The sequence below is a fragment of the Eublepharis macularius genome, chromosome 12, assembly GCF_028583425.1.
Source record: "Eublepharis macularius isolate TG4126 chromosome 12, MPM_Emac_v1.0, whole genome shotgun sequence".
Taxonomy (NCBI): Eukaryota; Metazoa; Chordata; class Lepidosauria; order Squamata; family Eublepharidae; genus Eublepharis; species Eublepharis macularius.
In genome coordinates this window covers 30,900,291-31,022,186 of record NC_072801.1, presented here as the reverse complement: position 1 = coordinate 31,022,186, position 121,896 = coordinate 30,900,291, and the positions used below count along the sequence as shown (strand labels likewise).

The window sequence follows — 121,896 nt, the reverse complement described above, 5'->3', positions numbered from 1 at the left end:
GACAGGCTCCGCTCCGCCGAGGCGTGGAGCTTCCCCGCCGACTCCTTTCAGGTCGGTCTTTCTCCGGCAGCATCCCAAGAGGAGAGGCGGGGGTCATGGCTGCTGTCGGCTGTCGGGGGGCCGGCCGTGGCTGCTGACCGCTGGCGTTGCACCGGGGCGCTGATGACTCAGCATCCTCTTTTTGGGAGAGGGGGCGCCTCTGCCCCCTTGGGTGCCTCCTGCGCCCCCACTTGTGATGGAATTGCATCGCGCTGCAACTAAGGGAGCCTAGAAGAGGAGGCGAGGGAGGGGCTCCGCAGGCGGCTGAGCCCAGGGGGTCTGCCAACTAGTTGCCCCTGGGAGTCGCCAGGACAGAGCGGCAGTTTCTCGCTTTATTCCAACCAGCTTGCAGTACTGTGCAGAGCAGAAGTTTTCTTAGCCGCTTGATGTGAGAGAAGATTCAAAATGCCTGTCAGGAGAGGCCACGTGGCCCCCCAGAACACTTACCTGGATACAATCATCAGAAAATTTGAAGGACAAAGTGAGTAGAATCTCTCTCTTGCTTTTTACCATCTGTGTTGGTTTCCTTCCCAACCAAGACTAACAAGAGGAAAAGCTGTGGCCACTAATGATGTTAAATGTGGGGCAAACCCAGGGGGGCTTATAATGCAATTCTACATAGAGTTAAACCCTTCTAAGTCCATTGGAGTCAGTGGGCTTACAGGGGAGCCACTCTGCTAAATCTCTAAATTCCTCACCATCATTCAGGTACTTCTTAAAACTTCCTAGATACTAGAGCAGTACACTTGCTTGGCCTTATGGACATTGCTGTGCTCATATTTATGTTGAGAAATCAGAAATTGTTGATGGAGTGCCATTTCAGTTTTGTCTGTCTGTAAGTAAAACTGGGATGTAATTTATCAGTATAATGGAACAGGTTAAATTTAAAAACACATTTGAAAGAAATATTTAATAAAATTTATTTCCCGCCTTTCTGCCTTCATAAGGGCCACCAAGGTGGCTAACAAAATTAAAACATACATACTATATTATAAAACCATTAAAATAAACCAAAACACATCATTAAAATGGTTAAAACCAGAGCTAAAGACATACAAAGATACAACAACTATTAAAACATTTAAAACAAAACACTGGGCATGAAGGAGGGATCACTGAGTATATGCCAAGTGGGAAAAAAGGCTTCATCCACTGGTGGAAGATGGCAACAGAAGGGGACAGATGAATTTCCATGGGGAGAGAGTTCCAGAGTTTTGGTGCCACAACTGAGAAGGCCCTTACCTTGGTTGCCACCTGGCTATCTCAGAAAGTGGGGGTACTTGAAGCAAGGCCTCTGAAGAAGACCAAATTGCTTGAGTAGGTTCATGAGGGTACTCCCTCAGTCCTTCAGATATGTTGGTCCCAAATCAGTAGGGCTTTAAAGGTCAACACTAGCTCCTTGAACTGTGCCTGGAAAAAAATGGGAGCCAGTGCAGATGAGCCAAAACTGGAGTGATATGGTCCCTATGACCCACTCCAGTCAACACCCTGGCTGCAGCATTCTGTACCAGTTGAAATTTCCAAACATTTTTTAAGGGCAGCCCCACGTACAGCACATTGCAGTAATCTAATCTAGATATAACCAGGGCATGCACCACAGTAGCCACATCTTTTCTGCCCAGGAAAAGCCACAGCTGCCTAACCAGATAAAGTTGGCAAAAGATACTCCTAGCCACAGCTTCCACCTGCTTATCCATCAGTAGGCCAGGTCCAAGAACATCTTCAAATTATGAACCTATTCCTTCACGGATAGTGCAAATCCATCCAGAATGGATGAAACCTTAAATTCCAAGTCAGACCTTCTGCTCACCAGTAGCACTTCCATCTTGTCAGGATTCAATTTTTTTTAGCCTACATCCTTTCCAAAACTGCCTTCTGGCACCTGTTCAGAGTTTCTACTGCTTTCCTGGGATTAGCTAGAAGTACAAGATAGAGTGTCATTTGCATATTGGTGACAATCCAGCCCAAATCTCTGGATGACCTCACCCAGTGGTTTCATGTAAATGTATAAGAACCTAGACAACAAGACGGAGCCTTGCAAGACTTCATAGGCCAAAGGCCAAGGGGTTCTCTGGGAACACAAATTTGTTTATAAGGGAATTAGCACAGAAACGTCCTGGATGGAACCACAGATCTTAATGCCAAAGAGATGTCAGGGGTGGGGGGAGTAATTATCCTTTGAGTAAATGTTCCATTTTAAAAATTCACATCTCTCTTTTACACTACAGCAGAACCCCTTTGCCCCGCAGTCCAGACTTGGGCAAAGGGAGGGATCTGATTCCAAAGCCCGACTCTGTTAGGCAGCCAGAGAGATCTGCAGGAACAGACACACTTCCTTCCAGTACCTGGGGATCTCTCTATGGAAAGCAAACACACTCGATGATCAATAATGAGGTTCTGCATGTATGACTGGATTCGGTCTCCCCCACCCCCAGCAGTGGGCCTCTGTGCCTTCCACCCTGAGGAAATCAGTCCATGGGTTAATTTCCTCTTGCTGGATTGGGTCTACTGCATGGAACCAAGTGTTGGTGTTGATATCATAATGTGGCCCGAGAGAGAGAGAGAGAGAGAGAGAGAGAGAGAGAGAGAGAGAGAGAGAGAGAGAGAGAGAGAGAGAGAGAGATATCAAATTACTGCCCAGTCGCATCAATCACACCGTCTCAGCTAACGCAAGGGTGGGGGGAGGGATCATAGGTTTTGGATTCTTTGCAATATCGTTCCAAAGTCTCCAAGGGCTGTTTAGACTAACTTCCTTACTTCTTTGGCAACCCACTCCCTGGATGATGTTAACAGCCTCCAGATGGAAATGCTTTATATGAGATTTAGTTATGCAAAGTGAAAAGCAACAGAGAAGGATGGCTGATGCATCCAGTGCTGCCGTCACTTCCAAGCCTAGAGTTTGCTAGGCTGGCTAGCTCATTACACTGAATTGCTGTTTTTGACAAAGGAAACAGGAGTAGGCCTGGAGGTGTGTGGTGTCATCTTCTCAAGAGGGACCAGTGAGGCTGGCAGCAGTGCTGTCCACTCACTTTTCTTTACAGTTTAGCCCAAACGGGCAGAATTTTCCCCTCTATCTGCAGGCTAAGAGCCAAGCTACAAGTGACGAATGACACTTGCCTGGCAAGTGAACAGACTCTCGTGTATTCCTCCCTGTTCACTTGCCATTCACTTGCACTCCACTTGGAGCACAAGTGAATGGCAAGTGAACAGGGAGGAATGCACGAGAGTCTGTTCACTTGCCAGGCAAGTGTAATTCGTCACTTGTAGCTTGGCTCTAAGTGCTTCATGAATACTTGCAGAGACGAGGAGGCCAGGGAGAAGCCTGTCAACAAATAACTAAGCAACCTCTATTCCTCTATTCTGCCAGTTAAGAAGCCCAGGGTAATCCCAGGGAACCATCCTAAACCATTTGCTTTGGTTGTTGCTCTGCACATGAACTATCAGCTGTGCTGAAATTTTAACCATGTCGCCATTGCCCAAACTTAACATGCAGAACGAAACTCCTGACCATGAAACCAAATTTCATCAGTAAAGTTTCACCCATGACCTTTGGTATCCTGCTTTCTACCCTGCTGAGATTCTGGACTCTAAGCACCCTTTGATCACCAAGCTCAGGTGTGTCCAAAACCACCAAGCTAGAGTCCTTGGACTTCTCCTCTTCACAGGACGCCTTGGCCTCTTGGCCATGATGATATGTAGCTTTTCATGCTTTTCACTTGACTCAGAGCCTGCCCCCCTGCTCCACTATAGTCAGGATCTCTTGCTCATTGCATCATTTCAGTAGCATCCCTCCTACCTGCTATTCTGAACAGCTGATGCAACATCAGGGAATATGGCCATGTAAATAGGGCATATGAACCTGCACAAGATTTGTCATTTAAAGCCAAAAACTCTATATCAGATTTTAAAAGTGTGCTCAGTGATGCATTGTTGCTCCAAGTAGATAGATAGTACTTCCAACTAACTCCAAAAATGACTTTATAAAACATTTCCCTACAAAGAGACACTTCTATTATACATATTTAAAGCCAGTAGGCAAATTTATACTGTTTGTCAGGAATTGCCAGAGAAATTTCAGCTCAGTGGCTCTTTTAGTTGTTCATTGATTAAACTAAGGCGTTACCTCATATGCATTCAGATATTTTAACATTAATTACAAAGCCCAAAATAAAAGCCCCATTTGTTAATATCATTATTACCACTATTTTGAACGGGAAAAAAATCATTATATTCAGAAACATTCAGATCTGGCCATTATTCTGGTCTGTGCCAGATCTGGCAGCCGTCACTTGATGTCTTCGTACCACACAACTTGCATGACTCTCCCAGTTTGGTGTAGTGGTTAGAGTTTCAGACTAGGATCTGGAAGCCTTGGGTTCAAATCCCTACTTAGTCATGGAAGCTCCTAGGCTGACCTTGGTTCTATTTTTTCTTCCTCAGCCTGACCTACCTCACAGTTTGCCATAAGCATAAAATGGAGGACAGGAGATGGATGTAAGCTGCTTTGGATCCTTTTTGTGGAGAAAGGTTGGGTATAAATGAAGTAAATAAATAATAAAGATGGAGGCAGATGAAAGACAGGATGGTTGGATGGGAAGTGGGCAAGGCCACAGTGATCCATGCTCTGATCATATCCAGGTTAGATTTCTGAAATGCACTCGAGGGCTGTCTTTGAAAATACTTCAGAAATTTCAGTTGGTCCAAAATGCAGCTGCACCTGCTCAGCCAGGCTAGTTGGGGGCTGAAGACAGGGGTCATATCACCCTGTGCTGAAAGGTCTACACTGTTTTCAGGCACAATTCAAGGATCTGTTTCTTTTTTTCCCTACATACTTTTATTGAAAAATTTCAACATAATTATAAAACATATAGTTATAAAGGAAATGAAAAGAACTAGATAGAAGTATAGAAAATAGAAAGAGGAATAGAAAAAAACAGAGAGTAAAAGAAAGAGAAAGAAAAACTAATTAATAAGAATGTATACCAATATTCCATTTGAAGCAATCAAAAGCTGATACTTATTCTAAACGAAACTTAACTTTGACACAACTATTTTTCCTTTCTTCCTAATCTTCAAAAGAGCATATCATTAGTTCATCTCGTTCTGTTTCAAACATAAAATCAGTAAGAGGTTTCCATGTAAATAAATATTCATCCAAAGTCTTCTCTCTGTTCTAATAAAAAATGTTAATATAACCAGCACAGCATAATCAAAAAGTTTTTGGAAGAATTTGAAGCCTTCATAACTAAATCATTAGTTGTCCAGGTGCTGTTTCTTACCTCTAGGGCCCCAGATGGCTTTGACCCCCAGGGAACCTAGGCTGTCTCCTCCCATACCATGCAGCTGTCAAGATCTGCCTCTCAGGCACTGCTCTCTGGGCCCCCACCTTCCGTGACAAGGCAGGTGGCAGCTACAGATAAGGCATTTTCTGTGGTGGCACCTCATGTCTGAACACCTTCCTCCTTGGGGGTCACCTGACATCGACTGTACTTTCTTCTAGGTGCCAGGCCCAAATTAGTCTTCTAATCCAGGCTTGGAATTAGGAGCTTTATCATCAGTTTTTCAATGATCTGTTTCTGTTTTGTGGATAGTGTTTATGTTGTTTGTGTCCAATGGCATGTTTTTAATGTCTTGTTTTATATATTCTGATTTTTACTTATAAGCCGCCTCAAGTAGGATACTGAAGAGGTGTGATAAAATTATTCTAAATAAATAAAAGAAGGAAGGAAGCAGGAAAGGGGAGAGAATATGGGGGCTAGGAGAAAGAGGAAAAGTGTGGGGAGGGGAATATAGGGGAAAATGCCCCCCACAAGTACTTGTCCCCCCCCCATGCAACAGGGTTCTGTTCTAGCCCTTTGATGGCCACCACACAACCGGGTTCCAGTCTGGTTGCAGCCACTGCACAAGGAGGCTGGAGTGCATCTGGGGAGAGGCTGGCAGAGGGAAGGAGAGCTGAAGATGGGGATGACAAAGCTGGGTTGGCTGGTGGGTCAGAAGGAGAGAAGAAAGCAGGAAAGGGGGATAGATACGTTACGGGGGCTTTCAGGGGAGGGAAAGAGGAAATAGTGGGGGAGGGAGGGGAACCTGAGATTCCCCCACAAGTCCTTGTGGGGCCTCGCTTTTTCTCATTTACCTGAGTGTCCGAGGCAAGATCACTTAGGAAAGGGTGTCCCTGATTTAATTTGAGCGTGGAGTGGTGAACTGAATTTGAAAATATGTTTTGGACTAAAACCAGTGGAAACAACTACCAAATATATTTCCTAATGTGACTAGTCTGAATTATAGATAATTTAATGCAGGGCATCACACTCCTAGGCCCCAAATGGCAGTGCAGCAGCAGTGTAGGCGGTCAGTGTTCCCTCAGCAGAGATTAGAAATGCCCCTCTAAAGACCTAGTCCAAGGAGCTGAGAACACAGCCACTGCACGGTAACACTGGCCACACCTGCCAATTGTGCAACAACATGCCCCAAAACTCCCATGTTAGCCACCTGTGGAAGCAGCCTAGCAATGCACGCCAGCACTGGCCTCCTTGCCTGACATCGCCCCAGCCACACCCACCCACAGGACATAACAAGGCAAGGAACAAAGGAAACACAGCACCCTGCCCTATCCAGAGCCCTGGGCTATGCCCAGCAGGACTTGTCTAACTGCTGTGCTCCAGAGAGCTCTGCAGCCCCTCCTGCTGGTGCACGCCCCTTGGACAGACATACTCGAGTGAGAAACAGGAGGAGGTGTTTTAACTTCCACTAAGGACAACAAAGAGGTAGGATGAGGAGACAGAATAGAATCTGTATCTCACCCCTCCCCTAAACGTTCCTCTGTCAACACACTCCTTCTTCTTGGGGAAAATCACTTGTAAGAGACAGTGTAGTCCTTGAGGCGATAGATCCAGAAGAGTTAGCCATGTTAGTCTGTAGTTGCAAAACAGTAAAAAGTCCAGTAGTACCTTTAAGGCTAACCAACTTTATCGAGGCATAAGCTTTCGAGAACCACAGCTCTCTTCATCAGATGCATCTTTTTACTATCTTGTGGCGATAGTTACCCATCTCTTGTAGGGAAGTGCACTGGAAATCTGTCTGCAGTTACTGTTTCGGCTATTCCACAGTGCTCTCTTCTCATCCTGCAGAGAAAATGCATCCCGAGTCTTTTGCCAGCAATAGCAGCAGGTTGGGGCAGCTGGTGGTATTCTAGAAACGAAGTTGTGCTCTCTGTTTCCCCCACTTGCCTGTGAGGTTTTACTGGATAATATCACACCAACATCACAGTGCTAGACTGCCTGCATTTCTCCTTTTGGCACTGTCACATACCTACTCTGCCCCCTTCTGTATGGGAGACAGACACTGATGGAGGAGTGTTTGTTGTGCTAATATACACTAGGTCCATTCTACGAAAGTCATTCGTAACGGTCCATGCTTGAGTCAGAGGGTCCCCCTCCCTTAATGTCCTGTGTGGAGTTATTTGTCTTTGCATCCCCAGTTGGAGAAATGGAGCCCCGAGGGGGGTGTTTGTGTCCTGAGCTGGAGCACATGGAAGGGTCCTGAGCAGAGCGGTGTTACCAATATGCTAAGTGACCTTTCTCTAGATTTCTGATCATCAAAGTACCCCCCGCACACACACATGGGGAGACTCTATACAGAGAGTTGTTCCCCGTGCCAGGTGCCCAGTTTTGGGTGGTTTTCAGCTCAAGGATCAGAACTTTTGCATGTATTGTGCAACTCTTCCTGCTGAGCCATGAGTTCCTAAAGAGAGATCTTTCTGTTGTCTTTGAGAAGGACCTGTCATTGCCAGCTCCTGGTTGGGAAATTCCTGGAGATTTGAGGGGTGGAACCTGGAGAGGGGAGGGTTTGGGGAGGGGAGGGACTTCAGCTGGGTATAATGCCATAAAGCCTACCTTCGAAGGCAGCCATTTTCTCCAGGGTCATAGATCCAGAGGAGTTAGCCGTGTTAGTCTGTAGTTGCAAAACATTAAAAAGTCCAGTAGCACCTTTAATTCTAACCAACTTTATTGAGGCATAAGCTTTTGAGAACCACAGCTTGAAAGAGAGCTGTGGTTCTCGAAACCTTATGCCTCAATAAAGCGGATTAGTCTTAAAGGTGCTACTGGACATTTTCCCCAGTGGAACTGATCTCTATCACCTGGAGATCAGTTTTAATTCTGGGAGATCTCCAGCCACCACCCGGAGGCTGGCAACCTTACGTTCCGTAGAGAACAAGGGTGCCATGCTTCCTTCCTGCCTGCCTGCCTGCCTGCTGAGAAGAGCAGCAGGATAGCAAGGGGAGGTCACTCAGTGTTACTAGAGAATCTTCCTCCAGGGCTCTGTGTCCTTGTCTTGTTCCTCACTATGGTACACCTTCTGGTGCACCGTTTGTGTTTCATGTCCCTGGCTTCTCCACTCTGCTGACCACAGCCCTGCCTCTGATACCGTTGAAGTCATCATGACTCTGAGGGCCAAGCTACAAGTGACGAATGACACTTGAACGGCAAGTGGATCGAGTGGAGTGCAAGTGGAGGGCAAGTGAACAGGGAGAAATACACTTGCCGTTCAAGTGTCATTCATCACTTGTAGTTTGGTCCTGATTCTCCCTATCTGTCACATAACTGATATCATGCAACTTCCTGCCATGTATTTTTGGTTTTAAAAGGAGGTTAGACTGGCTTTAAAAGGGGGGGTCTACAGATTCATGGAGGACACATCCGTCAATGGCTACTGGCTATGGTGGGTAAGGCAGCCTCCATGTTCAGAGGCTGGAGCCCTGATCTGGATAGGCCAGGCTAGCCTGATCTCATCAGGTCTCGGAAGCTAAGCAGAGTTGGCCTTAGTTAGTAATTGGATGAGAAACCATCAAGGAAGGCTAAGGAAGAGGCAGGCAACGGTGAACCACCACTGTCAGTCTCTTGCCTTGAAAACCCCAGCAGAGGTTGCCATAAATCAGTTATGACTTGATGGCACTTTCTGCCACGAAACAGTAAACCTATTCTACAAGCGTGCCTGGTGGCTTAGATCCCTCAGAGCTTTTCCATGAGTGAAGGGATCAGCACAGCTTCCTCCCCTTTTCCTTCCTGCAGCAGCCCAGACTGCTGCCCCCCCCCCAGTTCTGTTTCTGGGTCTCATCTCCCTTCAGGACAAGATTTCAGGAGCCATTTGAGGCTGCTGTGGGAGGGGGGAAGGCGAGAGGGTGAGACAGATCCCTCCACTCACAGCCGCCATTGTGTTTGCTTAAAACTTAGTTAGTCTCCAGGCAAAGCTTCAGTCCCAAAGCCCTTCTGAATGCTTTCATATGATATGAAGAGCATGGTGTAGTTTAGCAGTGACACAAAGAGGAGAAAGTCGATAAACAAAAGATGTTGTCGGCCACAAGGATAGGAGGCCATTGGGGCAAGTGCCAGAGTCAATCCTTCTCTCTGCGATGGTTGCCCTTTTCCACTGAGTGAGCAGCTTCAGGAAGGACGCACATAGAGTGGTGGGCGAGGAAGGGGACACCCGCCTAGCCAGGCAGATCAGCCGGATCAAGTGCTGGAATCAACAAGAGAACCGAGGAGGGGGGGAATTCCTCCATTTATAGTACTGTGCAAACCTTAGAGCAGAGGGCTCCATTTACCGGTTTTTACAATTTATTTTAACTTATTAAAACATGCAAACTCTGGCTTTCTCCTTACAAATAAGCAGAATTTTCAAGCAGAGCAAGTCTCCAAATCTGTTACTTTGATAATGCTTGTGAGTTTTATTTTTGGTTAAGCGTGGACAAGATTACACTCTACAAAATTTGCCAACAAGCTTTGCAAAAGCTCTTGTTGATTGTAAGAATTAAATATTTAGATTTTACAGGCATTTATCTTATTAAAGATTGACGTAACACTGATCCCAGCTTCAGCTTTGCCTAATGATGGGCAACACCACCCCCATCGCCTCTGAATTGACCTGTTCACAATAAATCAGCAAAATAGCCCAGTTTTTCCAAGCCCGATTCTGACGTCAGAATTCAGCTTGGAAGTCCTGACCTAACCTCCCCTGACTCCCTCCCTTCCCTTTCCTTCTGCACCCCTCTCCCCTTCCTTCCCCTGTGGTGCTCTGGGGCAGGACTGCTTGGGCAGCAGCCTGCTGATGAACAAGTAGACAGAAGGGAAGAGGGTCTTGCTCTCTCCCTCCTACCATCCCAGTACCTTCAGCAGCATCTGCCTGGAAACCCCTCGGAAATGTAGCTCATACTTTTTTAGTACTGATTAATTGAGCGTCTGTTAAGATCCAGTGGGGGTGGTAAAGATTAAGCTCCAGGCACTCCCTGGAGAGGAGAGTACAGTGATTTTGTAAGAGAAAGAAGAAGATTGTGGTGATGGTTGGCAGTTGGTTAGTAGGTTTAGAATATGTGAAGGGTTTTTGTTTCTGTTCTTAAAAACGTACCTGGGATTTAGAGATGAGAACAAGGGGTGCTGCTACTTTTTCAGTGAGGAGCAGAGGGGAAAGAGGGAGCCAGGTCAGGGGTAGGGAATTCAGGGAGGATTGCCAGCTCCATGTTGGGAAATTCCTGGAGATTCGGGGAGTGGAGCCTGGAGAGGGTGGGGTTTGACAAGGGGAGGGACCTCAAGTGAGGTATAATGCCATAAAGTCCACCCTCCAAAGCAGCCATTCTCCAGGGGAACTGATCTGTGTAGCCTGTTGTAATTCAGGGAGACTTCCAGCCACCATCTGGAGGTTGACAATCCTAAATTCAGGCCTGTCTCCCATCCTAGTCTGTTGCCAAGGACCCCCTCCCCCTGTTATGGCGCCCACTCTGAACTGTGCCAGCTTCCTGCCTTGCTGTTTGGAGGCTCCACCAACAACTCTGTTTAAGGGCAGCATTGCCCATGTCTGTTTCCTGATCTCTCTGCTGTAATGGACTGTGCCACCTATGCCTGTTTCCTGCCTCCTTGGACACCTACCTCACCTGGGCCCAGAGCCATGCCGCCAGAAGCACAGTGCCAGCCGGAGGGATCCTCCATGAGCCTGGCTGGGCACCCTCTGGTCAGTTCCCGTGGAAAGCCCCTTGCAGGATGGTCACTGGGTCTGCCCTCACCACTAGGCAGCCTGCTAGCCAGCCTCCGAGACATGCCAAGGAAGAAGCCATGTTCCCAGGCAGCAAAGTACCAACCTGGACAGTTTACTCTGAGGCTGCCATCTCAAGACCCGGCTCCTGTCATGTCCACAGCGCCCAGCCTCACCCTGCTATGCATATCGCTGGAAGCCGCCCCGGAATGGAAGCTACGTGCTGGCTGTCCAGAACACCTAATGGACGCATTTCAATATAACCACTACATTCCAGATCAGATGCAATCAAGACAACTCTAGCTTCCTGGCAGATTCAATCAACCCGCCCGGCACTCCCCTCCCCTCCTTTGTCCCCTCTTCCTGAGGTGTCACAATCATATATTCAGACACAAAAGTGGCCCATTATCAATAGTTGTAGACCCATTAAGCCTTTGTTTCCCCTCTTGAGAACCACAGGGAAGGCACTCGCCTCAGGGTACATTTTTGGGTACTTAAGCAGGCTTTCCCTGCCATGAGGTGCGCACGCCATTCCTATCTTGAACCCCAACCATCACTCTGCGTGTCTAGCGCAGGCATTAGATATCGCCCCGCTTCGCTGCTACATCTTTGCTCCTTGCCGTGACCAGGTGCATATTACCCCGCTTCTTCGATCTCAAGTGGGTACCCTGCTAATGCAAACGGCTCTGTCTTTCCTACTCTTTATTTCTTAGTTCTTGTATGTACCTTGCTTGTGTGTGTTATTGTAGGCATATGCAACACTATTAGTAAACATGTTTTAAACTTATTAGTCATTGTCTCTTTATTGCACGAGTAATCTGGAAGACGGACTCTGGTAGAGCTGGTTAAGATCTGCGCTAATTTCCCTATAAATAGCAGTTCTGGTAACAAGTCCTTCTCTCAATCAGCAAGATCTACTCAGTTCCTTCAGATGTAGGAACTGTCAGAACTGTGGCTAGATAATGTCCTTACTCCAGACTACCTTCTGCAATCAGACAAAAGCCCGTTGTTTGTAAAAGTTTACTGAAGAAAGAATGCATTATAGTCCACGAGCCTGAATACAATATTCAGGATGGTACATGTGAATTGTTACCAATGACAGGCAAAGCATAAGGTACAAAGTAACAGATCTCAGCAGGCCCAACCTCCCCCCCATAGTTCTCAGAGTTCTCAAAACAATCCCTTTGAAGCTTGGAAAGCGAAAGTCCTTCGAGGCTGGAACAGTGGTAGCCAAAACATTCCTCTTCTGGAGATAGCTGCATGGGAACGTCCAGGCACCTGGGAAGAAAGCACTCATAATACTGAAAGGATTAAAATGGAGTCTCTTTGGTACTAGCATACTTGAACATAGCATAGCATATTCTGAACATGACAGGAACCAGCTTGGGCTGGTGCAACAGCTGAGGCTCTTCCGGGAGAGTTGAGCATATTTACCCATGCTCTGGTCACGTCCAGGTGAGAAGATGGCAATGTGTGTTCCATGGGATTTCCTTTAAAGGCCTTCAGAACGTTCAAATAGTGTAAAACACAACCACCAGATTGGTAACAGATGCTAACTACAGAGATCATATTTCCCCAGATATAGAAGACAGCATAAGCTACCTATTCCCTTCTGTGCCTGATTCAATGTGCGTGTGATAAACTTTAACATTCTTAATGGCAGGGCATTTTTTGTGGCTGTGCTCATTGGTATTGGCTCTTGGCACTTTCTGAAGGGCTCTCCCAAGTCCTGAGGGGGGAATTGGTAGAAAGCAATACTACCATATATAAGTGCCAGCACCTCTTTAAAAATACAAAACAAAAAAGCACTGCTAAATGTAATAAGACCAGGGCAACTAAAGGACTACTAGTTACCATATGGGCATAGCTATTCACCAAGATCTTCTTCAGACTCCCTGTTCCTCCTCCCTCCTTGAACGGAAATGAGGCAGAATGGTACAGCAGGAGACAGAATTTTTTTTGTTGTGGCTTCCCAAGTGAGGAATGCCCTTCTTTCAGTAGTGAGACTTTTTAAATTTGATTTTATGTTTTGACTAAAGATGAGTTTATGCAATGTTACTTTATTATGTTTATGTTACTACTGTTTATGTCATTTTTGTTTTACTGTTTTTGCTGTATTTTTTTATATTGTTGGCTTAAAGGTGTTTTTATCCTGAGTATTACTGTTTAATTATTTTAATGACCTCCTTTAGATTGTTAAATTTATTGGATTGCTAATTTTAACAACACTCATACATAGATTTGCTGGGACCCCCCCCACTCCCCAGGTAGGAGGTGGGTGGCCCGGCATTTACCTTATGTTTGCTGTTTGCACATGCAGAGTGCACACTCGCTCCTGGCCTGCACGATGATGTCACTTCCGGGAAGTGACATCATCACGTGGTCTGTGGGCCACCCTGGGAGCGCATCCATGCTTCACAGGGGCCTGAATCAGGCCCGGTTTGGGCCTGATCCAGACACGAATTGGGCCCAATTCAGGCCAGATCCAGGCTGCTGCAGAGCATGGAAATGCTGCTATGCTCCGCAGTGGCCCGATCAGGGCTGATTCAGGCCTTATCTGGGCCCAGATCAGGCCGCTGTGGTGCATGGGAGCACACCGCGTGGCCCCGGAGGCATGTTCCCCCCGCCAGCCAGGTAAACGGGGTGGTGGTGGAGGGTGGGAGCAGGTAATCCACCGCCCCCAGCAGTGGACTGACAACCCTACTACATATAAATTATTTGACATCAAGGCAAGCATTATGCCTCATTTCTTCCTCTTGCTCAAAAGAACTCCCCTCCCTTCTTCCTTCCTCTTCCCCTTTTCTCCTTTCTATAGGCTTGCAGGGCAGTGGCTGCTGTTGCTTCTGCCAATTGGTGGCAGCTGCCAACATCATATCTGCTTCCTCTTGGCCTCCCCTCCTCAGAGGTGGGATTCATAGCATTCAAGGTGTTCCCAGGGTTCCCAGAATATCCTGGGAACTGAAGTCCATAGGGTACCTGAAATCTCTGTATTTAAAGCATTTCTACCCTGATCCTCAATCAAATGGGTATCTGAAGGAGTGAGCTGTGGCTCATGAAAGCTCATATCCTACCACAAATTTTGTTAGTCTTATAGGTGCTACTGGACTTTTCTACATATATATTACTCTGTTTGTAGGTTTTGAAGTTTAGGTTTCTTGTAAGGTATCCCATGAACCTATTTAATATTGAGTCATTGAAGCTCATGTTTTAGCTTGAGGGAATGAGTTTTGGCAGCAGTTCTTATTTTGCCCCCCCCCCACCAATGCAGAACAATTGCGCTGATTTGCTGATGAGAAGCGTGAGTGCACAGAAGTGTGTGACTTTAGAATGTGCTCACTGGTTACCTAGTGTGAAAAGTGATACATGCCTCCCTATTTCCATGCATGAGTGAATTTGCAAACATTTGAATAGTATCATAAATTATCTTTGTGTGTACATCTGTGACTGCACCTGTATTGAGTTTTAGAGAAACAGATTGTGGAGGGTTTGGGGTCTCATTTGAGAAGGCGTTTTTTTTTTTTTTTGTGCATGGCCCTTTCCTTCATGCCAATGAGTATAGTCACTGCTTTCTACAGGGCAGCACTTTTTTTTACAGGGACCACAGCATCTTGGACTGGTTGCATCAGATGGTAGTGTGGAAGAACTTTCTGGCTTAAACAGATGTAAGGAAGGACCCCGTGTCTGTTGTTGTTGAATGTCATTCTGTAGCTCTCAGATCCACCCCAGCTACCTCACTGGATTTTTCTATACCATGCTTTGTTCTGAGGCCTCTATGCAAATGGTTGGCTCACCTTTTCGGTTGCCTCTTTGTCCTAAAGAGCTGTATCATCTGAACTTGAGCATGGGGGGTGGGGTGGGGGAGTGAACATCTTTCCCTTTGGATCGGCCTTTGGTGGCTTAGAGTGAGTCAGAAGGAATTTATTTCTACTATATTTTATTGTTCTTTGTAACAAAGGAGGTCATCAACACAAATAAAAACTCATGAAAATCAAGAGTGTTGCGTAAGGTAGAGGGTCGTTCAGAGTGCTTGCTGATCCCAGAGCACCACACAAAACCAACCCAGCACTTTCTTCCTGCCTTCTCCAGTTCCCCAAAGCATGTTTTCCCATAGCTACCCGGAAATCAAGACCGTGTCACATATGACTCTCTCCAGTCAGCCTCTGCTTACAATTCAGGACTTTTAATCCCATTTCCCTGGAACAGAATTGTGCTACCAACTTAAAAATCAACATACCCTCCCACAGCCTGTACACACACACATACACACACACACAGCTGTCCACTCTCATGCCCATCCACCCTGCTTTAAGCCCTAATTCACTAAAATATTGGTAAGCAACCTAATCCTCTGCTGGTGCCTTTGCCAAGATTCATGGAACTGAACCCATCTGGCTTCTTTACAGTAAAGCTTGCAAGCAGGCAGAGGGATTCCATATAGCAACTGCCTAGGGGAAAGAAGCTGTAAAATGGGTGGGCTCAGGTAAGCACAACTGCAGCCAAACTCAGATGGGAAGAACAGGGAAACCCTCTTGTGGACTTGGGCGGGGGGGAGGTAGTTCTGGCACAACTCTGCTTCAGCTGGACTTTCAAAGATCACTTATCTTTAAACTTGTACACGGACACATGAAATGCAACCTGTGTTCTCAAACAGATCTCCACAGGTGAATCTACATATAATCTGGGAAAGAATTCTGAAGGTGGAGCAGGGACTCCATCCAGCCATAGGACGCTTGGAAACTAAATACCCTTTTCTGCATATACAAATGACACAAGGACAACAGACATGTAAATATCATTCCAGAATCTGGAAGGGAAGTTTTAAGGTTGCCAGAAAGTGTGCCCCATTGAATTTCACATTGAATTTTTGTGTCTGAGTCATTTTTAAGATTGGGTTGTAAACCAAAAAAATCTTGCTGGTATTATTGTGTAGTCAAAGTTTGCAGTGGTTTTGGTGGAAAGCTGTGTGTTCGCCTCAAGCCACCATCTGTCATGAATGTTCAGAAGCATATGTGCTTGGCAAAGACCCTAGACTCATAGCACAAGCTCTTCGTGGCAGAAAGATTGAGAGCATGCTAGGATCTGGGAATATCTGTAATCTTCTTCTACTCTGGATTTGAGCCATAGCTCCAGAGGGCTACATTCTGGAAACTTGTTTCTGTGCCAGAACTCAGCTTTGGAATTCATGAGGTAGTAATCAAAGGCAGGGCCTCTCTGAAGGAGCCTCTTCCTCAGCACTGAATAGTCACAACAACCAGCCTTCACCCATCTAGGTGGAAGGGTTTCAGGGCAGAGGGGGTGATAGCAAAGCAGCATTTGGTATGGGCATTTGGTATAAACTGTTAGGACTGTAAACCTGAGATGCTTACTTTTGTGTAGGTCTACATGCTCCCTTCAGATTGTAGCTTGAACAAAGTTAGATATCCTCACCAACCCCAATGTTGGCCAGGGGCAAAACCAAAGTAAATAGAAGTTTGAGAAATTTCTCTGTGCTGTGAATGGATGCATTTTTTACATGTAATCAGAGATTAATTAGGGGAAGCGCTAATAGCCAGCCTCCAAATAGGCCCTCTGTGCAGAAGAATTTTCCGTAGCTGCAGCTAAAGCAGATGTTAAAATGCGAGAGGCCTGAGCAAGGGGGGAGAAAGACTGGCAGAGCTCAGCTGAGGCACACGTTGTGCTGTGGCCTTAACAGGATACCCCCGTCTGCCCTCCTCCCAAGCCTTTCTAGCAACATACAGACTGCCTTACTAGATCAGACCAAGGTGGGCCAATCTAATCCAACACTCTGTCTCCAATGACAGCCCACCAGATCACCTTAGAGAGACTCACAAGCAGGGCATTCTCATTTGTCATCAGCATCTACTGATTAGAAGCCATTCGTGCCCTTGTCCTTCCCAAAAGTCATTTGAACCCATAGCAACTTGTGGCCATGAATTCCATAGGTTGATTATTAATTCCCTAGACTTGAACAAAGGTTTCCTTTTGTTCATCTGAATCCTGCCGCAAACCCATTTCATTAGCTGTAGCATTTTGAAAGACAGCACAATTTCCCTCTGTGTGTCTCCTTCCTCCTTGTTCATTTTAGCTTGCTCCCTTCCACAGCTTACTCAGTGCCCAGTATGCCATATGGTCTTTGTATTGTGCTTAATAGCAGTTTCTTGACAGCACTATCCAGATTTTGAACTGGGCAGGCAAGTGGTGGTTCTTGGTGACTGTCCAACCATTCTGATTTTCCTGCTAAGGGATGAGATACATCCTATCATATCAAGCAATGACCAGGCTGGGGTGGGGAGGCAATAGGGAACTCTGGTTTAGTGTGGAAAGGAGGAGCAGGGCCTCCTTTCTGTGGTTGGCCCCATCAGCTAACAAAAGCCATTTTCACACGTCTTACTGGCCACACAAAATCATGCAAAACTCCCAGAATGACGGTGTCTTCCTGGCGTGATTTCCTGTCATGACTCTGGTTTGTGACACGTGACCAGTAAGACGTGTGAAAATGGCCCATGCTTGGCTTCTTCAATAGGCTCTACTAAAAGCATTGTTGCACATGCAGCCCCCGGGGATGAGCAACGTATCCCAAGGGTTGTTTCAGGCAGGGGGAATGGTGCAGTGAGGAAGGCTTAAGCCCGCTATCTCCATAAACCATGATCCCAATCCAAACTAGGCCCCTTCATGCCTGGGAATCTTAAATTTTACCCAGTAACTCCCAGCACATGTCTGCTCAACAACCCCCGGGGCAAACCCAGGGGTGGGCACAGGAACAGAATGGCATGTGGTAGGACCTGGCATATTTTCTGGTGCTGACTCACTTTCTTCCATCCATCATTGCCCCAGCCCTTCTTGCTGTACCAGATTTCACATGGGGCTCCATCTTGTCCACAAGGCAGGGACCATGGAGAGGAGTCACAGCCTGGAGAGCTAAGATGAACTCTAACTTATTGTAACTTCAGGTAAAGCCAGCTTGTTCCAAACAAACATCATTTAGAAAGTACCTAGAAAAGGGAAAGCGGTCCATGCCTTTTGCCTTTTTTTGTTCCCTTGCTTAGCCTGAAAGTTTGAACAGAACATGTGTATTTAATCATTTATTAAACTTTCTTATATTTTAAATGCTCTAAGTCTGTTCTATGGAAATTCACCATGCCTATTCTGTCTAGCTGTCTGAAGTGTGATGACAAAGAGGGGCAGGAGAAAAGCTTTCCAGCCCCGGAGCACAATATCTCAAAAGCGTGAAGTTGTGATAGATCACCTCCATGCTTGCTCATAGGAGTGTAATGGGAGGCACAGTAGGTAGGCAGGGCCTCTAAACAGTGTTGTAGGTACAGAGTGTTAGACTTATGACTTCATCTGACAGGAGATACACTTAAGATTCATTGGTGGAAGTCTGTGGTTACTCCATTTGTAACTGGTACCCTTGGGGAGCAAGGGGAAGGGATGCTTCGCCAGTTGCATGGTTGGGGCATCCATGGGGTTCTTCTGATCTCATGGAGCGTCTAATCAGAAGGAACAAGGAAGGGCAAAACTGTTTCTTCACACTGACATAAAAATATTTAAACCACCAGCAAAAAACCCTTTAAAAGCCAAATCTTGCAGCCATTACTAAAACCCACAAGAGTGGTAGTCTGACAAACAGCATTAGGGAGGCTGTTCCACTGAAGGGGGATAGCAACAGAAAAAGTCCAGTTTCTGGTTGAAACCATGTGGGCTGCACAAGGTGCTGGGACAGACAACTGGGATTGCCAAGTTGACTTCAATATAAGGTTCCCAGGTGCCCACTGGTGGCAGGCAACCTCCGTAGGGTTGCCAGCCTCCAGGTAGTGGGTGGAGATCTCCCGAAATTACAACTGGTCTCCAGGCCACAGAGATCAGTTCACCTGGAGAAAATGGCTACTTTGGGGGGTGGACTCTATGGAATTATGCCATGCCAAGGTCCTTTCCCTCCCCAAACCCCACTTTCTCCAGGTTTCTCCAGGTTTCACCCCCCAGATCTCCAGGAATTTCCCAAGTTGGAGCTGGCAACCCTAAACCTCCTGGTGGTTTGCATTAGAGATTGCAAGCTGCCCGGTGATCACCCACAGGCAACCGGGCAACTATGTAGTGGGTGCGCTCCTGGCAGGGTGAAATGATGTCACTTCCTGAAGCATGGTAGCATTCCTGCACAAAACGTGATGTCACTTCCAGAAGTGACATCATTGTGTTGGTGCTGGGAGTGTGCATGTGAAAAGCTCCATGATGGTGACTATTGGGTACCCCCATCCTGCTGGGCGGGAATGGAGGCCTGGCAACCTTCGTATGTTAGGGTATGTACTATGAAAGGTGGTTCCTCAGATGTATGGGCCCCAGGTCTTGATTTGCTCTAGTGTAATACTGGCTTCTTGAATTGAGAGCAGAAACAAATTGGAAGCTGGGGCAGCTACTTCAAAATAACGGTTTCATAAATTAATGGTTTCAGGTAGGTAGCAGGTTTTCAGTCCAGTAGTACCTTAGAGACCAACAAAATTTTCAGGGTATAAGCTTTCAAGATTCAGAGCTCCATACAGGTGCCTGAAAATTTTGTTGGTCTCTAAGGTGTTACTGGCCTTAAATCCTGCTGTATAAACAAATGTGTTTGTTTATATGCTGTGTTGTTCAGCAGGTATTCTGCACCTGCTGAAACACCTGAGTTATCTTCAAGGGCAGCCTCACATTGACTGCATTGTAGTAGTTAAGCACAGTTAGATCTCCTGAATTTAGGAGCAAGGCAATTTCCCTCTTTTACCATTACCTGAATTTGCTTTTTAAACCATAGCTGAGGTAACAGTAAGCGACAGTAAGCGACAGTTACATGCGGATAGATTCAGTCCTTCTAAAACCAAAATGTCAGCCCCCTCTAGAACTTCAGCTCTACCAACCAGAACCACCTCTGACCTATCTCAATTCAATTTCTATCTGTTCTCCCCCATCCACTTGACCACTGGATCCAGGCGCGGCGTCAGGAGAGCTGCAGCTGGAGGCTTGGTTAATGAAATGCGGAGCCAGGTATTGTCAGCAGATTGATGACATCCAGCCTCAAAGCACCAGATGATCTGGTTTAATGGGCTAGCAAAAAATATTACACAATATTTTGCAATCTGGAAGGCCTACAGGGATGGGGCCAGTCTCATTTCCAAGAGTTCCACAGTCCGGGACCAACAGATGGATAGATCCTCCTGCGGGTCCCAGCCAACTTAATCTTAGTTAGGGATGATTCTCTCAAGAAGCATTTTCTGTGCCTGATTTTTAAAGCCTGGGCTGGTTGGTACAAGTAGAGGCAGCCATTCAGGTAATCTGTTACTAAGTAATGTAGGTCAAAACTAGCACTTTCCATTGAGCCCAGAAGTGAATTGGAAGCCGGTGATCTTGAAAGATTACTCGGCTTTATATGGTCACTGAAGCATGTCCTCATAAGGGCCTTTGCAGATGCATTTTATACCGATGGAAGTTTCTGAAATATCTTCAAGGGCAGCCCCATACATAATAAGTTATAGTAATCTAATTTGGTTATTACTAAGGTTTTTGTGACTGTGGACGGATCAGCTTTTTCCAGGAACAGCTAGAACAGATGGACTAGCTTTAGCTTAATTCAGCATGTATTGAGCAGCTTCAGTGGTGGAGTAAGTCCTGACAGAAGATTTCCACCCATTTTGCTCTTGCAGAACTCTGAAAGACAGCTAAAGGAGATTCAGATGCAGCTTTCCTTAGTGTGTGTGTGTGTGGTGGAGTGCTGTAGTGGGTAAAAGAATGCTCCTGTGCTCCAGCATAGGAATGGCAGGCTTTTTAATGGTCACTATCAGTGTTATACTTGCATTGGAGGGGGGATAATACAGGTATATGCTTGTAAAAATTCATTATAGTTTGATGTCTGGATTTCATCGCAGATTTTTGGGAGTGCTGTTACTAGTTTGGAATTCCATTTCAGGCACTTTTCAGATTTTTTAAGTCTATTATTTCCTATAGAGGACTCAATTGGGACATTTAGATTAGTTTTTTTTAAAAAAAAGCAAATAGAACCATATTTGCAGAGAACACAGTCTGCCCTCTCTTCTATAGGACCCCCTCCCCCAAGATTGAAGGGAATTGGACAAACGGATCCAATTTTACAGAACCCTGAACAAAGTGCTCCCAGCCAGCCATGCTTCTATTGTTTCCTAGGGGGGGAAATACAATGCTTCCTCCAGGGCAAGAAGCCAATATCCAAACAGAACCAATGCCAAACATGAGGATCCAACCAGTATCAAATGTGAGAATCCAAACAGAACCAAGGCCAGATGTGGCAAGACTCAGGCACACACACCAACACTGCCCCAGTGCCTTAAAAACCTGCTGGGTGACTTTGGGCCAGCCACAAATTCTCACCCTAACCTAATTCAATGGATTGTTGTGAGGTTAAAATGAAGGAGAATTATGAGCTGCTTTGGGTCCTCATTTAGGGGAAAGGCAGGGTAAAAAAAATGATGTTAAAAATAAATAGATAAGGGTCACAGCCTCATTAGAAAAAAATCCCAAAGCACCATAAAGTCATATAGGATTCATTTTAGATGCTTTTGTGGGTTTGGGAGTTCTCTTGTAAAATTCACCACCATTTGCTCCTTTTCTAACACCTTAGGGTTCTAAACAGATTTCTTGGTTGTTTGAATAATTTGGAATTTCGTCCAAATATCAGTGCCAAAATGGTAATGCCCCTGCCCAGGTTTTTTTGTGGCTGCCCTACCTAAGAGAAGCGTTTCCCCCATTTCCCCAAACAGAACGAGAGCTTGCAGGTGGGAGGCACAAGTTGTCCTGTGCCTCTCCCCTTACTCACTCTCAAAGCCCAGGCTTAGGAAGCTGGAGAGTGCCAAGCCGACCTTCAGGAAGTCTAGGTGCAAGCTGGTCATTTCTCCCATCTGGGGAAAAACCAAGCTGCACGCTTGTTGAAGGGTAGGAAAGGAGCGCCCAGGCTGCTAGAGACAGGTCAGGCCACACCATCTTTGTCTGACCAATAACTCAAAGGATCCCTGTTAGGCAACTCAAAGGGATGCACCATTGCCTCCAGCCGATCCTCCGTCCTGCATCTCGCATTCCCAAGTACCAGCCATGGGGGGAGGCACTTCCCAGAAGAAGGGGAGAGGGAAACACTGCTGCTTTCCCCCTCCTCCTCTGCTTCTGGATCTTGTGGGCTCTGATTGCTCTGTGACTGCCAGCCAGGCATGATGGGAGAAGTTGTCTTTCCACCAAATGAGACCATCAACACACAGGTGAAGGTGCCCTTGATGTGAGGGTCACACAGGGTTGTCAATTTGTAGACCTTGGTGAGAGAGATTGCAGTTGGTGCTAAATGATCCCTTGCAACCTCTCTGCTGGGACATGCACAGCTGGAAGAAGCACTGCATCATCCTGACTTGGGTCAGAAAAGATGGCCATCTTCCCTTAGACCTCTAGTGCCAAGGGAATTACCTGACCCAGGCTGGCCATGTCACAGCTAGACATGGACACAAACAGCATTATGAACAGAAAAAAACCACAAACAGCCCATCCGTCTGTTCGCAAACAAGCCGTTCGTGAGGCCCCATTCTAAACCAACAAGTGGTCGTTGCAAGCCTCGTTCATTGCCTTTGTCAGCGGTTTGTCAAGCCAGACAGTCTGTCACCTTTCAATCAATTCCCCTGGCAACGGAGGCAGGGACTGAACTCTGTCTGAACTCCTTCTGGCTTTCCTTCTGGCTTTAACCCTTCAAAGTACTTCCAGCAAAGAGTCCCGTTTTTGCCACTGTGAAGAGAAAATGACAACAAAGGGGGAGACCCATGCATCATGCCTTTCCAGGGGTGCAATCTCTCTGAAACTTGGGGGGTCTTCAGAGGACAGTGCGGACTATGTCCCCTGCAACTTTGGTAGGTATTGTACATTGGAAAGGTCAGTTTGTGGGGTGTTTAAAGGGCCCTGCCCCTTGCACATGGCAGGAAAGGACCCTTTAAACTATCAGCTGGCTGGCGGCAGGGGGGAATCCCCCCTGCCACCTGCCAGCTGATAGTTTAAAGGGATTTTTAAAGGGCCACAAACAATGAATGTGTTTGTGAACAGGGTCATGTTCGTTACTGTTTGTTGTTTGTGGATAGCAACGAACAACGAACAGCTTGTTCAGTTTTTTTTTTCCGTTCATGCCCATGTCTAGCTGAGAGCCTTGGTGAAGTCCATGAAGGGGAACAGCAGTCTCAAAAGGGGCAGTGTGAGCAGCAGACCCCTGCCCAGTGCCAACTCCAGCCACTAATGCTGAGCGAAATTTAGACAGAACAAGGAATGCCAAAGCACACGCTGGGAATGACAGAGTATAACAGTTCACTTATATTATAAACTCTGCCCACAAACAGTACAATATTTGTTATGTTGCAAGCCCAAAACAACATACAGAAATTCAAATTATAAGAATAGCGTGAAAGTTTTTGAGAGCTGTAAGTTGCCAATTGTTAAAACTTCCACATAAGCATACTTGAATTGTTAAACTTCCATATAAGCATACTTGAACCCTGAGGATTCCTGGCTTCACAGGTTACTGAATGTTCTGTGAAGCTTTTCAGCTGAAATGTATTCTCTCTATATACAGAACTGGACTTGCATTTATCTTCATGCTGAAGAAGTGTAATATGAAACCAGAGTGCATCCGGATTCCTGTATCTGTCTCAAGATTTTCTGTCATTTGAATTTCTGTATGTAGTTTTTGGCTTGTAATATAACATATATTGTATTGCTTGCGGGCAGGATTTGTTTAAGTGAATTGTTATACTCATTCACAGACTGGACTTCAGCAACAGTGAAGAGCATTCCCAGGCAGCATCCTTGCAGTGCCCCAGCCAGAGGCAGGGATACTGGCAGGCTTCTGTGTGTGTGGTGTCCAGACAGGTGTGTGTGCGGGGGGGACAGCCACAGGCCTCCCACCCAGACTGGCTCCCCCCTCACAGGACTCCACTCCTTTCCCACATGCTTTCCCCCTTGCTACAACTAAACTGCACTGCAACCACAGAGCTGAGGATTCTGGTGGGTGCTTTTAGGGGAATATCAAAAACCCAACAAACAGCAGCAGCATCTCCATGTAGATCCAGGTTGTTTTGTTCATGATCTCATCAGTTTGTCTTCAGGATGTTTGTTATTACTTCTGTTCCCATTCATTTTAACTTGTTTTCATTTCCAGCAGTTTCAATGGGAAGCACATTTCAGGATGTCACTATCTGTTTCCCATCCAATGGGAGGCTGACCCTTCGGTGACAGGATCATCTGTGCCCAATTCCAGGCAGTTTGGAGGAAGCCCTCCCCCTGTTTTGTAGGCCTTTATATAGGCAGTGCAAAGTGCTATAAGTGCAGTCAAAGAATCAATATATACAATCATTAAACAGTAATACAAACATTCAACTATAATACATAAATATAAATATTAATAAATACTATTATTTCATCCGGTATCTGATGCTGATGTACAAAACTGATGGAATTATCTTGGAATTATCCACACCCTACAGATTATTGGCCATGTCTGTTTTGCATAGCAATGCTTTTTCAAGGGCTGGCAATAAATGTACACATTCATTCCTCTGTATCACGTTTCCATCAGACCCAGTCGGCTACTCTCTCCAGCGAATAATCATTTCTGGGTCAGAAATGATTTTGCACTTTCTTATAAAATTGAGAAAATATATGCTTGGTTGATATATCTTTTGCCAGGAGTTCGTAATAATATAGTGAGCTGGATTACTCCTAGGTTATACCCTTTGGTTGTGTTGTGTCTTTACATAGGCAGAGCAGACTCATGGAGGCACTTGGCACTCCTTAAAAGCAGCTAGCTTGGCAGAGTGTGCAGAGCAGGTAAAATGGGCAATCAGAAGGCCTCAAACTGATTGGCATGGCTGAAAGGCAGAGGCTGAAGAAACAGCTCTACAGAGTTGGCATTTGGAACTTCCAAACTGGACAAGGAAGGCTGTGTGGGATGGCACTGAGAAGAAGCCAATGGTAGCAAGGTCCAGCCACTCTGTCATGCTTTAGAGGCAGGGGAGCACTCATGAGAGTCGGCATAGCATAGTGGATAGAGTGTCGGGCTAGGATCTGGGTTCAAATCCCAACTTTCCCGGTAGAAGGTGACCTTAGGCCAGTCATGTTCTCTCAGCCTAACCTCCCTCACAAAGCTGCTGTTGTGAGAAAACGGAACAGAGGAGAATGATGTTCTAAGCCACTTTGAATTCCCATTGATGAGAAAAGTGGGATATAAATACATAAATGCATCACTCAGCACCCACCTGATGCTGCTGCAGAAAGAGAACCCAAACTCCAATTGGGGAGCTTTTACCCTCCGTGCCCCTCTGCCAGTTCTGTGGTAGGTGCAAGCAAACTGTCTGCCCCCTTCAGTAATGCCAGCTGGTTTATTTGAGGATGAGGAGGCTTGGGCCTGCTTCACTCATTTTCCTTTGTTTCTATAGGAATTCATAGACAATAAAAACACAATGGGATTGTTAGTAGTACTAAACCAGGAGGATCGTCACCGTTCTACTGGGCTGCCAGTGCTGAACACAAGCCACACACTGCTGCCATCGCCCCTCACCCCCTGCATGAGTGTTATAAACATATTAAAATGAATACAGTAAACAAAGACAGCCTCTTCCCTCTCCAGTGCTGCTTGGAATGATCCTGAAGCAGTGGTTTCCTATGCCTTTGTCAAAGAAGTTCCTTTTCCCTCTCTCTGCCCCCTGCCTTCTTTTTGGGAAGTTCCTTGCAGAACAGCTGTGTGGTCTGCCTACCCTGGGATTGCACCAAAGAACGCAGGTCTGTCGTGGAGATTGCAGTATGGTGCAAGCAGGCTGTGCGGGAGCTGCAATGTGCCGCCTCCAGCAATCACAGATTATCATGCAAGCTGGTGCACCGTGGCAGAAGCCACCTGAGCCACAGACTCCAGGGGGAGCAGGACTTGGGAAGCAGGCAGTACATTCAGCTGAAGCTGGAGTGCAGCATTTCGCAGTGCCAACCAGGCCATCCAGGCAACGTTCAGCTGGGCATTAAGACTGCTGAGGCTGTGCTGAGCAGGTTGGGGATGGCTGCTGTAGCAAAGGCTGAGAGCCAAGCTACAAGTGATGCCTGTCACAGGTTGGACACTTGTCAGCTTCCCTCAAGTTTTGATAGGAAATGTAGGCATCCTGGTCTTGCAGCTTGGCTCTCCATTTAATTGAAGTTTACAGAAACTGCCCCTCCCCCCACACCCAGCAGAGAGGAAGGGGGGCTCCTTGAAAGAGCCCAACGCCTGAACTCCCCTTCCAACCACATGTTCTCCCTCCCATAGACTGCCACTCTGTAAACTTCAATTAAATGGAGAGTCAAGTTGCAAGACCAGGACACCTACATTTCCCATCAAAACTTGAGGGAAGCTGACAAGTGTCCAACCTGTGTCAGGCATCACTAGTAGCTTGGCCCTGAGTGTGGCTGAGGCACTACTGGTGAGTGTCAGGCCCACTGAAGAGTTCTGCTGAGAACAGGTAGGAGGGCTCAGGATAGCAGCCCACCTGGGACAGCCCTCTTGGTCCCAGGTGGTGCCCTGGGCTGGCTTGGCTGGATGTGAACAAAGCTGTGACAGAAAAGATGCTGCCCTGGTAGCACTGGGGAGCTTAAAAAGAGTTCTGAGCCTGAGAGAAGGCGGCCCAATGGCTCAGGACAGACCTCAGAGGGGCCAACAGGGAGAAAAGTAAAGATCTTCTAGGCTTGCCCACCTCAAGGTGGGACCTGGAAATCTCCCAGAAATACAGCTAATCTTCAGATGGTATAGATCCGTGCCCCTAGAGCAAATAGCTGATTTGGAGGGCGGGCTCTACGGCATCACATCCTGCTGAGCTTTCTTCCCCACAAAACCCTGTCCTCCCCAAGCTCTACCCTCCAATCTCCAGGAATTTCTCCACCCAGAGCTGGCAACCGCACTCCCCAGCTTGGCTGCAGACAGAGCTTTCTTCTGGAGGCTCTGCCTGCAGCCACCCCCACCCCACCCCGTTTCCCCTTTAACTTGGAGCAAAGGAGGGGTTTCCTTTGCTCCACCCTAAAATCTCCACAAAACTGGGAACATCCCACTGGCCAATGGGGCAACATCCGCTTGTGAAAGCTCCATTGGTAAGTTGATGTGGGTCCCCTGGGGTTGGCGAGAAGCTTTCTAAACTCAAAAAAGAAATCATGGAGCGGCAGGGCTTATAGCCTGCCATGTTTCAAAGAGCTCTCCTGGCTGACTGCTTGCTTCCAGACACAATTCAAAATACTGGGCACTGCCAATAAAGCCATGCACAGGCCCTCAGAGCCCTGGTCCCAAACTGCCTATTCCCCCACAAACTTGCTCAGCAGTTAAGATCAGAAGAGGGAGGGGGCATCGGGGACAGGGTGTTTGTTTGTTTTTTTAAAAAAAATTATTATTCATTTCAAGTGTTTTCCTGTTGAAGCTCTGGTACTCTGGAACACCTTCTGTCTCCCCGTACAAATGTGTTTTATTTTCTGTATCAGGCAAAGACTTTATTTTCCTAGCTCTTCTGTTTATTGTTCTGCCAGATTTGTTCTTGCCACTCCCTCTCTGCAGTTTTTAAACTACTGTGTTATCCTTGCTAGCTGTAGGTAGAGAGTGGCGGGGTTTTCATGGCAAGAGACTAACAGAGGTGGTTTGCCATTGCCTGCCTCAGCAACCGTCAGCTTCATTGGAGGTCTTCCATCCAATTACTAATCAAGGCCGACTCTGCTTAGCTTCTGAGATCTGATGAGATCAAGCTCACCTAGGCTATCCAGGACAGGGCATCTTTGCTAGCTACCTGCTCTTTTATTGCTGATTTTAAAATTTAGATTATTGCTGCTTTTATTTGTGCTTATCTACTTCATTTCCATTGCCGCTTTTCATGACCTTGTTTGCCACTTCTGTTTATTTTAATGCTTCTGATGTTTTATTCTTTTGTTGTTGCTTTTGAAGGGATGCATAAGCTTTGGGATTGTGTGGGACACGGATATTTTAACTGCATGGGCAAGCCTTTCTGTGAGTAGGGTCATAGATCCAGAGGAGTTAGCCATGTTACAGCGCAATCCTATGGAGAGTTACTCCAGTCTAAGCCTATTGAAGTCAATGGGCTTAGACTGGAGTAACTCTCCATAGGATTGCACTGTTAGTCTGTAGTAGCAAAATAGAAAAGAGTCCAGTAACACCTTTAAGACTAGCCAACTTTACTGTAGCATAAGCTTTCGAGAATCACAGTTCTCTTCTTCCATGCATCTGACAAAGAGAACTGTGATTCTCGAAAGCTTATGCTCCAGTAAAGTTGGTTAGTCTTAAAGGTGCTACTGGACTCTTTTCTGTGAGCAGGGTGTGAAAGATGAGCCACAGGATCCCAGCTGAGCTCTGCTTCTCCCCTGCAACACTCTGGCTTCTTGCCGCCTCCCTCCTTGGGCTGATGGTTTTCCAACAGCACAAGGATTTTACCACCAGTAGCTGGTTTAATGGAATAAAAACATTGTTACACTGGAGAAGATTCACTATATGAGCATGTTATTACCTCCCCAGAGAATTTACTAGTGGTCCTGCCCTGCCTAATGAATATGACTTCAAGGACTGGCTTACAGTTAGGATCAGAATCTTTCTGCAAATCTACCGATGCATTCAATACAAAACAATCAAAATAGCCTTTACATGTAGTTCCTTTCCTGAGAAACCAGGCAAAAGATGGGGAGATTAGCGCAAGATATTGAGAGATCATGTATGAGTGGCAGAGTCCGCCTTTGATTATCATAGAAGGATGTTACTGATAAAGAAGTTATATGATATGATTCTGCAGATATCTGGGTGCTTCTGCTGAATTAAGGGCCAAGACAGCATATACAAATGCACTTGAGCATTCTTGAAAGGGTGAGTAGATTCATGTTCCAAAAACGTTTCTGTGAGTGGGGCATGGTTTTGTGTAGAGTCATAACAAGTCAATGCACATGGTCAGGACAGGAGGGAGAGGACAATTCAGGAAAGAATGAATTTGTCCGGGTTTCAGCCAGTGTTTGCCCAGCAGTTGTTCTTTGCTGCAGGCATGTTGGTCTGAGTGCATCGAGGAGGTGATTAAACTACAAATCAAAGAAACTGCCATTGTGCGCTCTGACAGTTACCCTGCTTCTCCGTGCAAGATGTTGCTGAAACGTAGAGATAGGACAGGCACTTGCAGCTTAAAATGCCTCGTAAAATATGGAACATCTGGTGCATAGAAAAAAGTGCCAAAAGATCAAGGCAGGTAGAAAGTGGCTGAGAGCTACTGTTCCTGCCTTAAAAGAGGAGATACTGGTTTGTCTAACAATGAGGAAGAAGTCCTTGGTCAGTTGCTTCCACTGGCAAACAACTTGCCTGTGTGTGCTGCTGGAAAGAGATCATTTGCCGTTTTCACACACCCCTGTAACCCTCCAGAAAATCACGCAAAACTCACAGCACGAAGCATCTTCCTAGCACAATTTCCCATCACAATCCCATTTAATGGCACGATGATGTCAGAAATCGCACCATTAAATGGGATCATGATGGGAAACCGCACTAGGAAGAAGCTTTGTGCCTAGAGTTTTGCATGATTTTCCGGAGGTTATGGGCATGTGAAAATGGTCCCTTCCCATTGCTCTAATGGTCAGTTACTCCCACCCACATTGTATTGGACCAGTCAATGGTTTAATGGGTAACCTTTGGACTTTCTCTCATTTTCCCCAAGACCGCAAGTTCCTCATTGCCAATGCACAGATGGAGAACTGTGCCATCATTTACTGCAACGATGGTTTCTGTGAGATGTTCGGATATTCCCGGGTGGAGGTAATGCAACGCCCCTGCACCTGTGATTTCCTCACTGGGCCTGATACGACACATCACTCCATCGCACAGCTGGGGCAAGCATTGCTGGGATCAGAGGAGTGTAAACTGGAGATACTCTACTACAGGAAAGACAGTAAGTAATTTGACTGACCTGACTCGTTCCTTGTGCTATTGATTGTGATCCAGTCAAATGAAAAGGCTTTTTCTCCTCAGATTCCTGTGTGTACTCATGCATTTTGTACTAGCCTAAGAAGCAGTAGTGATTCTCTCTTGCACTAGCAGATTTCCTTCTTGCCACCCATCTAGGAAGGTGACACTTCTGAATGAGCTCGGGTGGTGGTGGGGTGATGCAATCCTTACAGGTAGCGATCCTGGCAAGCCAAAGATGATGGAATGAAAGGATGCATGGACAGGTAAAAGGGAGCTGTAAACAAGGTTCTGGGTGTCACAGAAAGAGGGAGCTACCAGAAGAGTGGTACCCAACTCATGCTTTATTGCAATGGTATTCCGTGCCAATATGTTGCTGGCCAGACTGCAATCCTGTGTATTGTCTCCTTCAAATAAGCCAGATAGGACTATGACAGTGGAACTCACTAGAAGCCACTAGAAGTGGCAGTGAGAGAAGATGCTGAAGGTTGCTGGGACATGTAAAGACAAATCCAGGACTACAGAGCAAAATCATGGCAGCAGAAATGTAAAAAAATGAGATCCATATCATGAGCATCACTGATTAGCAAGGATGTACCTATCTTCTTCCAAGGATGGGCAGAGGTGAAAGTAACTTAAAATGCTTACTAGTCCTGTCTCTCTTAAGGGGCTCGAAGCAGAAGATGGGAGATATCATTTTGGTCGCTGTCTTACTCGTACTCCAAACCAGCTGCGCTGGCTTATTTTGACACTGAAGCAGGTGCCTGGCACTCTTTAGTAGGTTCTTATCAAGGATAGGAATGTCTTCTGTTATTGGAAGATGATTTGAGGGTTGAGTAATTCAGCCCAGGAATCTCTTTCTCTCTACAGTTCTCTGGCAGGTTCAAGAAGTCTATCATGTCTGATTTTACAATCCTGGCCCACTGCATATCAAGTACCACTATTGCTATTGTACTCCCAGCCTGTGATTATCCATCCCTTTCATAATATAATAGAGGGGAAAGATATTGACTGGAAGCCCGAAGTCCAACAGTGGGTCCAGAACCAGCTCCGGACCATCACCCTGCCTGCTGTTGATGGCTCACTGGCTTGCAGGGACACTGCCTGGCCTTTGTAGCCCCCTGGAGGCCAAACAGTTGCTTTCTCTGGGCAGGAGGCAAATATTTTGAAGCCCACTTAGAGCCAAGCTACAAGTGATGCCTGACACAGGTTGGACACTTGTCAGCTTCCCTCAAGTTTTGATGGGAAATGTAGGCATCCAGGTCTTGCAGCTTGGCTCTCCATTACAGCTGCAAGACCAGGATGCCTACATTTCCCATCAAAACTTGAGGGAAGCTGACAAGTGTCCAACCTGTGTCAGGCGTCACTTGTAGCTTGGCTCTGAGATGTATGCTGAGATGTTGCCTGTGGGTATATCTTCCTCTGGTGAAAGTTTTGGCTGCAGGATCAGTTTCCACTGGACACATTTGACTAAAAACTGGAATACAGAAAAAAGGAGTCCACAGCAAATCCCAAATCAGTGCAGATTCCACATTCCAAACAAGCTGTTCTACTTGAGCAGCTCTTTCCAGCACACTTCAAGCCCATTCAGAAATTCATTTCTGCTCCATTCCCTCTCTACAGTCTGGAAGTGACTGTAGCATAGTGGTTAAGTGGTTGGGCTGCAAATCAGCACTCTGCTGGTTCAAATCTCATTGCTGCAAGGGCTAAGCAGGTGGCCTTGGGTAAGCCACTTCTCTCAGCCCAATGCTGACGTCACTTCCAGGTGCATGGGGAGTGATGCCAGTGCATCAGGATGTTGCCCATTGCCCCTACATTTTACCTCCATTTTCCTCCTACTGCCCAGCTGAGTGGTGGTGAGAAGCACCTGCTGGCAGCAGGGGAACACGGTTAGCCTAGGTGGTATAAAAAGGGTTAGGGTGCAGGGTGAGCCCAGAAACAGACATGTGTTAGCTACATGCTCTGAGCTGCTCAAAACTCCTCTGAGTATTCAATGCACTGCACACACATTTCTTACCCACACTTGGAAGCCAAGAAGCTCAGAGTGCCATCAAGTGAACGTTTGTTCTGCACTTTGGGTGAAATCAGGTGTCTTTGGGAAAGGCCGTGGCTCAGTGGTAGAGCCTCTGCTTTGCATGCTCAGGGTCCCAGATCCAATCCCCAGCAACTCCAGTTAAAAGGATCAGGTGGCAGGTGATATGAGAGACCTCTGCCTGAGGCCCTGGGAAGCTGCTGTCACTGTGAGTAGCCGATACTGGCCTTGATTCAGTAGTCTGATTCAGTATAAGGCAGCTTCATGTGTGTGTCCAAAGCTACATCTTCCATCTTCATGAATGACCCACAACCTATGCTGGACAATTATTCTTCTCTCTCATAAGCATAGGGAGGCAGACTTTTCTTGCCCACAGACAGCCCCCTAACCTTAAACAACTTTTCATTCACTATAATACCCTAACATGGACACAGACTGTGGGACCTGCAATAAACCAAGATGCCAACCTTGTTCCCTCATATACTCCAGCAGCACAATCACTGGACCTGACAACCCCAGCCATACCATCTCAGGTTAATTAACTTGCTCATCATCCAGTGTTATGTATCAAGTGTCAGAAAAGCCTTTGTTTCCTAATAATATACTTCCATTCTGACCTGGAAGGCTTGCATTAAAGGCTCTGCCAAGAAATTGGAGGTTTCTGTCTTTTGAAAGCTTGCCTGTCAGTCTGGATATATAGTGCTGTTTAGCTCCCAGGGCACCTCCAGGTTGGACTGTTTGCCAAGAGGTTGTGAATCTCTAGAACAGATGTATGGCTTCGACCCAGCTGGTCTCCCTAATTTCTTGCTTTCACATAGTTGCAGGCAGATTCACAAAAGGGGGAGAGAGGTAGCTCACATCAAACCTCATTCCCATATATGACAACTATTGCTGATCAAAGGCATGCAAGATGTTTTGAAAGTATCTCTTTATGCCTCACTTACAGGGAAGGAGTGCAATGGAGGGAAGTATATAAGCAGCTAGTTTAATGTTCCTAGGATATTTTTATGCAGCTGTGAATTTGCTGTTTCTCCTCTGTTCAGAAAAGGTGTTGGGAAAGTTACTGATAATGAACTTCCGCTGTGCTGTCATGTTGGGAACGATTAACTATTCCAAAAGATACGTATTTTAATACAACTTCTGTTCAATCAGTTGTTTTCAGATTTCTTTTCAGGTTGAAAACATGGGATTGTGAACAGATTTGTGAGAAGAATTGAGCATATTAAACAAAGAAAGGAGTGTGTGCTTTGGGGGGCAGGGGGATCCCAGACTAAAAGAGAGCCAGTTTGGTGTAGTGGTTAAAAGCGTGAGATTCTAATCTGGAGAACCAAGTTTGATTCCCCACTCCTCTACTTGAAGCCAGCTGGGTGACCTTGGGTCAGTCACAGCTCTCTCAGAACTCTCTCAGCCCCACCCACCTCACAGGGTGTTTTGTTGTTGTGGGGATAATAATGACATACTTCGTAAACCGCTCTGAGTGGGTGTTAAGTCATCCTGAAGGGCAGTATATACATCTATTATTATTATTATTATTATTATTATTATTATTATTATTATTATTATTATTATTATTATTATTATACAACCCAGGATTTTGTCTACAACCATCCTTCCTCTTGACCCCATACTTGGAGGCTTCCATCACACACCACCTCCCACAATCATACCCACCAGCCATCTTTTCCTGGATCCTGGTAGCCCTGTCACTGCCCCCTCTCCAACACAATCCCATATTTGTCCTCAGATCTACTTCTTCTGGCTTCAAATTGAACCCAGCTAACCATAGCAGGAGAAGGCCTGGTCATCCATGTGGCTCACGTTGTCTTAGTATCCCAATCCTCACTGAGTCGCCTATTGATAAATCTAAGACTCCACAAAAGCGACTGATCGCCACCGAATTATCAGAAAACTATGTGCTTCTCTTCTACTCCATCTCACATTAGACATGTTATAGCATGGTCAGTATTTATATTGCCCAGAGAGGTCTTGTTTGTGCCAGTTATAAGACAGAAGGAATGCAACTGGTCAGTGTGTGTGTGAGCGAGGATGGCTCATTATTGCCATGATGTGCTGGGACATCAAAGTAGCCAATTGCCTGAACCCGTCTGCCAATCCAGCAGTAACAATCTGCACAAGCCACACTGAAATGAACAGAAGGATGCCCAGGAGGCGAGTTGCGTTCTCGCGCACCTCCTACTCTTCTTACGGAAATGATGGATCTTTCACTAATCTGTAGCAAATAGATTTTCACACCTCATCCTCCTTTATGTTGGTCACTCAGAAGCCAGACAGCCTTTCTACTCCGTGGCCCTTTGAGATAAGAGGACTGCTGTATCCTAAACAAGTGTGTGCATATGTGTGCACGGGCCATCAAGTTGTAATCAAGTTATGGTGACATCAGAAAGGGGCTTTCAAGGGAAATGAGAAGCAGAGGTGGCTTGCCAGTGCCTTCCTCTGCAGGGTCTTCCTTGGTGGTTGCCCATTCTGAGAGCTGACAAGATCGGATTATACCATGTCGCCTTCCCTCCCTATCCTAAGCAAATATCCTGCAGAAAAATACGGTAGGCACTAAGAGCATCCATCTATTGGTTTCATTGCATATTGAAAAGCTGCCATTTGGTTTTGTTGGAACTATCCCTAACACAGGTGACACTTGTCAAGGACCCTTTGATTGGATGCTTAAGGTTTATAGCTGTGACGAACAGAGTTGACTGCTGCACCAGCATAACATTGCAAAATATGAGAGAGAAAAAACCAACTCTGCAGGAAGGTTACAGTTGTTTAGATGGTGGAGAGGTGGGGGGCTACAAAAGGCTCAGTGTCCAGTTGTGGTATATATTCATAAGACATAGTTGTCTTCATTAAATGCCACTCTTATCAACATCCATCTAAAATGGCAAGACACCTGCACAACTACAAGACACTCCATTTCTTAAAGAAAGAAATGGAACGTTCTGAAAGTGAACAAGAATATCTTTGTCACTTTGGACATTGTTTCTTTTTCAACCAAAAGAGCTGCAAAATGGGAAACAGCCCCATTTAAAGAGAGGACATGTCCCGATTACATTCAACGGTGTCCATGGGGCAAGCTTAATCCTATCTGGAACTTCCTTTCCTTGATGCCACTGGGACAGGCACCCTTCCCCTGTCATGTGTTATATAACACCGCTATAGATTTAGCTTGTCTTGCTATGAGACTGTGCAGATTAAATAGCATAGGAGGCCAAGAGAAACAGGGAGGGAAAGATTTTACAATAGTGCCAAGAGGTGGATTAATAGTTCCCCTTTTAATATTCATAGCCCCATGTCCAGCTTCTGGAACCCCCAGCCTCCCTGATTATTATTTTAATACTGATGAGACAGATAAATACAGTGCCCTGAATCCTGCTGAGTAAGTGGGGTAGGAAAGGAGGGGCGGGAGCTCCACTGTCGTGGTAGTTTATGCTATTAAATGCTAAATGCTTGTCGTTTTATCAAGGTCAGGTAAAAGAGGAGGGGGTGGGAATGCAATCCTCCTATTTATCCCCTGTAGAGCAGACAGAAAGCAATCCCAGCTGACTCGTTTGACATGCAGTGTATAGCAGAGTGTCTCATTCTGTGGTCATAGCTTTAAATGAACTCATAGCTTTAAATGGCCAAACAATTAATTGAGGTCAACGAGCCAGATTCCAAATGCCCAATTAGGATTGACTGATATAACCATCAGGTGCTCAGATCCCATGTTCTCACTGGGGTGATGTTTCAGGTAGAATCGTGAAAAAGGAGGAGAGATGGCAACTTCGAACTGAACTGGAGTTGATTTTTATTGAACATAACAAGCAGAAAGGAAAAGCTACATAACTTACCTTTGGGAATATACCAAAATTAACAAGCACACAAATGCAAATCACACCAATTGAGGAATAAACAATCAACAAGCAATTAAAACAGTTGGTAGTGGTAGCCATCCCGTTTAAGTTAGATGTATTCACTCAGGGCAAGTCCAAAATGCAGTCCATAAAGAATGTGTTTGCAGTGTCCTCAAGAAAGAGGAAAAAAGCAGAAGAGGGAGTAGGGGAGGAAAAGGAAGAGAGGATAGTTTGTGTGGAGGGGTATGGATTGGGGAGGTAGGAGTTTGAAGCTCCGCTAAGTGGGACTCGGAGGAAAGAGGCCAGAGGAGATAATGTGGGAGGCGGGGCTCAGGTGAGGGAGACTGGAGAGTGAAGGAAGGAGTTGCAGACATAGAATCATAGAATCATATGGCTGGAAGGGACCTCCAGGGTCATCTAGTCCAATTCCCTGCACAATGCTGGAAATTCACAACTATCTCCCCCACCCCACCCCACCCCCAGTGACCTCTGCTCCATGCCCAGAAGATGGCAAAACACCATCAGGATCCCTAGCCAAACTGGCCTGGAGAAAACGGCTACATGACCCCAAGACGGCAATTGGCATTACCCTGGGCATGTAAGAAGGGGCCACGAGAACTAAGCTCTGGAGTGAGGAAGAGCAGTTCATATGCTTCCTGACCCTGCAGTGCACACGTGGCTCAAAGTTCTGGAGTGCTGAGGGAATGATCTGGGCATAATGGAACCTTTTCCTGTCATAGTGGTGGAGGGACAGCCTGGACCTCTGGGTGAGTCTTCAAGAGTCCAGATGGACAGTTCAGGGGTGGTTTCTCTTTGGTTGCTCTGGGCCCTGGGATCCAGGGATGGCCTGGAAGGTTAAAATGGCCCTGGAGCAAGCCACGCTAAGTGGCCCTTGCTGCAAAATAAGCTTGTACTACAGGTCCAGGCAGCTTGGCCACACAAAAAATGAGCATTGACTCGCCGTGGCTTTTCCCTCAAGAAGGCAGAGGTGCAGGAGGAGGCAGGTGATGGGATGACACCAGGTGTCATTGCCACCAAAGGTCCAAGTTAAGTGCCGCTCCCCCCAAGGCAGTGGTAGAGATGCTGGGGTGTAGATCTGCATGATCCTTGCCTCCAGTGGCTCCATTGGACAGTGGCCCATCAGGAAATTTTCCTGTAAGTCCAATGGCCAGTCTGCCCCTGCTAGGAACTTAGGGAAATTGGCTCATAGCTGAGAGGATCTGAGGATAACACTGAGATTGGTCATGAAAACAGGCTCTGTAAGAAAACTGAGAGGTTTTCAGTGTTGGAAGCCTAAGAAAAAGTGTTAAAAATATAAATATAAATGAAAAAAACTCTGTTGTAGTTAATCTGCACTGATTTTCTAAGCTGCAACGGATCATGCTATTATGGATTGTCAAATCAGGAACAACTTCTGCATTGAAGTGAAGAGGAGATGTAGCGCCTTCTCTCCATGTGGTGTTATGTGCCAGACGACAGGTTATGTGGGTAGAAAGCTGTGATGATGTGAATTTCAGATACGAAGTAAATACAAACAAAAAAGAGAAGGGAGCAGAACAGAGAGTGAATTTTCAGTAGGAGTCTGCATGGATGTTTTCATTCAGCAAACTTGTTTTACAAATAAAATAAAATTTACTTTACTCAGAAAATCAGTCCCGTATAATTCCCTGGGAAGCATCCTTAAATTTGCATTTGGGGGGGCTGTAGCTGGTGCACATTCAGGGAGAACATTGACAGCAGATTTACGACAATGTCATCTGAATGCCTCTGTATGCACAAAGGAAAGTAATTGTAGTACGCTGGACTATGGTGGAATCGTTCTGGGATTGTGGAGGTGGCTCCTTGAGAGGGTAAATTGAACCTCAGCCATCCTCTTTTGGGAAATAAAGCATTGTTCATGGCTGGCTGCGGGAATGGTGCAGCAGTTGCCTATGTCGAAGAAAAAACTGCATTGTCACTTCACTGAGAAGATAACAGCACCCTGGCAGGTAAACAAATGGCAGCAAACAAGCAACAGTGTTGTAACTACTTAATGAAGACAGCAGGCTGTGTGAGGGAGAACTTTTGCCCAAGGGCTGAGCTTTCCCATCTGCTCAGAATTTAAAAGGAATGGCTCCCTAGTGCTGCGTGCCTTTCCTCCAGGCCTAGGCCGTTTCCACACAGCTTACCTTTTGCCGGAACACAGCATCTTCATGCGCAGAATCGCGCCAGGAAGACGCTGTTATCGTGCGATTTCACGTGAGAACATGCTGTGTTCCGGCAAAAGGTAAGCTGTGTGGAAACGGCCCTAGAACGTGACCCTCCAAAGGTTTGGAGTTAAGGGTACTTGGTATAGGTGAGTTCTGAGAGTGGTCAAGTAGGAGAATTTTTCCAATTTGAAATATCTGGCGTGAAGATATGTATATAGTAGTAGAGGAGCTGTTGTTGTCTTACTGTTGAACGGTGATTTGAGATTGTTTGTGTTTTGAGATTTATAAGCTGCTTTGATTCCTGCTTTGCAGGAAAAATGCAAGATAAAAAATAAGTTCATAGTGTCATAACAGCTTGTGTCACAGTTTCCTGAAAATCCAGCAGTCTTCTGCCTTGCTTGTGCTTAAAAAGGAACAGGGCAGTATCATGGCCCTCTCTGCACTGAGAAGACAGGAGGATGGGAGGAAGTGTGGATTAACCTCCTGCTCGAAATTAAAAATATCAGTTCAGCCAAAAAAAAAAAAAAGGCAGGTTGGTGTTTTTCCCAAACTTTTTAATGGTGGTGTGCTCCATGTTTGCATTCTTCCACACTGTACATGCAGGTCATCAAAGCCATGCTTCTCCTCTCACATCAAAAGCATTTTTGGCTTCTCTCTCTCTCACTTTTCCAAGAAGACACATTTTGTCACCTGGAGTTGGGCATTTTGCTCATACACAACCTGGGCCGTTTCCAGATGGCTTACCTGCCTCCGGAACGTCGCCATCTTGCAGGTAAGCCGTCTGGAAACGGCCCTGTTCTGCACCAACTCCACTGCTTGCCTCTTTGGTTCAAGCTTAATTTAAGGTGCTGGCTGTCAAACTATGATAAGGGGCCCACATAGCCTCCTCTGGGAACACTCAGACTGTTTTTATCCTAAATTGCTGCACCTCCAACGTAGTGCCTCATGACTCAGCTAAAAGTCCAAAGCCTTCATAAGACATAAGCAGCAATAATCAAGGATTTCAGATATCCAGGACAATTTTATTTGGCTCTTAAGGTGACGGGCAGCTCCATCCTAAGACCTCAATGCCAGCACATTGGCAATGCTATCACTGCAGTGGTGCCATTCATCAGTATCCTATCTGCAGAAGGAAAATACGTGAAAGAAAGAAGCCCCTGTCAGGGTGCCAAGAGCATAGTAATGCATAATAGTCCATAGCAACCCTGCCGTAAACTACCAGTCGCAATGTGGTATGCCAACAACTTCTATTTATTTCCTTGGGAAAAGTTTAAAATTTAGAAAGATCTCTGAAGCTTGAAAATATTTACAAGCAGGGCTTTTTTTCAGCAGGAACGCGGTGGAACGGAGTTCCGGAACCTCTTGATGGTCACATGGCTGGTGGCTCCGCCCCCTGATCTCCAGACAGAGGGGAGCTTAGATGGCCCTCCGCGCCACACTGCCTGGAGATCAGGGGGCGGGGCGGGGCAGGGCCACCAGCCATGTGATGATTTTCTCCACCACCTCTTTTCCCAGAAAAAAAGCCCTGTTTACAAGTGTACCTTAACAGCTTCAGCTGGGCACAAAACTGAACAGTTACTGATAACACCACGAAATCTGAAGATAGTGAGCAAGTAACAGCCAATCTGTACTTTGAGAGAAAAATTCTGCCTGACTGGCCTCGGGATCCCAGACTGGAGCCATGAGAGTGCTTTGAAATTAAACCACTGCCTGTCCCTTGAGTTTCCCTCAGCCTTGGAAGACTAAAGAAGGTTAATTAAACACTAAGGCATCGTCCAGACAGCCTTAATGTTTTGGTTTCATTTCCCTTCATTATTTTTGTCATCATTTCCCCACCGCTTCATTGCATATCCCTTAATGTCCTGGCTTTTCTCCATTTTCCCCCTGGCCTTTCTAAAACCTGTTTTCCCCTGAAATGGCTTGATTTCTTTTTTCTGCCAGTCTGTAAAGCCTGTACCATTTCCCGTTGCTCTACCCACCTTGCCATTTTGTTTGGTGTAGGGTGCCTGGTGAACTTTTTTTAAAAAATTGCGTGCTGGCAATATATTGAAACAGCCATGCGCTGTGCATGCGCTAAATGAACAGGCATGGCTAATCAGAACAACGGAAACAAGCAGCCAGCCCTCTCCTCACTAAGCTTTCCTTGTAAGAGCCACCCAAATACCATGCCTGGGTGCTGTTTTCCGGCTCTGTGTGTGCTGCATGCTGGTTTCCTTTTCAACATGCAGCCTAAAGAGAAAGGCCAGCGTGTGGGGGTGCATGGGGTCTCCTGCAGAGAACAGGAAAAACATTCCCTTGCCATTGAACTGGGGTGAGGAGAAGCTTCAGAAGAGTGCTTCTCATCTGTGCCCCCCCCCAACTGCCCAGCACACCCTCCATAGAAACTGCAAAAACCAAAATAAGGGGCACCTGCCACCAATGGCCCAGCATAGTAATGTATCTTTTAAGGCTTTTGTGTGTGGAGGTACTCACCAGTACTGAATCCTGGCATCTTTTGGGATGCTCTCTCAAATTCAGAGGGTGGAACTGGTAAAAATCAGTGCAAATATATGAGTAGCAATACCATTTTTTTTAAAGCACTGGGTCTATCTAAAATTTGCATGAAGAACTCAGAAATCAGAATACAGCTACAAAAACATGCCTTGGCATTAATGACAATTTACTGGTGGTTAGGTGATTCTGAAGCAGAATTTGCCTCAGTATTAGCCATTACTTTCCACCCCCATCCTGCCCCTGACACTCACACACTGTAAATGAAAAGGAATCCTGCTAGAGGCTGCACTAACTCCGCCCCCTTGCTCCTTTCCATTGGTCTGGGCTAGAGATGGGCACGAACCAGAAAAAAACCGAACCATGCGGTTCTTGGTTCATCAAATTTCACGAACCACGAACCATGAACTTTCATGGTTCGCCCCCAGTTCACAAACCGGTTCATTTGGTTTGTGAAAATGGCACATCCAGGTCAGAAAATCATCACTTCCGGGTCAGCAGAAGGTCACTTCTGGGCTAGTAGAAGGTCACTTCCTGGTCAGCAGAAGGTCTGCAGGAAGTCCATCCTCTGTTGCCTAGGAAACTGATTGATTGGCACTAGGCTGTCTGCAGTGACGAACCAAAAAATAAAGCAAACAAACCAGCCTAAAGTTCGTGGCAATTCATCGTGGCGGTTCATCAGAAATGGGATCTGATGAACTGCTGGTTTGCAAACCACGAACCAGCCTGGTTTGTCATGAATTTTGGTTCGTATTTTGGTTCGTGCCCATCTCTAGTCTGGACCCCTGCCACTGATCTAGCATGTTGCCAGCTTTTCCTATTGTGCTGCCAGACAACCAGCCCCCACCCCTTCACCTACCTCCCTGTCCATCTCCTGTCTTTAGACCTGAGTGCCTGACCCTACTGCACTGCTGCCCATGGGAATAATGGAAATCTTCAGAGCGAATCTGCCTAGATTTGCTTAGGGTCACCAATGTCAAGGAGGAGGCTGCAATCTGGAGTTCCAACTGATCTCCAGATTGCAGGAATCAGTTCCCTCAGAAGAAACGGCAGCTTCAGAAGGTAGATTTTATGGTATATATATGGAAGCTAATTGAATGTTGCCTATGAAGACATCAAATGCCAGAGGCTATTTGGGTGTTGGGTGGGGTGGGTGGGGCAATTTACTATTGGCTGGTGACTTCCTATGGAACTTCAGTGTGGATTTTTCTCCTTAATTGTGAGGAAAACCTGAAGAGGATTTTGAGACTAGAAAAAAAACACATTTAGATTGAATATAACATAGTTGGATAGCTGCGCATCATACCAGCACAAATATTTGGAATCAAAGGGTCAGTACGACATACAAAGTACAGACATACAGACATCTACAAATGATATGTGGAAAATTAGGATTTAAAATTTGAATTTTGGTGGGAGGAAGTACCCTTATAGGAAGAGGAGGAATCAAAAGAGTTTATGTATTAAAGTAACATCACAGGAAGTGAGATCACATCTCTGCTGACCTCCATCCCTTCCCCAAACATGACTCTCCTCAGTACCACCCACAACCCTCCAGGAATTTCACAAGGCAGAGTTGGCAGTCCTAGATTTGCTTCATGAACACAATTTGCTCTGATTTGTGTAGGTGTGAATGTTTTTGTTCTGTGATGTTGTTAGAGATGGAAATCAGTTAAAACTGGAGCATTGCAAAGAACATCAGATACTAGGGGGAGCTGAAGAACATGGAGGAAGGGAGCTCTATTCTCCATTCAGTAATATCATCCGCTGGCCTGGCAACCAGTAGGAGTCCTGAGGGGCAGAGGCGGTGGGGGGGTGCTGTCAGAGATGGAGTAGCTTCACTTCCAGGGAAAACCCAGAAATGATGTCATACCTCTCTAGGAATCACAGGAAACTCCATAGGGATTCCTAAAGAGGACTGATACTACTTCCAAGTTTTCCCTGGAAGTGACATCATTCTTATCAGCCTAACAGCATTTTGTTTTGTTTTTTTACAAAGGGTTGCCAGTGGCATGTCTCCAGCCATAGATCTCCAGCCATAGCATAGGTAGAGTTTCTACCTTCAGGGAGCCCTTTCTGTGTCTACTTGTCTGTAAAGGAATCCCTGCACTTTTGCCACAGACATCACTCCAGGGTGCCACAGAGGATGTGCAGGAAGGTTCTAGTGGGGTTACTCAGCTCATGCGGGGAGGCAGATCTGCTGTCCAGATGCTGGCCTTTTTCACACAGGCAATTTTTGCTGCATTTGGCCCCATACCTCTTCGGATTTTCATCTCAATTTTGGACGATTAACTCCCCCTTCAGATTCCAATGTGGCATTTCAAGGGTCCTCTTTTGAGTTTTCTACCCACACCGAAAAAGCACAGGCAGAAAACTCAGAAGAGAATCCTTGCAACGCCACATTAACATCTGAAGGAGGAGTTAACCGTCTGGAATTCAGAAGAAAACCCAAAGAGCTATGGGGCCAAACACGGCAAAAATCGCCCATGCAAAAAAGGCCACTGCCCTGCATGTGCTGAAGCCTGATTTATTCATTCAATTTTTATACCACGTCTCTTTAGTTAAGATCTCAATGTGGTATAAAACAATTGCAACAGTTAAAACAATACACAAATATAATATTCAATCAAATCATAATAAAACAGCCTAACACAATAATTAAAAACCACTCTAGTCCCAACCCCAGCCTATAAAACTCTGCAAATAACATAAAAATTGCAGGTAGATAAAAACACGACAATTTGCTCTGCCTCACAAAAGAATATTAGATAACAAAGGCAAGCCAGAATAGTTTTGCCTTACAGAGTTTCTGAAAGATCAACAGGTCCTGCTGAGCACGAGTGCCTTCTGACAGTGCATTTCAAAGGGAGGGTGTCACAATAATTCCTGGTGGAAGAAAGATGTGCCCCCCCCCCCCAGGGCCAGGAACCACCAGAAATCCTCTGAAGAGAAATGAAGCAGGCGGCGGGGGGGTGTGTTCATTAGGGGTGTGCTATTTGAGTTTCTGATTCGGGATAAATACCTGAATTGGACCCGATTTGTAAAGATTTGGGATTTCCTAATTGGGCCCAGCATTGCAGGCCCGATTCGGGAATCCTGAACCAAAGCTTTGCAAAGCGATTAGGGTCACTTCAGAAAGCTTCGGGTGCATTTAAACACTGCGCCGTCTTGAAGCCTGCCAGTCAGCAGGAGCAAGGGCGGGGGCACCTGCCTGCCGGCCAGGTAAGTCAAGGGGGTGGGAGGCTGGGCTGGAACAAAGCTTCCCCCAGCCTTTTCACTTCAGTGTGCTCTGAATCTTTATGGAGCATACTGAAGCGGTTTAAATACCTGAATCCCGAAGCATGGGATTTGGGCTATTCTGGAATGTTTTCCCGCTTTGGGTAAACCCAAAAAGGGAAACCAAAAGCAGGAAACCTGTGCACATCCCTAGTGTTCATAACTAGAAAGGCAGACCCAAAGGTATGAAGGCCCCAGACCATGAAGGATTTTGAAGGTGAGGACCAACACCTTGAATTGGATCCAGAGGCTAATCAGTAACCCGTGCAGCTGTTTCAAGATCAGTATTATATTAACTGACCATGATGACTTGGTCAGCAATCTAACGGCTGCATTCTGCACCTGAAGACTCCAGAGCATCTTCAAGGGTAGCCCTACATAGACCAAGTTGCAGTAGTCTAAACAAGAGGTGACTGTCACATGGATCAATGTGGCAAGGTTGGAGTGAGATAGATATGGGGAAAGTTGTCAGGCCTGGTGAAGATGGAAATGTGCTGTTCTAGCCACCATGGACACCTGTTTGTCCATGGAAAGCTTGGAGTCAGGCCAAACACCCAAACTCTTCAGGGAGTCCGCAGCAGAAAGCTGGGCTCTGTTGTGTAATGGGAGTGATAAATTCCCCACAGCCGAAGTCCTTCCCAGCCACAGGACCTCAGTTTTCAAAGGATTAAATTTCAGCCAGCTACCTCCCAGCCACTCTACTATGGCATCCAGGCATTGGGCCAAAGAAGAGATACCTGCTTCTGGTTGCTTATCAAGTAGAAGGTAGAGCATCCAACCCCAAACCTCCTAACAGTATCCATTAGAGGGTGCATATGTTTATTAAAAAGCATCAGGGACAAGATTCATCCCTGTGGGACTCCACAGTGTAGTTCCCATCGGGATGAACTCCCATCCCCAATGACCACCTCCGTTGAGCGTCCCTGGGAGAAAGAGGCAAACCATTGTAAGGTGGTGGTTCTTACCTCCATTGAGGCTAGGCAATCGACCAAGACCAAATGGTCAACTGTGTCAAACACTGCCGACACATCTAATACAATCAGCAGTGCACAACCACTCTTATCTAGCTGAAGCCGGATGTCATCAACCAGAGCTATTAAAGCAGTCTCAGTTCCAAAGCATGGCCTGAAGCCAGGCTGGAATGGATGAGGAGCTGATTATCATTCAAAAACCCCTGAAGATGGTCAGCCACTGCCAGGAAAGGCACATTTGACACTGGACAGTAATTTGCTAGCTCTCCTTTTTCCAAGGAAGGCTTTTTCAACAGAGGTCTCTACCACCTCCTTGAGGGAGCTAGGAAATTGGACCGACGGGAGAGAACAGTTAATAATTTAAACCACAGGACTTTGCTCTCTGTCACACAGCATTGAGGTTGTTTTGGTAGGGAAATCCATCCTTCTCCTACGTTGGGCTTCTGAGCCAAACCAAAGCCCTGATGTTACATATGACATACGACTGCCAGTCCTGACTAGATATGGGCACGAATGGGGAAAAAAACCCCGAACACCCTGTTTGTTGTTTGTTGCCATCCACGAACAACGAACAATGAACATGGACGAACATGAACTGTTCCCGGACATGTTCGTTATTCATTGTTTGTGGGGGCCAGAACCCCCCACCTCCAAACCCCCCCACTTAGCCCCCCTCCCCTCAAACCCACTTACCTGGCCCTTTAAAGGCTCCGCAGCGGCTCAAAAATGGGCCTGATCTACGCCGAAACGGGCTCATTTGGGAGCGCTGCGGAGCACAGGAGCACTCCTGCGAGACCTCATGGAGGATGACGGGGGAGAGAGTGTTCCAAGCTCCTCCAGAGTCAGCCACATGGAGGACCAGCAGGGAGCGGAACAGCAGGAACCCTTGCCAGAGCAGGCTGAGGAATCCAGGGCAGACTCAGAGACAGAGGCTGTTCCCTTACCTGCACCAGCAGCTGAGACCAGGGCAACATACCCACCAAGCTCCCCTGAACCTGAGAGGCAGCGTAGGGTGCAGCAGCGTCTGGTTGTTTAGGGAAGGAGACAGAGTGCGAGGCTTCAGGCACTCAAACAGCGGCGTAGTGACCTTGAGTCCTAGCAGGATGCAGCACTGCCTTGGAGGTGATTGCTCTTAAGCCAGGACGCCCTTTCCCTCATTGCAGAAGCACTTGTGCAAAGACCCGCCTGGTTCTACTGCGGCCCAGCTGTGCTCTCTCTCTGCTCTTCTGGCTCTGACCTTTTGGATTTGGCTCCCTGGACTACGCTCCCTGCTTGTTCCCTGGTCGGCTTAGTTGAACTCTGGACTTTAGTGAGGTTTGCGTCGGATTCCCTGCCTGCATTCCAGCACATGGGCCCATGTTGAACACTGCAGAGTGCAGGAGCGCTCCCGCACTCCACAGCAGCCCCGATCCAGGCCAAAATGGGCCCGATCCCAGTGGCTGTGGTGCACTGGAGCACGCCGTGCCACGGGGGAGCATGCAAGGAAGGTGCGCACCCCCCGCTGCTCAAGTAAGTGGGGGCAGGTGTGGGGGCGTGGGCGGGGGATGCCCTGCCCCCAGCGGGGGCCTGGGATCCCTAGGCAGTCTCCCAGAACAGGAGGACTAGAAACTTGTAATGTTGACATCACCTGGGTGGGAGGACTTCCAGGAAGATGTCATCCAGGCCCTCCTACCCCTTATAGCTGTCAGGTTCCCAGTTAAGGTGTGAGGCAACAATCTCATTGTCTCTGGCCAGGAAGACTGTTAGCATTTCCAGAACTTTGTTGGTTGGTTCTTGGCAGGGCTTGGGAGTGATTGTCTTCCCCCTTCCTGCCTGTTTCCAGCTATGAGAGAGAAAAACTTTTAAAACTCAGTGTGGAGGTTTATCAAGACCATAGCTCCAAATAAAATACATTTCTCCACAGAGTTAATCATATTTTTGTGTCAAACCCTATGCTTTCCCTTTCGGCTGAGTTCTTCAGCTACTGAAAGTGGGACACTGGCAAGCAGACCCAGTCTGTGCCCCACCTGCTGCAGCTGGAAGAACAATTACTAAGCAGGGCCTTATGTTATGCTTTCTTATCAGTTTAATTCTTGCAGGCAGTACCCTCCAGTGGTAGCAGGTGGAAATGCCTGTAAAAACTTACTAGGCCATCTATATTTTGAGCCTTTTGAGGACTGCTAGACTTTTTTTTTTGCTATGACCTCTATGACCTTTAGTTAAAACAAGAAATAAAACTGGCTGATAATTGAGACTGCTAGATTCTACTATGTGACCATTGCCTGTCAGGACTTGATTTCTTCAGTAAATACCCTAGCTGCTTTCCTACCTGGTTCTTGAAATATAGATTTTCAAAATCCTAGAAGCCTGGATCTCAAAAAGAATTACATGTCCAAACTCCTCCCCCCAGCTTCTCTTGTGAATTACATACAACTGACGTCACAGTGGATTTTGAAGTTCTGAGATGCTGGCCATCTGCTCCTGATTACAGGAACCTGAGCTCTTTACAGCAGTTTGGACAAGATCAGTCTCCTCTCTCTCCTCTTGTACCACTGACCAGTGAGGAGGGGAATGCTGGCAAGGGAAAGTGGCAGATGAAGGGTTAATCCTTGTGCTCCTGAAACCCCTGATCAGGTCACTTAGCAGAGAGGAACTGGGACATGGAATCCATGCATTACACAGCCAGCAGCTATATTATTGTAACGAATGGCCTGCATTTAGGGTTGCTAACCTCTAGGAGGGGCCCGGATTTCTCCCAGAATTACAACTGATCTCCAGACTACAGTGATCGGTTCCTCTACAGAAAATGGCGTATTCGGAAAGTGTACTCTGTGGCATCACACACCCACTGATCTCCCTTCCCAGGCCTCACCCTGAAATCTCCAGGAATTTCTCAAACTAGAGTTGACAACCCTATCAGCATTGCACCTTGCTAACCACTCCATGTGAACACAGAAGAAGAAACAGACACATAGGCCATTTCTTCCCACCCTTAAAGGGATGGCCCACTCATCAAACACTGGTGGCTTTTCCTCATGAATACAGACTTCTCCATTTGCAAAACGGTTGTGGACCGTCTGGCTTCCGTTTTTTCAGCATCTTTTTGGGGAATGCACTTTCCACGGTCCCAGAAAAGACGCCAAAAAAACAGAAGCCAAATGGCCCGCATCAGTTTTGCAAACGGAGATGTCACCAGCATTTTGTTAGTGTGCCATCCCTTTAGGGGCGTGTGGAAACAGCCACACAGAGAGAAGAAACAGAGCAGAACACCACCAGGCCCTGCAAGGAATGTGGATTTTAGGCTGCCTTTGCTGAGTGCCTTGTGTTTTGTATATGGAAAACTCACATTTTAAAAAGAAATGCTTGACAGGAATCATATAATGCTGGAAATTGTTCTCCAATAAATAGAAAGGCTGCTGCAGGCATACGGCTGATGATTCCTTTGTTTCTTCAGTATAACTTGTCCAACTTATCTGGTGATGCAGAGGTTGTTGGGTGTGCATGTGGGCAGTGGCAGGCTGAAACAAGGCAAAACAAAACACAACTCTCATGGCACCTTCAAAACGAACAGCATTTATTACAGCATGAATTTTTGTGTCTTCTCTCTCTCTCTGTATCTCTGTCTCTCTGTCTCTCTCAGCGCTCACTTCTTTGGATGCTATGGAGAGGAAATCATTTTGGCATGTTTATAAGGAAAATTGCAGAAGAGCGGGGAGGTAGGAGTTGGGGGCAGAGAGAAGCAAGGCAAGGCAGCTCCAGCGCCATCTGGAAAGAGCAGGGCTTGGGTCTGGGCAAGGGGACTTTAGTTGGGCTCTACTACAAGAGAAGTGAGCAGCAACAGCAATCGAGGGTTCTTGTGGACTTTTCAGCCACTTTTGATACTATTGACCATGGCAGCCTTCTGGAGACCACCTGTGACAGACAGCAGGTTTAAGTGCAATACCATCAGAGAGCTGAGAGGGAATGAGTTAACCATTGCTTGGAATGTAGAGCTTGAGTGGCAGGCTGCTCCCTCCTCTCTGATTGGTCAGTTTTCTGGTTTTCTGACAGAATTGTTCAGAGCATGTGAGTCTGACCAGGAAGGTCAGACAGGTTCTTCTCTTGAGTGTGGGAAGATAAATCTTTTGCCTTAACTGTAACATTACTGTCCTGAGGAAAAATTCAAAGTATGTCGATGGGTAGCCATGTTAGTCCACAGTTATTATCCATAAAGACCACCTTGAGAAATATACCTTTGGGAGAATACATCCATACACAGCACATTTTTGACAAAGACTCTCTGAAACGAGGGAGCAAGCCGGCTCCTCATTGAGCGGTGGCCATGGGAACGATTTTTCCTCTCCTAAAAAAGAAACAAACAGGAAAAATATCAACATAAGGCATTTTTGCACAAAAATATCTATGGACTTACCTTAAAGCCTGTACAACTCAGGGTTTTGATATGAATGTTGTCTACTAAGGATGAACTTTGTATTGACTGTATCTAATATTTTGTACTAGCAACAATGCCCGTTCTGTGAAAAAATACAACAAACTCTAAAAAAGTGGTTCAGTGGGCCCCCTCCCAGCGGCAAGTGGGTGCTTCTCAGTGGCCTGGAGGCTAGAATGGGAGAGCGCTGAGGGGAGGCAGGGGAGGAGTGCTCAGGCTGTCGATTTGACAAGCCTCCTCCTGGCAATGTGCCATGCGCCTCCCCTTAGCGCCTCCCCACTCTGGTCTCCAGGCTGCTGCAAAGTGCCTGCTTGCCACTGGGAGGAGTACTCAGGCTGTCGATTTGCTGGCCTGCCTTGCAGCGGCAGGTGGGCACTTCACAGTGGCCACCAGGCCAGAGCAGGAGAGCGCTGAGGGGAAGCACATAAACTGGCATAAACATGATGGAATATTTATGATATGGTTTTAATGTGTGATTAGTCAGCAGGTCATGGTGGGATCTTTTTGCAGTTACAGGATCTATGGTTTGTTGCAGGCCTTGGTACCAGAGTCCATGTTACTGTTAAGTAGTTTATCATTGAGGGTGAGTAGTTGTTTTAGGTTAGCAGGTAAGTAAGCAAGAAAAGGTTGCCCCCCTGCAGTGCCTGTGTGAGGGAAGTGTCACAATCCAGCATGGGTTGTAGGTCATTAATAATGTGCTGAACTGGCTTGAGTTGTGAGCTGTAGGTGACCACCACTGGTGTTCTGTTGTTATTTTCTTTGGGCTTGTCTTGTAGCAAGCTGTCCCTGGGTGTCATTCTGGCCTTTCCAATCATCTGTCTCACCATGTCAGGGGGATACTGTAGTTGCAAAAATGCCTGTTGCAGCTCCTTCAAGTGAGTATCTCTGTCTGAGGGGGTTGGAACAGATGTGACTACAGCATAAGGTTTGGCTATACAAAATGGATTGCTTGATGTAGTTGGGGTTGTAGCTAGAAGCATGTCGATATGTTTGCTGATCTGTCAATTTCTGGTATAATGTGGTACTTATGTGTCCCTCGTGTATCTGTACTGTGGTGTCCAGAAAGTTTATTTCTTGTGTAGAGTGATTCATAGTTAGATTGATGATGGGGTGGAAGTTGTGGAAAGTCTGGTGAAATCTCTCGAGGGCTTCTTTGCCATGGGTCCAAACAATAAAAAGTCATCAATGAATCTCAAGTAAAGGAGAAGTGCCAATGTGTAGGAGTTCAGAAAATATTGTTCTAGGTCTTCCATGTAAATGTTGGCATACTGTGGAACCATGCAGGTGCCCATGACTGTGCCATTGATTTGGAAGGATAGGTTCTCACCAAACCTGAAGTAGTTATGGTTGATAACTAACATGCAGAGCTCAATGGCAAGAAGAGATCTGCTGTGGTCTTGTCAGGGATGATGTTTCTAATGGCTTGTAGTCCATAAGCTGAAGCCTGTTTTACACAGACACAAGAGAACTAGGAATGTGTTTTGGCAAGAGAGATTAGGTAATGGGTTGAGGCTCCCTTTCAAGCCAAAAGAAGGAGGGTTATATCTTCTGAGGAGAAGAAGATTAATTCCTGCCTAGTATCTAAACGGGAGTTTGGCTCTGAGGAGGACCCTGGTTCTGTTGTGAAAGAAAAACAGTTTTAAACTAACTCCAGGAAACCTAATCTGTCATAGGAAACTTTGTGAAGAAACATTGTTGCTGTAACTCAAGTACTAAGTAAAACACCTCTCACTGTTAAGAACCAAGATTATATGAAACTAAGCTTCAAGGACACTATTTTGCCTGTTTCTCAAAGTGTATTCTGTAATACCAACAAAGTTTTACCTCAGCACTTTCATCCCTTGACTACACTTAACAACAACAACAACAACATTCGATTTATATACCGCCCTTCAGGACAACTTAACACCCACTCAGAGCGGTTTACAAAGTATGTTGTTATTATCCCTACAACAAAACACCCTGTGAGGTGGGTGGGGCTGAGAGAGCTCCAGAGAACTGTGACTAGCCCAAGGTCACCCAGCTGGCTTCAAGTGGAGGAGCGGGGAATCAAACCTGGCTCTCCAGATAAGAGTCCCGCGCTCTTAACCACTACACCAAACTGGCTCACTATACCAAACTTATTTAATCCCTATCTGTTAAATAAAGTTGCTATTTCTTTTTAATATTATACAGTGTCTAGTGCCATTTCCAACAAAAAGGAAGAGGGATCCTGCTTTTGCTAAAATTATATCTGCTAGTCAGGGTGGGACAAACAGACTTTCAAAACCTCAAGTAGTAACACTTGAGGCTGCTCAGTCAATGCAGGGGAACTGAATTTTGGCGGGAAAATCTGCCTCACAGTGGGGGAGTAAAGGGGATCCATCATACCATCCTTTGGGTTTTCGGACCTACCCTGGCATGTAGGTTTTAGAGAGTACTGCTGGCAGACAGCTGCTCCGCCCTTTGGCCTCTGGGGTACTGCAACATTTTATGTCGTTGTCTTTCATAAATATCAAAAATATCTATAATTAATAATGTCAGCTCCCTTTTTTGGTTAGGTTAGTTACTGTATATGTGGAGCCAAGACTCATATCTTGTGTCTCTCCTGCAGAAATATAATGCCCACTTCTTCCTTATCACTGTTTTTTTTGGGGGGGATTAGTACAAGAATTTGGACTTTTCACATACAGTGACATGCTTCTGGAACAGCCCATCATGCACATTAGCTATTACAATTCTGAGATAGTCCAAAAAAGATAGTTGTCCATACTGAAAATTTTAATTATGTGCTGATGGTAAACTCTCATAGGGATAGGGTTTCCAGAGAACCTAGCAGCTGTTGGACTTCCTGTGTGGATCTGACGTTTACCCATTCATTCTTAATCTCAAAAGAACTGAAATGATTCTTCTACTGAAGTCTTTCTTATACGGAATACTATAAAGGGGGCAGGAAGAAGCAGCTGATCCTAAAGTTAAACAGTATCCTAAGGTCGGTGTCATACGTACCCCATCTGGAGAACAGAGCTGCATTCCCAGGCTTGTCCTAGCAAGAAGGATCATGATGGGTTGATTCAGGTGCCCATATAAGGAACAAAAACCTGGCCACTTTGTAATAGTAACCAGCAGGGCTTTTTTTCAGCAGGAACGTGGTGGAACGGAGTTCTGGAACCTCTTGAAAATGTTCACATGGCCGGTGGCCCCGCCCCCTGATCTCCAGACAGAGGGGAATTTAGATTGCCCTCCGCACCGCTCAGCATAGAGGGCAATCTCAACTCCCCTCTGTCTAGAGATCAGGGGGCGGGGCCACCGGCCATGTGACCATTTTCTCCGAGGGCAACCCACTGAGTTCTGCCACCTCTTTTCCCAGACTAAAAGCCCTGGTAACCAGGCTCATGTAGTGCACAAAAATTGTAATTAACTCATGCACCTGAATAAAGTATATTGCAAAGCATATATGTATAAAAAAGTATATTGCTACTAAGAGGCACCCAGAAGCCCTCTTAAAAATGCTGATTGTCCAGAATGTGTGACAATGTCCATTTTGCTACTTAGAGATATAGTCAAAAACAGTCTTTACTAGAGGGCAACTAGGGAAAATTACCCCCTGCTAGCCTTTCCCCATCTATAACGGCCATATGGTGTGGTTATTGAGGGGCACATTTTACTGTTGGGCTCACTTATCCTCCATTTTTTCCCCTGTTTCCTTTTTTATGGCAGCATCATGTATCCGGTGCCTGGTGGATGTAGTCCCAGTAAAAAATGAGGATGGAGCTGTAATCATGTTCATCTTGAACTTTGAAGATCTGGCAGCTCTCATTGCCAGAAGTGCCCGACAGAGCCTACACCACCGTCTGTCTCAAGGATGGCGAACAGGTGAGAGGTCCCGAGTGGCATGGTGCTCTCCAGCTAGGGCAGCAACAGGTGGAAGTTACAGGGGTCAGTGGTGGAGAAGGAAACACATGTCACCATTGGGGGAATGTCTGGCACATGCATATGCATTCTCTTGTACTTGGAATGCATATGGTTTACCGTATGAACCAGTCTTTTGTTTTGAGCCCTTGTGTACATGCTGTGGTCATGCTGGCACCTGTGGAAGAGCTGTTTTGTCTGAGGAAGATAGTAAAAAATTGCCACAGCTGTGAGCTGCAAATGCTCAGAAATGATGTAAGAAGAAGAAACAAAAGAACATTAGTCCTACATAGAGGAGCAAGAGAGCTAGAAAGTTTCAAGGCATGGCTCTTCATATGAATATTACAAACCGCAGGAGCTGACCATATCTTTCTTCAACCATGAATTGGCAAGGCAGTGCCCTGAACACTCATTCCTGCATCCAGACTGTGCCTATTCACACACCCCTCATATTGCAGATTCTGCCTGCATCTTTTTCATGCTCTCAAGACACCCATGTTATATATAATATAATATTAGACAGATAGATATAAATACACACACACCGATCCCTAACCTTCACCCCAATGTACATACTTCTTCTGAGGAATCCCAAGAGGTTAGGGCAATAGCAACACCTTTCACCTCCCATGAACCCTCCATCCTGCCTTGGAAGAAGTCTTAAGGGATGTGAGGTTATAGCTGCCTGGAAACCCAAAGAGAGGAAGCATTGCTAGGAAGGTCTGGTTGAGTCCAGACCCAGTGCAGGGCTGGAGTTGTCATACAATGACATTTGAAGGGTGGAAGGAAGTGGAGCGTGTAAGAGGACCAAGAATTAATATCAGAATTTTCTGAACATGTGGAAAGCTACTGCAGTTCCCAAGGTTCATGGGCAGTGGGGAGATAGCTGAATTGGTATAAAGCCAGTTCAGGTATATAGTATCCATAGGGTGGGTATAACCTCATATTCAGTATCACATTGTCCTGGGCCAGCTCGAGCAGCAACAGAGGTGGTGGTAGCAATGATATTTATTCCTGATTTCTTGTAATTATTAAGTCTGCTGCTTTAGATTTCAGCAAGAGAAAGGGAATTTGGGTGAACTTTAATGGAATGAAGGAAGCATAATGGCTCTCCTTTGGTGATTTTGTCATAGTACTTATTCGGTAGAGATGGCAAAATCGGAAATTAACTGCATACAATTTGATATGTTTTGGACAAGGCTATATCATAAATGAGCGCTGGGATTACTGAGAGTGCTTGTGCTTTCAGCAGAAACATTTCCCTTCCTGATTTGTTTCCAAACATGCTGCTTTCTCATGCGCTGTGTACATCCTTTTTCCTATTATATAGCCACTGGTTAATATTAAATAAAGCTAACCTGAACTTGCCAAATGCCAATTCTGCTTTTAAAATGTTACATTGCTAAATATTCTGTTTAGCACAGTAAAAAAAACTTGGGCGGATTCTACAGAGTCCCTGCTGTTTTATTGCTCTTGCCTGCCAAATCATTGACTCTTTCTAGAGCGCTCCATGAGCGCTCAAGGAATTGGAGGATTTCATACATCCTAGATCTGGGTTTTTCTCAACTCTTGTTTTTTAATGCATTTTTAATTAAAAGAGGAAGCATGCATTAACATGCCAAACTGGTAAAAAACATAATATCAAAACATTAAAGGATATGCAAAAATTTTAATGAACGGAAAGCCTGTGTGACTGGTCCAAGGTCACCCAGTACTCTTTTATGGCAGAAGTGGGGATTCACACCTTAATCTTCTGCGTCTCAGTCCAACACTCTAACCACTAAGTCCACACTGGAAGGGGCTGCTGTGGTGATTCCAGGTACAAGGAACACAGGCAAGCAAAATGGGGAGGGGAAAATGGGACCCATTTGGAGGAGCAGCACTCATTGCTGGGCATGGTGGCCTTGAAAGCATTTCCAGTCCAAATCTCTTCCCTGGTGCTCTGGCCAGAGGCACACACCAGCTACTGCCAAACCACACCTCTGGCATTCCAGGCTGTAAGCTCCAGTGCCCTGTGTCTGTCCCTGCAAAGCCAGGCAACAAAAATCATTTCCACTCTGAACTTGACTGTGGAGGGGCGTGCTGAAAATCCTAAGAACTAACCTGCAGCATCAGGAGCGAGCACTGAAGGACACTAACCATATTTTTTCCAGAGGAAGTTCCATGTGTAGTTGCTGCTTACTGATGCTTAGCACGTATTGGGCAGGATGAATTTATGAAGAGCTGAAAGATGAGCTGAAATGCTTTGGTCAAACTTGTCTGTCAAAGTCCCCAGAGTCCCCCTTCCCCTTTGAACTCCACGGTGCCTGGAAGGGAGAGGGAAGAGGACCGTGAGCTGCCGGTCCCTCTTGCTGTGCCCTGCCCCATTTGGAAAGGCCACTTTTGATTCTACAGAATGAATGTCTCTTATTTCGCAAAATCTTACTTCCAGCAAGCGCCATACTGAAATTGTACTTCATGAACATGTGGCGTTTTGGTGTTGATATTGTCTATTGTGAATTTTGTGGGCCACCCCATGAGACGGTCTTTTAATTCCCTTTGTCCTCAGAAGCCTCCCAGATCAAGCCCAGCCAGAATTCCACATCAGACTCGGACCTCATGAAGTACAGAACCATCAGCCAGATTCCACAGTTCACCCTCAACTTTGTGGAGTTCAACCTAGAAAAACATCGCTCCGGCTCTACCACAGAGATTGAAATCATCGCACCGCACAAGGTGACAGAGCGCACCCAGAACGTCACAGAAAAGGTCACTCAGGTATGCGGTACAAGCACACCATATGGGATGCCATGACCCTGAAGCAAGAGTTTTACTCTCAGGACAAGAAGGGGCGAAAGGGAACGCATCCAGATACAATGGAGCAGATTTCTGCTTTGTCAGTCCAAATAATCTAACATGTGCAAAGATATGGGAGGGGAGCATGAGAGTCGCTGAGAGACACTAGCCTTTTGTTTTAAAGAATTAGATCTATTCATTGTGAATTTGTTTGTCTGTATGAGCCAGCATCTCTAGAAACTCCATGGTCAAGGGCAGTGCTGGGGCCAAATGATCTCACCCCATCAGGTTTGTGGGTTTTCTGGAGGCTGGTCCCTATTGGAAGCAGGATGTCATACTAGACGGACGTTCGTTTTATTGTGTTCTTATTGTGGCCTGATGGACTTTTCATTCACTTATCTAGACAAATTTATTTTTGCACCCCAAGTTCTGTGAAAGCCCCTCTGAGGCAGGATGCTTCCCCAGCGCCTTGTGTATCTGGGGGCCTGAGGCAGGAATCGCACACCCAGCTGCATTCATGGGGGAGCTGCTAGGCAACAGGGCTGATGCCTGATCATCCGTGACACCATCTTGTCAATACTGGGTCATTAGCTGGCAGGGAGGTGACAGGAATGGAGCCGACAGGCCTGTGCTGAAGGCTGGATAGGAAGGGCAGTCGAGGGACATGCTTCTGTCGGGGATTCACACTGCCATGATGTCCGTAAACATCAGTTATGCAGGCTACGAAGGAGCTAGGAAGATGCCTCAAGATCTTTTGTTGTTTTTTATATCTGACGTGTGATGTAACCCATAATATTCTGTTCATATTGAAAAACGTGCCTTCCCCGCCCCCCACCCAGTCCATGGCCCTTTTCACACTGCTTACCTGCTGCTGTAACAATGCGAAATATCGCAAAAAAACCACGGATCATCGCGTTTTTTCACACGAGATTTGCGCGACGTCACGCAAATCTCGCGCGAGAAAACGCGATGTTCCGCGTTTTTTGCGCGGTATTTTGCATCGTTGTGGCAGCAGGTAAGCAGTGTGAAAAGGGCCCATGTGGCTTAGTACACACTGAATTTAATTAAACAGCTTTCCTCTTTAGTCTAAAACCACACATGCCTTTTCAAGAGCTGTAAATTGCCCTTCCTGCAGGGTCAGCAATTGATACAGAATCTGGAATTGTGCCTTTCTGGTTTTCATACATGTGCACCAATCAGGCCATGCGAAGCAGAATCTAAGTTCATTGAAGCCAATGAGATTTGAAGGGTGTAGTACTACTTAGACTGGGAAAAGTTAGTGGAATTGACGCGCGTTTAAGTGTATGTGTGGCATTGTGGTGTGCTGTGTCCTCATGATGCAGGGTCACCTTTCTGGATTAATTGCTTTGTTCATAGAAAAGGAGGGGAAGAAGGAGAAATGTTTGGCACTCCTGCTATTTCAAGGGACTCACAGTGAAATCCTAAGCAGAGTTACTCCAGTTGCAATAGGCTTAGAATGGAGTAACTCTGTTTAGGATTGCACTGACAGTTAGTAAACAGAAGCTAAGCCTCTTTGCCCAACAGAAGGCTATGTAATAATGGTAGGGAAAAGAATGCAAAATTAGTCCTGTCCAAGCTCAACCATGCTTCCGTAATGTTAAAGACGGACTACTGCACTATTCTTTATATGGAGCTGTGCTTGAAGATAATCTGGAAATTTTTGGTACAGAATACAGGTGCTGCTCTATTGACTGGTGATACTCCTATTTTAAAACAGTTTTATCGGTTACCTGTCTATTCCTGGTTTCAATTCCGGTTTACTTTTAAGTTCTCCACCGCCTGAGACTCACATATATAAGGTGAAATATATATATATTTCTCACATATATAAGGTGATGCCTTTCCCAATATGCTGATCCTGTTTCCCCTGCAATTTATCCTGGTTGTTCCCTTGCCCCAAAGAGTTAGATCTGCCACAGCTCAATGATGGGCATTTTGCTGTGTGTGTGTGTGGGGGGGCATCTTGGGTTCAAACTAGGTATTATACTTTTTAATGAGTAGGTTCCAGGGTCCAGCTCATGCTGTCCCCAGTCATACAGGAGCTGTGGGAAACTGCCTGTTAAAAAGCCGCAGGGGCCCGATTCTTCTAACTCGGACGTGCAGCACCTAAATAACAAATAACTCTCCTGGACCTGTTGCAGCAGGAGCCCTTCCTCATCCCCCCCCCACTGCAGCCCCAAGCAGAATCGGACCCCTGTGGCTTTTTAACAGGCAGTTTGCTGCAGCTTCTGTGTGCCTGTGGGGAACACAAGTTGGGTCCAGGGAATTTATTTCTCTTGAGCTTTACCAGAGTGCATGAAGTATATTTTCTTTCAGTTGAGCTCTGGTACGCGGAGTCAGCCACATCAGCAGAAATGCTGAGAAACGGAGTGCATGGAGAGAAAGCTGGAGGTTTACTTCTTTTACCCTTCTATTTTCATAAAGGAGGAGGAGGAGAAAGACAGCACCCAGTGCTTGGCAACTCACCCCCCTGCCAATTCACAGGCCTGTGGACCATCTCAAGCTGCTGCTAACCCTCAGCATTATTGCCCCTGCCCAGATGAGTCAGTGGATGCCCCAAATTGGCATTTGAAGGCTGGAATGAGCTGGATGAGTGCTGGATGACTGTAATCATTTTGCAAAACACTTTGCAGATAAAACGTCTCACATCCACTCTGACTTAGATTCTGCATTATCAGTGACAGGATCAGATGGCACCAGGGTGCTGATTGGTCCAGTTGTGTGGCATACTATGCAGCTTGCCCAGTCTGAGGATGTGGACAGGATTCTTTAAAGTTTGAGACCTACTGCGTGCTGGTACGATCTTTGCCCCTCCTGGCTGCTTAAATATGCTGACGGATGGTGATGGCAGACTGTGTCTGAGAGACAGTAAATGCCTCCCTGAGAGAGGGTTGCCCATGCCTAAAGAATAATTACTGTCCAGTCTCAAATGTATCATTCCTGAGCAGAGTGATTGAACAATGGTAGCTGCCCAGCTCCAGGGATTCCAGAATAAAGTAGATTGTTTGGGTCTATTTCAGTCTGGTTTCAGGCCTGGTCATGGGACTGAAATGGCCTCGGTGACCCTGGTGGATGGCCTGTGCCAAGAGATGGACAGGGAGAATGCAACTATTAATTCTATCGAACTTCTTGTGGCTTTGGGTACTATTGGTTCATGGCATCCTTCAGGGTTTAGATGGGGAGGCACTATTTTGCAGCGGGTTTGATCCACCCTTGGCCTCTGGTTTATGATGTTCCACAAGGTTCTATCTTGCTTCCCCTGCTTTTCAACATCTATGCAAAGACGCTGAGAGAGGTCATCTGGAGATTTAGGCTGAGTTGTCACCAATGTGCAGATGACACTCAGCTCCATCTTGCACTTCCAGCAGATCCCAGGGAAGCTGTGGAAACTGTGAAGAGGTGCCTAGAGGCAGTTTTGAGATGGAGGAGAGCTAACAAGCTGAAACTTAATCCTGACAAAATGGATGTGCTACTGGTGGGGGGAAGGTTCGACCCATGAATGGAGCTATTTCCTGTTCTGGGTAGGATTGCACTCCCCCTAATGGAGAAGGTGCATAGTCTGGGGGTGCTGCTGGACTCGGTCCTCCTGTTGGATAAACTGGTGGCAGCAGTGGCCAGGGGCATCTTTCACTGGCTCTGGTTGGTGGACTAGCTGGGGCCCTTCCTGGATGAGAAGGATATTGCTACTGTGATGCATGTCCTGGTAACATCTAGAGTAGATTCCTTCAATGCACTCTACATGAGGTTGCCCTTGAAGGTTGTCTGGAAGCTACAGTTGATACAGAATACTGTACCGTGAATGCTTACCTGGGTTGATTGCAGAGACGGTATCATTCCAGCCTTGTTCCATTTACTCTGGCTTCCAATTTACATCTGGGCCCAATTTAAGATGCTGGTCCTATATGGTTTGGTGCCAGCATACCATAAGGACTACCTTCTACCACCTACCAGTCCAGGTATCTTCATAGGCCTTGCTTCAGGTGCCCCTCCCATCTGAGGCTAGACTAGTAGCAACTCAAGAAAGGACCTTCTCAGTTGTGGTGTTGAAACTCTGGAACTCCCTCCCCAGTGAGATTTGTCTGTCTCCCTTTGTCATTGTCTTCTGCCAGCAGGTGAAGGCTTTTTTGTTTCATTTGGCATACTTTCAGTAAACTCTTATTGCCCTTTTCCCTGGTTGTATTTTTTTAATATCTATACATCTTTATTGTGGTGGGAAGTTCCCTCAAGTCATAGCTGACTTATGGCGACCCCTGCTGGGCAAGAGACTAATAGAGGTGGTTTGCCATTACTTTCCTCTGCATAGCAACCCAGGTCTTCTTTGGAGGTCTCCCATCCAATTACTAACCAGGATGAACCCTCCTTAGCTTCTGAGAGCTAATGAGATCGGGCTTGCCTGGGCTATCCAGGTCAAGGCCTATATGTCTTTATTGAATTATTTATATATATAAAGACAAGTGTCCTGACTGACTCATCAACGCCCAGCCCCAACCCCTGGACCTAGAAATGTGAAATTTGGGGAGAATGTTCCTTTTATGATGTAGGGGCTCACTAAGAAGGGATTTTAAGAAATTTGCCCCCAAAGGGGGTAAAAAGGGGTAAAATGTGTTTTTCGATAGGGATACAGATTCCCTGTGTGGCTGGGAGGCTGCTCATTCTCCTCGCCCCACCAACTGCCAACTCAGCTACTCTGCCCTGAGGTCATTTGCATATGCGGTCTTGATGGGTCATCATCACAACATTCTAAACAGTATGCAGGACACATGCAGTACTTAGGACACATTCAATGATTCCCAGTCATTGAACGTGTCCTGAGGTAAAAATACACCTCCCTTCTAGGGTTGCCAATCTCCCTGTGGGGCCTGGCTTTTCTGTGTGACTGGCAGGCTGATGGGTCAGCTGTGGAACTATGTTCTGAGGTAAAAATTAGGTCAAGGAAACTGCAGACAGTTGAAGAAAGACAGTACAAGACTTCTGAAAAGGGATTTTATATAGAAGTCAGTATGGCAGCTGAGTTTTAAAATGTTCATGGGGAGATAGTGCACAACCTTTCTAGGGGCCATTTCAATGCGAACCTCTCACATGGACCTGCCCAAGTGCCCATCACACCACCCTTCCCTCAATCCAACTCCACCTCACACCTCTTGCAGCCATCACCTCTTGCTGCCTCTTGCTGCCAAGAAGCCTCCTGGCAGACGTTGTGCAAGATATACCAATGCTAAAAGGAGGAAGCAACTTAAGAGATGTGGCCAAGAAATATGCACATCGTACTCCTGTGGTGCACTGAGCAGCAGTGGCCAAGTACCAGCAAGTCTCACGTCCAAGGGAAAGGTGACCATTCCTGCAGGCCTGGGCACAGTAGTGATGACCCTAGCAGACCTAACAGCCACAATACACCCTGATATCATCACTATCATGGAGAAGTCCATGGACAGGCTGTGCAAGCATGTCATTCTGACTCCCAAGAATGACAAGGCTGCCATCATTAATGAAACACAACTTAACTCCCTCGAAGAGGCAAAAATGGAGTACAGATCTGTGGACTCAGTGGTGCAAATGGATGATGCAGTCCACTACCCTGTGGAGTTCCTCAACATGCTCAACCCTCCTGGCTTCCCAGTCCACAAACTTTTCCTCAAAGTGGGGGCTCCAAAGTGGGGGGAAACCACCAATGAGGTCTACAAAGAGGTCCTTCAGTAGAAAAAAAAGTTTGTACATATTTTTCACTTTATCTATTGCACTACACTCTCTTCCTTTTAAAATTCTCTTCAAAAAATGTTACATTTAGAAATTCACTTCATCAGTTTTAGGCATCAACATGCTCCATTTTATTCAAACACTTTTGTGAAGTGCGAGTACTATGCTATTATACTACAAAACCAACTAAAAAAAGACCCACAAACCAAAAAATATTACATACCCATAAGTATTATAATGGGATTTAAAGTAGTTAAATATCGTAGCGAAGCACAGATATCAAGCTAGTTAAAAATATGTACATTTTAAATGCTGTTTTAAATGCCTTGATGTTCACCACCTTAGGGACCCTCTTTGGGGGGAAGGCAGCATATACAAGATTTTAAAATAAATAAATACTAAACCCAAGCACAGTCTGGATCAGATTGGGCTGTGGGTCCAAAACCAGGGAGGAAAGAGTCATCTGCAAAGGGCTGTACCACCCCACGTTTAAAAAGATTTCCTCCAAGCATGTCTCCTGCTACCCGACCTTGGTAGTGCTGCTGGACCCGTATTTATGGGCGGTGGTGCCTTTGCTCACGGTTGGTTGGTGCGCTCTTGAAGCTGGCCTCAGTTATCCAGGGTACGGTTCCATTCAGATTCAATGACGGCGGGACTGCCTTGGAAGACTGTCCGGAAGCTTCCACTGCTGCTTCACCCAAATGCCAACTAGTTTGCAAGGCATTCATGCCTGGTTGTTTGGTCCTCCAGGGAAACTGGCTGGCAGCTGCATGAAAGAGCTTGCTGGACGAGATGGGTGGTCTGATCCAGGAGGGCTCTTCTGATGTTGTTCTGAGCTGAAGTCATTCCTCCCTATTGACTTCAGAGTACAGTTCAGGGTGCTGGTTAGCACCTTTAAAACCAGAGCCATTTGGGAGGCAGAAGCAGGGCCACTTGCTCCCGGAGGATCCTGCCCACCAGGGAAGAGCTGCCTCAGAGGCAACAGGCTATCTTTGCCCTCCCAGCATGCCCAGAGCCTCCTGCTCCTCTGCCCGCTTCCTAGCCCTGTTCTGCGGTGGCCCCCCTCGAGTGCTGAGGTTGAGGCAGAGCCGCCGCGGCCGCCGCCCTTGGGGACGTGGGGGCGGATTGGCGCGCGCCTGGCTCCCTGGTCCCGCGAGGGCTCCGGCGGCCCCCTGCCTGCGAGCCACGCCGCCGCCTGTGCCGCCGCCTGGCCCGCACACGCGTCACGCCACCGGCCGGAATGAGTCTGAAGCTCGCGCTGAAGCCGGTGAGTGGCGGGGGGAGGGGGGCTGACCGGGACCTTTCTGGCCCGACGACTCTGGAACGAGCCTGGGACCGCGGCTGCCGGGCGCTGCGGGGCGCGGAGACTGGCGCTCGTTTCTCTGTCGCGCTCCCAGTGTGGGGAAGGGCGAGCGGGACCAACGCGGGTCGTGAAGCGGCCAGAGGAGGCTGGGGAGGCCCGCGGCTGGTTGGCGGGCGGCGGGGCTCTCCGGGCGCCTCCAGACTCCGCTTTGGCGCTGAAAGGCGGGCCGGAGTTGTCGGGTTTTGCGTGTGGGGGTTGCCGTCGTCCCGCGCGGAGCCTCAGTCGGTGGGCCACGCGGGCAGTCCCCGTCTTTGCGTCCAAGTCGCCTCTTTCTTCCACTGCGCCTTCCAGACCGGACGGGGGTTCGAGACCCAGCGGTGATTTTTCAAGTAAAACTTAAAGCCGACCAGGACACCACAACGGAGCCGGGCTTTGAGTTGCGCGCGGAAAGCCAAGGCTTCTCTCGCTGGGCTCCGCTGAGTCCGTCGGCAGAACCCCAAGGAGGCAGGGAGATGCTCGAGAGCGCTCTCGGACGCGCTGCCCTTTCGCTGGGTGTAGGTCAAAGGCAAGTAAGCGCTCAAAATGGTAGGTCCGACACGACGGAAGGCAGCCCGGAGATGGAGGAGATCGCCGCTTTGTGGGTGGTGGGTGGGAGGCCCAGGCTCCGAAGGAGGGAGGGCAGGACCAGGTGGCCGAGGGCAGGGAAGGGCTGTTTGCAAAAGTGCAGATTAGCCATGAACAGCCCCGAACAAATCTGAAAATGTTACAGAGCAGAATGTGACTTTACAACAGTGTTTACTGACAGTGTAAATGTTTAATCTGGAATGTTTAGTCTGGAAGTTGCCAAAATCTTACATTTATATAGTTGTATTAAAGGGCTGGGGATTTGAGTTTAAAAATAAATAAAGAACAGAAGTATTTCTTTTAAAGAGGTAGAGTGATGTGTGCATATTGCAGTTAAATGTAGCCCTTCACATTTCATAACTTTAATTCAGACTTCTGAATATTTGACTCTTAATAACAAAATCCATTTCTTCTGCTTAGAAGACCAGAGAAATATTGAATTTCTCTGGACTGAGCAGAAGGGGGTTGTGCCACTTGGTGCTTGAATAGGTCAGTCTTTTGCCTCTGCAAAGAAACTGGCCAAGAAAAGACGTATCTTTGGAGCAGGCAGTTCCCACAGGCTCCTTGCTGTTCTTGATTGTCTTCTTTTGGATCAGGTTTTCTACTCACGCCATAAAACTCACCTAGATAAATGTGTCAATTCTAATGCACGACGCACTGGAAAGGACAATAACCCCTGTCCAACAGTTAAACAGACACCTTCACTCCATCACTTTTGGATTTCACAGAACCCATCCGCTACACCACTCCCCATATAAGCTCTCCTTGTAGCCACTATGATAAAAACTTTCTTCAACAGGGAAGAGAATAATTTCAGGAATTCAACACTGCCTTTATGGCTGGGATCTTACAGAATGGGTGTCCGGAAAAAAATCTGTTTTGGTCGAAATTGTGTAGACAGCAGTGTAGTTCATCCTGTTCTGGAAAGCATTTGGTGAACAGTTCTGTTTTTGATACATCTACAGTCTTATTAAGGTTGCTACAAGTGTTACTCTGTTTTTTAAAAACTCTGTTTTTCTGTGTTTTGTTTGTAACCCTGCACTATTTGTAAGCCAAGTTTGAACTCGATAGAAAGATGGGGTGGGGGTATAAATGGACAGACGAGTTCTGTAAAATGCCAAGGCAACTCATGCCTGCAACAACTCACTTTGGTCCCCTTGACCTCCTTTGTATGTATCTCCATCATCTTTGTTGCCCTGGGGAGGTCTTGAGAGATAAAAGAAAGAATTTATCAGAATCCATACTCTGCTGAGAACAGCTATTGGAAAATAACCTCACAAGCCAAAAAGCTGGGAAAGTAACAAATACAGAAGTTCATGCTATTTGTACAAATATTATTTATGCACCTTATGTGAGAATAAAATTAGAAAATAGCTGAGACCGTCTTTGATGAACTAATTGCTATGCAGAAGTTTTCTTCCAGTTTCACAAGCAAAAAGTTCAGAGCTTTGTAGAAAATGTGTGTTGTTAAATTCCTGCTCCATGTCTAGTGTTGCATAGAAGGAGGGTGCTAGTTTTTGAACTATGTATGCAGTATTGTTTATCAGACAGGATGAAAGGGTGAGAAAGCTGACTGGCCAACACCAAGCTTATGGTCTGGCTCTAAGCTTATGGTCAGGCTCTAAGTCCAGAGGACAAGCAGCTGCCCCAGTGAACTCAGGGAAGGCTTGGTGTTCAGGGGGGCTTAGACGAGTAACTCAGTTTAGGATTGCAGCCTATAATGGGGAGTAGTAGTATTTCTGAGGCTCTCCTCTCTTCCCTTGTGCAGATGTAAGCTTTTGCAAAAATCAGTGTATTGAGCCATGCTGGATCTCCCTCCCCAGCAGTGGCTTTGAGCTTGTGCCACCTTGAACAACTGACAGGACTCTGGAATTGACGTGTTGTGGCATAGGTGGCCAAGTAGGCTGTCCTTTCTCACCAGTATAGGCCAGTATCAACAATCAAAGAATGAGGCATGCATGGCCCTTCGCCAAGTGTCATGCCACTGCCAATGAATCCTGGCCCAAGGCAACATTTTTATGAGCCATTCTCTGTAGTTTGCAGTGTGCCATGATGCTATTCTGCCCTGCAGTTGGGGGCAGGGGGAACAAACTGCACAGAAGTCAAGAAGATCCTTTAGACTATTTCAGTCACCTTCAAATTCATAGAAGCTGGTCAACACCTCGTCCAGCTCCTCAGCTTTCTCCTGGTAACAGGCTCCATGAAGATCACATGGTTCTTGCACACGCCCTCTCTCCACTGATTCTTGGAACAATTGGATTTCTCTCCGCACACAGACAGTCTGGAACTACGTAGTTGGCCTTTTGCTCATGATTGGTGCTTTCAGTTCAGGAAGAAACTATTGATGGGTTTTGATTTTGTCTCCACCATGAATGCCCTTTGCAATATTGTCTCTCTTGCCTGGATGTGAGTGAGAGAGAGAGCAAAAAGAGATGTGAGTCGGAGCTGAGTAGTGGACCAGCAAGCCCAGTGGGAGAAGATCTTTGACACCTGCTACTTTGGTAGCATCCTCAGATGGCTCCTGCAACACAGCACCAGCTGTCATTTTGCTAGCATCCGACCCCTCCCGGCCCAGTCCCTCAACAGTGATATTCTTCCTCCATGGAAGCTTACTGCTGTGCAAGGGAAGGAAAGAGAAGCTTGGACACGCAACTGCTCTATTGAGTAAGTTTTTGCCCCATGCCGCTGCGAGATGAATCCACAAAGTTTCCAAGTTGGTTCTTTGGTCTGTCAACATCAACAGGGCTGCTTCCAGGTTTGGGGGAGCTAAGGGGACTTGGGGCAAAGTGTGCCTGCTGCTCCTTCCCCTGCTGTGCCCACTGCCACACCCTCAACTTCCAACCCCTTCCTGTGCACCCTCATACACTTTTCCCACTGCCTGCTTACCCTGCCCACTTGTGAGCCTTCCTACCATGCATTAGCACATCTACCCAGACTTCTGGATACATGCACTGCCCAATCTACCAGGGAAGGTCACACAGATGGTATGCAGCAGTGCCAGCAAGTGGAGCCACCATCTCTATGCATTTTCTCTGGCAAAAGAAGTTGCATAGATGGCAGAAAGGTGGACGGGAAGCAGGGGAGGGCAAGAGCAAGTGAGCAGATGGTCTGGAAGGAGGAAGTTGGGGTGGTGGTGGTGGGCATGGCAATGGGCCCTGACAGAAGCCCTGGACCCTGGCAGCTGCTCTGCCTTGGGGTATATAGAGAGCCAGTTTGGTGTAGTGGTTAAGAGCATGGGACTCTAATCTGGAGAACCGGGTTTGATTCCTCTCTCCTCCACTTGAAGCCAACTGGGTGACCTTGGGTCAGTCAGAGCTTCTAGGAGCTCTCTCAGCCCTACCTACCTCACAGGGTGATTGTTGTTGTGGGGATAATGATAACATACTTTGTAAACCACTCTGAGTGGGCATTAAGTTGTCCTGAAGGGTAGTATATAAATCAAGTATTGTATACTGCTGCCCTCCCTGAACATCAGTTTGGTCTCCTTTGACTGGTAGTGGCTATCTGAGGTCTTTCACATCACCTCCTTGACCCTTTTAAATGGAGATGCTGGGGATTGAACCTACAGCCTTCTGCTTGCAGAACAGATGCTCTTCCACTAAGACAGGGCCTCAATAGTATTGTGGAAGGCATTAGATCTGGTTCAATTCCCTTCCCAGAAAGTGTATGGCCTTCACACCTCATTTTCTCTGGATAGGGTCAGGATATGGGTGCCTCTATTATGTCCATTGGCAAGGGAAGATATGGTGGAAGGAGTATATTCTGGGGAAAGGGAAGGGGGCCATCAGCAATGCAGTCCTCCTCTCAGTTAATTAACTACATTGGAATTCCACTGAGGAAATATTTTTGTAGGACTTTAAAAAAAATAACAGCCATCCTACATAAGGAACAGCATACAAATTTACAAATTATGAACATTGCTGTTGGGCTGTCACCCTCCTGAGCACCTTAACCATGAGGGGGAAGAGGAGAGCAGGGGGACATGTGGGCCTGCAGAAGCCAGGAAGGAGCAGACAGGAAGGACAACCAATACTGGTTCCTTAAGACCTCCTCTGAGGTAAAAGTCTCCTATGAAGAAAAGGCCTACTCAGCAATGAGCACAGGGATGCAGGGAGTGGCCAGGGGAAGGGAGATCAAAGGCCCCAGCTGAAGGGTACAAGGAGGAATGTAGCTGGCTGGTACCCAAGGGAAATAGAAGAGGAGTAGGGTGGACCATAGTCTGGAGAGATCCAAGCCTCTTGAGGCATAGGAAGGTTATATTTGTGTCCAAGAGCAGCAAGGAGCACTTTCCCCAGACCTTGGCAGTCTAGTGATGTTATAGCTGAACCCTGTAGGAAGAGTGCAGCAGGCAGGAGCTAAAAGGACTTGGTGAAGGGCTCATGCTGACAGATCAGGCCTGGGGCTTGGGAAGGAGCAGGTGCTGACTAGAGAACTGGTCTGGCTGAGGGGCGACTGTTAACCTCTGGAACTGATGTAGTCAGTGATTTGAGCAATAAAAGTGAAACCTCTGCAGGTCTTGGGTGTTAGCTTGTCCTTGGTAATGCAGGGAGAATATGGGATATCAAAGTAAGGGTGTGGCCTCTGTCCCTCCAGGCAACACATGAGCCTCAATGTCAAGCCAGTTCACAGTCAGACCTTTGCTACCTATAAATTAATACTGGATGAGAAGACAGACCCGTCATGTGTTACCAAAATCCAGCTGAATGCCATGGGAGGGACGTCACCAGAGGGTTCAGCATAGCACCAGCCAAGGTTAAGTGGGTGGGGACGGCAAGCAGCCTCTTCTTTTGGGCTACCGCTACTCTCTTTGAGGCTCCATTGGTGAAAGCTTTGGTTTGGCATGCACATTCCTGTCACAGGACAGACAGACCAAGAGTTCACTGCCTGCCAAGCAGGGCTCCTGGAGCTGATCTTGAGGGCTGTGAAGTGCCTGGTTCCTGCAGACTGCAACCTCCATCTGGGATCCATTTGTCAAGGATGCCCAGGATGAGTTTACTGGACAAGTGTGGGGTGCTGTGGCAGCAGGGGGTTGTTCTGGGACCTGACAGTCCCTGTTTGCTGTTAAATGTACATCAAATACTGACTTAAAAAGAAAACAACTTTAAGATAAACAGACCAGTTCTCATAGCCACAGAAGTTTGTGATGACTGCTGACATAAATAGGTCTGTGAAGGATTTCAGAAAGCCATGGAAGAAAAGGAGGGATTTACCCATGACATTTGACCCCAGCAGGGGTCATTTCGTAGAAAAAGAGCTGGAGGAACTTATTAGCATAGCTCATTAGCATAACTCATTAGCATATTCCATGCCTCTCGCCGTCCCCGGAAGTGTGTCATTAGTATAATTGATTTGCATATGCCACACCCCCTGACATCACCTATTCTGGCTGTTTTGGATCCAATCCAAGCCATTCAGGGCCGAAATTGGGCCCAAAATGGCAAAAAGAGGCTGAAAATGGCTGAAAAGGGGCCCAAAATGGTCAGGATTGGCTGCTGATGAGTGGGAGAGTGATCCACCACCTGTCAGAGGCCCAATCCAGGCCATTTTGGCCCCAATCCAGGCCAAAACGGGCCCAAAATTGCCAAGAGTCAGGTGGGTGGGGCCACCTGCCATGTGACCTTTTTGGGGAACTGCCGGAACTGCGTTCCTGTGCGTTCCCCCTTGAAATGAGCCCTGGACCCCAGTATGTGGGAGTACTGCCCTCCTGCTCATAGACAGACCACCAAGTGTCAGAGTTATATCAATGTCTCCTTTGGGAACTGCTCAAGGTGTCAAGCTGGCCAATGGTAGCTAAAAGGCTGGTCTTGACTCTTGTCATGTGTTAGGAGTAGCAACATTTGCCAAACCTGTTATGGAAAAAATGTCTCTCGTAGGGAAAGAAAATAATGTGAAGTTTAGTCCCCAGACTGCAGCTCAACATTAACTGGGAGGGGTAGGGACTAGATCAGGGTAGGGTAGGGCATTCCTGCACCTGAATGGACAAGTGCATAATGCCTGGTTCGAGATGCACCCTGAAGAACCTGGGATTCTTTCCCACCCTTTTTGGATGAAGTCTCCTGTTTACCTGCTCCTGCCAAAGTGTGTGTTGCTGTTAGCTGTAGTGGTTGTGTCAAGGAGTTCCCCATACATCAATCATTCCACAGAATGTGCAGAACAGGAGGGCATTTTTTTAAAGGGATTAAAACTGCAGTAGAATGGAACAGGCCAATTGGGCACTTTTATGAGGGAATAGGATTGTACTCTCTTGCTATTTGTATTGTATGCATACCTTCTACCTTTGCAATCCACTCTTTGCCTTGTTTATGGTATGTCTTGGCTTAGGCAGTTTTCTGTTTGCATGTTCTGTAATCCTAGACCTGTTGCATTGTAATCCTACAAAAACTTGCAAAGATGTCTTATGCTGTCTGATTGGATTTTTAAAAATGTTATAGTCTGACTTAAATCTCAGTGAAAAAGACGGCTATAAATGAAGTAAATAAATAAATGAATCCACCTTCCTGTCTTCTGATGCGTGTTGCCACAACTGGACATGAGCGTGTCATACTGAAATGATTCTCTCAGAGGCTGTTAAGTAGAAAGGCAAATACTGGGTTAAACACACATTTTGAACATGCACTTCTGAAAGCCAAACTAGTCATTTGCTTTTTTAAAGAATTGTGTCCACCTTTTAAAAAATAGAGGAGAGCTCAAATGGGCACAGAACATGTCTGCTATTTTTCCATGCGAAAACAGTTCAGGAGAGGGGGTGTATTTTCGTTTTTGCTGCTCCATGTGCATAGACTACTCCAAATGTAGCAGCAAAAATGGGGAAAATAACTGTTTTTGTGCAGGAAAATGGCTTGTGGAGAAAAGCATTGGCATTCTGAGATCATTTGGGCTCTCCGTAATGTTTTAGAAGGCATTCTCTGCAGCTACTGTATGGCTACAGGGTAGTGATAGAGAGCACCCTCAAGTCAAAGTTAACTTATGGCGACCCTTGGTGGGGTTTTCATGGCAAGAGACTAACAGGGGGGTTTGCTACTGCCTGCCTCTACAACCTTGGTCTTTGTTGGAGGTCTCCCATTCAATTACTAACCAAGGCCGACCCTGCTTAGTTTCAAAGATGAAATGAGATCAGACTCACCTAGGCTGTCCAGGTCAGGGTATGGCTACAGGGTACCAAGCCTCAATTCTTTAAAAACAGCAAATGTCTAATTTGGCCCTGAGTATGTCTCATTGCTTTGTATGTGGCACACAACACCAGGCTTTCCTTGCAGTGATGCCATCCTCTACAGCTTTGACAGTACAGAGTGGTGATGCTGGATTGACTATAGTTAATGACTGGGAACTCCAAGTGGATGAAAAGACTTAGGCTTGCCAGGTTCCTGCTTTAGGCAGGAAATCCCCTGCCAATCCCCTTTGATGTCTACTGGAAAGGGTACAAAAAGGCATGCCAGCTCTGCTTCCATATTAAACCAGAATAGACAAGGGGTGCTCTACTTTCCCCCCTCTCAAGTGCTTTGGTTTTACTGCATTTCCCCCAAAATGCTGTGGTTTTACAAAAAAAAAACCCAGTGTGACATCAGCTACATGCTCACGTTAATTCTTGGTGCGTGGGAGTAATGTCAGCACATTGCCAGTGACATGAGGACATCATCAGTAATGACATGACATCATGAAACCACCCCAGCAGTGGATAAGGGCCAAGCTACAAGTGAGGAATGACACTTGAACGGCAAGTGAACAGACTCACATGTATTCCTCCCTGTTCACTTGTGCTCCACTTGCACTCCACTTGATCACATGTGATCAAGTGGAGCGCAAGTGAACAGGGAGGAATACATGTGAGAGCCAAGCTACAAGTGATGCCTGACACAGGTTGGACACTTGTCAGCTTCCCTCAAGTTTTGATGGGAAATGTAGGCATCCTGGTCTTGCAGCTGTAATGGAGAGCCAAGCTGTAAAACCAGGATGCCTACATTTCCCATCAAAACTTGAGGTAAGCTGACAAGTGTCCAACCTGTGTAAGGCGTCACTTGTAGCTTGGCTCTGAGTCTGTTCACTTGCCGTTTAAGTGTCATTCATCACCTGTAGCTTGGCCCTAAGTCTCCCACCACTGCTAGGGTCCTAGCAGCCCTAGAAGAGACTCATAAATGGAGCAAGTGTTGAGCTTATCCAAAGTTTTTCAAGCAGGAGGACCAAGACAATGGCAACCTGCAACTATTGCCGCTTAAAAAAAAAATCCTATGTTTTTCATCACCTCAGTAAGCAGAAAAATAAATGGAAGAGTAGGAGCTTTCATAATCCCCTGTAGGCCAGAGCATGACTCACTGAACTGGCTGTGATTAACACCTCCAAAATATAGCCATCTCCATGGGAACAAATTACCTAAAATTTGGGCTGCTTTTGTGAGTACCTGGGAGTGTTGCAGAGGGTCTCTAAAACTCTCTTTTGAGACCTTAAGGCAATGGAAAAGATTCATAGATCACAAATTCAAGGAGGGAAGGTACAATTCTCAGAATGAAGGAGCATATATTAAGAACCTTAAAAAGAACCTGGAACAGACCACTGCTCCATCCGGTCCAGCATCCCGTCTCACACATTGGCCAGCCAGTTACTATGGAAGGACAACAAAAGGGCATAGAGGCCGAGGCCTTTCCCTGGCACTGATATCAGAAGCCAAAGGCCTTTGAGCGTGGAGGGAACTTTAGTCCCTGTGGCTCATAGCCACTGACAGACCTAGGTCGTTTCTACACATCCTAAAGTCACACAACACAGAACGAGGACGCCTTCCTGGCGCAATTTCTGACGTCATCGCGCCATGAAAACGGGATCATGGTGCGGTGATGTCAGAATTATTCAAAAAGGCTTTTTACTCAGATAGGAGGGAAGTATTGTAGGGAGGGGGTCTCAGATGCTTCGCTAATGAGTTAGGGACCATAGACTTCACCACTATGTTGCCTTGCATATTATCTGTTGCTTTGAATATGTACTCCTATATACTACCTGTGCTTCATGTTATCTAATGTCAATCCTAGAATTGATTATGTTCTGTTTTAGCAGTTCTTCAACTTTGTACTGGATCCTTTCTAATGCTGTATCTTTGTAAAATCTTATAACATTGTTTATGGGAAATGTCCTTGACACTGTATGGAAATGTCCTTGATACTGATTGTACTAATCTCACACTATGTAATCCGCCTTGAGTCTCAGTGAGAAAGGCGGACTGTAAATGACATAAATAAATAAATCTCACCAGAAAAATGTCTTCATTCCATGAGTGTCACAACGTTAGGACTCATGGAAATGATCCTATTCTCCCTGAATCTGTCTAATCCCCTTTTAAAGCTGTCTGTGGCCATCGCTACATCCTCTGGCAGTGAAGTCCAAATGTAAATCGCTCATTGTGTAAAATAGTACTTCCTTTTGTCCTGAATCTACAGCCTATCAGCTTCATTGGATGCCCTTAAGTTCTAGTACTGTGGGAGAGGAAGAAAAAGTTCTCTCCGTCCACTCTCTCTACCCCATGTATAATTTAGTCACCTCTTTTCTAAACTGAAAAGTCTCAGACTCTTCAGCCTTTCCTCACAGGAAAGGTGCTCCAAACCCCTAATCATCTTGGTTGCCCTCTTCAAAGCCAGTTTGGTGTAGTGGTTAAGAGCACGGGACTCTAATCTGGAGAACCAGGTTTGATTCCCCACTCCTCCACTTGAAGCCAGCTGAGTGACCTTGGGTCAGTCACAGCTTCTAGCTCTCTCAGCCCCACCCACTTCACAGGGTGTTTTGTTGTGGGGATGATAATGGCATAGTTTGTAAACCACTCTGAGTGGGTGTTAAGTCATCCTGAAGGGTGGTATATAAATTGAATATTGTAGTTGTTGTTGTGATGATGATGATGATGATGATGATGATGATATGATGATGATGTGCCTTTTCTAGCTCTGCAATGTCCTTTCAGAGATACAGTGACCAGGACTGTGCACAGCATTCCAAATGAGGCTGCACCATAGATCTATACAGGAGCATTATAATATTGGTGGTTTTATTTTCTATCCCTTTCTGAATAATCCTCCATGTGTGGCTAGCTTTTTTCACTGCTGCCACACACTGACTCGTGCAATTACATTTATTTTTATTCCACTTTGCTGCTCACTGGGGACTCAAAACAGCTTAGGACAGCATTTTCCTCTGCTCCATTTTCTCATAACAACAACCATGTGAAGTAGGTTAGGCTGAGTTAATGTGACTGATCCAAGGTCATCTAGAGAATTTGCATGGTAGAAGTGGGGATTAGAACTTGAATAGTCAAGCTAAACACGCAGGTTTTAAAAGACCCAAGTTCCCTGCAGCTACACATCAGCTTTGGGGAATGGCTTCTAAAAAATAAAGGAGAACCCAAACGGCCTCAGAGAGTCTCCGCAGGGGGAGAATGGGCTCCTCCTTCCCCCTCAAGCTGTTTCCCCATGTTAAAATAGCAGGGAAAGGAGGTATTCCCGTGTTTTTTCTGTTCCATGTAGGGTTGCCAGCCTCCAGTTGGTGGCTGGAGATCTCTCAGAATTACAACTGATCTCCAGGCCACAGAGATCATTTCACCTGGAGAAAATGGCTGCTTTAGAGGGTAGATTCTATGGAATTATACCTTACTAAATGGCTGCTTTGGAGGGTAGATTCTATCTACCCTGCTTTCTCCGGGCTCCACCCCCAAAATCTCCAGGAATTTCCCAACTTGGAGCTGGTAACCCTAGTTCCACGTATTCTGTGCATATGTAGCAGTAAAAACAGAGGGAAAAACTGCCCTGTGCTATTGTGAGGTGGGGAAATGGCGGGGGGGGGGAGCCCCTCCTTCCCCCACAGAGGCATTCTGAGGCCGTTTGGGTTCTCTTTTATTTTTTAACAGCCATTTGCTTTTTAACTGCTGTATGGCTGAGGAAATCCAACTATGACTCCAAACTCTCTTTCCCTTTCAGTTTCAGCAGTTTCAGCTAAGAAAACTCCACATGAAACTACAGATTAAAACAATGCTATCAATCGTCAATTAAATTTTTTTTAAAAAAATCAATTTCTATCAAGGTAACCAGTATCTAGTTAGTTCCAGGCCAGAGCAACGTTCAAATGTCATCGGTAGAGAGTTGCCCTTTCCGCCAATTTTGGCTGACACGGTTCCGTGGGGGAAATGTTCTTGCCAAGCACTTATTAGAACCAGGTTGGTTACGGCAGTGCCCTCTGTGGGAGGCTCCTTCTTTTGGTTGGAAACTTCAGTTGATTCAAAACATAGTAGCAAGGCTGCTAAGAGGAATTCATTCTAGAGATCCCATCTTGGCAGAGTTGAAAGAACTCTTTTTGGCCTGTGACCAGGTTATTGAAAGGATCCCCTGTTCCCCTATGAATCTGCCTAACAGCTCAAGGTCTTCCCAAGATTCAGGTGGGTGGCCATGAATGGTTAAACCACTCTGTCATCGGAGTCTCCAGTGTGCTATTGGACTGTAAAAAGCAGCCATAGAGAACCGTGTCAGAATATCAGAGCGCTCTGCTGGATCAGACCACTGTTCCATCTAGTTCATCATCCTGTTTTTTACAGTGGCTTGCCAGCTGCCTCCAGATACCTGGACAAGGAAGGGAGATTAACTCTTCCCCATTCCATCATGCCCATTAAGAATGGCCCCTTGGGGCTGCTTTAATCCCCAGTAGGAGAAAATACGAAGACTAATCCCAAGTATCCTTTTCCCCCTAAAGAGACCTGGCTGGGAGGGACAATTTTCTGTTGGAGAAACATCACAGGGAAGAACAGCTAAACCGCCCTTCCCCAGCACCATGAGCCTAATCCATAAAGATGGGCCTCACCCCTTCCTTGCTTTTTGCAGTTAAACTATATTTGGTATGGGGGGGGGGTTTCTGGGAAAAGAGGTGGCAGAACTCTCAAGAGGGAAATGAGGAAGAAACACACGGGATTCTTTGAAATCATATTACTTTCAAGCACAATTGCCAAGTATTTTCAAGAGGTGCCGGAACTCCGTTCCCCCGCGTGCACAGACATTGATGATTGTCAGGGCTTTTTTTCAGGGGGAATGCAGGGGAACGGAGTTCTGGCACCTCTTGAAAATGGTCACATAGCTGGTGGCCCCGCCCCCTGATCTCCCGACAGAGGGGAGTTGAGATTGCCCTCCGCGCCGCTCTCTAAACTCCCCTCTGTTTGGAGATGGGGGCAGGGCCACCGGCTATGTGACCATTTTCTCCAAGGGCAACCCACTGAGTTCCACCACCTCTTTTCCCAGAAAAAAACCCTGATGATTGTCAATGTTTTGTTTAGTTTATTGGATTTTCTTGTGTGTCTACATGATAATTTGCTGCTTTTACATTGGTTTTATTGGTTTTGCCAAGTGTTTTGTAACTTATCATTGCTACTGACTTTCAGTCTAACTTTAATTCTGCATTTTTACTGAATTTAATTTTATAGGGCTTTTAAACATTTTCTGGATTTTATTGATGTTTTCAAACTACCTCCAGAATGTTGAGTACAGTATATATATTAATAGCAAAATATGCACATTTATTTGTTCCCAGTTCTTTTGTTCTCATAAATTAGATGTGCATGTAAAATTCTCTTATCCAACACTCAGATCTTAAGTCCTTTGAATGCATAGATTATTACAGCTGCCTTACTTAACTTGCAGAATCTTGCAGCATCCTAGAATTATCAGTCATCACACTGTATACATCTCTCTCTGGCAGGTCCTGTCACTAGGTGCTGATGTCCTCCCTGAATACAAGCTGCAGGCTCCGCGCATCCACCGATGGACCATCTTACACTACAGCCCTTTCAAGGCAGTCTGGGACTGGCTGATCTTACTGTTGGTCATCTACACAGCCGTATTCACACCGTACTCAGCTGCATTCCTGCTCAATGAAGAGCAGGAGGAAAAGCACTTGGACTGCAGTTACTCATGTGATCCACTCAACATCATTGACCTCATTGTTGACATCATGTTCATTGTTGACATCGTCATCAATTTCCGAACTACCTACGTCAATGTCAATGATGAGGTAGTAAGCCACCCGGCCAAGATCGCCATCCACTACTTCAAGGGCTGGTTTCTCATTGACATGGTGGCTGCAATCCCATTTGACTTGCTCATCTTCCGGTCAGGATCGGATGAGGTGAGATGGATATTGGGAATGATGATTTAGGAAATCCTGAGATCATGATCAATGACTGAAGGAAAAGAAGTATTAGACAGATCCTATAAACTTGAGTTTTGTAGTATTTGCAGGGGTTAAGAAAAGCTTGAAAGCAAATGATCCATGCTAGGTGAATGCCCATGCTGGTCTTCTGAGTATCTAGTTGTTGGGGTGAAGGTTTGATGCATTTAACACCCCCTCCCACGGATTTTCAGAGGCTCCCTGGAAAATGTGGGGGAGGGAGTGCCAGAAACCCCTGCAGTGCCTGTAGGCCTTACTTCCAAGAACTCCTAGACTCTAGCTCATGAAAAGGATATTATTAGCAGGAGAGCTGGGGAAGACTGTGATATGTTTTGGACTTTCTTCATAATCTCTAACATCCCCTAGTCTATCCAGAAGCCTTTGGGGGTTGCCATATGCTAATAATAGATTTTAACATAATAAGCAGGAGTCATTTAGTTCAATCCTCTGGGCAATGCAAGAAATTCACTGCTACCTCCCCACTCCCCCAGTGATTCCTGCTCAATGAACAGTGGAAGGCAAAACCCCTAGAGGATCGCAGGCCGATCTTGCCTGGAGAAAAACTCCTTCTTGACCCCAGAGTGGCAATTGGCATTACCCTGGGCACATAAAAAAGGGTCACAAAACCAAGCATTGGCTTATCTCTTCCTGCTCTCCCTCTCACGATCTGCCTAAGCTCATATTGATCTTGCATGTATGCAGAGGACTCTTGAGAGAACAGGCAAAGCTCACCGATACTATGGGGAATTCTGAAAGCTGAAAGGCAGTATCTACCAGAGAACACCATTCCGTGGAATTCTGGGTGAGGGGGAGTTGGAAATGTAATGGGAAAGTTCACCCCTCCCTAACATTGCCCAAAACCAGAAGAAATTTTTCCTCAAGAGATTGTATAATAAAGTATTTTAAAATCACTAGAAATGGAGAAATGAAATCATGTTGGAATAGTAACACATACCACTTTAGCAAGTGCTTTGCCATGCTTCTGGGAATGGTTTGTCAGTCTGTGCCTCTTTTTCCTGAAGTGAAGCGCCTCGTGTTACATTTTTGTGCAGCTGAACAGGCAGTTCTTACCCAACACACCCATTTAGAAAGCTGTCAATAGAACCCCAAGTCCTGCCCCGTAGCTGCCCGCAGAACTTACTTTCCACACCATTCCTACCTGTTGCTTCTTCTCCTCTCCAGACAACAACTTTGATAGGGCTACTGAAGACGGCTCGGCTGTTGCGCTTGGTTAGGGTTGCCCGTAAGTTGGACCGCTATTCTGAGTATGGGGCTGCAGTGCTCTTCTTGCTCATGTGCACTTTTGCCCTCATTGCCCATTGGCTGGCCTGCATCTGGTATGCCATTGGCAATGTGGAACGACCATACATGGAACACAAGATCGGATGGCTGGACAACCTGGGTGACCAGATTGGCAAGCGCTACAATGACAGTGACATCTCCTCTGGTCCCTCCATCAAGGACAAGTATGTGACAGCTCTCTACTTCACCTTCAGTAGCCTCACCAGTGTGGGCTTCGGCAACGTTTCACCCAATACCAACTCTGAGAAGATCTTCTCCATCTGCGTCATGCTGATTGGCTGTGAGTGCTTTTGTATCTATCTGCTGTCCCTAACTCCTCTCCTTCTAAATGATGATGATTTCTTGTTTCTCCTTCAGTGTAACTCCCAAGGGTCCTGGGTTTCAAGGGTCACTCCTGGCAGCCCCAGAAACCTGCTGTCCTGTTTGGATGCTAGACTGGTCTTGGATTCTCATTCCCAAGCCTTGTCAGGCCTGCTGCTGACCCAGTCAGAAGGGCAGGGCTAGTTCAAGGCCAGCTGGTTCAAGGTGAAGAGAACCAAGGTAGAGAATATGAGCCCCCTCATGGAAAAATCAGGGCGGTGATGGTTCTGAGGAGTTCGTTTCAATTTTTCTAGTGGAAAATTTAGGAAATTAGGTGGAGCATTAAAAAACTCAAGATTTTTTTTCCTGTCAGCGTCTTTTCTGAGAACGCACTTTCCCACAGTGCCAGAAAAGGTGCCGAAAAAATGGAAGCTAAACTGCCTGCTACCATTTTGAAAATATAGACATCTGGAGTGAAGTGGAAAAGCTGCCTGCGTTCAGTGAGTGGATGTGTCGAAACAGCCCGAGTCTTTAAGATAAGTTGAAACTGGAACAGGAGGGATAATATGCGGAGCTTTCCACAACAAGAGTAGCCACCAGGGTTGTTTCATATTTGCCATTTGCATGTCTCTGTGCCTCCCCTACTGCAGATCCTTTACAATTCTATGTGAGCACAAAAACTTAAGCCTAACCCCCCCCCCCAAGCCCCCCTATATGCTGTGTTCAAATCCCAGCAGTGCTTTCAAAATGATATTGCTGCTTGGGGTGCTGCACACCACTTCAGATCACTTCAGAGACTGGGATGGGACTCTTAACAGGATACTCCTGGAGTCTTTTCCAGCGATGCTCAACTGCAGTCTAACTCTGCTAGACTCCCCATACAAACAATACAGAACTAACCTCCCAAAGAAGAAAAGACTCGGATTGACTCAGCTAATATTAAAATACAAAACGATGTGTAAGAATAAGTAAGCAATGTGCCAGAGTGATATGTTGCCTGGAAAGTAACCAGTTCCTTTTCAAACAGCAGAGCTTTACACTGCTGCACAACTCCCTCCCACCCACCTGAATCCATGGGGTTTCTTGCCCTCTTGCTCTCAGGGAGGAGATGGCAGACTGGTTGCTGGCATGATGAATGGTGCAGATGGACCTAGGCTTAAACTAACGTTGTAATTGACTCGTGCAACATAAGGCAGAATTACTTCTACCTAAACCAAAATGGATTTCAATTCCTCCACACGACGTCTCAAGAAGATCAGGCCCTGACCAGTCTCTGTGCTTCTGCAATGTCTCTGTGCTTCTGCAAAAGTGCTTTCCTCTGCTTCTTACAGAAGATTGCATGAAAGCGTGGAGTGTGTGTGTGTGGTGGCAGTTATAAATACAAATCAGGTAGCCAGAAATGTAAGGAGATAAAAGCAAGTAAACAAAAAGAAATTAAAGGAAACCAATCTGAGCCCCAGTTTTTCAAATCAGACAAGGCTTTTCTGCAGTCAATCAGCAATACAATAACTAGGGAAACAGATGAACAAAATCAAGATGAAAATGATTTCAATATAGCCTTACAAGTTCTCTGCATACTGTCAGTGACTGTGGAAGAAGCTGGAAAAAATTTCAGCAAGCTTGCACGCATCTAAAACTGCAGGTGTCCTACAGTAGGGCAAGAACAGTTAAGCCACCTAGCTGTCTTGTCTGTTGAGTGCAAACTTGCAAGAGAAATTAACTTTGCGGGGCTGGTTCATGATTTTGCAATGAAAAGGTCAGGAAAATAAAGCTTAAGTTAATTAGCTTAATATTTTCAGCCACATTGGTCCATTAGAATTTTTTAAATGACATTGACAGGATAATCCCTTTTAATGACCAAAAAGTTACAAAATAGTTGGCAAACTTGTAGGACTATCAGGCTGAGTAGTATTTAGGCTTGCTAAACTGCCCGCTGGCAAATCCTGTTGCCAGGTGATGACAGAAAAATAAAATTAAAAACAGTGACACTGCTGCCTTTCCTATGTCACTTATGGGTACAACCAGAGGGGACAGGGGTAGCTCTAGGAATTGCCAGAAACTCCCCTTTTCCCCACTCTCAGCCCTCCCAGGAACCGTTGTGTTATTACTAAACAAAATTAGCAAAACAGGCATTTTTCAAAAATGTAGAATATATAATAATAATTTCATAACTAAAGCAAACTTTTTTCATGGTCCATGAGATGGTATGTATGGAATAAGAGAGTTGAGTGGAGTGGAGTTGCCAACCTCCAAGTGAGGCCTGGAGATTTCCCTGAATGACAATTGCTCTTTAGCCAGTAGAGATCAGTTTCCCCAGAGCAAATGGCTGCTTTGGAGGTGGCATTATATCTTGCTGTGGTCCTTCCCCTCTCCTCCCCAAACCCTGGCCTCTCCAGGCTCCACTCCTAAGTCTCCAGGAATTTTCCAACTGGTAGTTGGCAGCCCTAAGAGGTCCCATTTTACAAGTTTGTACTGGTGAGGTGCCACCTAGACAATGGTCCCTGGATCCTTTCATGCTGACCCCTGTCCTCCCATTCCAGCTCTGATGTATGCCAGCATCTTTGGCAATGTGTCTGCCATCATTCAGCGACTGTATTCAGGCACAGCCCGCTACCACACGCAGATGCTCAGGGTGAAAGAATTCATCCGCTTCCACCAGATTCCCAACCCACTCCGCCAGCGCCTTGAAGAGTATTTCCAACATGCCTGGTCCTATACAAATGGAATTGACATGAATGCGGTGAGTCGGGCCTGAGGTGGGCTCTATAGTATTTGGCTGACCTCTGGGTCTCTTTTGTGGGTTTTCTTCCTATAGAGTAGCATGATTGCTTAGGGAAGAAAGAGAAACTCTCTGCCTTGCTTTTGGTTTTCACTACCCTCCTCCGCAAAGCTCTCAGCTATGTTTCTTCACCTTCTTGAATGTAATCCTTTGAAAACCAATGACAGAAAAATATGGGTGGTAAAAAAATTATCTTTACTCCAGAGATTTTTTGTGGTATGATGATGAATCTGATGACCAGAAATGTACTCTACAGTGACTCCCTAGCTGAAGGTCAGCAGTGGCAACCCAACTAGATATATTTGTTAGCATATAAAAGAGAAGAGGCTAAATGGAAAATAAAGTTTTGAAAAGATTTATTAGATGCACTTCTATTTTGCTACCAAATCTTCAGATGGGGCAGAGGGGCTGCAGAAGCGAGGTTGGTGTAATAGTGCCTTTACAGTAGTGATGCTTATTTCATGGCTCAGGGAGAGCCACATTCACAATTACCACCAACCAAAAGAGCCGCATCCCTGGCATGATGCATTCATCTCAAGGAAGCTTGCACTGTACCCCTTCACCTGCCAGCAAGCTATTTCAAAGTATCAGCCACCAGCCCTGCTGGACAAGGGCCATGCTCACTTTCCTGGAACATGAGGCAGGTGCCACACTGGAGAACGGTGGTCAGAAGAACCACAGGTGATATGTTAAAGAACCACATGTGGCTGCTGAATCACTGGGAGTGAGTACCACTGCTTTTCGTATCACTGCTGTATACAGATGTGTCTTCTAAGCCAAAATTACCTTTGTTCACACCTTAAGAGATAATGGCATGATTCAGCCTGTGCAGTTGATGGACTGAGTTCAGCGATTGTTTCATGGCACAACCACCTCACTATTTAAACATGCACACATTTCACCATCACTCAACTTTTACAGCCGAGGTTTTGTGGGTGCTGAGGAAGCTGCTGCAAAATAGCATCATCGTTTTTGACCTGTTTGATCTACATGTTAAATATGTAGCTGCACAGTTGGCATTTAGAATGCATGATGGGTGATAAAAAGTACGTTTGGACGCAGCCCTACCAGAATGGTCTGAGTGGGCATCTGCTGCCTGTCCCACCAACACCATAAACGTCATTCAGACCATCCTAAAGTTTAAGTACCACTCTGAGTTCCTTGGGCTGGGTAAAGCACCAATGCCCTGCAAGCTGGTCGTCAAGGTGTGATGCTGAGCTGAAAGCCCAGAGGTCATCAGTGGGAGCTGGGTCTGTTCCTGCTTGGTGTAAAGGGGAGCATCTGAAATTGATTCCATTGTCCTTCCCCCGTTGCTAAGCAAAAGCTGGACAGGATGGTGCCTCAGTCAACTTCAATCCACTTTAATTAGTGTGGTGGGAAAGTGATTGAAGAAATGTATCACAAAGCCCAAAACTGCATTTGGAGAGGAAAGAGGCCCTCCATGTCAGTCCCTGAAAGCAATGGAGAAGCATGCTTGCTCTGTGAAAGAAACTTTTCTCCTTGTATTCCAAGACAATTTCATAGTGGTTGAGAATGGAAGCAGGGGAAAACGTGAGAGAGAAGTTCAGCGCAACTTGACCCTTCATTTGTGATCCTCCTTGGATTCTCTCTGAAAACAGAATATATCAAGATGCCTTCTGTAGAATAAAGTCAGGGAAAATATGGTTACCTGTTCCTTTCCATATTGTGCGCATTGTGCTGATGTGTCAAGATGTGATGAAACACATTTGAACCTATCTGTAACACAATGGCATTTACTTCTTTGCAGTTCAGACTGCAAGAGCCAAAAGCATTTTATACCATGTGCAACAACAGGTCACAACAGCCGATTTGTAACTGGGTTCAGGAAAGGACAAGGTACAGATAGTTCCTGGCTGATAAGAAAGGTAGACAAAATGTACCTATTTTGCTAGCTCCCACCCCCTGCTGCAAAGCAGGGTTGCCACACCTTCTTAACCATCCCCCTTCTTTCAGAGTTTATTAGCAGTAGGTGGACCACACAGGTATTTCTGTAAGTTGAGTAGGCTGCGCTGCTTAAGGATGTCATCCCCCTGGGAACAGGTTATGCCAGGGGAGCCTGCTGCAGACCAGTCAGCCTAACCCCCCCCCCCCCCGCAGATTGCCACAAAGGCCCTGATTTCCCCTTCCCTGCTGGCTTCTGCCATGACTGGCAGGTGTCCTCCTCATCAGGGAATGGATGGAGGAGCCTTTTCCATGGTGATGGAACTGCTGGATGGAGGACTGGGGTAGGGCTGGATATGGCCTGTGGGTCCCCAGTTGACTGTCCTTGCTTTTTTTGCACAATTCTTCATAATTTGGCAGTCTTGTGGTGGGGGTGGGGAACAGGCATTGAGGGAGATGGCATCAGTGTTGGAAGCCTCAGCAGAGCCATTTGGAAATCTTTTCATGACATTTTCTGACATCTAAAAAGTTTTGCTGCAGTTCGTTAGAGATAGACCTTGGCAGAATGGGCATCTATTCTCTCCATAAATAGACTGCATGAACCCCTATTCTGGGCAGTAGGAAGTGTGGGGACCCAAAGCTCACCTGGGCCTCTTCTTCTCCCCGCACAGGTGCTGAAAGGCTTCCCAGACTGCCTGCAAGCTGATATCTGCCTCCATCTCAACCGCACTCTCCTCCAAAATTGCAAGGCCTTCCGAGGAGCCACCAAGGGCTGTCTGCGAGCCTTGGCCATGAAGTTCAGAACCACTCATGCACCTCCAGGCGACACCCTTGTGCATTATGGAGATGTCCTCACCACTCTCTACTTCATCTCACGGGGCTCCATTGAGATCCTTAGGGAGGACATTGTTGTGGCCATCCTAGGTGAAAGAAAGAATTCTCCCACTGGAGGGTGGGAGATCAGGGAAACCTAATGGAATGAGTGGAGAAAAGTGCAGTTTGCTTGTGGCAAGTAGTCCCCCGCCCCCAACCACTGGCCACCGTTCTGTCTCCACAATGGTGCTTCCCTCATGCCTTTTCCAGCAGTTTAAAGCCAGGCAAGGCAAATGGGGGGCTCCTGTTTTCACCCAGGGGAGAGGGCGATGCTGGTGAGGTTGTGGACTCACTCCTTGTCCTGCCTGCCACCTTTTTATGGTTGGGGAGAGTCAGTCAGCAGAGAGTTTTGTTGTTCCTTTTGCAAGCTGGTCAGAGCAATGCCCCCAAGGTTCTTTCAGCTTTAAAGGGCTGGGCCAGGCAGCTAAGATACTCCCACTACTGGTAGGCCAGAGGGAGGAAGTGGCAAGTGCCCAGAGACTCCACAAATTATTCCCAAGTTACCCTGTTCTAGTTTGTTGATGCTCCCAATCTCTCTCATCCTCCTGCTGCCTGAAGGCAAGAGGCAGCGGCAGAGGAGTCCTCCATTTTCCTTGTTGCTACTTCAGTACTCCTTGACTCTTGAAAACTCATCCCTGGAAATCTAGTTGGTCTTTAAAGTGCTAAAGGGCCCAAATGTTGCTCTTCTGCTGCATACCAACTCAGCCACCCACGTGAAACTGTCTTCTTGTCACATAGAGTTGTGTGTGTCTGTGTGTGTGTGTGGTTTCCCCCCTTCAGATGGCAGGGAGATTGTTATCCTCTAACGAGATCTCCACTCTTGTGCAGGGAAAAACGACATTTTTGGGGAGCCCATCAGTCTCTATGCCAGGCCTGGGAAGTCCAATGCAGATGTGCGAGCGCTCACCTATTGCGATCTGCATAAGATCCAGAGGGAGGATCTCCTGGAAGTCTTGGATATGTACCCAGCCTTCTCCGACAATTTCTGGAGCAATCTGGAGATAACTTTCAACCTGAGAGATGTGAGTTTACCTCCAGTGTGGGAAGAGGGCAGGGGCTGGCCCAGCAGCTAGCAGAAGACTGGGATAGAGCTAAATATACATGCACCAAACCTGCAGAAAGAAAAAGGGCACAGAGCAGCTCTCAGTTCTGTGTGGAAAGAGTGATGCCCAGTGAAAGGAGTCAAGAGAAAAGACTAACGTTCCTCTTCCTTGCGTTGAAACTGTTCCGGCTCCCCTCCTGACTCCTGATCATATCACACAGTTACAGATGAGACAGCAGCTCACTATGGCCTCTCATTGGAACCATTCATGTCTTAAAATGAGATTCCGGAGCTCAAGCCCATGCAGATGTCCTCAGCTTCTATAATCGGGGAAGTCATTCCTGCTAAACTTGGGGACTCTGCACCAGCTCAGAGGCACACTTTCCCACCCGTTTCTGGACTTAGAATGAGAAAGATGTTCTGAGGTTGAGTCTTGGGAGAGATTTGGCTCCAGTTAAGTTCCTTGCAGACAAACGTAGTACTAAAGTGGATTTGCCTCCACTGTTTTGGCTTACAAAATTATCTTTCTTTGTAAAGTTTATCCATGCTAGATGCTCTCTTTTCTCTCTCAGGCAGACAGCATTCCTCGTTCACCACTCAGTGAGGAGTACACCTGCAACTATCGCCGGGCACGCCGTCGCAAGCATTCCCTCTGCAAGGCAAACAAAATTGGTTAGTCACATCCTATGTCATTATAGGGGTTCCAATAGCATTCTTTTACAAATAACTAAAATAAGGAAATTCACAAAAAGCCAGGCTGGAGCGTCCATATAGTCCAGAATCCTATTCCTAAAATATCTCCAGGAAGCTGAAAAGCAGTTCATAAAGGCAAAAAACTTTCCCCGTTGTTTCCAGAAACTAGTATACCGCCTCTGAGCATAGAAGCTCAGTTTAGCTATCATGACTAGCCCAGTGTGTATCCTGCTCACTGAGCAGTTATCCCATATTATGCCAGTTGCCCAAGGCTTATAACACCCCAGGGTTTTTGGATCTGGGAAAACATTGAGAAAAACCAATCTCGCAGGAAATGAGTTTTCAAATTGTACAGACATGTTCAGGAAGTATGAAACAATTTGCACGTGCTTTTTGAGATTTATAACACTTTACAGGCTCTGATGTTTTTACTTGCAATATTCGGGTGTCCTTGATGCATAGCTGAGAAAACTGCATTCCTGTGGCACAGCTAGAGCCTTGCCAGCCCTCTCCACTGTAAGATTCCCTTCCCTCCTGCTGTAGATCCTGATGGCTTGGATGCAGGCATCTCAGACCTGGAGCAGTACCACGCATATTCTGAGCTCACACAACTACAGGATCCCCGTAGCAAGAATCACTGGGATGACATGTGCAGCACTACCACACCCTGCTCCCAGACCAGTGAAGAGGAAACTAAAATGCTCTGCTCTCCAAAGGGTGAATCCTTCGGCATCAGTGAAAAAGCCAACTATGCATCAGCCGTGGTAAACCTGGTGCCTGGTGGCACAGAGGATGGCCAACTGGTGACTGATGACAGCCAGTCTTATGCAGGTAGGGGGATCTGAGCACTCTTATTGCATCTGATGAAGTACTCTGGTAAGCCCAAGTTACATGATATACAAATAGGTTTGACTTATGATTCTGCATTTATTAATGGAAAGATGGAAGATGGTGTCCTTGTAAGGGAATGAGCCAGAGAAGCTTCAGTCTGTCTCTGGGAATTAATCAGGAACTCGCTTCTGGGAGACTAGGGGAGCTCAGGAGCCACAGAAGCAGCTCCACAGGCTGAAGCACATCCATTTTTCTGTGTTCCGGCCCCCCAGCACTGGTATTTACAGGTTTGCTGCCTCTGTGTATGGGGGCGCCCTTCCGTCACCGTGGCTAGTAGGCATTGGTGGACCTCACCTTTATGAATCTGTCTAATCCACTTTTAAATCCATCTATGATGTTGGCCATGATTTACATTTACTGGCAGTGAATTTTCACAATTTAATTGTTCATTGAGTAAATAAGTATTTCCTTTTCGGTCTGCCTTGTACTGTTGCCATCAAATTCATTGGGTGCCCCCAAGTTCTAGCTTTATGGGGGGAGGTGGAAAAGTTCCCTCTATCCAGTTTCTCCACCCCATGCATAATTTTATAAATTTCTATCATGACCCTGCACTTAGCTTGTTTTCTAAACCCCAAACTCCCAGACTCAAAAGAAAGTACCTCCAACCTCGTGATTATCTTGGTTGACCTCTTCTGCACTTGTGTCTCAACCCTTACACTTACTAGCACTGAACTTCATTTGTCACATTGTGGCTCAATTGTGCAATCTGGATATATCATCCTGTAGCTCTTTACAATGCACTTTGGTTTCCACCATCCTGAACAGTTTGATATCATTTGCAAAACTGGCCACTGCACTGCTCACCCCCAGTTTCAAATCATCTATGAATAAAATAAATAGTTTCGGTCCCCAAAATCCTTGTGGGGCTCCACCGCTCCCTTTCATTGCAAGAACTGTCCACTTATTCCTACTCTCTGCCTTTGGTTGTCTAACCAATTTTTAATCCATTAAAAAACCTGTATTTTTTTCCTGTGACTGCTAAGCTAACTCTGGAGTCTTTAGTGAGATACCTTATTAAAAGCCTTTTGGAAATCCAAGTATATTATGTCTGCCACATCACATGCTTTTTAACCTGCTCAAAGAACTTCAAAAGTTGGCGAGACAGGGCTTCCCTTTGCAGAAGCCATATTTATTTTCCCTCAGCAGGCTTTGTGCCTCTACGTACTTAATAATTTTATCTTTAATAACAGTTTCTTCAAATTTACCTGGAACAAATTTACCTAGTAGTAGTAGATGTAGTAGAAGGATAATTTCATATTTGGGTTCTTCAGCAGCCACTCCAGCATGGGTACCTGCCCCACATTTCCCACAGTGAAAACAGATGCAAAGGATTCATTTGGGTTCTCTGCCATCTTCTCATCTTCCTTCTCCCCCCTCCCCCCACCATTCATTGATACAGAAGAAAGGATCCCTAAAAGACTCAGTTAGCTGCTTTAATTGATCAAGAATCATTCAGAGACTTATCAGCAATCTAGCTTTTCATTTAATAGTATGCAGATGGGTTTGCATAGGTTTGCATAGGTCCTTCTCACTCTTAGCTGGAAACAGTTTGCTAAACCATTATGTAGCTGCATCTAAGAAACTGGTACAAAGTTTCCACGGCCCTGGATGGAGCACATCTGTTCTGATTGGTAAGTTGCTACTTTGGGAACAGTTTCGCTTCCCGTTATAGTTGGAGTACAGCTGTCCTGAAAGGACTCAGAAGAGTTGCTGGACCCTGGTTTTCTATTGGAGACACAGTGAGCTGGGTGGGAAAGCGTGCATTTGATCATCTGCATCCGGCATGGAAACCTGCCGCTTATCTACAGACCCAGGAGCAGGTCATGCTGACCTGTGCTACAGTAACCTTAAGGCTCCATTATTGTTTCTGGATGCTTACCTCGAAAGCCTTTCACCCACAGAGGCTGATTCTCTGCATCACTTTTATCGCTGCTGTCAGTGCAGAAGCATGAACATTGGGAATGGAGCTTCCACACATGGCAGTTTTCTGTGCATTTTCCTCTGTCTTTTTTGCTGACATCCCCCTTCCACATGTGGCCTGCAGTGGCTCTGCTGTGGATCTCAGGTACATGGTTGTCATAGCTGCTGTAGCAAGTTGTAGACTTTTTTGGGGGGGGGTTCTTTTTTCTTACATGTGCTATAATGTTTTAATTGTTCTATTAACATTTTAAATAGGTCAGTGGCAATAGATTGTTATAGTGCTATAGCACTATAGTCTCTCTTCAGCTGCATTGCAGCTTCTCCTCTCCATTGCTTTCCAGGCAATTCACACAAAAACTGCCTGCACTTTTCCCTTTATATCTGTCCAGCGAAGAGGGCTGGAGACTTCATTTGTTAAAATGAAAACTGGGAGCTCAAAGGAACTAAAATTTGAAAAGTAAATAGATATATAGTGATAGATAACTGTCGTGAAATAGCAACTACCACTTCAAGAAAAAGCCCTGTAGTGGCATGGCAGGAAGGAAGAGGTTGGAAAACAGCCACTCACAAGGGTCTGACAACAGGAAAATGGCAATCAAGTGAGCGAGACCTTTGCAGAGGGAAATGTGCAGCACTCCTTCCACGTGACATGATAACCTGCTAGGACTACATTCTTTCCAAAAAGAGAAGAATGATGTCAGTTTGGGAAAGACCATACAGAGGAAGGGGATGATCTGAAATGAGAACAATTGGAGCAAGATGTATGGATGCTCGAAACAAAGTGTTTCAGTTTGGAAGCCAAGGCAGAGAAACCCCTTTTGGGGGAAGAATCTGTACTGGAAGGACCATATTTCCTGATATATACTTAAGTGGTTAACTTTGGTCTGTCCAGTTGAGCTTTTGCTCTTTAGCCCATCTCTCTTGCCAGGGTGCATCTGGCTGCTGCCCATGCCGAAGCCTTTTCAGGTTGCTGACCTTCTACCCTGGAATTACCTCTGAGAGGTAAGATGAAACCCTGCTGGCCTTCAGGAGAAGGTGCAAGACTGTATTAGTTGGGAGGGTATGTGACAAAGGTTGCCCTGTTTTTTGTTGTAGGAATATTTTAGGAGTATTTAAATTGTAATTATTATTGTTGTTACATGTCTTAGTTCCAACTGTGGTAGAAAGAAAGGCAGGCTTGTCATCATTTTAAATAAATGTAGTAGATAGCTCTCCTGACCTACAGGGGGAGCTGCTGCAAAGACCTTACCTAACTTATATAGGGAACTGGAAATGCAGGTCCAAGATATAGGTCAGAGGGCTAAGGGAGGAACCAGAACCGCAACGACAGAGCCTGTAGCTTTCTCAATAAAAACTGAGTCAGTGAAACAACAACTCTGTGTTTTGTGAACAATCCAAGATTTATTAAAACACCCCCCTTTGATACAGTTTGTCACATCATTTCCCCCACTGCTAGAAAAAAAACTGAAGAAATTTTGAGGAAATGGAGTTTTTATCCCAAAGAATCTGGCTCTTGATTATTTTCATTAATTTTCTCTGGACAATATCAACATTGGATGGCAAACTAACTTTTTAATGGAATTCAAATCACAGCATTTCAAAGAGGACTAGCTGAAACTGAAGACAGTACCAGTATTATTACTCGAAGGAAATAAACCTTGAAAGATGGAACATCTGGACAAACGAAAAGGAGCCCTGAGGCATCTTAAAGATTAGCAGAGTTATTATCACCTCTCTTTTCTGTGGGATTTACATCACGTATTCTTAGGACTGCAATATCCAACCAATGAAGCAAAGGCCCAGGAATAGCCAACTACCAGATAGACCCCCAAAGTACTCCTTTGTCTATGGGGTGAGTTCTTACAGATGAGAGGGCACCCTGGCCTCATGTTGCACACACTTAGAACACACATTGGGGGACTATGGTGATGGAACCCCACGGAAAGAACATTTCACACAAATAGCCAAGACAGAGAACAAGCCTTGCTATTGCATTTGACTAGCACTGCTGGAGGTACCTGGTCATCATGCTACCATGTGAGTGGGGACACAAAGTTCTACTGCTGACCAAGCACCTATGACGCAGGTTGCCTTACAGGATCAAAGCAAAAGATGTAGACACTATTCCACTACCATTCCCTACTAGGGGTGTGCAAAGGCACACTGTTTCGTTATTCTTGTTTCGGGTTTACCCGAAACAAGAATCTGTTTCGGATACAGGCAAAAGCCGAAACGGCTAGCCATTTCGGCTTTTGGCTTTCGGGTTTGTTTCTGCTTGTTTCGGCTTTCTTTCGGCTTTTTCAATGGGAAACTGCCTCCGTCTTCCCGGACGCCTGGGGGAGGCATTTTCCCACCGAATCATCCCAAAGTTGGTGGGGACCTTCCTCGAACCCCTCTCTAACAACCCCCCCAAGTTTCAGACCGATTGGACCAGGTCCCCCTATCCTCGCATAAGAAAGGGAAGGGTGAGCATATTGTTAGCTTGCTGCTGCTCATCTTCTTCTTCATTATTTCCTATGGGGAAAAAATGAAGAGGCAGGCTTCCTTTGCCAGGGGTGGCATTTTGCATGCAAAATGCCCCCCAACCCTCTGGGGCCCTTCTCCCACCCTTCCTCCCACCCCCCACCAAGGCACAGCCTGCTCCCACTTGGGGGGGGGCATTTCATGGCCTCCCCAAGTAGGTGCTCTTTTCTCTACTACTTACAGCTGGGGGAGGCTTGTCTTGCCAGGGGTGGCATTTCACATGCAAAATGCCCCCCAACCCTCAGGGGCCCTTCTCCCACCCTTCCTCCCACCCCCCACCAAGGCATAGCCTGTTCCCACTTGGGGGGGCCATTTCATGGCCTCCCCAAGTAGGTGCTCTTTTCTCTACTACTTACAGCTGGGGGAGGCTTGTCTTGCCAGGGGTGGCATTTCACATGCAAAATGCTCCCCAACCCTCAGGGGCCCTTCTCCCACCTTACCTCCCACCCCCCACCAAGGCTCAGCCTGCTCCCACTTGGGGGGGGCATTTCATGGCCTCCCCAAGTAGGTGCTCTCAGCCCCCAAAGTCCACCTCCTACAGCCCCACACAAATCCAATTCCCCCCCAGCTGCCACACACAGACCCAAATCCCCACATTAGCCCCTCACAGACCCAAATCCACCCCCAGCAGCCCCACACCCATAACCCCAGGAACAGGCTGGCAAAGGCCAGCCCTCTCCCTTTGTTCCCTATGCTGGGAACTTCTAAACTCTCTTTCCCTGGGCAATTCTGCACAGCCCAGGGGTGCCACAATGGTGGGCACACTTCTGAGTGCCAGCTGGTCCCTGTGAAAGAGCACCTGAACCACAGACACCCTCCCTCAAATTCCCCCACCACCTACAGAGATGCCCCATTGTTCCCTATGATGGGAACCAACTGCACAACAAAGAATAAAACACGAACAACACAAAATAAAGTTTTTTAAACATTATTTTCTCCCTTTCGAAGTACAAGTAGGCAAAGCATTATGACACATTGCACCAGCAGTCCCCCACACAGAAAAATAACACAACTCACTTAACATCAGAGAATCACAAAGCACAATTCCTGTCAAAAACACTTTATTTCTTGAACAGCTTTAGGTTACACAGCAGGGGGGCACACCAAAGAGCATGGCAGCAGTATCTTACACAAAAATAACACAACTCACTTCACATCAGAGAATCACAAAAGCACAATTCCTGTCAAAAACACTTTATTTCTTGAACAGCTTTAGGATACACAGCAGGGGGGGGGCACACCAAAGGACATTCCAGCATTCCACCTCACAAAAATAACACAACTCACTTAACATCAGAGAATCACAAAAACACAATTCCTGTCAAAAACACTTTATTTCTTGAACAGCTTTAGGTTACACAGTAGGAGGGCACAACAGGACATGATAGCAGTGTACTACACAAAATAATACAACCCACTTCACCGTTTTTGACAGCAATTGTGTTTGGGTGATTCTCTGATGTGAAGTGAGTTGTGTTATTTTTGTGTAAGATACTGCTGCCATGCCCTTTGGTGTGCCCCCCTGCTGTGTAACCTAAAGCTGTTCAAGAAATAAAGTGTTTTTGACAGGAATTGTGCTTTTGTGATTCTCTGATGTGAAGTGAGTTGTGTTATTTTTCTGAGGTGGAATGCTGGAATGCCCTTTGGTGTGCTCCCCTGCTGTGTAACCTAAAGCTGTTCAAGAAATAAAGTGTTTTTGACAGGAATTGTGCTTTTGTGATTCTCTGATGTTAAGTAAGTTGTGTTATTTTTCTGTGTGGGGGACTGCTGGTGTAATGTGTCATAATGCTTTGCTTACTTGTACTTCGAAGGGAGAAAATAATTTTTAAAAAACTTTATTTTGTGTTGTTCATGTTTTATTCTTTGTTGTGCAGTTGGTTCCCATCATAGGGAACAATGGGGCTGGCTGGCCAGCCATCTCTGTAGGTGGTGGGGGAATTTGAGGGAGGGTGTCTGTGGTTCAGGTGCTCTTTCACAGGGACCAGCTGGCACTCAGAAGTGTGCCCACCATTGTGGCACTCCTGGGCTGTGCAGAATTGCCCAGGGAAAGAGAGTTTAGAAGTTCCCAGCATAGGGAACAAAGGGAGAGGGCTGGCCTTTGCCAGCCTGTTCCTAGGGTTATGGGTGTGGGGCTGCTGGGGGTGGATTTGGGTCTGTGAGGGGCTAATGTGGGGATTTGGGTCTGTGTGTGGCAGCTGGGGGGAATTGGGTTTGTGTGGGGCTGTAGGAGGTGGACTTTGGGGGCTGAGAGCACCTACTTGGGGAGGCCAAGAAATGCCCCCCCCAAGTGGGAGCAGGCTGAGCCTTGGTGGGGGGTGGGAGTAGAGGTGGGAGAAGGGCCCCTGAGGGTTGGGGGGCATTTTGCATGCAAAATGCCACCCCTGGCAAGACAAGCCTCCCCCAGCTGTAAGTAGTAGGGAAAAGAGCACCTACTTGGGGAGGCCATGAAATGCCCCCCCCAAGTGAGAGCAGGCTGTGCCTTGGTGGGGGGTGGGAGGAAAGGTGGGAGAAGGGCCCCTGAGGGTTGGGGGGCATTTTGCATGCAAAATGCCACCCCTGGCAAGACAAGCCTCCCCCAGCTGTAAGTAGTAGAGAAAGGAGCACCTACTTGGGAAGGCCATGAAATGCCCCCCCCCAAGTGGGAGCAGGCTGTGCCTTGGTGGGGGGTGGGAGGAAGGGTGGGAGAAGGGCCCCTGAGGGTAGGGGGGCATTTTGCATGCAAAATGCCACCCCTGGCAAGACAAGCCTCCCCCAGGTGGAATTGGTGGAGAAAAGAGCACCTACTTGGGGAGGCCATGAAATGCCCCCCCAAGTGGGAGCAGGCTGTGCCTTGGTGGGGGGTGGGAGGAAGGGTGGGAGAAGGGCCCCAGAGGGTTGGGGGGCATTTTGCATGCAAAATGCCACCCCTGGCAAAGGAAGCCTGCCTCTTCATTTTTTCCCCATAGGAAATAATGAAGAAGAAGATGAGCAGCAGCAAGCTAACAATATGCTCACCCTTCCCTTTCTTATGCGAGGATAGGGGGACCTGGTTTGGGGGGCCATAACATGGCCCCCCAAAGTCCAATCGGTCTGAAACTTGGGGGGGTTGTTAGAGAGGGGTTAGAGGAAGGTCCCGACCAATTTTGGGATGATTCGGTGGGAAAATGCCTCCCCCAGGCGTCTGGGAAGACGGAGGCATTTTCCCATTGAAAAACCCGAAACAACCCGAAACGTTTCGGGTTATTTTCTTTCGATTAACCCGAAACGTTTCGGGTTTCCCAAAACGTTGCGGATAACCTGAAACAACCCGAAACAAGTTTGTTTCGGGTTTCTTTCGGGTTTCAGAAACCCGAATTGCCCACCCCTATTCCCTACTAGGGATGAGCAAGTGTGGTCTCAGGGGTTATGTTGTGGGTCCTCAACAGGTGCATCCTGCCACATGGCAATCTGCAAAGTAGAGGGTGGAGCTGTAGAACCTGCAAGCACACCTGGGGCAGTCTTTGGAGTCCCCTTGCTCTTTGTTGTTGCTGCTGCTAGACACGACTCATTACAGTCCTTGTGTCTCTCGGGGCTCTTTGCAGGCAAGGCAAGAGGCCAGTATGCACTTCAGTCACAGGGCAGTGCCAACCATCTGCACAGCCTGCAGCTCCTCCAATGTGCTTCCTGGTGCCTTGCTGTGGGATTGCCAGCTCGCTTGTTCCAGTCCAGCTCCTGCACCTCTGCAAGATGCTTAACCAGTCAGTTGTCCCTCTGATGATCATTCAGTGATAGGAAGGGCTCTGTTTGTGGCCCTGCGGGCTGTTAGTTCAGCCTAGTGCCTCTTCAGTGGCTCCATCCCTCTTGCCTGGGAGAAGGCTGGTGCTCCCAAGCCCTGCTCACTGCAAGACCGAGACCCTTGTGCAGGAGACCTCTTTGGTGTTCTGTGGGCATTGCCTCTGCTGAATAAGTGGCAGAAGCATGCAAGTGCTGTGGCGGGAGGGGCTGTCTCTCTTTCCCCTCTGTGTGTGCCTGGCAAAAGGGAACTGAGGGGATCTAGCTCAAAGCCTGCAGTATATTCATTTCAGGGCTCTTCCCAATAACTCCATGGTTTTCTTGCCAGTGGAGGATGCTGCGTTCTTTCTGTTCCTACCCTTGGTGTGTTCTGCACCTGGCAACAGCCTGACCTCAGCATGTTGGCTCTCTTCACCCAAAAACCTCCTGAGTAAGGTTAGCAGTCATGGGATTAGAGGGTCGTTCCTCTCACAGATGAAAACTTTGTTAAGTAATGGGAAGCAGAAAACAGGAATATGGATAGTTATTGCAATGAAAGGAGCAGTGGGGGTCGGAATTGGGACCAGTGCTGTTTCATTTATTCATAAATAATTTGGTATTGGAGAACAACAGGATTTGAGTCCAGTGGCATCTTAGAGACCAACAAGATTTCCAAAGTGTAAGCTTTCAGAAATCAGGGATCCCTTCTTCAGGCACCACTGGGATACTGGGGGTGAGTAGTGTAGTAACTAGGTTTGCAGATGGTACCAAATTATTCAGGATTATGAAAACCAAAGTGGTTTGTGAAGAGCTACAGGAGAATCTATCCAAATTATGTGAGTGTGCAACAATGTGATAAATGAAGTTCAGTGCAGGTAAGTGTAACGAATGAGACACGAACAGTTAATCATCTTTATTTGCAGACTTTTCAGTAATGTACTGATTAAAACAAATTATAGCACTGGTATATATAATGCATTAAAATGCAGGCTAACATAAAAGCTCTCTGACTTGGAACAAAAAAAATCCTAATATGTAATCTGCTGCGTGGGCCTGAACTGGCAGTGATGGGGGGGAAAAAGATTTTGCCATTGTAGTGGAGACCTTGATGAAAATGTTGACTCCATGTGCAACAGAGGTGAAAAAGGCAAACTCCATAATGGGATTTATAAGGAAAGGGATTAAAAATAAAAGGCCAATATTGTAATTCCCCTGTGTAGATCTACAGCAAGGCCTCCTTTGGAATACTGTGTGCTGTTCAGGTTACCAAATCTCTAAAAGAATATTGCAGAGCTGGATAAAGTGCAGAAAGGGGCAACCAAGAAGATGAAGGGGTAGGAGCACCTCTGCTTTGAAGAAAGGCTGATGAGTCTGGGGCTTTTCAGTATCGAAAAATATTATTTGGGGAGGCATGATAACGGTTTATAAAATTATGCATCAGGTAGAAAGAACTTTTTCTCCCTCTCCCATTACTTGGGCTCACCCAATTTCGTTGAGGGGCAATAGATTTAGGATGGACAGAAGGACATTCTTTACTTAATTAGTAATTGTAATTGTGGAATTGAGTGCCTGTGGATTTTGGAATTGAGAGAATACCAGAGGTTGACTGACTAAAGAAATAAAATATATGACATATGATGAGGAGGCCTCATCAAAGCAACTGGTTGACTTCTGTGTCAAACAGGATGCTCGAGTAGATGGGCCACTGATCTGATCCAGCAGGGTTCTTTTTGTCTTCTCTTGGGTCAATAGAATTGGTTCTGTCCCAGCTCTTGGGGCGGGGGGCAATCTTCAGTTCACTTCTGAAGCCTGGTTCTATCTTCTCTGATGCTCCATTGCCTCTATTTTTGCAGCAGGAACCATAGCCGCTTGTCCAGGACTGCCATTGGCTTTCTTGCTGTGTAGCCAGCCCCTCCCTTAAGTCATCTTCAGAGAACCAATCAAAGTATCCCAGCATTATTGCATTCTCCCCATAATGATGTCACTTCCTATTGGTGATCCACTTCTGAGAGTGGGCGCCAACCCTGGCTCTTGCTTGGCTCCTCACCATGAGCATACTTGGATCAGACAGTTCATCTCTTGCTGATGGCAATGCACACCCCTGCCGAGAGCACATTTGACTCCGTCAACTCTGCCTGCCTGCACGACAATTTGAAAGCTGCCTATTGCTGGGAGGTGGGCAGGATAGGATTTGCTTTAGTAAACTGCTTGTCCCTCTGCCCCACAGGCAACAGAATAGTATCAAGCAGGAGCCAGTACGGCTTTGGGAAAGGTTGCGGGAGTACTTGCTCTTAGATGAGGGGGGTTAGTGTGTCGTCTTCTGACTGTCAGTGCCTGAACTGGAGAGGGCTCTTCCCTACTGCCCCAGAATGTCTCAAGAGCTCTGGGAAAAAATTAGCCTTTTCTCTCTCCAGTCTAGTGTATTTTTGTTTAACACAATGGTGTCTAAAAGCTAAACTATACATTACATTTATTGTCTGGGAGGCATGGGTAGAAGAAGGGACTCCTGCCCCCCCCCCACCTTTTCCCTGAGCTAAATATCCCCCAGTGGGAAGCTACTCACTTAATTTTGGAGCTGTGTGTGCCCAGAGTGCTCCACGTGCAGCTACATGCTGTTCTTTCACCCATGCTTCCTGTTTTCAGCTAGATCAGCTTCTGAGGCTTCCAAAGCAATTTTGGTGGAGCTGACATGTGACTGATCCTGGAGGAAACATGCCAACAAATGTCTCATGTAGTTCCTAGCTTCCAGGCTAGGAAACATTTTCCCGCCCTCCTCCTTTTACACTGCTTAAACATGGCTAAGACTGGGTACTGTAGTAATCTTTCAAGAGAGTGGTTGTTGAATAACAATAGGAGTACTGAAAAGGTGTATCTTCTTTGAAGTTTCTGCACTGCAGAACCCCACTTCAGAGGAAGAGGACTGGGTGGGGAAGGCCAAGAGAATGCTTAAACTGAATCATCATTGTCAACATAACCATCACACCTATCTCATATCTTGATTATGAACATTCTGTTTCTTTTCCCGAACAGCTACACCACTGGATGTTTCCAACTTATTCACGTTCTGGGAAGACAAGAGGCCTCGCTCCTTCCCAGAACCTCTGCAGCACATGTCTTTGGTCCACAACCCACTGGATGTATCCTTAAATCCTGATGATAGGCCGCGACAGATCGAATCCAAACTGGAGTGCTTGCAGGCACAGCTCAGCAGGTAAATTCTTCTACTTATTTTACCACATTTCTATAATTATGGATATGTTGTAGAGCATTTAGAATCCTCCATTGGGGGTGAAAACAGCCTTGTGTAATGGAACAATATAAGCTTAGCATGTCTGAAGTTCCATGCTCAAGCCCTGTCTGTGTTTACCTACCAAAGGATAGGCAAATTTTCACTCATTCATTCATTCATTCACCCTAGGGTTGCCAGGTCCCTTCATTCTCCTGGCAGAAGATTAGGACACTGGCTCTTACCTCCCCTCCTTCCCCACACGCGCACTCCTGGCTGGCATGATGATGTCACTTCCAGGAAGTGATGTCATCACACAGGTCAAAGGATGACCTGGGAGCACTCCCACGCTTGCCAAAGGGCTGTATCTCCCCCTTGCAGGGCCCAATTCAGCCCAAAATGGGCCTGCTGCAGGGTGCGGGAGTGCACCGCACCACTGCCCCCCGCTGGCCTGGCAAGTGGGGACAGGGGGGAGCAGAGGATCCCCCACCTGGGGCGGGGGAATGGCAAGCCTAACTCACCCCAATGGGGACCCAAAATGGCCTACAATATAAAAGTAACGTACAACACACCCTGAAACAGACAAAATGGAATAGAGAAAAAAAAGCTTCTAAATGCAGCATGGCTCTTTCCCCTCCACTGCCCCCCCCCCCCATAAACAGATCTTCCTGCTAGCTCTAAGCTCTTGCCCTTTGGCTTAAGCCACTGTCCACATTTAGGCTTTAAAGTACTTGCAGACAAACAACTCAGCCTGATCTTCCCCAGCTGCTGTTGGCAGCTAGCAGGCTATTCCCCACTTGCTTATTTAGATATTTATATATACATCATTTTCCCGTTCTTCACAAAAATAGTCATTTGAGGAAGGAGAGGAAGAAAGTGGCCCAAGGTCACCCAGCAGTCTTTTAAGACAGAGTGGGTATTTAAACCTGAGTCTTCCAGATCCTAGTCTGATGCTCTAACTACTCTCTCATATGGCTGTTAGCAATTTTGCACCATCAGACCACAGTGAGTTGTAAGAGATCTATCTGCTGATAAAGTGGTGAAGCTTCTCTACAAACTTAGAATTCTAACAATGTAGAATGTTTATTGAGGGAAAAGAAACAAGCAGCTGCTATAGGAATTAGCAAACTCAATCAAAATAATAATATAAAGTATTCCACAATAATATTCAACATGAATACTGCCCGCTATGATTAGGGTTAGGAAAGAAGGGAAGTGACTTTCCTTGCAGGGAACAACCTTAGACCAAAGGTTCCCTGAAAAACACTCAGATAGTTGGCTGTCACTACTTAGGTACCTCCTGAGAACAGCTAGACTGATCCGCTAGGAAGCAGCTCTTTCAGCTCAGCCCTAGAAAAATAACCAAGCATAACAGGGTGGAAACCCTAAAAACTATGTTATAGAAAACTGTGGGTAGTGCCCAAGCAGTTTGGCGCATAGGAAAGAGAAATCAGAGAAATATCCCAGAGAAATGGATTGTAGCAAGGAAGCCAAAAATGCCTTTATAAAAAGGTTTATTATAGAAAAAGGGGAAATGGTGAATGGATTTTAAAAGGGGTAGAAAGGAGGACAAAATACAAAATCTAGGGGAAAGCACACTATCACACAGCACACAGTCTATCAAATAAGAAAAATAATGTTGAGCTAACTCAGCAAAACACACTTTACTTAAGTTGTAGAAGGTTCCTCAGATCATATGCAGAGTTCCTTGTTGTACCAAGACAGTGGAAGAATCCTTAACCCTTGAACCACTGGCCTTGGGGTCTCCAGATGTTCCAAAGTGGGGACAAAGAAAAGTCCAGACCTCCCAGATATTTATGAGCAATGGAGTCTGACCTAAAGCAGCCTCCTCGGTGAGTTTGACTAGCAAATCTAACCAATCCCAAGCAAAGCACCATCTCTGATGACAGAGACTTATTTCTACCAATCAGAGAATTATTACAGGATGGTCCAGCCATTTTAATGGTTCTGCACTAACATGACAAAAAGGGGATCTGGCCCAAGCCAATTGCCCTTTGTCAAAAACGGATTCAGTTGGCCAGATAGCCCTAATGTGGAATGGAATATAAAGCGTTATTCTCATGTAAACTCCAGGGGTCCAAGAATCCAGACACTCTAGGTGGCACTCTTGAGCCATATTGAATCTTACTGCTGTCCTAGGCAGAGTTTCACCCTTCTAATGCTTAAGATCCAGATATTCCAGGCATGCACACATGCACAAGCTGGCAGAGGCAAGGGGCCAAAGAGATGCAAAAGAACATAGATTCAGCACTAACCCCTCCCACAGAAACTTAGGATTGTTCTGTTAGACACATGCAAATGGTACAGTCCATTTGCTAAGGTATCTTAATCCTGTTCCCTCACCTGGGGCCCACACTCTTGAAGGACCGTCTCTCCCTGCATGTTCCTGTGTGGCAGCTCCCATTTTCCCAGCAAGGTCTATTATCAGCCCTCCTCCCCATTGTCTAATAGATGCTTAGCAGCAGTCCAGGCTCAAGCCATTTCATTAAAAATAACACACACACACACACACACACACACACAAAAAGCAAAAAGAAAAAAACAATATGGTGGCAAATCTATATATAGGGTTCTATAAAAGGTCTACAGATATCTAAAAATAAGTCCATCCATACACAGTTGCCGTCTATATACAATATGTTCAAATGATGACAAGGTTATAAGGTTCTCCATCCAATGAATTACGGGAAGTGGGCTTTTGTCTTTCCAATGCTAAGCAAAAGCCTTTTCAGTGACCACCCCATGCCTCTGGAAGAGCATCCCAGAAGAGTTGGGAGAGCATATAAATAAATCAATAAAATAAATATAGGTTATTAGCCTTCTGTTCATGTGGGAAGAATATTAAAACAGAATGTCTGGGGTACAGCCAGGGGTCATTTCATAGAAAAAGAGCTGGAGGAACTCATTAGCATAACTCATTAGCATATGCCATGCCCCTTGCCATCACCGGAAATGTGTCATTAACACAACTGATTTGCATATGCCACACCCTCTGACGTCACCTATCCTGGCTGTTTTGGACCCAATCCTGGCCATTCAGGACCGAAATTGGGCCCAAAATGGCAAAAAGGGGCTGAAAATGGCCAAAAAGGGGCCCAAAATGGTCAGGATCAGCCTGTCAGAGGCCTGATCCGGGCCGTTTCGGCCCCAATCCAGGACAAAATGGGACCCAAATGGCCGAGAGTCAGGTGGGCAGGCCCACCTGACGTGACCTCTTTGGGGAACTGCCGGAACTGCGTTTCTGCACGTTGCCCCTTGAAATGAGCCCTGGCTACAGCATTTCTTGCATGTGCAGAGATCCCCTCTTCTTTAATTTCAAATTCTACAGCTTATGGCCTTTTCCCAATGATTTTAAAGGGTTTTTAAAAATTATTTCCGTCTCTCCTGCTCTTGCCTTGGACTTCTTAGCAGCCTCCCATCCACTGAACAGATCTAGTCTGCCTGAGCATCAGCAAGGGTCAAGTGTTCCCCAGCTTTTTTGTGTTGTTCTTTTTGCTGATGCTCAGCACAGCTCTTGCTTCCTATAGTAACAGTGGCTTTATGTCCTGGCTAACATGGACAGGTGCTCCACTAGAAGATCTGTGAGCTGTCAAGTTCTCCCCCCACCCACCCAACACATATACATCTTGTTTTCCCGTTTCTAGGCCAATGTGATTTAATCCCTTGGGCCAGTTTCATGTGTTTCTCTGGGCTGCTCTTTTCATTCGCAGAAATGAACAATGTGAGGGACGAGCAGGGGGATTATTGTTGCAAGAAGTTTTGTAGAGTTTTGTAGAAACACAACTGGTGTTTCAGAAATGTTGGGGTTTCTCTCTCTCCATAGTCACTATTCATTCAAGGAGACACTGCCTGTGTGAACAGAAAGAACCCAAGATCCTAGTGAATGAGTTGTCTGAAATAGAAATGAAAAAGCAAATGACAGAAGGGGAGCGGTTGATGTGACATAGATTCACTCTGCTGTTGAGCCTGAAGGATGCCTTTGTGTGCAGACTAGGTCAATTGTACCTCATTGTCAGAGAACAAGATTAATAGGCAGGTGCTCAGCCACTTCCCCAGCACCTTTTTCTGACCTGAAACTGTTCAACCAGAGCTGCTATTAGCTCTGCTAGGTAAAACCTGGATGTTTTCATCCATGGGGCAAAGATAAGCTCCAAGCTGAGGAAACAGTACAGGGGTGGTGGTAAAGGGGTGGCCCACACCATACCAGCATCCTAGTCTGGAATGGGGGTGAGGGATTGCTGCTTGCCAAGAACAATGCTTGTGAGGTTCATTGCTGGATCTCTTGGTGTCCGTTTCCAACCTATCTGGCTAACACAAGGATGATCTCTTCTGTAGGGTGGAGTCCAGGATGGCTTCTGACATCAATCTCATCCTGCAGCTGCTGCAGCGACAGCTGTCCCAAGTGCCCCCCGCATACAGCCCCATCTCACCCTCCTCCCAAAACCTGTCTCTGTACAGCATCAGCCTCAGAAGCATGGAGCCTATCCCACCCCTGGAGGAAGAGGAGCTGACTCCCACCAAGCAGGTGAGAGGCAGGCAGGGGCAATTTTGCAGTTAGGGAAGTGGGTGAGGGCTTGAAAAACCCCAGAAGGACTCCAAACACCCCTGAGCAACACGCTGTCTGGATGAAGAAGGTCCAGAGATTAGGCTGCTTTAAGTCATGGGCAGCAAAGGTGAGTCAAGGTCAGGAACTGTGAATTCAGCAACAAAGACTGTGGAGTCCCACATGGGAACTGTACATGCGCAGGCAAGCTGCAGATGTATCAAAGCTCCAAAAGGTGTGAGATGCTCACCTTGCCTTTTCACACACTTTTCTAGTGGGCGTAGCTATAAAAGGTGGGGCGAGCGGATTCCTCCCTCAGTTCTTTAGACGCCGCCGAAGAAGGATGTGTATTGAGTTCCTCTACTCAATTCCGAGAGAACAGTATGACTTTGAAGGAGCTCTAAAAGAAGTGGGGGTCCAAGATGGCCCGATCTGATGGGCACAATAAATGTCTCATGTGCCTGAGTGAGGCACATGACACTGTTCACTGTGTGTCGTTTATGCCGAAAGCCCACCACGAGCGGGCATCGCACTTGAAAGTGGCTGTACAGGGGTCAGCCCTGAAGGGCATGTCTGACTCCGACATCTCCCAAGGCTGCTAAAAAAGGACCACAGTGCCCAGAACAGACCTCCTTGGTACCTCTTTCTACTTCGGCTCCAAAATGCTGGTGATTTGAACCAGTCAGTTCCTACAGGAAAAGCTTCCAGCCCATCTTGGTGTCTGTCCAAGCCACCATCGAAAAAATCTTAAGCTTAAGGTGAGAAATGCTGACAAGCACTTGACTGTAAAGCCGCAAAAAAAGGAAAAGATCCTCAGCATTGGCTCCATCCATCTTGGTTCAATCAAGCCTGCCTGCAGTTCCGAGGACTCCCTCGCCAATTCCCAGGCGTTATTTGGCTTCCCTTTCAGAAGATGAAATACTGGACCTTGTCCAACTGACAACAGCAGTGTCGCCATTACCACCTTCCCCAGCATGACCGACACAAACAGAAGGCCTCTTTGGTTGCAGCTGAGAGTGATAGCTGTCTGGAGGTTGCCAGAAGCCATAGACATCCTTGAGTCCAATACCCTTACAAATCTCCATACCCATACTATGCTTACGGATTTGATGGTTCCCCGAGTCTATACCCACCCTCATCATTATTACTTTTGGGATGACCTCAACTGCTACCCTGTCGAATCCTGTCCTTCTGTTGCTTAGGCAAAACCAGCTTCGGTTCTACCACCAGTTCCTGAACGCTCTGAGACCATGGAACCAACACTTGATCCAATAATGCATTCCAATGAAGGTTCCGACTTTGGATCCAATATCGCCTCTGAACCATCCCTTCCTGAATGCATAACAGAGGACGCTGCTATGCCTCCCACTGAGGACCTTCGCCTGTATTCCAAACAACTAGTCAGAATGATGGGGTCCCTGGAGATAGAAGTAACTTGGTCCACTCCTACAGCAACAGATCCAGTTTTTAAATTCCTCCACTCTGAGGCAACTGGCCCAGTTGCATTCCTCATAATGCAGGGAATGATAGACATAATGAAAGAGGTTTGGTCAACCCTGGCATCCGCACCAGCAACTTCAAAGAAGTTGGACAACCTCTACAGAACCAAGCAAGACGGGGCTGAGTTCTTATTCAATCACTCTCCTGCTAATTCCATAGTCACTGAAACCCTTCAAAGCAAGGGTCTTCCAAGGGGTGCCAGTCATTCTGCCCCCATGGATAAAGAGGGCAGAAAGTTAGATATTCTAGGAAGGAAAGTATATGCCTCTTTGGCACTAAACTTCCATATTGGTAACTATGAAGCCATTATGACAAGATACCAGTTGTTCCTTTGGGATAAAATCAGTCCCTATCTAATCCTCATCCCTGATGAGAAACAATGTCTTACTAAGATCCTGCAAGGAGAAGCCCTTTGGTTCTCAAAGTAGCAGATCCTTACTGCGAGGCATATTGGAGACTGCTCCTCATGAGCCATGGCCTCCATCACTGTCATTTGAAGACATGCATGGCTTAGGACCACTGCTCTGGTTCCCCACCACAGATTGCAGGTGGAAGACCTACCCTTTGAGGGTAAAAATCTCATCGCCCACAGATGACGCACTTAAAAAACAAAGGATGGTTCCTGCTTGTTCTGAATAAGGTGCGCTCATTCCGGCACTGAAGTGCAAAGCAAATTCAAAAACTGTTAGGTTTCATGGCCTCTCTGACTCCAATAGTACTTTTGCCAGGCTCCAGCTCCTGCTGTTGCAGAATTGGTTTGTCAGGGTGTTTCATCTGCACTTTCAGAACCTGTACAAGCCGTTCTTGGTTCCAAGGATCATACACAAATCTCTGATCTAGTAGACCAACTAATGGAACCTAATGGTGTGGATTCCTTTCGGTTCCATCTCCATTCACCTGACCATTTATACAGATACCTCCTTGTTGGGTTGGGGAGGGGCATACTTAGGAGACAACCAAGTAAAGGGTCTTTGGTCTCAACGCGAGTCCAGGTTGCAACCTTCTGGAACTCAGAGCTAAACAGTTCACTCTGAAAGCTCTCCTTCACATTGTCAAAGGCAGGAATGTCCTGATATGCACGGATAACACAACTACCATGCGCTATTTAAACCAACAAGAGGGCACAGCTTCTCTGGCTCTCTCCTGAGAGTCTTCCCTGATTTGTGAATGGGCAATTCAACACCATGTCTCCCTATCAGTCTTCCCCTTAGCCAGGGAGGACAATGTTCTGGTAGACGTGTTGAGCCGTTCCAGGGACCAGAATTACGAATGGTCTATCCACATGGACTTCTGGCATCCTGTTTTCCTAATGTGGGGGGTCTCCCAGCAGTTTTCCCCTTTCACCAACCTTTCTGCAGGACAATGTGGTTCTCCACCATGACCTGGATACTCTAAAATTGACAGCTTGGATTGTGATTTGTGACCTTCCCACCCTACCCCCCAGGGTTAGATTTCTCTTCCCCGATCAGGGAAACCCTTTTGCAGGCCAGGAAACCATCCATTCAGAAGTTGTACTCTGGCAAGTGGAACGCTTTTCCCTTTGGGCTATTGAACATTTTATTTCTTTATTTTCTTTGGATTTCTATTCCGCCCTCCCCATGAAGGGCTCAGGGCGGATTGCAGCATATTAAAACACATTAAAATTAATTTATTCAGTTAAAACCATAAATAGATTGTTAAATAATATAATATATTCGCATATAAAATATATGCTTGGACAGCTGCTGTAGCACAACAGTTAAGTGGTTCAGCTGTGAATCAGCACTCTACTGGTTCGAATCCCACTACTGCCATGAGCTCAATAGGTGGCCTTGGGAAAGCCACTCTTCTCAGTCCCAGCTCCCCAGCTGTATTGTGGGAATAATAACAACACTAACTTGTTCACTGCTCTGGGTGGGGTACTAATCTGTCTAGAAGATTGGTATATAAGCACAGTTGTTGTTCTTACATCCTTCGGCTTCCTTGCTGCTCATACTCGACTATCTAGTTCTGTTCAAAACCCAAGGGCTTTCTAAGTCTTCTATAAAAGTCCACCTGACAGCCATTTCAGCCTATCATGAAGAAACAGGGGGGGGGGGGAATCCCTTTTCTCCCAACCTTAAGGACTGGCCAACATTTACCTTCCTGCATCCAAACCTACTCCTCAGTGGAGTCTATTTCTGGTTTTAACGACACTCATGCATAAGCCTTTCGAACCTCTAGCTACCTGCCCTCTCAAACTTTTGACTTCCAACATGGCCTTCTTAGTGGCCATAACCTCAGCCAGGAGGGTGAGTGAACTGCAAGCCCTAAGACATGATCCACCTTTCTTCAGGATGTTTGTGGACAAGGTGGATCTCTGTCCGAGCCTCCAGGTTCCTGTCCAAGGTCGTCTCTTCTTTTCATCTAAATCAGGACATTGTCTTGCCGGTATTGTTTCCTATGCCCTCTACTGAGGCTGACAGACTCTTACACTCTGGATGTTAAACATGCCCTGTGCTTCTATCTAGACAGGACTATTGCCTTCTGAAAGGATCCTAACCTATTTATTTCCTTCAGAGGATCTAAGAAGGGACAGAAGGTCACTGCTCAGACCATTTCCAACTGAGTAGTGTGGCTCAATAGGGAATGTTACAGGCATTCCAAACAACTGTACCCTCTGAATATCACACCACATTCTACAAGGGCACAATCTACCTTGTCAGCATTTAACTTGGGCATTCTGTTAGTGAACTTATGTAAAGGGCCACTTGGTCAACTCCGTCCACCTTTATTAAACACTATGGGATTGATGTGGACTCCAGAAAGGATGCAGCTGTTGGAGAAGCAGTCCTGAAGTATCTTTTTCGATGAAGAGCAACATGCCAACCTCCTGGGTAAGTTTGCTCACTAATCTCCCATGTGGGACTGCACAGATGATGAAAACAGGGCTGCACCTACCTGTAACTGTTGTTCATCAAGTGTTCTTCTGTGCAGGCACACATCCCTCCCTCTTTTCCCCGCCGTGTGCTTTTTTACTTTACTACTTTACCGTCTTCGCTGGCTCCTTAGTGAACTGAGGGAGGGATCCACTCACCCCACCTTTTGTAGCTGCATCCACTAGAAAAGCACATGAAAAGGCGAGGCGAGCGTCTTGCACCTTTTGGAGCTTTGATAGATCCGTGGCTGTGCATACGCAGTTCCCATATGGGTGCCTGCACTGAAGAACACTTGATGAACAGTTACAGGTAGGTGCAACCCTGTTTTCTATAGGCAGAAGCCCATTCTCCAACAAGAAGGCAGAGTCCCACAGCTTCCCCGACATAGGCCTTTCACACAGGGACCCTTACTTTGAGTTTGCATAGTTCCAGGCATATGGAAGCTGCTTTAGAATCATATGTAAATATTTGCTGTTAGTTATGGTTTCCAAACATGCAAAGAAATGAAACTGGGGCATTTCTTGTTAGTCTGTAATGTAAACATTCAAGACCTCATTGGTTAATTCTAAGGCAGACTTACCTTTCCCTTTCAGAGAACTGGGGTGGGGTGGGGTTCAGGTTCATTAAAATTTACATTGATAGCGAGGTGAGTGCCTGTGCCTAAAGAGACAAACTTTAAATTAGCGCTTCAAAAACTTAATTTTGTTTCAAAAACACAGTGGAAATTGACTTCATTTTTACTTCCTTCCTTGTTTCCTTTAGTGTTTGTTACTAGTGTGTTTCCAAACCTATTTCTACACTCAGGAGTAGAATAAAGAAAACTAGAGATTCTCAGATTTCCAAAGGATCTCTGAGCCTTAGATATGTGCCAGTTAATTATCAGTAATACTGTAAATATTCCCCTTTTCTCACCAGACTCCAAGCTACACGGATACTGAAAAAGCGCAGCTGAAATCCAGGGACTCCTTATCGAGTGGTGTACACCTGACTGTGGCTTCAGATGAAACTATGACAATCAGCTCTGAGCAAGAGCATTACTCACAGGCCCTGCCAAACCTAGACCCCTATCAGAGGGCAGCAGGCAGCCGGGGACTATTCCAAGGATCTCGTTTCCCTTCACTCCCTGAGCATCTCGAGGCACCGTCTGAGCACTCGGACATGCAGAGATACCTCTCTGACCCATGGCTTCCAGGAAGTTAGGAATCTAGTAGAGTTTAAAGCCATGTTGAGAAGAACCGGACCTGAGAACTTGATTAGCTGGTTTTAATGGTGGGACTTGAAAGACAATACTAATGGCTCAGGGGTAATACTTGCACCCATCTCCTTCTTCCTCTGAACAGAGGACAGTTTAAAAGTGAGTTGGCTTCCAAGATCATTGATCTTAGAAATGGTACTCCATAGAGTAGGCTTCAGGTCACATTCTTACCCCAACTGCCCCAGCCTCCAAAAATGACACAGATACTGATTAACATCTTGCATATATGTGCTCATGTGCATGCATGCACACACCCCCAGATCTTGCATTTTCTAACTGCAAACTGTCTAGACACAGGGGTCTGCATCTATTTCTACAGCTGCTGAATTCTCAAATCCTCTCTATATCATTCCTCAAGTTAGATGCAGTAATAAGTACCAGCTCACATCTCTAAAGTAACAAATTGGACCCTCTGTGACAGTTGTGGGAAGGGGGCTTTTCCCATGGCATTTTAGTACACATTTTGCTAATGAAGAGGATTTGGGCACCTATTGTGGCCTGTAAGCTCCTCCCTCTGCGCTGTGAGGGTGAAGTGTATACAATGAGAAGAGTCAATCTTCCATGAGAGAAGGGGTCCAAGGCATTAAAACTAACTTTGACTTTTTCTTGTGTGATTACATATGCCTTCTTGTGTCTAAAAATTTCCTTTGTATCTGAGGTCATGCAAACGGGCTGCGAGGCATACCTCACAACTTTTCCTCCCCAGGGAATCTTCATGCTGACCCCCCACCCCCCGACCCGCTTCCTCCATTGATCTAAAACACACCCGACTGATAGCACATTTATCTCCAAGCTAGATTTTTTGGTTACTTTTACACCATTCGTTTGTTCATGTGTTCATTCGTTCACTCATTCCTGTGGCTTAAGCAACAGGGTTCTCATGGAGATGTTTACACCCTTGTGGTGGTTTGGCAACTTTGTACCCCGCACCCCCTAAAAAAAAAAAGTAGAAGCAAAGGTGGAAGCTTGTGCACTATTAAACATAGACCTTCTTTTGTGGGAGGAAAATGTGAGTTTTGTTGTTGTTGTTCAGATAGATTTTAAAAATTGCCCCACAAATACTTCCTGCTGCCCAGTATTATTCTCCATGTTGTAGAATGGATGGGGAGGTAAAGCTGAGAGACATGGTGCCCCTATGATGGGCTTTATTGGGCTGATGAAGAGTCCCCCCTGCCCAACAGCCTGCCATTAACATGACCACACTGTAAACTACAAGGAGTTGAGAGATAGTGGCTTATGACAACCCTGTAATGTAGTCTGCTGTTGATATCCCCATATTGAAGTTGGGGGTGGTGGGTACAACTGCTTAGTATTATAACTTCCATGTTTCAGATGGGGGCTGCGGTTGGTGAAGGGCCCACAACAACTCTCTAATAATAAAGTTTTTAAGCACTAAGATCTATGTACTCGGTCTTTATTGGTGAAATATGATGTCACTCATACAGGTCTCCACTACAATGCAGCACTGTACATGTTAGCAACATGCAGATAGTGGAATAATTACATAACAGGACAGATGGATATTGGGGAGGGAGTCATTGCAGAATGGGGCCAGACACCATCCAGACCATTCTGGTGTCTTCAACAAGCTCACTTTCCTTACACGTTGTCACCAGTTCCAGATCATTTATGAGTAAGTTACATAACTTATATAGCCCAGAGATCCTGGGGAATCCCACTGCTCCCTTCACTCCCCTGTGAAAATTGTTTATTTGCACACTCTGCTACTTTTTTTTAAACCAGTTATCAGCTCGTGAAAGGACACGCCCTCTTATCCCATGACTATTACGTTAACTCAGAAGCCTTGGTGAGGCACCTTGTCAAATGCTTTTTGGAGGTCCAAGAATACAGTGTCTGCTCGGTCACTTCTGACTGCATACTTGTTGATACTCTCAGCATCTGCAGAGGCTGGTGAGGCAGGACTTCCTTTTAGAGAAGCCATGCTAATTCCTCTTGAGCAAGGCACATCCTTCTGTGTGTGCAACAATTCTCTCTTTAATAACTCTCTCTACCACAATTTATACTCTATCCCAGCTAAGATTTGTCACACTTTCACCACATCCCAAAGGGATGATTTCTTCCTACAAATTGGAGGCTCTTTTGTGTCAGTTGTTTGTCGAAGTGCTGCTCTGCCATCTTTATAATGTTAAACAGCAGGCATTGGGAAGCCCATCCCTTCTGGACATGTCCCCAAATGTCTCCTATTGGTCTGATCCCCTTCTCCCAGCTCCTGGGTCTCCTCCATGTACCAGGGCTCCACAACTTGGCCGGTCTTGCTGTCCCTGTCAGTGAAGCAGGGTAACATTTCTGAGTGTGGTATCTGGGGTCCTGGTCTTCAATATCCTTCCTCCCTTGCAACCTAAATTGAGTTTCCAGAACCTCCTGCCAGCACCTACATTAATCAATGGTATTAGTGCTAGCTTCTTCCCTGCACTACCTAATATGGGGCATCAAGTTTGTCACAGACCCTTCTCTCTAAGTTCCTAGATGTTGACTTACCCACTACCAGGAACCTTCCACCCAACAGCAGCATATCCTTGGTGCAAGAGGATCTTCACACCCCGCTCAGGGAATGGGTCCCCTCTGAGGCATCATCTTCCAGTCCCTTAGTATGAAGCCCCTTGCCCTTAAGACCCTCAGACTCCACTACAGCAGCAGAAATGCTGGTGCAGGGCTCTCACTTCCACATCCACCAGGTCAAGTGGGCAAACACGCTCCCTCAGAGCCAGGAGCTCATCGCACCAAAGACACAACAAAAACTTAAGCTGGCAGGCAGACATCCACTGGAAAAACCCTTTTCCAGCTAGCTTTCTACTTCCATTTCAATATTAACCAAACTCACCACCTCCTCCTGACAAATAAGCTTGATTTGGCTGCCCTTTTTTACTTGCTTCCCAGGATGAGGAAGGACGTTACCTCCTCTCTCTTGCCTTGTCCTGAACACTACAGGGGAAAGAAAGGGGCGGGTGGGGTTGGAGGCAAAGTCTCCTTAATGCTTAATGTGGATGCTCTGTTTGAAGGCAGAAGAACTCACTGAGGAGAAACTCACCTCTGAGAGCCAGGCATTCCCCACCCCACCCTGGGCACCTGTAGAATCACCCTCAAGGTTCTCAGTTCCCCCAGGGCATTTTGGAAACAAAGTGAATCCATCAACCTCAGAGGGCAGACTATTCAAATGAGGCCATCATACCTACAGGAGAAAGGCATGATGACCTGTTAGACCTTGAGCAAACCATGATATAAGCACAAGATTAGACTGCCAGTTTGCTGCTCAGTGAAAAGAATTTAATTCACTATATGGCCTTCTTTGCAAGTGGAATAGATCCATGGTAGTCATGGTCTTGAGCAGGACCCGATAGTCTTCTCTGTACTATATGTTGGAGTATAGCAACATTTTGTGTACAGAGAAAAGAAGATCCTGCAGGGGCAGCAAGGTTTAGCTAGCAGGTTCTGTAGGGGGAATACCTTCTTTTTTAATAAGGAGTTTTCTCCTTGTATATCTGTAGAATGCTACTCTTAGAACTCTTCTAGAACTCTGTCAACTAGCAAAGTAGCTAGATTTATTTCTTCCCTTTCTTATCCAAATTGTTAGCTCTATTAATAAATCTTTTGTTACTTGTGATCAGTTCAGTACCCTGACTGCTACATAGGCACTCCACCAACACTATCAGCCTCAGGGGCTTCAACACTAGGGCTAGACTACCTCTGCAAGTTAAGCCAGGGTGAGCAAGTGACAGCACACCAGCAGAATTTATTTACTTATTGATTTGCTTCAGTTATAGCCTGCTTTTCTTCTCAATGGTGACCCAAAGCTGCTTACATCATTCTCCCCTCCTCTGTTTTCCCCCCAAAACAACCACCCTGCGAGGTAGGCTAGGCTGAGAGTGCATGACTGGCACAAGGTCACCTAGCAAGCTTCCATGGTAGAATGGGGAATCGAACCTGAGTCATGCCTATCTACGGGCCAAACTACAAGTGACAAATGACAGATTGGACACTTGTCAGCTTCCCTCAAGTTTTGATGGAAAATGTAGGCAGCTTGGCAGAATGTTGGGCAAGTGACAGTTGAAAAGCCATTGGACAGCAGTCAGAGAGCCAAGCTGCAAGACCAGGATGCCTACATTTCCCGTCAAAACTTGAGGGAAGCTGACAAGAGCCCAACCTGTGTCATTTGTCACTTGTAGCTTGGCCCCTAGTCCAATATTCTACACCACACTGGCTCTCAGAAGGCCCAGATTGTCCGTGTAACCCAATGCCAGGCATATAAATCAATGTTGGCAACAATCTGAACTCAGAAACTGGAAAAAGAGAAGAATTCCTGTGGAATCAAACAGAGCCACCACCTCAGACCAGTTGGGGTAATTTGTGACAGATTTTTTACACTGTCTGCCTCATCCAGGCACTACAGTCAAATCACATACCAAATCACATACAAGTGATATTTTGCCCCGCTGAACTTGTCCCTTCCATTTTAAACCGGAAGTGGTATCAGTGAACGGCCCTCAGTGTGTGCACATGTAAAGCACATGCCTGAGGAAGGAGAAGCGTCTGACTTGCACTCCCCCACTCAGTTTGAAGGTTGGCGGGGGTGGTAGTCCTACATCCTTTTGCACTACCTTTGTTTGTTTATTTACATTATTTATAGTCTGCCTTTCTCACTGAAACTCAAAGCAGATTACTCAGTGTAAGTCAATACGATCAACAGCTGCGATATTCAACAGCCAATCCAATTAGGATTGCCATCCCCTTACCTTGAAAGTGGGGGAATGGAGATCACTAGACAGGCAGAGGGCTCTAATCCTGGCATTTTCACTATGTTGGGGACTGATTTTTTATTTTTTTAATTTATTTATTTGACCCCACCAAGACCCTGTAACTTCCAGTTTTCAACCAAAAGTGTGTCATCGAGGCCTCTGCAGTATGCACTCACTATTTCACCACTTGCTCTGGTGGCTGGGGGCGGGGTGTGTGTGTGTGTGAAAGGTAGGGCCAGGAGATGCCTGCCCCGGAGGACTGGCATCCCTAAATCCTGACCAATCAGCAAGTGTTCTTCTGAGTTTAGGACAAGTGCGTGGTCTCTTCTCTGCTCCCAGCAGATGTTGACAAGCAAGTTCAAAACAACTCAGGAGCGCAGCCCAAACAATAGCAGGGGGAGATGTTAAGAACTCCTTAGACAATCTGCGGGTTACAGAAAGACTGGTCTGGCAAACAGCAGGCAAACCAAAAGGGTAGCCATGAGCCTCTCTTCTTTCTCTCAGTAAACAAATCATGCCTCGCTGCCTCTGGGCCGCAACGTCTTTGTGATCGATTCTTCCATCCTGCTATGCATCAGTGCACAGCCAAGGCCAGGGTCCAGCCAAGGGAAACAAGAGCATCTATCTAAGGCAACTGGAAGGTGCTCGGTGGAGTTCAAGTCAATGAGTGAGTTGATCATCTCCAAGATGTGAATAAACTCCCAGGTCTTTATCATTGGAAGCATCTTACATGGCAAAATGTATGCAATGTTCAAGAACTTCCGTGCAGGTTTTTAAACATTCACCACATAGTTACATGAAATCAGAATCAATCTAATGAAGATGAATAAAATAAGGAAGTTTTATGCCTAGTAGCATCATTTTAATCAGTGATGCAATCCTAGGCAAGTCACAAACAGTTTATTTTACCCCACCAGCAAGGTATTTACGATTTCTTAATATCCTGTTTACAATGTTTGCATAAACAGTTCTTTGGCTATGTAGATCACCATGACGAAACATGAACTTTCAATTTTTAGTATGTGGATGGCAACTGTTGATCTTTGGTAGTGCTGATGTAAGTGAGAATCAAAGGTCTTACACTCTGGTACATAAAAAAGATATGCAAGTTAGAATCCGATTTACTTAAAGAGTTCTCTTCAGCATACAATGTTTCTGGGATCCTTAAAAGGACAGTTTTGAAAAGAGCATCAGATTTGTCACTGTCAGGAGCTCTTCAGGTGTGACTCACAAAACAGCAACCATACGTCTATTGTACTCAAATAGTAGATATTAGAGTTGATGTGGGATTTCTTGAGGGCGTCCAGGTATTATTGTTGTTTGTTATTGGTTGTCATGGCAGTAATTTGTATAAGCATCATGACAGGCAAAAGCAAGAGGCAATAAGGTCCCTACACCCACAAAGCTTATGATGATTGGGGTGGAAGTTTAAACATCTGGACATCTGTTGTTAGACTCCCATGTATGTCTCAACGTTGCATCATTCCTGCATGTAATTTTATAGATACAAATAAATAGAGTCACTTTTTTCTGCATGCACAAATTCATATTCTCACTTCCTGGTTGTACTGGCAACTCCTCCTCCAATCCAAGGCTGATTCTAATTTATGGAAGGAAATAGAAGCCCGACACTCCGGCACAGGTGTAGCTTGGCCTGCTCATTGGCGCAATGCTGCCCTCCATTGTGTCACCAGCAGCAAAGTTTTGAAAAACACTCATACTGAGCTCATGGCAGTGGTGGGATTCAAACCAGGAGAGTGCTGATTTGCAGCCCAACCCCTTAACTACTAGGACTGTAGGTATATCAAACTGCAACTAGCTAGTGCTGCAGTCTCCCACCATTTGGGGATAAACCTCAGGTGCCCTTGTGGCATAACAGCTCCTGTTTGCAAACTCTGTTTCTGCACACCTGGGAGAGAAAAAGCTAGTCAGCCTTTCTGGATCCTTTGTCCAGCCTGGCTCCCTCAATTTTTCTGCTCTCCTTTTTCCCTCTCTGGAGGTTGCTGCTACCTTCTAGCCTTCACATAGCATCTCCTGCTAAAGGGAGTGCTAGCACTTTTGTATTCTTTGACCATATTGCCATTAAAAGGCTCTGCTCTGTGGACGCATATCCTGCTCGACTCTCTCTCTAACTGCTGTAGGCACTGCCCCTCCTCCTTGCTTCTCCCTGGTAAGCGTGTCTGAATTGGGCGTGGAATGATTACAGAGATCAAACCAGCAGCCTCCAAATTATAAAAGGGTTTCATAATGTAATAGAAGTGCATGCATGCCTAGTTATACAGCCGGTCTGAGTAAGCATTCAAATAAATCCTCTGGCCCTATTCCCACTTATTCATAAGATGTTAAAAGTAATCACAGGTCCTTTGTCATGGAGTTACAGGCATTCCGAATTGGTCCATACCTCTGTTTGGGGCTTCATTCACTTTAGCAACAGATGCTCCTGGCAGCCACTTCTAGGGAGCTGTTCTATGGTAGGTCCCAGTCAAAGGCAGGATGATGAAGCAGCAGCAAAGAAAAAAAAGTGGTCTCTGTGGTCAGGGATCTTTATATAATTTTCCCTGTTTCCCTTTCCCTGACAATAAATCTGTTGCTTTCCTCTTCTCAAGGGAAAGTAATACTTTGCCGTTTGGTCTTTCAAGCCCCTGTAGCTGAGGTGTGACTATCGCTACTCCTGTTGTCTTTCTCGTCTTTCTTGCTGGGTTATCTGCATATCTAAATAGCGGGATGGCTCTTCTGGTGGGGGGTGAGTCACGTCCACCCTGCTTTCCCCTTTGAGTCCTGTTAATCAGTAAAAGGTACCTAGTAATCTCTGGGGTTCTGGAGATGACCATGAGATCCCTAGCTATATAAGAATCTCCTTGGTGGGTTCCTCAACAGTCCTGGTCTTTGGCCCTGGCTTCTGCTCATGGGCCACCTGGGCTTCTGGTCCAACAGCCAAACCTGGCTGCATGTCCCCAATGGCCCTTGTGAGTCCGAGGGCCCAGGAACTTTGGAGCCTGCCGGGGTTTCATCTTCCATGGGGTCAGCCACCATGGCTTCCCTCATCCTCCAAGGAGAAGTCATCAGGCCCAACTCTGACAGGAATGACCCTAGCATTTTAAAAGGGTAGAATCCCCTGGAAGAAACTGTGGTCGACAGAATATCCTGCAAACATGAACTGACAAGAATCTCCCCAATTATCTCATCCCATCTCCTAGAGCTGTGATGCTTTCCCTAAACTTGAGGCAACATCCTCTATGAATAACATCTAGTGATAACACTGGAGCATGTTGTAACGCAGTTTTTTTGGCATCACTCCGCCTGACCTTTCTTACTGCGGAGCTACTTAGTGAATCACCACGTTGCCATTTTGAAGCACGGGTCACTAGGGCTCCAGCCCCCTCCTACACATCTTGACTCAGAACACAGTCCCACCAAAGGGCATTTACCTCTGAGGAAGATTGCAGGATGAATTGGTTAAGCGTCCCAATGTTTAGCTGCCCCAAGTGACTGCACTATGCTGCTCAAGTTGTGCAGCCAAGCACCTTTGATGGCAGAGGTTTTTTTAACTGATGGGCAAAAAAAGGGCTTTGCCACTTGGCCTCAGCTGTCACCACCATCATTTGGGGATTTGTGTTTGCTTGTTTTAAATAAAAGCTGAAGCCACCGGGTTAGCAAGCAGCCTTTTTTTTTTTGTTTTGCATGTGTGATAGCAAGAAGAAGGGAGCTGCCATCCACCCGGAAGCTTAACTTTGAATGTGTAAAACACTTGAGAATAGGACATGAATTAGACCATGTTTATTCTAAGCTTTCCCCAAGCATACACATATATATTGCACAAGCAGCTACAGCAATATATTGTCTGCCCTAAACCTGCGTGGAAGAGAATAAAAATGAGAGAAGGTGAAATAAGAATAAACCAAGAAAGAGATGGGAAGGAAGAAAAAATAAAGAAGAAAGACCTTGCTTTGAATCCTGAGATACTGAGACAGACATAAGAAAGAAAGAAACTTTTAACCTCACATTTATTCTTCCAATACAACAAATTTAAGCTTATTTTTTACACAGCTTTGCGAAAATGACTACTGTATTGGCTGTCCCCCTCCCCCAGAGAAAATATCCAGGGGAGGACAGATATATTGATTATCACCCATCTGGTGGCAGAAAATGGCACTGCAGGCAATGGGGCAGATAAGGCAAATTAAGTCATCTAATTTGCAGACTTCAAGAGTGTTACTTTGTGTTATAACAATAGCTGATGATATTGAAGTGTTAGCACTGAGCTACTATAATGCCGTTTTTTTATTTTTATCTCTTTATTTATAGCCTGCCTTTCTCACTGAGATCCAAGGCAGATTATCCAGTGCAAGTGAAATACAATATAATCAACAGCTAGGGTTTCACTGAGCAAAGCCAAATAAAAAACAATAGTTAGGACATTTAATGAAAGAGATATAATAGGGTATGGGAACAGAAAAGTTGAAAACAAACATAAACCCAAGCATAGAGATGAAATCTTTCTGAAACGGAGCATTAACATGACTTGTTTAGCAACGTGGAAACTCCCTAGTAGGCACATGTCTACATCAGCAGACAGTGCACAATAGCGTAGCGTGTAGTCCCTGTCATTACCAAGGCATCTCTTTGAGCTACTTCTTATGACATAACCCTATAATCTGGGTAGAAAGCCCTCCTGAATAATCCAGTTTTGCATAGTTTGCGGAAAGCCCAGGAGAGTTGGAGCTTTCCTGACCTGTTGCTGGAAGATGCTGGCTCTCCCCGCCCTGCCCTCAAGGTAGCCAGGGGGAATAAAGGCCCCATAAAGGTGTCCATCCTGGGAATGGAAAAGTCCACCTGGAAAGGAGCCTTTTCTTTTGGGGTGGGAATGGTTTGTGTACATTTTTCCTTTAGCTTCCTATGAGGCTAGAAGCAATCTTGGGGTGGAAAAAAAAGCTGCTATCCCAAACTTCTTCTGAGTTGTGACCTTGAGTGTTATTTTCTGGGCTCCCCAACCTCTATTATGGGCTGATATCACTAAGGAGCAGTGAGTGTAGTCTGCTTCAGTGAGTATAGTTTTTGTAATTATTTTTATTTGTGGGTGTTACATTTTTCCCTCTTGTGTGGTTATACTTTAGGGAGTGCCCATCTTTCCTGGCACTTCTGTTGAAATCACTTGCTGAAGGTACCTATCATTGCATGTGTATAAAATGGAGATAGGTGTAGTATAAAACATATATAGTGTTTGTTTGTCCCATAGGAACAAGCAGGGCTTTTTTCTGGGGAAAGAGATGAGGGAACTCTCACCTGGGGCAACTCCCAGCAGAAGATGGTGCCCATCATTACATGTGTGCATGCGCACTCCCGAGACTGTGTGATAAGATCACTTCTGGGAAGTGATGTCATCATGCATGGTGCAGCCACACACACCCCCAGAAAGAGGAAGGAAGGAAGGAAGGAAGGAAGGAAGGAAGGAAGGAAGGAAGGAAGGAAGGAAGGAAGGAAGGAAGGAAGACATGGAAAGAGAAAGGGAGGGAGGCTTCAGCTGGGAGGGGGGAATCCCCTTCCTCTCAGCTGAAGTTTAAAGCAGGGGGCTTCTCTCAACTAGCTGAAGGGGGTTAAAGAGCTCCTTTCCCTGGCAAGCTGGTCAGGGCCACCAGAACACATGACTACTTTGCAGAGCTGCCAGAACACCATTCCAGCGAGTTCCAGCAGAAAAAAAGGCCTAGGAACAAATATGATCAAAAAAGTGTTTTTCCCATAGGAACAAGTAGGATAAAAGATGCTCTATATGAAAAACTCAGGCGCTTGGATATATTCTCCATGAACTGCAGAGCTGTGGGAACTGACAGGCTGGACTTCCTGATGCCTCCTTATTGATATTTTTCAGAACAGCACTGCAGTCATTTCCTGTGTGTTTTAGAGGCATAAAATGAGGCAGGTGGGAGTCCATATCACTTCAAAGCTGGTTTCTTCCAGAATGTTAAATTCTGGATGCTTCAATGGCCATGGAGAGGAAACAAGGCAAAGACTTGCCTTTCTCGGAGGTTTGTTCAGCGCAAAGTTTCTGACCACTTCGTTCCCCATAAAGCAGGTTTTGGCATCACCACCACCCACTCCCCCTTCCAGAGCTCTCACAACACCTCGGTCTTGTCAGGATTTCAACTTGTTCACTGCTATTTAACTGTTCACTGTTCACTGTTCACTGCCATTTAACCACTGCAGTCAGGCAGTGGCTCAAGAAGACCTACCTCTACTGCATCAACAGGGGTTTTGGAATAAAAAATATAGAGCTGGTTGTTGTCAGAATATTGATGACAGCCAATTACAAAATCATGACTGATTTCACCTAAGGGCCTTACATACAGATTGAATAGCATGGGGGATAAGATTCAGTCTCAAGGAGCCCCAGAAGACAAGTCCCACATGGATGACAGCTAGTCTCCAACTGCAGCCTTCTGCGTCTTATGGAAATAAATGGTTTAAATCAATCCAAAGCACATCCTGAAATCCCTCCAAATGCCTCAATAAGACAGCATGGTCCACACAGTATCAAAGGCAGTTGATAAATCCAGTAAGAGCAATAGAAAGGCCTTGTCTACATTCAAATGTAGATCAATTCTATCTCGTAGCCTGGCCTGAAACCATCTAGCACATAGCACATGAGCCATCCAAGAAGACCTAGAGTTGTTCTGCCATCGCTCTATTGCCCAAGAAAGGCAAGGATTAGCGTTCGGGTGATAACTGACCACAAAGAGTGGCTGAGGAAAGATGCCCTGAGCCAGTGATTGATATAAAAGGGGCACCAGGGACTCATTGATATGATCCTTACATGACTTCAGTAATCGAAATGGACAAAGATCCTGATTACAAGCGGTGCTGAGAATATAGGGACCTGCCCTTCATGGCAGTCTCTTCTCCCTTTAAACGTTTTCCAAAGAACCGTGTGTTGAGAGTCCCCTTTCTCACAGTGTGACAAGACAAGGCAGGGAGCATATCATGCCTGCATGTCAGATGCGAAGTATCCCAAGGGTCATCTAGTTCAATCCCCTGCACAGCGCAGGAAATTCTTTTTCTACTTCCTTCCACTCCCCCAGTGATCCCTTCCCAATACCCAGATGAAGGTAAAAAAAACCTCCAGGATCCCTGGCCAGTCTGATCTGGAGGAACTCCTTCCTGACCCCAATGTGGCAACTGGCATTACCCTGGGCATATAAGAAAGAGCCACGACAGCCGAGCACTGCTCATCCCTGCATGCCCTCCCGCTCACAATCTGCCTAAATCCACACTGAGTCATAGAATTAGCACTGCTGACAGACGGCCATCCAGCCTGCTTAGAAACTTCCAAAGGAGCACCTGCCACCTCCCAAGGAAGCCTGTTCCACTGAGGAACTGCTCTGTCCGGAAGTTCTTCCTGAGGTTTAGCTGGAAACTCTTTTAGTTTAATTTTAACTTGTATTTTTAGTATTTAACTCATAGCACTTGGTCTCCAGACCCCTCACCCTCTTCGTAGCCCTTCTATGGACATGTTTCAGCCTGTCAACATCCTTCTTAAACTGTGGTGCCCAAAACTGAACACAGTGCTCTACATTTAGTGTACAGTGCATAAACTAAGACCCTAGATCCTTTTCACATGTACTACTGCCAAGACAAGTCTCACCCATCCTGTAATCATGCATTTGATGTTTTAATACCCAAATGCAGAACTTTACATTTATCTCTATCGAAAATCATTTTGTTAGTTTTGGCTGTTTTCCAGCCTGTCAAGATCAGCCTGAATTTGATGTTCTATTGTATTAGCCACCCCTCTCAATTTAGTAGCGTCTACAAATTTAATGAACATCCACTCATAACCGCAGAATAGCAAATGCGAGCTTTTGAAGGGCTTTGTTCCATTGGTGAATAACTGTTATTTTCATAAGCATTGCAATCTGTGGCAGACTTATTTTGGAGCACTTCTGAGGAAACATGCTTAGAATCAGGCTGCATGAACAGCCTTTGAATTTTCCATCCTGTAAACAGAACAGAGGGCAGCATTTGTCAGGTTGAGCTGCCTTTGAGTCTGAAATGGATATGTTCTGCATTGCATTCTCAACACTCAAAATTTCCAAGCTGGAGGCTCAAGAACTACCCTTACCTGGATTGCCCAGGCAAGCCTGATCTTGTCAGATCTTGGCTGTTAAGCAAGGATGGCCTTAGTTAGTACTTGGCTGGGAGACCTCCAAGGTAATCCAGGGTTGCAGTGAAGAGGCAGGCAATGGGCAAACCTTCTCTGTTTGTCTCTTGTCTCAAAACCCCCAGCAGGGGTTGTCATAAGTTAGCTATGACTTGACGGTACTTCCCACTACCACTTGTGAAAACTGCCCCGTTTGGGTATTGACAAATTCCAGATGGTCGCACTTGAGGGCTCTTTTTTGGTTTGCCAGTATATGATCATGAAAGGGGAAGAGGGCGACTTCAACGTCTCCAGAAAAAAGTGACACAGGTGTGCTCGGATGCATTAAGATCTCAGAAGCTAAGCAGGGCCGGTCCCGGTCAGTACTTGGATGGGAGACCCGTAAGGAAGACGCGGGCTGCTATGCAGAGGCAGGCAACGGCAAGCCACCTCTGCTCATCTCATGCCTGCAACGCCTCGTCGTGACTGGAGAACGGCAGAACGTCCTTTATCTTCATTCAGGAGACTGAACCGTTCTCTGCGTTCCTCTAGCTACTCCTAAACCAGGCCAAGGAAAACAGCCCCTGAGGCCGGCTGCTTGCTGCGGCCCAAGTCGACCTCGGAAGGGTCTTGCAGCCTCCGACCCAAAGCCGCCAGTTTCCAGGACTGCAAGCAAGCAGGCCCCGGGGGGAAGGCTCGGCTGGCCAGCTCTCGCGCCAGCCTTCGCCAGCCGGGAAGGGTCCGGCGCGCGGCGAGGCAGGGAGCCCGACGCACCTGTTTGCGGAGGCGTTGCCGCCCCGCCGATTTCATCAGCGGGGAAATTCGACGGCCTGTGCATGACAAGCGCTCCCAGCAGCTTCCGCCGCCGCTCCTCCAAGACGGCCTCCGCCTCCCC

The 121,896-nt window shown here is 46.3% G+C and overlaps 1 protein-coding gene across 1 annotated transcript; it reads left to right on the top strand.

The window, feature by feature from the left end:
* Positions 1-444: 444 nt before the first annotated feature.
* Positions 445-109,415, top strand: KCNH6 (potassium voltage-gated channel subfamily H member 6). The gene is made up of 14 exons (XM_054993502.1): positions 445-520; positions 29,778-30,008; positions 52,936-53,091; positions 55,676-55,884; positions 76,253-76,678; positions 77,903-78,302; positions 80,863-81,062; positions 83,675-83,927; positions 84,705-84,898; positions 85,491-85,590; positions 86,155-86,442; positions 97,705-97,885; positions 102,257-102,446; positions 107,777-109,415. Exons 1-14 carry the CDS (start codon positions 445-447, stop codon positions 108,059-108,061), a joined length of 3,189 nt encoding a protein of 1,062 aa, XP_054849477.1. The 3' UTR covers positions 108,062-109,415.
* The last annotated feature ends 12,481 nt before the right edge of the window (positions 109,416-121,896 follow it).

Excerpts from the sequence above, each read along its gene's own strand:
- KCNH6 (XM_054993502.1), top strand. The coding sequence starts at position 445 with ATGCCTGTCAGGAGAGGCCACGTGGCCCCCCAGAACACTTACCTGGAT. Across the intron at positions 521-29,777 it reads CAGAAAATTTGAAGGACAAA|ACCGCAAGTTCCTCATTGCC; the intron begins GTGAGTAGAATC and ends ATTTTCCCCAAG. Across the intron at positions 86,443-97,704 it reads TGACAGCCAGTCTTATGCAG|CTACACCACTGGATGTTTCC; the intron begins GTAGGGGGATCT and ends TTTCCCGAACAG.